The sequence below is a fragment of the Anguilla anguilla genome, chromosome 3 (assembly GCF_013347855.1).
Source record: "Anguilla anguilla isolate fAngAng1 chromosome 3, fAngAng1.pri, whole genome shotgun sequence".
NCBI lineage: Eukaryota > Metazoa > Chordata > Actinopteri > Anguilliformes > Anguillidae > Anguilla > Anguilla anguilla.
The window spans coordinates 52,561,371-52,683,266 of NC_049203.1; the positions used below are offsets into that span (position 1 = coordinate 52,561,371).

General features: G+C 40.7%; 2 protein-coding genes across 3 annotated transcripts; one reads left to right on the plus strand and one right to left on the minus strand.

The window, feature by feature from the left end:
- Window positions 1-53,186: 53,186 nt before the first annotated feature.
- Window positions 53,187-100,885, minus strand: tsc22d3 (TSC22 domain family, member 3). Of its 2 annotated transcripts, none has more exons than XM_035408111.1 (3): window positions 100,150-100,885; window positions 55,540-55,591; window positions 53,187-54,805 (listed from the first exon to the last, which is right to left on the minus strand). In XM_035408111.1, the coding sequence occupies exons 1-3, from the start codon at window positions 100,458-100,460 to the stop codon at window positions 54,554-54,556; spliced, it is 615 nt and encodes a 204-aa protein (XP_035264002.1). In that variant the 5' UTR covers window positions 100,461-100,885; the 3' UTR covers window positions 53,187-54,553. The 2 variants fall into 2 exon arrangements, with proteins under 2 accessions (XP_035264002.1, XP_035264003.1); XM_035408112.1 differs by lacking the exon at window positions 100,150-100,885 and adding an exon at window positions 56,345-56,640.
- Window positions 100,886-112,115: 11,230 nt separating this feature from the next.
- On the plus strand, window positions 112,116-119,925 carry ercc6l (excision repair cross-complementation group 6-like). The gene is made up of 3 exons (XM_035407721.1): window positions 112,116-112,290; window positions 114,534-114,575; window positions 115,982-119,925. Exons 1-3 carry the CDS (start codon window positions 112,226-112,228, stop codon window positions 119,715-119,717), a joined length of 3,843 nt encoding a protein of 1,280 aa, XP_035263612.1. The 5' UTR covers window positions 112,116-112,225; the 3' UTR covers window positions 119,718-119,925.
- Window positions 119,926-121,896: the final 1,971 nt, after the last annotated feature.

Below are 121,896 nucleotides of genomic sequence, written 5' to 3' on the forward strand. Positions count from 1 at the left end.
CAGAGTTAACATCAATGTGTTTTAACTTACTTAATGAGATATGAAACATATAAACATAAAACATGGCAATGGGCCTAATAATTACCATATATTAGACTAATTAAAAGCAAGGTCTATGTATAAATTTAGTTAATCCTGCTCAAGGTGTTGCTGCTCCATGTGGCTAAATGCCTAGTCACCTTAAGACGGCCGTCCACATATAGACTGATGGATATAGACTCATGTAGATTGGTGGATGGGTAGGTAAACAGATGAATAGGAAAGCACCAGACCTGGGTCAAATATGTATATCCATGTGTGTGCATACATGTCCAAGTGAAAGCAATTTAATACCACCAAAAGAAAACATGGAGTAAGCCCCATAATGTTTGGGACAAAGTATTTTTTTCATGTTGCCTGTACTCCACAATTTTTTATTTGTTTATTTAAAATAACCTTAAAATAACCAAACTAAGGCATATTTATGATGCATTGGCAATCCATGTCTTTACTTAGTTTCACCAAATTCCTGCACCTTTTACCTGTATTTGTAATTCTGAAATGTGTTCGGGACGTTTCTGGGCATAGCACTCTTTTGTGTGTATGGAGGGGTGGGCGTGGTTTGGGTGTGGTTTGGGATCAGATTCCAGAAGTGTGTGTTGCTTGTTAGCTGTTGCAATGATGAATGCTAAGAAGCCTAGATACAGAAAAGCAAAAAGACAAGCCGACAGGGCTTGTTCAATAACTAGAGTCAACCTTGGATTTGCTTTTCCTCGTGTTGTCAGCTGAAGTTTGCCACGGTGATGAAAAGTGACACGGAGTTGGCCTGGTTTCTTCTTGGACCTGTACGCAAAGTTACTTTTAGCTAGCTAGTTGCTAGGTTATATGTTATGTATATATGTTATGTTAGGCAGCTAGATGCCCGAGATGGGAAAGCTTTTGCATTAAATTCTGTTCTCCCATCAAGATTCCTTCCTATGGGAACTGCCATTACTGTTTATAGTTACAAAATCTTGGTAATTCATCAGCATTTATTTGAACCGGGAACTGGATAGCATGCTCTCTAGCTATGTGTAGCCAACTTCACTAACAAAGCAAACAAAGTTGCAAACAAAGACTCCCTGTCCTCATTAGGATTCACTGATAAAACACAGCGTAACTTGAAATATTTAAATATTTCAATTATTTATATCTGACTCTATAACTCAGAAATATGTAATACATTTGATTTAGAAGCGTCTCTATTCGAAGCGATGCACAATGACTGTATAGCGAAGGATGTTGGAACAACTACAGAACACAGGTCAGATGAGGTCGCTACAATTTGCATAAAGTATCAGTTATCCTTAGCCATGAACATACACATACTATGTTGTATTTGAGAAAATTAAGAGGCTAATATTGGAATAGGATACAGAACTCTGTGAAAAAATTAATTCACTTCTCAAGCGTATTAGCTAGCAATAATGTTCCTATGGCTGGCTAATGTTGCTTATCCCATACACAATTCCGTGTTTACATCCTAGTTTCAACTAAATATCCAGAATAGCTAAATCCCAAATGAGGAAACACATAAAATTGCTGCACTACGGAGTACCATGCAATGCTCTCACACATTAAGGAGTGCACTCAGTGTAAAAGATCATTATAACACTGCCTAATTACTGACACCATCCATATGGAATCATTCATGTTGCTAAAAATGTGATTTTCAATATCTCTGACCACCTCACCTCACCTCTTCGCTTGACATTTTGCTTGTAGTGCTCGAGAGTGCGTCGTCAACGGAGGTGTGGCTGGGGTTGAGGACGGAGGAGGAGACAACACAGAGTCTAGAAAGGCCATAAAACACATGCATAGTATACCTTCAAATAAAAGCTTTAATCACATGCAAATTGTTTGTTTACAAATCTCAAATAGTAGAGTATAGAGCCAAATCACATTTTAAAAAATGTTTTTGCCCCAAGCACTATGGAGTGTTCAGGACTTTTAGTCAGTGGTGCAAGACATGATTCATTTTTATTATAAAAGAAAAACATGTAATTCAATAAGAAAACAGGAAATTTTAATAATAAAAGATTTTCATGATATAAGAAGTTCCCCCTAATTTGTACATTTACAGTAAAAAGCTTTACATCATATTGCTGAGCAGTGTTGCAAAAGCTACACTCATGCCCCCAGCCTGTTTAGGTGTAACCCAGTCAAAGATATTACAATAACGGCAGCCAGTAACTTGAATTTTATTCTAACAAACATGTTTGTTAAGTCTATTGGGAGAATGGATGTTGTAGGTAGTGAAGAGGCCCAGGCGGAGGAGGACACAGCTTTTGGTGACTCATTCAGTCAAACATTACAGGAACAAATATAGACAACACCCCACCCCCTCCCCCCTTTATTCGTTCTCTGTTTGTCTGAGTTTTGTCCCGCGTTGCTAGGGCTTCTGCATCAAAACAGCAGCATGTACGACACTGGAAGTGTGAAAGACTTCTCCCTGTTTACTGACTGAAAGTCTATGTAATAGCTAGACTTGCAAAGATGTCCTCTGGACTGAGGCTAAATGTAAATGTGATGTGTGGGTGGGTGGCGTGAGATTTTACACAGCCAATCTATTTGCATACTGACGCCTTGACTGCCAGTGACTGCCAGGCGCGGGGCGGGGGAGGGGCAGAGCGTAGTATGACTCCACCGCTGCAGCCTGGAGCTGTGAGAACAGTCGAGGCATCGGAGCGGGGGCGGGGGCTGTTGGTGAGGCAAATGAGAACACGTTGTACTCCACGCGTTTGTGAAGCATGTGCAGCATGTGAGGAAGCGCTTTCATTTTATTGCACCGCCCTAAAAGCTCGCGAAAACTTTTCTTCCTTAATGAATTAAAAAGTGAGACAGAATTCTATTTTCTTTGCATAACATACAAAAAATATTTCAAAAGCCAGTCATGTTCAGAGCACTGTTTTCTTTGATAATATGGGTAAATTACCACAACATAAAATATTATACTTTTTTACATAACCTGAGCTTGTTCATTATCATTCTACATTCATTAGTGAAAAATGGGAAAGAACAAATATTTAAGCTCGAATGCATCAGTCGCAGTTCATGACAGATCTGCCTACAGCCACATCGAGTGAAGATAAAACACAGTACTATGTAATGCAATGTGTCATATGTATTTTTAGGGAGGGGAGAAAAATACTCAGTATTGAGTGGGCATTGTGGGTGATGGGGTGACATGGTGAAAGCCCCGCCTTTCAAGGCCTTTTGCATGAGACAGGCACTCCCCCGGACGCATAATTGCCTCTGCCCTGGGTTTCACTTCCTTCTGTAGGAAGCCACTCATTGTTGATGTAATCACACAGCTCTGTCGCCATGGAGATACTATCCAGATTGAAGTAAAATCATAAAGCCACAAACAATTGATTGACAGGTGGAAATTCAGACTTACAAAAAATAAATATACATGTACTGTGTATTTAACCTGCATATATGAGTCACTGAGAGAAAAATCTGGTAGCCACCATTCTGTCAGCTATTTGAATATGACATTTTACATGTCAATACACAAAGCTGGATCTTTACTTACAATTTAGTACCTTGATCAGTGCCAATCCCACCAGGACAAGATTCAAATCACCTTTAAGTGTCCTGTGTACGTAGTCTCAATCCTGGTAGTACTCTTTGTACTTTGTGTCAGCCCAGGCAGCTATGAGACTGTGGGGATGTGGCTATACACGCTGAAACACAACAGAAAATAAGCACTGAGCTTTTCATGAAGTTGCACTCAGGAGGTGCAGTGAGGATGTTTGGCTGCTTTCCTGGTGTTTCCCTGGCATTTGAGACAACAGTGTCTGTTGTCCTAGATATAGTATCCTCCTCTGCCCACAAACACACACATACACACACACACACACATGCGCACGCATACACAACAGTCATCCAGTCCTGACAGCTGGGACAGAAGTGGGTGGACTGAGAACACTATGCTGTCATCAAAGCTGGGGAGCCAAGTCCAGGATCTAGGTAGTCAGCTTGCTGTAGCTACTCCCTGGGGCTTGGAAACTACCAGGTGGAGCGCAGTGACTATTTTCCTTTCACTTTGTTTTGCTGACATAAGCAAAATGTTCCATTTGGAAGAGCTTTGAAAAAAAGAAATCACAGAGTATGTACGTAGATACCAAGACTGAAAACTAAAGAGAACACAGGAGAACCCATTTTTTAGAATGACCTTAAGGTTTTATTCATAGACAAAGCAATTCACCTCAGTAAGTGTGCATCAGTTCCATGAAATATTAGCTTGAAGCTGCTGTGGGACGTTCTTATGTGTGTTGTTTTCTATTGTACAGATTAAGTGATAACCTTTTACATTGCCCATAATCCTGTGACATAAAGTAAAGATTAAAAGATATTTTTTTGTTTTTTCGCTGGACAGCAACAGCAGGGCCAGCCCTACAAATGCGAATGTCTGTGAGCGACTGACTGACTGAGTGATGAAGTTACACCATTGGTCGGCCAGATCACGTCTGTTAGGTCCAGCCATATACTAGGTTTTAACCTGGTCTTGTTTAAGTTTCAATGCAAGCAAATGTGATATTTTGCATGTATCACGTTCTAAATATATAAATGTGTGAATTTTGTAACAGGTGCTCCATATAATTTTTTTTTACCATTGGCTAATAATGTATACAGTGGTATGCTAAGTTGAGCAGAAGTGGTTATCTATGTAACATTTTTTAAATTAAATTAAATAAAAAATGAAAAAAAAATAATGTGTATGTGTAGGTTAATACATTCTCTGTCTTCAAAGGTAAAAGTCATATTTAATTTGGATGAGATGGCAAACAATGTAAATACACCCTAACAATTCCAGGGTCATTTGAGAGAACAGTATTTATTTTTTACATTGAAAAGAGCTTTGACCCATATTTAATATGTATCTACTCTTTTATAGCAAGTTTGAATTTTTGTCATGTACTAGGCTCCATGAAATTATTCAAAAGATGCTACGTTTCACTTAGTTTTCTACAGATGGTCAATGAAATTTGTAAGGCTAGATATATTTTTATATTTAAAAAACAAACATTGTAAAACATGCATAAAATAGATTTTTTGATGTAATAAAATTACATATTGTTGTGTCATTACTATTTTATTATTTTATTGACTGTGTCCCTGGTTATGACACAACGTTTTATTTATGAACCATTTAAGCCTTGCTTCATGAGGAATTTTATCAAATATTAAATAAGATTAAACATCAGTCGTGTCTTTTATGATAGTATATACACGGTAGAATGTTTCACTGGAAACCAGTTGTGATTCCTGATTGGTCTTTCCGGAGCACAAGTCAGTGTGTATTTATGTGAAATCACAGTCACAATGAGACACAAAGAGTTTGGATAAGTCTGCCAGGAACTGAGATAGAATGCAAACTCACAAACAGACCCAGGTGCAGCAGGAGAAAGGAGACCCAGGGGATGAGAATTACAAAAGGTGTAAGAATAAACTCCACTAGACTACACAAGGCAGCATCCAGCCAGACGGCTGCCTGAACAATTTGGGCCTGAGCCAGAAAAGATGTTTATTAGATGTCAAGATCGTGCGCACATTAAAGCTTGCAGTTACATATTCTGTATGTAACCAGCCCTTGCCTTTGTTTGAGATATCAATCACAGGAAAATCATTAGATACACAGCGGCCATTCAAATGACACATCAGATTCAAGTTCATGTTTGAAATGCTGTATATCACAACCGAGTTTTTTTTTTTTTTTTCGGACTCAGATTCTCAGTAAAGTGACACATTTGCTGTTGAATGAAATCTATGTGAAAATAATTGAACAGGTTTGCACAACAAGCCTTAACGAGTGTAATGAATTAACCTACTTCTTTGTAGGAACACTATGCACAAAGGTAACTGTGTATTATATGTATTATAGTTTTTGGTTTAAGAGCTGATACTTCCATCTGAGGCAAAAAGCACAGCAGGATTTCTGCTTCCCTGCTTGTGTGCAAAATTTTAAATGAGCTGGTTCCTTGCTTTCAGGCCCCATAAAGCCCCCATTCAAGGGTCTCCAAGGTCTCTCCTTATACAAACAGGCTGCCGTTTTTAAGAGTTAACGGTCGAAGGGACCAATCTTGGATGGACCGCGCCCACCTTGTAATGAATCTGTCTGTAAAGCAGGTCATGCAGATGAAAAACCTTTTGAAAGCTTGTCAATTCTGTCTGGCTAAGAATGAGAAATGTGTTTTCGGACATATGTAGGCTAAGCGATGAACAAACGTACAGAATGAAGCTCTGACCTTCTCGGATGTTGAGAAGTGACCTACATATCATGGGAACCTTGCTAATACAACAACAGCTGATTGGACTGCCTTTGGGGATATACCAGCTCCACTTGAGCTGGGGAACAGGAGTGGCACTCACAGTACACAAACAGCCCTCCTGCTACTGCTTGAGTGTACAAGACAGAATATTTTAAATGGCGTGGTGCAGGAACAGACTCAAGGTGAATATTTTAGATTTTTACCTCATAAAAAAATTGGTTGTTAATTTTTTGCTTATTTTTGACAGATATTACCCAGTTTTCATCCCATGTGCTAATTGTAACCATCCTCTGCCAAGCATGCACTCTCCCTAAAAATCAGCCATGTCAGCCAAGTTCAGACAGACATTACAACAGAAAAGCACACTTCTTGTGTAGGTTGTGCGGGTAGATTGTAGGAGCACTTTTGGTGGGGGTGGGGCCGGGGTCATTTGTCATTCCGCCAACACAGAAATGCCCCCAAACTCGGGCATTGCTATGGCCCGTGGTTCTGATTTTATGCCACATACAAGTGGACGTCATGGAAACCCAACTCCACACGTGGAGGACTGTCGCTAGGGTTAATCTTACATTTAAGGGGTCGCAATGCCTTGAGAAAAGTGAACGAGAGATATGTTCTCTTCCTAATTCCATTGATATTAGGTTATGTTCATGCACTCAGGACTGGGCTGTGTGTCTACCACCAGCAAAAACTAAATTCATGTGCCATATTTGACTCAGGATGAGGTGGACTTGAATAAATTGCTCATTGTGTTGTAAGATTTTTTTTAAAAATATATATATTTTGTCATTTTACCATTGTCATGGAAAAATTACCACATCACCTCATTCTGTCCTGTGGGCGTTGCCAGTTTTTACATGACCTCATTGTCCGATCGAGGAGATTAAAGCAGAAGGGCTATTTTTAGTGGGAGACACAGTACCACCTCTGTCCAAACCAGAATTTTAAACGGCTCAAACAACCCAAACACACACCAAAATTGAGGTGTAATCTAAAAAAAGGTTGCTTTTAGAGTGATACCTGGGAGGAACAAGGCATGTATTATCCCTCCTTGCAGACCCCCCCCCCCCCCATCCCCTCCCCATCAGACAGGAAAAGGGAGGTTGCCAGAAAGATTCAGGATCCGACGCTGTGGGGAAACGAAAGGACTAATTTGCCGTCTTTCCCACTAGTGTCAACAAAACCCACTGACTCTTTAAATAGACTTGATGTCACCATCTTTTTTATGTGTTTCCGCGAAGTTTGGCAAAATAATTGCCCAGTTCAGAAAGCTAAACCTGTACCCTTACACCATTTGAAAGATATCATCCTCTTCATGCACACATATATACTGTGTGTCATCAGCATTTGGCAGTGTTTCTGAGTTCACCTTTTGAGTAGGATGGATTTGCTAATGTTTGAAGTTTTGAAGCTAGTTGTAAATTCAAATGTATTCGGGGAAAAAATTGGTTTTGTCAGTATGTTTTTCCTACAATTGACATATTCATAAACAGGAAGATTTAGGTGATTGTGTCATTGATTATAAATAACTGCGTAGTTTTAGGTTCATCGTTTGAATTCAGAAGGAAATTGAATGCCTTGTTTGGACTACGTTTCCTGTGCTAAACAACAGTGGAACAGCCTTATAAGGGGAAAGTACTAATTCAGAAGAAACTGTTTAAGAGTCCTGGCAGAGCAATATAAACATGCAACAGTGTAGGTTTGTGCATATTGTCCACTAGGAATAGAATAGGCTATATCATGGGAATCAGAGAGTGATGAGCTCCACACTTTCTTCAAAGAGAACAAAGTGATTAGGAATAGGAGTTCAGTTAGAGAGCCATGTTGTTTGATGTTGTACATATAAGTGAACCTTTCATCCACACTCAATTTAGTGTTACAGTGAACTGCTATGTAAAAAGTTGCGCAAGTCGCTCTGGATAAGAGCATCTGCTAAATGCCTGTAATGTAATGTAATGTAACTAGTCTCTTATTTCCATATAGCTTGCTAGGTATACTCTGTTTCTGCTTTCAGGGAATAAATGCAGGAAACCGTCTTTTGAAAAATAGTACCACAGAATATCACAAGGATAATGTGTCACATTTTTAAGAATGCAAAATCCTTTATGTCAAAACAATTTACAGCCTAGAATATTGGTATTCACCATTGCAGGATCAGTTCATCCATTATTCATGCACAGGTTGTTTAGTTAGGCTAACAAGCATTTAGCCGCTCGATCACAGGCACCTTAAAAAATTAAAATTATAATCAGAATTAGTGTAAATTTCATTCAGTATCTTGTAACCAATGCTATTTAATATCTGCAATAACACCTCTGTTATATGTTCAATCCAATTATGTAAACAGTAAAACAGCTGGATGTTTACTTAAAAATAAGTATTAGCCCCATTTCAATATCTCCATGACCATTAGGTTATATTACAATGGGTAATAATCATGTATTCCCTTTAATCGGAGCTGGGCGGCAGTGTGCAATGTATTAGTTTTAGTTTTATTATTTTTGCACAATTTAAAAAATACACATAAATGACAAAGATAGCAAATAATATACAGTGCAGGGAGAGGCAGAAAACCCAGTGGGCTTATTTGAAGCCTCCACCTAAATAATGTTAAAATTTCACAATGTTATAAAGAATATAAACTTCACATACAGAAAATAATATAACTACATAAAAGTGATGGCAAACTAATAGTAAAAAAATATACATAACAACAACAATAATAACAATAATAATATCAAAATAAAAGCTGAAAATGTGAGTATGTGTGTGCGTGTGTATGTGTGTGCGTGTAAGTGCGTACGTATGTGTACGCGTGTGTGTATTTGTGCATGCGTGTGTGTATGTGTGTGTGTGGGTGCGTGCATGTGTGTGTGAGTGTGTGCGCGTGCCTGAAAGTTAGTTTGCATGTTACTCATTTGGGTGTCATGTTTATCGCATTATGGTAGCCAGCCATGTCTCTGTGAGCTCAATACACTCAATTTACAATATGTAAACATTACCATGCTGGAAGTTAAACTGAAAAAGATACTATGTGAGGTAATGTGGAAGAGCAGTATCACTTTTCATTTTTACACCTTGAAAAACAGCACAACTGTCCCAGGGATCTCTGCTGAATTAGGTGCACAGATGTCTGTCCAGTGCACGCAAAGAAACTGCCGCATTCATGGAAAGCTTCCAGGATCCACACTGATACAATGCAAAGGAGAAAAAGTCAACAGGAAGCTCAACACAGACAATAACACTGTTCTGTGTAACTGACGAATCAAGTCACATGACTGCATTGTTCTTTTATTGTTTTGGTGGCTGCAACTTTTTTGTGGGGGGAGGGGGGCATAGGTTTTCCATGACACTGTTCATTTTCACCTAAGTGATTATCAGATTTCATTTCTTAGACTGTCGCTCTAGGCTTCTTTGAAAGCATGTCAGAGTATTCCTTTCCTGCTGAAAGAATGCTTTGTGCTTTAATGAACAAGTCTGGCCAAGGTTGTACGCCCAAAAAATAAAGAAGGCTCTGCACACCAAAAGATGTCTCAAATATGCTTCAAACACTGAAACTTTTGTTGTTTTTGTCTTCTATTAAAATTTTACGCTTCAAGCTTTTCTTTTTTAGTTTAAGTCTGAGTGCAATAATTTTAGATATTTGATAAGGTTGTGTGCCAAAATGTCTGCCAGATTGATATTGTTTATTTGTTTATTTTTATATGTTATCTATGTATATTTAAATTCCTTACATTGTAGGCTATTGTAGACAGCTACTATGAAATAAAATATGGAGAACATAAAAACACGCATGCAGATGTACAGTTAATGTTTTACTGTTATTTTAAATATTTATTTCATTTCAAAGAGTTGCAAAGACACAGCGTTACAAGTCACACACTTATGTTGTGTTAAAAACAACACCATGAAAATGCAGTTATGTGCACCACAACAAAACATTTATCAGTGACTATCCCAAAAGAGGAAGTACACTGCATACAGCTAAGGTGTAACATGACTGCGTGACAGTCGCCTTTTCCTTTAAGCTGCCCATTTCCAGGAACCAGGAAGTGAGCTGGGGAATCCCTGAACAACCACACATTATCAAGCACAGCTCATACACTGTGTAATATATCATTGGTTAGGCTACTGTGCCACAGTTTGATTATCTGTGAGCTGTTGTTACTCCCAGGCAGAATGATGTTAGACTGCTGTGAAGAATACTCTAGTTAGCATTTTATAAATGAAGTGCCAGAGCAGGAGCTGTGGTTTCATTGGTTGCTTTATTACTGAAAAACCTTTACCGCCTGTTGAATCAGAACTTTTTGCTTAATTCAAATCATGTTAAATTATTCAAATTTGAAGATGTCCTTATCTAGGAAGGCTTAATTAACTTTACATGTTACATAGGTGGATTTGCAAGCCAAAGTAATTCATATGCTAAATACCTTACTCTATACATTCAGATCCTTAGCCAACATGTCACTGCAGGATACTGTTTCTTTCACACAGTTCTCCCATTATCCTGAGGATACTACTTCATAAATTGTATTCTAGACTCAGAACATAAGCAAATTAAAGTTTAATTTAGGGAGCTCTAAAACTCATCAAAGTGATTCAATTACCCTACATTTGGTTACATAACACTACGTAAAACAGATTACTCCGAAAACTCAAAAGCTGAACTATATACATTCTTTCACGGGTGGATGATTGTGAATCACCCAATTTGAGGGCAAATACAGTCAAGATATTTGGCTGAAATATCATTGATATGCTGGAAAGTGCTTTCTGGGGCCATTTACCATTTACCAATTATAATCCCCCTTCTTGATATTTTGTGGGCTGATCTGGTGACAAAAAAGCCCTATATCTTCATTGATTCATTAAAAAAGTCATTTTTCCACACATTGGTCCAGTCAAGCACAAAAATTTGCAATTTCTCTTGAAAAAATAGCCGGCTAAAACCGAGCCTTGCCCGTAAAGCGATCCCCCATTCACAGGCCGAATCCTCTGTTATGTGATGGAACAGGTGCAGTGTTTGCACACGCGGGAGCAGATGTGTCCTTCTTTCTCTAAGGCAGACTGCTGCATTTGCAGAGCCTGGGAGGTGAGTGAAGGGTGGCTGCTGTGAGCTGCTGGGGTGAAGCCTTTCAGCCCTCCCATTAGCAAAAACTTCAACACGCTACGCTCCACTTACAGGGCACTACAGACACACGTTTGCATTGCAATGTGTCGGAACATAATATTTTCTTATCGCCCCTGGAGGTTGTTGCAAAACGCACACCAGAGCAATTTGTTCTACTTCAAATGTAGGCTTGCATATAACTTGAGTCTTCAGTCAATTTGTCTTTAACACACAGTATTATTTACTGCGAAGTGCAATTTTGCTACATTGAGCAAATAACACAAATAAGCAATACAATAAAGAAATTGCAGTATTTAATCAGAAGTCTGAATACTGTGGGAGAAATCCAAATGCATGAGGATTCAACTCAGCGGGTCACTGACGACATAAAACGGTACACTCATTGTGGGGTTTACAAAACCTTATTTTGCCATCTCCCATTGCTGACTGCACACCAGGCAAGATATATGCATGTTTCTCTGAGACTCCACAAGTCTGATCTGGCAGAGACCGTCGCCTGATCACACAGTGTATGTTATGTAACTTCAGGAATGTGCCCTCATGGATCCAGCTAGACTACTTGCAGGGATTTTTCATTTTTTTAATTTATTTTTTCCTTCACTGATGATTTATTATAATTTACACTCTTCAGAACAGAACATTATCTGAAAATCCAGGCTGGAATCTTGATGGGTGTGTTTCTAACTGTCTAGCTATGTTTCTAACTGGGTACAGAAGCCATATCATGGCTGTTTATGCAACTGTGTCAAATAGGCCTGTAACTGAATCATGTGAATCTGATGAAACTGTGATGCTTTAGTCTGTCTAAAAAAGAACTGTATGTATGTTCTCCCTGAATGAACCTTCTCTAAACTGTATATTCCTGATTGCTTACAGATGTAATGTAATGTAAATGAGTTAATGTAATCTGCTCAGTGCTCAACTCTGCTCTCCTTGTTATGTCACAGGCTCCTATGTATTTATGTTAAAGTACTGCTGATATCAGACATGTATGTTTACCAGCTGACATTTTAAAGAACTGAATTTTTGTGAATAACGTCATGATGATTTTCTGTTCTGCTGTGTTTTCTTGACCATTCAGTGAAAATGCTTCTGTTACACAATGCTCCATCAACAATAATTACTTTCAAACTGGTATTAACCAGATATGTGCTGTCCATTTATTGTAAATAGTCTGTAAATAAATGGAACTGGTCTTACTACTGGGAAACATGTAACTTCAGTATGAGTTCAGAGAAAGTCAAACATGCTCAGCCTATGCAAATTGTTTTATGGCTTGATATCTCTTATGGTGGAGATGAATTGGGATTGATAGTTCTCAACCTGGGATTTTAAAAGGACATCATCCATTTTAGGATGTGACGATTAATTTAGGTTATGCATTATGAGCTATTTTTAACTTCAGTCATTGTTGTGATATGCAGTACACAATTCCATCCCATGTATACATGAGGGAATTCTGCATCTGTATGGGTCATTGTATTCAGTGTGAAGAAGTGGGTAGGAATTTAGCACAGAGATAATTTTTTTCTTCTCTCTCCCAAAAAAGTACAGCTCCTAGGCAAAGACCAACAGACGATTTTACTGTACTTTTTTGACCCGGCTTCATGTTTATTTTTTCATTGACAAATATTTGATATATTTATGGAATACCTTCAAAAATAGCATGTACTGTCATCTCTGTGTAAAGAATACCATAGTGGTTATTTAACAATGACAACTGACTGCATTGCAGTTGGAATAGCTTGCAGGGTTTGGGGTCACTTATTGTCGTTCTTCAATGGCTCACAAAGCAATATTCAGTCTCCCATTTAATGATCAAATTGTACAGGATTATAGATGTTTCGGTATATTTTGCAACACAGAAATGTGCTGTGAGTTCAATTCCTTATTATTAAAATTTATAATTTAGCAATAATTGTATTAAGTTTATACATTTGCTATTAGAATTGCAGTGCCTTTCACATTGGAATAAGGTTCATGTCTTACTTAGAATGGCCATGCTTTCCGTCTGTGTTAACTGAGAAGGGCCTATTTTAATTATCAACTCAGTGGGTCAGAGTTCAGTGATTTCTCCTTATTATATATATATATATATATATATATATATATATATATATATATATATATATATATATATATATATATAGTGGCCACTTTACTAGGAACACCAATCAAGTAATGTTTCAGTCCAATAGAACTCCTGTTTCAATTGCAGGAGTTCCATTGGACTGAAGTCTGGGGGCTGCACAGGCCTTTGGAGTAAACGGAAGTTACTATCATGTTTGTGGAGCCAGCTTGAGATGATGAGTGATCTGTGACATTACAAAATATATGGTTATAAGTATCCATTTGTAAAAGAGCATACTATGGCCATAAACGGGTGCACATGATCAGCAACAATGCTTTCATAAGCTGAGGCATTCAAATGATGTTCAATTGTGCCTAGAAAACATTCCCCACATTTTACACCACAACCAGAATTCTACACCATTGACACAAGGTAGGATGGATTCATGCTGTTTGAACCAAATTCACACACTACCATCCGCATTTTGCAGCAGAAATTTAGATTTGTCAGACCAGGAAATGTTTTTCCAATCTTCAATTTATCCAGTTTTGGTGACCACATTTCCCCTCTAGTTTCATCTTCCTGTTCTTAGCTGACAGAACCCAGTGTGGCCCTTCTGCACCCCACTGTTGTAAACAGCTATTATTTGACAGTTTGTGACCTTTCTATTAGCTTGAATGAGTCTGCCCATTCTCCTCAAACATTTCTCATTCACAAGGTCTTTTCTCCCACAGAACTACTGCTAACTGGATGTTTTTTTGTTTATCGCACCATTGTCTGTAAACTATAGAGACTGTAGTACGAACATCTCTGGAGGGCAGCTGTTTCTGAAATTCTGGAACCACCAAGTCTGGCCCCAACAATCATACAACAGTTAAAGTTGCTTAGATGATGCATTTTGCTCATTTTTACGTTTGGTTGAACAACTATACATCTTCTCCATGTCTACAAGCTTCACATATTGAGTTTAAGCCACATGATTCACTATTTGGAGGAGCAGCCTATTTGACTTTATTAGACTTTATTGCTTTGATTTACTTGTACGGTCACCTCTTTACATAATTTTGCACAATAATTAATTATAGGGGGACTCAACACAAAAACAGCCTTTCTGTAAAATGGTGAAACATGTATGCATATGGATTGTCTGTATTTTTGTCTTGTATTCATCTTTTGATTTCATATCCAAATGCTTTAAGTATATAGCAACTATAGCAAAAATAAACATATTGCATGGTATTGCATGGTATTGCATGGTTTCACTGGAAACTCCTGACTCAAAATCCACATCCATTCTGATGCCTGATTGGCCTTTCCAGGGCTTGTTATCCCAAAGTAGTTATTTTTATTCGAGTTAACATTCCAGTTTTAAAAGAGTTTCAAATTTCTTCTCGTTGTTTCTCTTCTCTCATCCCCCATGCATTCCTCCAGTGCTTACTGAATCCAATACTCTACCTGCCAAGAGTCCCACTGCATACCCCAAATCATCCATCCCATCAGCAGTCTACTTTTAGACTCTGAGTCAGTGAGAAACTCCCCAAATGAAAGTGCGTGGGATCAGCAGTTCTCCTGGTCCAAAGGGAAAGGACTATTAGCCAAGGAAGCCAGGCCTCTGGTGTCAATCTGAGGGAGACACCCTCCTCACCCTACAGAAAAAATTACACATTGCTTGTGGAAGCACTTTATTTGGCTTGAAAGTAGAACAGTTTGTACCATAGACTGAGGGAACTTTTCTCTTTTTTCTCTCACAAATTACTGGTCAGTGTATGAGACAGAAAATGTAGGCCGGTATATGGCCATTATACAGGAAATGCTGATGGCAAAAACATGAGGCGTAAATGTTATACTAATTAGCATTGACAAAAAATTTAACACCGTTAATACAACCCTACATTCTATGGAGATATGGGGTTAGTTGTATAGAGGTTTTTGCATAAAGGCAAAAAAAAAAAACAGGCTTCCATTCTTTGGCCTAGTTTCTGAGTGAAACATCAGGTCTTGCAGCTTTTAATAATTTCCCCCGACTGCCAGGCATACATTTGAAATGTAGCAGCCTGCTTCATTGAACTGTCATCCCAGTTCTGGGGTCATCAGTCCAGAAAGAGCGGGGTTATTTTAGCAGAGTGCAGAGAAGCAGCTCCCTTCCTTTGTTTGGCAGTCTCACACAAGAAATTCCTGGTCCTAATTTATTGCTATCATGGCAAGCACATAAGAATGTCCTGTCTCCTCCATAGTGCAGAACAACAAGAAAAAGTTCAAGTCCGAGACAGAAAATTGTGCCCAATCCTGCTCCATCCTGTACCATCCCTCTTATTTACAAGACTGTTAAACTAAAACTTGGCTCTGATTTATCATACAAACTACCAGCTTACCATCCTGATAAGGAAGTGAAATTTAACAGTGCAGTGGAGACCCCCCCACCACCACGTCCTCGCTATATTTCTCTTGCAGTGCAGTCTGACAGCAGTTATCTTCCCCTTGCTTGTTTGCAGTGGTCAAGTTTCATCTTTTATAAGATAACCAGAGGGCAAAGATTAATTCTAGGTTTCTCCCATTGTGTATTTTTTTGTTGTTTGTTTTATTTTTTGATCTGCACACATTTTTTTATATTTTGGAGGGAATGGGTGAGACAGGAAGAGAGCAAAGAGCAAAGCCAGAAAGAGCGCTATATATTTAACTGTGGAAAGATAAATAACCCGGATCAAAACAAAAAGCCTTTCTCACAATAAAGCCATGGCAGGAACCTGCATGGTGCATGCACACTGATCAAACGAAGAGAGCACACCAACAGGCTGTGAAAACATCAAGAGAAAAAAAAAAACAGACATGACCATAAGAAATTAAATAAAATGTAGAAGGGCTTCATTGGAACAGGTTCATGAAAAGAGTAAACAAAAAAAGCAAGGGGATAGGAATTAAAGTGGCGTGTCTGGACCAGCACACAGTGCCATTATCATTGCCTTTGACCTTCAATGAACAATTATTAACAAAAAGGCTTACCCTTGATCTGCAAATTATTAAAACTGTTCCATGTACTGTTTTATTTTGAGTCAATGATGGACTTGATGTTGGACCTTCATGAAAAAAACTTACTGTAATCACATAAACATAAGCTGAACTTATGATAAAGGAGAAGACTCCCATCACAGTAAAGTTGGTGTTTAATGGAATGTACTATAGGCCAACAACTCAATGGCATATTCACTTTGTATGAAGAAATTATAGGCCATTGGACTACCAATCGGCCGATGATAAAAAGCATGCATGTAGGCTATCCTATAGCTGCACAGTATATTCTAACATTACAAGATCTTTCTAACAGCTTATTTAGTTCTGGATTGGTACCAAGCTGCACAGTCACTGGTCCACAAAAAAAAAAAATGGAAGAAAAAAAGGTTGGGCACTGCTGGACTGATAAGACTGAACATCATGCAGTGATCACAGCAGTGGTAACTGGGCAGAGGATGTGTGCTGATCATCTCAGGTAAGACACAAGACATGAACGACAGTTTTCAACGTTTTTTTTTTTTTTTTCCAGTTTTATATTTATAATATACAAAGAATGAATTAAAAACATATATTCAAAAAACAGGTTGGGTCCTCTTCAGTTTCTGTTGCAAATGCCCAAGGCCCACGGTCGTTACCTCAGTTCCGACCCGTGTCTGAGAGATGAGTCAGAGGTGTGGACCCGACCCTGCTCGAGTCTCGGGTCCTACCTCGGGTTTTCGGGTCCACGTGCACCCGTAAAGACTGCTAATATGAACCCCTTGTTGGAGTTCTGTCTGTAATGTCTATAGCACAAAGAGGACAACGTGCCGCCTTTATGACGGGATTACAATATCATTGTTTGTTGGTGATAAATGGTAAATGGACTGCATTTATATAGCGCTTTTATCCAAAGCGCTTTACAATTGATGCCTCTCATTCGCCAGAGCAGTTAGGGGTTAGGTGTCTTGCTCAAGGACACTTCGACACGCCCAGGGCGGGGTTCAAACCGGCAACCCTCCGACTGCGAGACAATCGCTCTTACCTCCTGAGCTATGTCGCCCCCAACACAATAATGTGGCTGATAAAATCAGCCACATTATTGATAAGAATTGATAAGAAATGTTGTGACCTGAAATGTTGTGACCTGAAATTTGTAAGGTGGCATTCTGAGGAATTTCTTAGTAACCCAGCTGCAGATAAGAGGTCAAAGGACTTTGATTGGCCTTGATTTTCTTTCGCTGTGTCAGTCCACTTATTCCTGAAACTCAGACTGTACACAAACGGATTTGCCAAAACCTCACAAGGATAAATGTGTGATAGGCTAAATGAGTTTCACATGTATCAAAAAAAGTAAAAAAAAATTTTTTTAAACTAATTAGTAAAGCAAATTAAAATCACATTAGCAGACCATATGTATTAATATACAGTATTACACTGGAACTGTTAATGAACATTTTGAATGCATTTGACTTAGCTTTTTTGTCAGTTTTGAGTGTGTGCATGCTTGTGCGTTTGTTTTATAAAGTCCTTACTGCTGGAAGGAAAAGAACCCACTAAAAATTATTTCTAATTCTTTTTCAAAACCTTTGAAGAGACAATGTTTGAGTCTTTTCCTTTTTCGTCATGCAGCCTCACTATGCATTTGCATACTCTCTTACCACATCACGGTCTCCATGGAGACCGTGATCAAAGGCAAAACAAACACAGAGGAGTAGCAAAGAAGGCCGTCAGCTAGAGAGAATCCGATACTGGAGAAAACAGTTTTACAAGGGACTGAATGACTACTGGAAGAATTACCACAACTTTCACTCTTCACTCCCAAAGAGGAATGAGCTGGAGCCCGTTGCTTGTCCTCATGAACCATTTCCAGAGAACAGAATGTGAAGCCAGATTGTGGAACCTTGCAGAACATCGCTCTGCGCAGCCGTTTTTTCATCCTCCACCCAGGAGCAACTGGGTCAGGCATGGTCACAGATGTGTGTCACACGGGGGAATTAAACATCGTCCAGCGGATTGACACATTGATCCCTCTTTTGTACATTTCCTCAGACTTTTCTTCTGATGCCACTCACCCTGGAAATGTTCAGGATTACCCTTTTAGCCTTAACCAAAATCCCAAATTTGGAGAGCAACTCCCCAGATGTGATTTATGTAACACAGACGAATTAAGATGCAATAAAGTTAATTTGCCTAATCTGATCCCGACGCATCACAAGGCTTCAGAGCAGATCGCCTCAGGGTGCCCAACAGCTGAGAAAATAAACAGTGAGCCTTGAAGCAGTCAGGGACTAATGCCTCCTTCTGCTTGCTGCTTAGGGGTAAATTCGGCTAAACCCACTATTGCTGGACTCCAGATGTAATGAAGCCTTAGACTATTCCCTCTGGGTCAAAAATTCAGAGGGGCTTTGAGGCCCCCCACAGGAATGCATTATGTGGATTTGAGGTACCAAGGCCCCAGGGTGGACCAGGCTGTTACATCACCGGTTTATGATTCCTTGGTACAGTCAGGCTAACATGAACGGTGTGACCCTCAAGGGAATAGGCAAGGATCTGAATAAGCTGAACCTAAGTCTGTAGTGATAATCTTGCATGTCACTTTGCATTTTGGAGTGACCATTTGTATATGTTTATTGGCACGACTGTTGCTATCGAATCGGGAGGGTCCAGACACATGTATCCTCTTTTTTGAAGCACATGATGTCACCGCCACTTCTTATCACGCGGCAGTTGACGCAGCCCGCTGTCTGAGCCCGACACAATTGAAGTCGGGCTCACACAGACACAGAGTCAGAGGAACACTCTTCACATGACTGACCAGTAGGGGTTGCTAGTATGTGATGACATGCTGTAATCGCAGCTAAACTGTGCATTGCTCTATGGGGCTGACAGTGTTTGAAAACACTGTTTTCTCCATTTTATTTCAATATCTCACAAATTTGGAATTGATAACTGTGTCTTTTAAGTCACCACTGTGCTCTGGCTGCTGTAAAATAAGTGTCAACGAGTCACATCTGTGAACCTCGAGGCAAACATTAAACAAGTAAAACCACAGAGAGTCGACTCCCTCCAAACTTACAAAAGTTCCGGGAAGGATAACAGCTGTATTTTTGTTTTATCTTCTCTCAGCTGACAACAGCAATTCCCACAACCACATACACAGCAATCACCTGATGGGCCTTCCCGTTAGCGCTCATGCTCTAGGAATACAGTTGTTGTTACAATTGGCGCTCATCTGATCAAGCTGTGCCAATGGCCTGTCTGTATCGACTAAGTGACATGTGCAGTCCTTCTTGACCAAGGATGTGATGGCAATAGGATGGATATACAATTTCAGAAATTGGCGAATATAAAAAACTGTTCACAAAATAACAATTATTTGCAGGTAATTATCTGTAATGTGCCCAGTGTACCAAACGTACCAAACGATATGCATCCTGATTAAACAGGGTCCTCTGTACATTAAGCTGTTATGGCCAGACAACCAGCCAAACAAAACATATACTGAATCGTCAAATTGCAACATGTCCTTCATCCGCCCAATGTTTGAATTAGAATTTCTACATAAGAATGTGCTAATGGTTCACATTAACCATTTGCTTTGCTATACCCTGGACTGACAGGTGATTCTGAACAATAGTGCAGGCTTACAATTGTGATTAAGTATTGCAGATTGGAGAAAAAAAGGAAAACCAAGGGCACATGTCTCATTTTATAAAAAATACAGAAGGATAATAGAGAAGGATTCGTTGTGAAACACGCAGACTAACCACCTCACAGTTCCAACAACTACGCGGTCTAGTTTGGATAATGCGATATTAATGCGTGACCTTATCATGGAGCTGTCACCAGCAGTAGCCTGCTAGCGAGGGCAGGGTACAGCCTACTGCTTAAACTTCTCAGCAAAGGGCACGGGCACTTAGTGAAGTATGGCAGCTGGAGACACAAGGGACCAGCTCAGTTGCGAAGTGATGGGTGATGAGAGGAGAATATGCAGCATCCCCATGACTCATCATTTACAGCTCTGCTCTTTGGTCCAAGGAGAACTTCCACCACTGTGATCCTTGACTCTTCCTGTGGGAAATCTATGAGGGCTTAGGAGGACACCATTTAAATGAATATCAATGATTCATTTGCTATTATTAAAATAGTACATAATGTAATTCATATTGGTTTACTATGCAGCGGGCCAAATCTCTACAAACCTCCCATCGACTGATATAATAGCGTCCATGGTGTCCATTTGATGCCCTGCAGCTATCTTTCTCAGACAAGTTTGAGTACATATCATGTGCAAGTGGAAATAAATATGCGATGACAGATAGTTTTCTTAAACTGTTTATAAAAGCTGTTGTCCTTCCATGACATTTCATCTCTCAGAAGTTTCATCAGTGGATCATGGATCTTTATATATCTTACTGAGACCACATCTGAACACTATGTGCTCTGTAACTTTTACGCGGAAGATAATGTCTTTGCATAGTTGCAGGGCTGAAAAAATATGATTCACAGATTTCTGTCACAAGGCATGAAATGGGAGTTTAGGATGTGTTGCTTTTCAATAAATGTCTGAAGTAAGAAGTTACATAACAGTGTTTGTGTTCTTTTTATTCTTTTGCCTTCTTCTTCCCTTGAGGCTTTATAAGTGGGAGATCAGGTCAAGTACTTTTGCCTTGAAGAACATGAAATGCAAGAAATATGATCGCAACCTCGGCTGACCACAGGAACTTGGAGCGGAGGCAATAGTACATAACTGAATTTTTAAAGCCCACCAGATCTTAACTCCAGTTGCCATACTCTGGATAGCTAGATCATTTGACTTTTTGTTTACTGTAATAGTCTCCAGGGCCACTATGACTTTTAACATATACTTAATACATTCATGTGGGCAACAACAGCTATTGTCCTAGTATCCCCCTGGATATGCAGTACTTTTCACATTGGTGAAGATCGATTCTTATGTGAAACCTTTGCAGAACACTAGAAAAAAGAGCCTCAAATACCCAATGTTTACTTGCCACTATGAATGCTTTATGTAAGAGCACAGATTGACTCATAGCTCAACAATTTATTTTGGAACCACAAAAATTCTTTGGAAATAACCTCCCAGAGGAATAGGGTTGAATTATATAAAATGGAAAATAAGATTTCTGTCTAAATACTGGAATACTGGCACACGGCACTTCAAAACAAATTCAATGCCTTTAAAGAATATTTCCCATAACCTTAAATGATCCATTCCACTAAGACTCAGCTAAGAACCATGCAGTCCAATCAGTCCACTGTCTTCAGTTCAGAGCAGTGTGTATGTGTGTATGTGTGGTCATTTCATGATTTTCGGCCTAAATTTGAAAACACGGCTTTACATGAACAATTATTAATAAATGTATTTGGAAGAGGTACATTGAAGATTCCTGAACAGTTAAAAAAAAAGATCTGTAATCACTTTTTGTAATGGTACTATGTATAACCACAGAAAACACAAAGGAATAACGTAATTGCACATCATTTTGTTTGTAGTTTAGAGTGTGTTGGGTCCAGTGGTCTTATCAGCAAGACTAGGTAAGGCATTCCATAAATATGGAATGAAATACATGGACCAATTAACTCTTTACATAGTCAAAACTCTGGTGAGCTGAGAAAGTGAAATGTGAAAGACTGGCAGATATGAAAGACATAGCGATTAAGTGGAGAAAGACAGGAAGAGATGGTGGAACCTGATTGTTATATAACATCACACAAGTTTTAGGTGTCAGCCTTTCTTAGAAAAAAGAGATTTGGCTCTGAGCATGAACATTCTGGGGATTTCAGCAGTGTTTATTTTGATTTTTTACCCCTTCCAGAGAAGGAGGCCCTTGGGATTAGTCCTTGACCTAGAGTCCATCTGACTTTTTGTTCCTCAAAACATTGTGGGTGACGTAGATTAAAGAAAATCCCTGACAAAGAATTTCAGAAATTCACAAATCTCCTTATGTTCAGACATCGGAGTGTGGTGCATGGTTCACAACCCCTTATCATGAGTATGTTCTATGTTGATCCTTACTTAAGTGCTAACCTGTTCATTTCATAAGGTATTGGAAGGTCTGGGTGTTACAGGCAGTTACAGTGAACAACATATGTGAGCTACTACAGGTCTATGCTGCAGTCACTCCTATTGTCTAGAGCCATTCCCAAGAGCTTAGCTGATTACATGACGCCAGCAAAGCTCTTGGGAATGGCTTTAGAAAATGACCAACTTTCATAGCTTTTGCTGAAACATTCTGAAATTCAAGCTGGATTTATTGCTTTTTTCAGGATTGGTCCTTTTAACACAGTGGTCTCCAACCCTGGTCCTGGAGAGCTACAGGGTCAGCTGGTTTTCAGAGTGACTCTGCACTTCATGAATCAATTAGAGCAGTTGGTTCCACAGTTAACTCAATTCACCTGGTGTATTGGGTCTCAATTGGGTACTGATTTTAAGGTGACAACAAAAACCAGCATACCCTGTAGCTCTCCAGGACCAGGGTTGGAGACCACTGTTTTAACACATCAACACATTATAAGGCACAGGAAGCAGCATAGTGTTTAATCATGTTGTGTCTTCTCTTTTCACAAAAGTCATGTAAGGCATGTAAGAAAATGTAACGGCTGTATCTTATTGAGGCTTGTCATTTTAGTCTGCAGCCTAGAGTGCATCTAGAAAATGACTCCTAGGGCAGGCATACATTATACAATTTTCTCATGGGTTATGACGTTGGGAGATCGGATGCCCTATCACACTTAACGAGGTTCAGATTGTGACAAATAGTCAGATGATAGCATAGACTATACGATCTCAGATCAGATCAGATGATGTTATAGCCGGAAAAGCACACAAAACATCATACAAGGAGCCACCTCCTGATTGGTCTACAAGAACTGATACACAGAATTGGCTCACATGATCTCTTGCACCAGACGAATTGAAGCCAATTGTGTCCGAATTTTGACATGTCAAAAAACAATCGGGAGCCCATAAACCAGTCGGATCGGTTGGGAATGGTATCTTGTACCTTGCGAGTTATGACGATACGACCTAATGTTTTTCTTACTATTTGGTGCCGATCAGAAAAAAAAAAACAATCAGGAACCCACAACTCATATAATGTACGCCCACCCTAAGACCACTCCCAGGATATCAGCCAAGAAGCACAGCATATTCACCATTCATCATGATTATTTCCCTTTCTTTTTCAATTGTTCGTTAAAAAAAGATGGGATTCGGAAATAAATTTGATGCTTCTTTGTGTGCACTTCACCCACACAATGAACCTCTCTATACAGCAGTACACATGCAAGTCAGTACCAATCAATTCTGTGAGGGAAAAAAAGCAAAATAAGGATCTGGATCGGATACTCAAACAATAATTTGGGCTTGGGAGCTCGCCAATCGCAATTTAAAAAAAAATTCTGGTATGTACTGGAAAGACCACGCTAGAATGGCTTCAAACAAATGAAATGACTGCACTATCCAAATAGCAAATAGCATAGCTTCATTTTGCACACTGGCTCCTTTTTTCCTCCAATCTGTTTTTGATGGGGTGAATCTGTTCTGCCTCAAAATGTTTCTGTGTATCTGCTTTAATTGCTCATCATGGTAGCTGCGTTTTAATGTCCTAGGACCACAATTAAAGCAATTTTTGACTCAAAAGTCCTTCGCTCATGTCATATTGGTCATAGTAAGGATGGCTAAAATGTTGATTTGTGTATAAAATTACTTTCTCGCACAGTCATGTTTGGCCAGAGATTAACCAATTGTGAATGAGGTTATAGCCTCAGTTTAAACCCTTGAACAGCCACCCAGAGGGTAGTGAAGAAATGGCAAGACTCCTCATGCATCCACAGAATATATGTGTGAGGGGTGAAGATTCCTTCTTAACCAACCTTCTACCCGAAGATGAGCCCCAAGAGCACGACACTATCTCCCGCCTGCTAGGCCCTCCCTTTACACACACAGCTGTGTTTGTGAACCAGCAGGCATGCAGTGCGGCAGTCCTAATAAACTCAACTTGTAGTGGTTTCTACACCACAGTGGTCCTCGTAACGCAATAGTCGTCACAGCGCAGCAGGTCTTTAGCACATTGGTTCCCACACCCCAGCGGTCCTCTTAACACAACAGTCCTCACAGTTCAACAGAACCTTAGGGCATTGGTCCTCACAGTGCAGCAGGTCTTTAGGGCATGGGTCCTCACTGTGAAGCAGGTCTTTAGGGCATGGGTCCTCACTGTGCAGTAGGTCTTTAGGGCATGGGTCCTCACTGTGCAGCAGGTCTTTAGGGCATTAGTCCTGACAGTGCAGCAGGTCTTAAGAGCATTGGTACTCACAGTACAGTCTTTAAAGCATTGGTTCCCACACCACAGTGGTCCTCACAATGCAGCAGTCGTCACAGCGCAGCAGGTCTTTAGCACATTGGTTCCCACACCCCAGCGGTCCTCTTAACACAACAGTCCTCACAGTTCAACAGAACCTTAGGGCATTGGTCCTCACAGTGCAGCAGGTCTTTAGGGCATGGGTCCTCACTGTGCAGCAGGTCTTTAGGGCATGAGTCCTCACTGTGCAGCAGGTCTTTAGGGCATGGGTCCTCACTGTGCAGCAGGTCTTTAGGGCATTGGGCCTGACAGTGCAGCAGGTCTTAAGAGCATTGGTACTCACAGTACAGTCTTTAAAGCATTGGTTCCCACACCACAGTGGTCCTCACAATGCAGCAGTCCTCACAGCACAGCAGGTCTTTAGGGCAGTGGCTTGCACACTACAGTGGTTTATTAGGGCAGAGGTCTCCACAGTTCAGCAGTTCTATAGGACAGTGGTCCTCTACTGTGCAGTGGTTTCCAAAGTACTACAGTTCTTTAGGGCAATGGTCTTCATAGAGCAGTGGTTCTTTAGAGTAGTGGTCCTCACAACACAGTAGGCTCCATGGTACAGCAGTTCTTTAGCACGTAGGTCCTCATAGTGCAGTGGGTTTCATGGAGCAGCAGTTAGCAAGTGCAGTTGTTCTCATAGCGCAGTGGTCGTCAAAACATTGCAGTTTTTGTTGCATAGCAGTGGAGTAGAGCCATAGCACCCACAGTGCCAAGTGGCACAAGTTCCCAGCAAAAATCGGGTCAAACAGGTCTTATTTACCCCCTGCTAATTCCCCCATCTGTGCCATCACACATTGACCTCATCTAAACTACCCTGGCACTGCCTCGTGTGAAAAAAACAAACAAGCTGCTGTTTTACCAGTTTGAGGTGCCAGAGATGTGGTGCAAGTCTGCCACAGATTAGCCAATGTCAGTCTGAAGATTTACTGTTCCCTGAAGTGCTTAGATAAACACTGTTTAACTGCTGTATTTTGCCACACACTTTCATAATGACCCTACCTCATGAAAACCTAATAGATTGTAAACAGAACATTAAAGCTTTCTTACAGATGTACACACATACCACACACATACAAACACCCACACAGAATACAAGCTAAAATTATTTTAAGAAAGGGTTTTTCTGAATGACAATTTAATGCAACATTTGGAAAGGAAGTTTCTGGAAACTTTATGCCAGACTTACATGCAAAGGAACAAAGAAGGTTTCGTCTTGTACTCTTGTTAGATGTCCTCAATGTTTATGACTAAAACAGATGGAACTGGTGAGTGCAAGAGAATAGATGAAATGCAGTTATCAATCCATCACCATTATATCTATTATCTATCTATTCTGCCTTCATTTTCACCCAAAATAATTTCAAGGGATTTTATCATTGTATGATGAGACAGATTCTTAAAAACGGTTCATGCACACCATAAATCCAGCTAGGACAGTGTGTTTTGTTTAACGCGCCTAGTTATTACATAAACATGATTTACGGTGTGAGCCACCGGGAGATTCCCTCAGCGTTGCCCTTGACGATTGCTTCCCTTCCGTCTTCCCAATGAGCATGTGCATGTTTGTACTGCTGGGACTCCCTGTGGATACCGGGGTTGAAAGGCTCTAAAACAAAGTGGAAGACTGACAGATGGGAGGAAATGATCTGGAGGAGTCTTTCCTGCTCGATCCACCATTTTTACCAGTCCTGACAGAACACATGTGGTAAAGTAACATGTGCTGCCCTAAATAAGGAGTTTTTAACACACTTTAAATTGAATATGTATTACATTCCCTCAGTAATGCTGTGATGCAAAGATAAAGGTATGTATTCATGGTCCAAAACAGAAGCCAAGGTTTTAATTTGATCAAACATCAATGTGCTTTGTCCTTACCAAATTTAAACTAGTTGTGTTTTTTTTTTTCTTTTCTTAAACAACATTTGTAAACAACATTTAATGGTCAATTTCAGTTAACAGTAACCTAATATTATCATGTAAACATGGGAAAATAGTCATTTGCTACTCAAAATGTGGAAGCAAAGTACTTCTGCAGAGCTGAACAAAGAGTTTCAGGAAACCCCACAACAGCCATGTGCGGGTGAAATGGCTCAAAGATGTACTCCACTGGGAGAACTGGGCAGCAAGAGCAAAAGGGGCAAAACTGCAACAAAAAACAGCTTGAAAATGGAAGCTTTGGACTGGGTGGTTTGAGCACTGGACAGGCAGCCTCTCATCCCCATGTAAAGGATTCATTCCTCATTTGTGTTTGACAGGATGTATATAGCATCAGGGTGGCAGTGTACGAAGGGGCCGCCCTGGCGTGTGTGTGGGATGCAAAGTTCTGACATCAAAGAAAAAGCAGAGAAAAGCAGAACATTACCTCCCATACTTATGCAAGCTACATGATAATGTGTATTTACCAGTTTGATGAAAAACACAGCCTTGTGTAAATAGAGGGCCTTATGAGCATAAATAGAATTCCTCTGTACTTTTGAGCTGCAGGTTGGTATTGTGTCTTTAGAAACACTCATTAAATAGACACTAATATTTAAGGTGTTCTTTTTGTTTGTTGCGTTTACCGTATCTGCTGGATACTTTTAGTGGCCTAAACCTCTACTCGTGTTAAAAATTTTTAAAAATTACAATTGCTCAGTTATACTTACTGACAATGCTATAGACTTGCTTAGTAGTGAAAAGGAATCTCTTTGAAGTCAACAAAAACAAGAATAACCATTGACATACATGAATGTGTCTGTTTTTTCAACAGAATTAATTTACAATGGCTTGATGCTTGTCACAGCAAACAGTGTGCTGAATGTGGAGAAGTACACAGGCCATTGTTTAGATATGGCACCGTTGAAACGGCAGTCTAATCACTTCCTGTCGTTTGAACGGATGCTGGAAAATTTGACAGACGCATTCACTGACTGCTTCCATTTCTGTATGTTTTACAAGGAGTAGCAGACTTTGCAAACATGCAGCTTGGTTCGCCATGAAACAGAATGCGCATTGTGCCCTGCTTTTCACACACACAGCACACATTCACCCTTTACTTGCTTTACGGTGCACTGTGAATGGATACACTTTTGAAAGAAGCAAACACCAGCAATGTTTTTGTGAAAGGTAATTGTCATGGAAGGCAGCAGCAGTTAATTCCTGAAAAGTACGCTGTCACAGCGGCGGTGATATAAAAATATAAAGGAGGTGGCAGCATGGCAAGCGCATTTTTCTGTCTCTCTTTACAGAAAACCCCATCCCCTCTTGTTATTACACACCCTTGAGTTATGTCTCCTTCTTGATTCCCTCCCCTGAAGGCAGGGGAAGTCCACGCGCCAAAACAGGCCACACTGGCAGCAGCAGAAAGAGTGGGCTGTCTGCAGCCACAGACTACATCCGTTGCCATGACCATTTCATTTGTTATGAAACCACTTTTCCCGCCTCCGCGGAGCTGATTGGTTAGAAGCAGGCACAAATTTGCATATCATGAAACGAGGTTCAGTTGGTGAATGGCAGACTGCTTTCAAAACGCTGAAGGGAACTGTTTCTTTTCCTTCTCTTTTTTTGGATGAAGCTTTCTTTTAAGCTGCAAGGTTGGACCACATCCCACTGCAACCCTCTCATGGGGGAACACCAGTTGTTCAGTTTAAAACCAATGCGCCATATTCATTGCTTCTAATGTGACAGAGAATATGAACAAATGCACAACACAAAAGTCTCTGAGTTTAAACACTCACTAAAAGCAAACAGTAATTCCAACAATGAAGTCACCAATAATTTAACCTCTTACTAGTAGAGGTGAATAAAAAAGTAAAAAAAAAAAAACTGTTTGTTGATAAAGAAAATATTCATTAAGATTTTTCATTTTTCTTCCAGGCAAATTGGGTTATATTTCAGTTTGGCACATGCATGACATTTTTCCAGGGTAGAACTCATTCCTTACATAAGACTCTGAGTTCCAGATGTGTCCAATGGAAACCAGGGTACTGGATATAGCATCTTGCTGAAAAGTCCAAATATAGAGTGTTTCAATATGTCCCTGGCCTAGAGCACAGTGGCTTTTGTAAAAAAAAAAAAAAAACACTGCTCAGATTCCAAAACACAATCTTGTGTTTTAACAACAAAGATCTCCGTTGACTCCATTGAGAAGCTCTGGAACCGCTATTTTAGGCAGAAGGTACCACACCCATAGCAGAAACCATACTTTTTGCTGATATTTTGGAACCCTGTTATTAATAGGCCTTTCAAATCTACATTTGAAGTTATGAATTGGAGCAAGTGTTCAGAGCTTTAGAAAATAGGCTTTGAAGCACTAAGCCAATTTAATGAATACCCTTTTAACACTCATATGTTTTCAGAGAATTTTTCAAAAGGAAAGCAAAGGCAACTCCACAATCTACATTAACGTCTAGTTTGAGACTGCATTTTTACAAATACCTTATATGTCCGGTGCTATAATTCCTTTCATCCCATAATGTTTTAATGTGTTGGTAAATAGAGTTGTTATAAATAATAGGTAAGGTAAACAGCTTGAAGGTTCACTGCTCATGCAGCACCAGAAACACTCCTTTTGTCAAATCTGTCCGATGGTCAAGTTTGTCAGGAGGGCAGTTTTGAAATTCTTTTGTCAAGTTATCATCACTGTTGTAATTTTACATTTTACTTACACAAGTCTGCACAGGAAAAGGCTCCGTTTTGCAATGTAAATGCATTGGTAGAGATCGTTCCAGCCTTATAATGAGGGACAAACTGAATTAAACAGAACTAAACCCCAAGTATTTTATAAGTGCTGCCAGTTCCATCCAAATTCTTTGGACCTTTGTCCACTTTAGCTTTAGAGCTCTGATATCTTACTCTCTGAGGTGCTATCACATACTTTATCTAGTCATGCTTTTCATCTTGTATTTCTATGACAAAATAAATATTTTGGCCAGACTAAAGGTCATTGTGTCAGGGTTCTAGCTTCTATAAAACACAGCAAATTGATCCATTTGCGCTTGGATTAACAGACTGTAATACAACAGAATATAATCCAGTGTTCAATACAGCCATAGATATTTGTTACATACAAATTGCTGTTGAAAAGGAAGGAATGAAGACACACCATCTAAGTAAAATTTAATGCAAATGGGTACATTCATACAACCTGCTTTCTGATTTCAAGGTCCTTTAACAGAATGCATTCATTTGTGTAATCACTTACTACAGTCTGGGAATGCAATTTGCATGCTCACATAGGAATTCAGTGATGTGTGTAAGATATAGCACAAGTTAAACTTGTGGCATCTGCCTGCAATGTTCTGCTCTTATCAGTTACAGCAGGGCTGCCCAACCCTGTTCACGCAGATCTATCATCCTGTAGGTTTTCACTTCAACCTCATTATTAGAATTAAGTGTGTCAAATTAGGGTTTAAATGAAAACCTACAGGACGGTAGATCTCCAGGAGCAGGGTTGTGCAGCCCTGAATTACAGAATTTATCTGGTGTGCAAGATAAGTGCTCGTTCCAAACTTCTTAAACATATTGTTTCTAGTCATTCCACACAGCCCTCACTGTGCATTTGGGTTCGGGGTATAGGTGTGCAGAGTACTTATGCATGTGAACTTTTCTAAAGCACTGAAAAAATGGGAAAAACGGCACAGTCATGCTTGTTTATAGAATGCTCTCTGTGCTGTTCAGCCCAGTGCTGAGAGGCCTGAAATTAGTAGAGGGACACCCACCTTCCTATTTAAATGGCCTGTGCTTAGTGCCACTGAAGCCATGGCCTTCACAGAGCTGTCCCTTAATGCCACCTGCAAAGCCACCTCGTGAACATAAAGACCTGCTCAAATTATTGCACTTCAGCCTGAAGTGACTGTCAATCTGAGACCAAGCTTACGGCTATATATATATATTTGTGTGTTGTGTGTTCGTGTGTCTATGTGTGTGTGTGTATGTTTGTGTTCATCTTTGTATTCTTAATTATTGTGAGATGTCTGCTTTCCAGTCGATGTTATCGACTTACTCTTTTTGTGAAAGCAATGCATTTGCCCGAGTGTTCTGCAGCTCTTGCTTCTTTTGCCTCTTCTGCTGTGTTTGTCTTTCCGTTTGTGCACAGTGCTTTCCCTCCTCGCTCTGCACCCTGATTCTCTCCTGAGTTCCTTTCCGCTCCATTACCCCAAATCCGACAGTTACGCAAGCTCTTTGTATCAAACCCGTTCATGTCAGCATCGTGCCAGATCAACCGTGGGCCATTCTGACATGGAATTATGCACCTTTTCTTGTCTCACAGTAAATCCACTGTTCTGGTGGCCGGGCAATCCAAAGCAGCTCAATGGCTGAAAATCTCTGGGAATGAGCGTCACCCTCGAAACAAAACGAGGGTTACAACCTAGTTTCTCGTGCCCCTCCATAGTGAGCGCTCCCAGGACCGTGCGCAAGTCTGCATGCAGGGAACGCATATGCTCGTCCCTTCGCTGGCTCCCTTGTGTGTCAGCTCATCCAAATGCTCGTCAGCAAACAACATGGATGAAAACACAAGCCAATGTTTACAGAAAGCGCCACAAGAGAGCCTGTTTTTCTGAACATTTCTGTTTGCCTGGCCTTCGATCATCACTGGGTGTGACGATATGGAGGAGATTACTTTTTTTTCTCAGCTAATGCTTACATAACCAAAGAAGACATGGAATAGGCCTATTTGTTTCTCTGGAATACAGAGCATGAGTCATGTTGGCTTTCTCCATGTAGTGTGGATTGAGCTGCGCAGTTAGGTCTGCAGTTACCAGTGTGATGCCTACAAAGGAGGTCAAGGCCAACAAAATATACACAATGACTTACATAACTAAATAAATGAACACGGCTCTATTCTCAGTCCGGTGAACCAATGCTCAGCGTATCAGTTTGTCCTCTCTGGTGGCACGGAGTGTGAATTCCACACAAGCCCCGCGTCACGCTCTGTCTCCCATCGCCCTCATCCCCAGCTGTTTGCACTCTTCCCGTGCAAGCATCGCTGTCATCCTCGATATCCAGCTCTCACCAAGGTCAAATATTTACACGGCAGCAGTGGTGCGCTGGCCACTGAACGAATGAGAGTGCAAACCCCAGAGGCTTGTGAGCCATTTTAAGGTGAGAGCAGAGGAAAGCCACGCACAAGTATCGCCATCAATCAATGCCATATTGCTGAGGGACAGTTATTTCAATACGGAATCTTCTGAGGCACCTGAATGCGCAAGTTTACATTAAATGGACTAAATCGAAAATGCTGCACCCGCAGAGGTTTGAGTGAACCCCCGGTACATAGCGTGTCCTGCAGAGGTCATATGAAGGGCAAAGCAAAATACAAGCGCAGAAGCCTGACTAGTTTTAAGGTCAGCGCAGCTAGGCCCAAATAGAAGCCATGCACAAGTGTTTTGGGGATCTGAAAGTACACAAGAGCTGTTGAAAAAAGCTGAACAAATCCTAAGGAAAGGGAAGTGGAAGGAATTTGGACACGCAGACATCTGTCCAACAAGGACAGAATGTACAGAGAGCCTTTGCACGCTCGGAGCAGATGGTAAAGCTGAATATAGAGCTTAAGCACAGAGGACTCACATTGTCATCTGTGCATATGTGGGGGTGTGTCTGTGTGTGTGTGTGCATTCAAGTACATGTGTGTGTCATGTGCTCTTGAATGTGCGCTTGTACTCGTGTGTGTCATGTGCGCTCTGTGACCCATTTCTCCCTGGCATGGACCCTGATTAAATCCAGGCAAAAGAAAGAATGGACCTGGAAGAGTACAACAGTCAGGAAACGGTGATTCAATTTCATAGAATTTAACAAATTTATTATAGAATATATGTTGAAAAGTTATTCAGTATTAAACAATGGTAAGTACAAGTCACAGATTAGGCGTACATATATTGGAAAATGCATATAGCTACACTTACTACAGCAAATGTCAGAAATTGCTTGCTAGATTAGTTACCTAACATTAGTGATCTCAAACTACCTAATTTATGCAATTCTGTGGGACCTTGTAATTACTGTAGTGAGCTGATCGTGCAGTCAGATTAGTAGAGTTAACTAGCAAGCTAGTTTAGCTTCAGCTATTGCCAAATATAGTTAGCTGCTGTAGCTAGCTAGATAGCCAGCCAGTTGTTTTGTTTACTGTCAAATAAGTAAACAAACAATATGCCTCTGATATAACTTTAAAAATAGGTAGATAAACTAGCTAAATATGTTATACTCACAGTTTATATATCTTTTTTATTTTGTTTTCTGAAACGTCAACATAGGCTCACACACATTTGTTGACTCTTGGAGGAAAACAATCCATTTAAGTACAAACAGCAATGTTTTATAACTGCAGTTACATAATACAATATAATACTGTTTATAATATGTAAGGAAATGCCAAATAAGGGGTTTTGAAATATGTTGCCACATAGGGTGGTAACAACAACATTTTCATCATGCCAACTGCACTAATGAGTTTTTTTTTTTTTTTACTCAGATAATAATCCTCGTGTCAAGCTCAGAAATGTTTTTTTCTGATAGTTTCCCTCATTCCAACACTCCACAGATATTTTACTGTTACAGAGATATTAAGAAAGTGGTGATTTGATGCTGCAGTAACAGCATCTTGTATTTAACTGGATGTGATATAGCCTACAAATCCAAATAAGCTCCCGTACATATTTTTCACCAATCCATCATCTGTTGACATAACTAGAGTCCAGTTTGCCTTGCCTAAGCCAGCTCTCCTTTTGCACCTAAGCCAAGTAACAATGATGTAAGGTCCTATGGCTTAGCTCAGTCTCCAGACTTAGTGCTAATGAATGCATTCCTATGTCACTTTACTAATATTTCTTTTCACTTGATTTGGACTTCTACAAAGAATGTTCAGGTCATATATTTTCTTGTTATGCCTGAAGATAATGAACCCTCATTTTGAACCTTGAGTTATCTTAACCTTGATTCAACCCAGCATGCCTTCAAACGGTTGCACAAACGGTTGAATGCGGTCTTTCACAACACAATATTTTTATATGCTAATCTCATCTGTTTGCATGAGCACAGACAGCCAGGCCAAATGCCTTTGCAGATGGAACAAGTTGTTCGGCATGGAGAAGTGAAGAAAACCTGGTCTCCGGCCAGAAGCTGTAAAAGTAAGTGATGATCACTTGAAGAAATGAACAGAGCCCCTTAGTTCATTGAAATGTGAAATAAAACAATAATAATAATAATAATAATAATAATAAAGTACTTATATTTTTTTATGTTTTGATTGTAGTATTTTCGGTAGCACACTGGTCCTGACTTCTCAAAATCATGTTAGAATGTACCCTCAGAAGTTTGGTAGACTTCTGACTTTCTGCTGTAAGTGGATGACTGGCCCTGTGACAAATGCACAGTGAGATGTGCCTGTGTCTGCACATGTGACATCTAAATAGGCCTTCTTGGGGTACCACGCTCAGAACTGGGCACAGTCATGTGCACCAGCCTCTGTGCCACCTGTCGTCAGCAGCACCCACACCACCTACTGGGTAACCAACTATAACTATGCCGAACAACCCGGACAGCTGGAATTACTATGGTGAAATACCGGTGGTGAACGTCCTTCAGCAACATCCATTGTGGTACTTTAATTGTGAGTGTTTAATGAGGTTATCAGAGCCTGTAGTGCTCTCACATCGTTTGGTTATTTGGGCAGTTAGATAGCTGAGTCTCGCCATGATCCACAGAGGGAAGCAGACAGTTGATGACAGCAAGAGAGAAAACAGAATTTAACTGGCTGTTCATGCACATCAAACCCCATCTTCTGTGGCCATGGGATCACCCTTATACCCATAGCCTGTGGGGGTTTACAGTAATGTCACCAAAGCTGATGCTGTGCCTTAGCGATTGGTTTGATTGTACAGTGTCATGACTGACAGAAAAAAGGGAACTAAAATAGTAATAATCATTGTCATTTGCGCAGTATGCTGATTCTCTTTCAGGAAAGTATGCATTTTTTCACTTAGAAATGCAAGCATCCGACCCCTAAAGCCTTTCTCATAATGAAAACACTAGACATAGAACTGGACCATGGAATCTCATTAAATAACAGAGCAGTTAGCAAAATTTGCTCAATGTAGAGTACAGCCTCTGTAATCCATTTTGCTACCTTCTGCCATCAATTATGGAAATGTAAGCACTTAGCATCTAATTCCATTACAGTCCTGAACACAGCAAAAGTACCATGCAGAAAAGGGACAGATGGTGAGGCAGTGCTAAATCAGCAATGCATGAATTTGTACATGAGCAGTTCTAGGCCAAATGCAGATCGTGTTCATCAATTTACATGAGACTTAATGCTGCCACTGTTCATCTCACACTTAATTGATATGGATATATGGAATAGACTCACAGAGGGAGGGGGTAAATGAAGAGGAGCTAAATCATTACCTCTGCCAAGGAGGTTATGTAATGAAGTGCATTTGTCCATCTGTCAAAGACAGACATATCTGAAAAAGTAATGGTCGGATTGTCGTGATATTTGCTGTGCACATTCATGTTCCCAAGAGGAAGAAACCATTTGATTCTGGTGACCCCATGACCTTTCGTTTAGTGCCACCATCAGGCCAAATATATCTCAAAAGGTAATGACTATTGCCAAGACATTTGCTCTACACATAAATGCGAAGGGAGATTGTTATGTCTTGGCGGAGGTCTGCACTCTACCCATGTCATTGTTTCTAGTTTAAGCATGCTTCATTTACACAAGCTGAATCAAGGACCGTCATTACGTGGAGCTTTTGGTCACACTGTTGGTGCCTGATTATATATATATATATATATAATGTAAGTGCTTGAAGGGGAGAAGCACTGACACATTCAGGCTAACGTTCCATATGAGGCTAAGATGCAGGTTCTCTCAGGAGACATACAGGGTTTCAATGTGAGGTCAGACCTGGCCTGACTGAATGACTGTGGTTGCCCATCGTACACTGACTCACAGTGTAAGCTGTTCTTTCTCACCTTCTGACCTGGGTTCCCCACACCGAACAGCTGTGTGACTGAACAACTTCACAGCCTATGTGTGAAGCAGTAATTAACCACACCACACCTCTTTATTGTCTTTCTGAAGAATTTCTGTGGCGATAATCTAGACTCAGAACCAGACATTGGAGCTAGGAGCACTAGCTTGAACAACAAACAAATCAGGCAGGTTATTACCAGACATAGCAGGTATCTCAGCCATACTCCTCAGCTTGTGTTCTGCACAGAGACAAGGAGCACAGACCACAATAGTGATTGCCACTAGTGATAGGCTGTAGCCATCATTCCTCACCAAATTAAAACATGCCATTTATAGATGCTACATAGTCATTGTTATTTATTCACAAGCAAACACACTTATCCATGGTGGATTATACAGCTTACATTTGAAACTTCATTTATTTATACAGCAGGATGCTTACTGAAGCAGGTTTGTTAAGTACCTTGCTCAAGGGTAGAAGAGAAATGCTGGTATTAAATCTGGATCCTTGATTGCACAGTCTATCTTTAACCACTCTGTCAGATGAAGAGAAGTCCCCCTTCTCATCAATATTTTAAACAGGGAGCCTGAACATACATCCACTGGTACATCCGATTCTACAACACAAATACAGTATATAGCATAAAGTAGATGCTTTATGTTATATTTTAGGCCTTTAGTTTGTGGTAGCAATAAGTCATATGTGGGTCATATTGTTATGCTATCATGGTTTAGAAAAAACTCAATATTGTGCCTGTAATGTGAATAAATGGGCCACTGAAAACTGAATTAGGTATGATTTTGATTCATAGACTTTGTTCAGTAGGTGTTATTTATGTGTGACCATATGCCGTACTCTATCCTTACCAAAACAAATTATGTCTTCATGACAGAAAATTATCATTAATTTTAGCATTCAGTTCCCTGTAGAGATAAAAATTTACTTGTGTTCTCAGTTCACCTACAAGTTAGGCAATTGCACTGAGAATGAACATTTATTTTGTTATTTAAAGGAATTAACTGTATACATCATTACTGATCTGTCAGTGTATGTAGTTCCCTGCACATGGTTACTTGTAATTGCACCATGTGAAAGAAGTAATCATTTTTAATCATATGTTTTTAATCATGTGCGGTGGCAACTGGTGCAATACATATGATTATTCTCTATACAATATGCGGTGATGTCTTTTCTACTGAATGACATTTTCCCATCCAAATTCTGTGTATGGTTTCGGTTCCTCTATTTTTAGATTTCTAATAACATTTTCCAGTATATAGCTTCAACCAGGTTGGCTAATGTCAAATCAGATTGGGGGAGGTTTTCTGCTATCATTGTAGTCAAGCTGACTCATCTCAGCCTTATGTATGTGGGGAAGCAGTGAACTGCTAGCAGCAAGTGGCTGGTGATATACCTGGGGAGATAGACAGGAGAGAAAAGGGAGAGCATGCCATCATCACTAGTCACATCCATGAGTTGGATGTACAGTATAGTGTATAAAAGTAAATATAGATACTAGCTGAACTGCTTCAGCTTTGACTAAGACAGGGAAGTTATTTCAATCCCAGAAGATAGTGTTGAGTAAAAACAAAGGAAAGGCGATAATGTTTTCCTGGGTCAGGCACATTTGTATCCTGCTGCAGTAGTAGTAGATGGTAGCTAGGCTTAATAAGATTTATTAGAACCTATCATCTTGTTTTCTTGCAGGGACAGTGACCCACGCTTAAAAAATAGGACTGAATTCAGCATTTTGCTGGCTGTGCATCATGATTTGTCATATTTGGCAGGATGAGGCATTTTGCAATAAAATGCAGGAAGCACAAATTAATTCCATGAAAAATTTCATTTCTAATGCTTTCTAAAATCAAAACAGCCACACAGTTTGGCAAATTAGCACCACTTCAGTCATTTCAGCTGTCTGATGTCGAAATGTCAAAGTCTTGCCCAGTGGTGCAACAGAAGGGTTTGAAATGTGCCCCAGAACTGGTACAGAGTAAGCCTTCCCTGGACGCCCAACTGAGCTCACAGAGTGTTTATGTTTTTGGCTGATGTCGGCATGAGGCATGTTACTGCCCTGACATTCTTGAGTGCTGCTATTTGGAGCATCAAGTCACTGTTTTGGCTATGATTGACAGCACTGGCAGCTGGTGTTATGTCAACATTAAAAATATAAAAATATATGCGACTGTCACAGAGTATAATGATTTATCCCTCCTTTTTTCCTCAGGGTCAAAAATGACCATATACTGAGAGACAACCCCCAAAAGTTTATTTTTTCAGCATGAAACTGGATGCATTTTTCTGGAATGACTACCATTAGAAAAAGTCACACGTTATCCTTTTATATTTTTATAAAAGTGATTCACCATCAGGGTACAAGGATTGTCTTTTGTTTCTTTTTTAACCCTGCAGTTATGAAATCAGAAGTCATAATCAAAATATCTATTAACATCTATTACAGCAAAAAGAAAAATCAATTGTGATGTGTATTCTGAAGCAAATAATGATATGAACAACAACTGGTTGATTGGAGGGTACTTGAATTACCATGTTATTATTTAATTATCATAAATAATAAATCAATATGCTTATCTATGGTTGACAAAACCAGAAGAATCAACATAATCATATTGGTGAAGTGCAGCTGTACTAGTTATATACCTTTCCAGTGACTTTTCAGGAGAACCCCATCTTTTACTTTCTGCAATGGGTGAAGTTTAGCGTTACATAACGCTGGGTTAACAGGGGTAAATAATGGCTAATTAAAAGGGTCATGCTCAACAAAACATCCCAAATCCTTCAGACAGCTCCCGGAGGTGCAACAACAAGGGGACACCAGTCCCAACCACTTCTCTCCCATCAGCGCTGCCTTCCAGCCAAAGCTAGAATCAACACTGCTCTGTCAGCGGCATTATCTAACACACGCTCAGGGCCAAGGCCTGCCAAATGTCCCTAATAAAGCCCTTGTACAGTTCATCATGCTGGCTGGCTGAGGACACTCCGAAGATCTTCCTACTCACACCAAGTTCAAAAAGGTCTTGTCATTCGGAGGTCTGGCCCAGAGCAAGGGTGTGGAATAATTGCCACTGAATGAAATGCATTATTATGTGCAGCTATGATGATACACAAACACAGTGTTATCATCCTGCCATGTAATTATTACAATCATAGCTATAATTACATTTATAATGGAAGGTATGATGTTCCATCGGACTTGCAGGTTTGTACCAAGCTTTTAAGGCTCTATGGGAACAAAATGTCCTTGGGAAATTGTTTTGTTATAGTACAGTATAAGTTATAGTGTACCAAGTACTTGCAACCTAGTCTTGTAAAAGACAGATGGACGAGGATGGTAGGTCAAATTTGACACCATTCTTCTGGGTTCCTTTTTTAACATCTACTAAAATTATCACCAGATCTGTGTGTCCCAAAATGAATGAATTGCCCTTTTTAGTACACTTCTTTCCAAGTAGGCATGAGTAACCGAAAGATAGAAACATGGAGTCTAATAACCATTAGACCTGAGAACGCAAGGAATGCTCTGTCACAGGTGCATATGTAACATTTTTGTGGTTGTGTCAGAGTGGTTGTGTGCCCTGGGGGTAGAACCACACGCCTGCTCATGACACTGCCGTATTTACACTGCTGTTTCTCTCCATAGACAAAGGCCTTGTATTTAAAATGGAAAAAAGAAAGTAGGAGGCATGCAGCAATCCTCTTTATACCTATTGAAATCAGTATTGACCTGTGGGGGGAGGGGGGGGGGCGCACAGACCTTTTTGAGTTACAGCGCCTCGTTGGCTAATCTGAATGAAACAGGTTTGCATCCAGACATTCTGGATATTATTTCTGAAATGTTACTACATTACTAAGCATTGCTCTTACTGTCTCGGAGTCAAAAAAGTATGACTGCTTTTAAAAGTGGCATGTTAATTTTCTTAACAAGCCACTGACAAATTCATAAAACGGTAATACTACAACAGATGGAACCATGAAAGTACAATTTCATAGCATTAATTACGAGTGTTGTAACTTGACACTCCTTCACACTCTGCGAAAAGAGGGCTCAAACATAACCTAGATACAAAACTGGTTGTTTGAAAATTTGCACATGATGGGCACATTTATGAGGGAATGTAACCCAACTGTAAAAATATATACCTATACCTAGGTAATGCCTGTTTTATTTCATTGAATTAGGTAAAGGTGAGCATTGACCAGTCGGCTATACCCCATAAGCTTGCAATATTAAATCTCCTAAGTAAATTTATGATTATATGTGTCGATTTCAAATCTTTCCATCAACATGAATTTAGTCAGTAAAAGGGAAAAAAAAACAGTCCTTTTTATTATGTTTCTTTTCTGCATTGCATGTTTACCCAGTTTACTTAACAGTTACCAGAAACCTGAATGCAACCACTGCAACTCAAAATCAGAGAACTCTTTACTAAGTCTATTTTGCTTGATAATTGCAACATATTTCACAACCCTGATGCTCTAAATAACAGGAAATTTCACAAAGGCAGCTAGGCTGTGGGAAAAAAGTAAAACTGCTGTAAATCCCACAGTATCACTGGGTGTGTTGTTCACTCTTTTATATACAAAAAAAATCATAGACCACTCTTTCTCCTGAAAAACACTTATTGAAAAAGGAGGAACTCCCATATGTTTTGCTGTTTACTGTTATTGTTTACTATTGTTTACTTATTGTAAAAATATGAAATAAGCAAATACTAAAACAAAGATCAGGAAAATGTCAACCCAATGTATAAATGAAGGATAACTCTACATTAGCTAACCTGTCTCTTACTCAAATGTTCAGGCAACACTTATTTCGCATACTTCACAGTTTTATTGTGACTGCGGACTAGAAACATTTTCAACAAATTCAAACAGGAAATACAAGACTCATATGACTTCAAGGTAATATTATCTGAACTTTTGAAGAGCATTGTGCATTGACTGTTTCTCTATTATTTCAGTCACTGCCTTCTGGTAACCTGTCTCATTGAGTTTGACACACTTGTTGAAAAGCAAATTGCTATTCATTGTATATAGCTTAGTAGGGTTGGCAAGAGTGAGTTTAAATTAAAATGGTCTTTGAGTGGTTGTTGATGTGGTGAGCTGCTTGTCATTATGTGAAGAAGGGATTAGGTCGAGGTGAGGTAATTTAATCACCAAAAATCACTCTTCGACAGGCATGACATTCAGGTTTACCACAGGTTCCTTACAGTACCTTGTCCTGAGGTATGGAGGGATAGTATTTCTAGATCTAGCCCATAGGCTAACTCATGGCCCATAGGATAACTTCACAGTGATACAGACATAATGGACGTACAGTGGGATTGTCATTTCATTAGGCTCCATTTTAACAGCATTAGGTCGGTCAGATGGTCTGGAAATCCCTGTTTATAAATTCTAGATGGACAAGGGTACTCGGTGGGGATGCCTGGTCTAAGAATAGCTCTGAGCTGCATAGAGAGAGCACATCCTAACTGCTGACTGGAAAATGGTGACTGGGGAAGCCATATCTGACGACACTCACAGAAATCACCGCCTAGCAACGAGAAATGTAAACAAGCTGATGTCTGGGTGTCTCCCCTGTTACATTTTTTCCCCAGGCTTCAGGAAGCACAGATCACTCCCCGAAGCTTCTCACCTCTTAGGATGTTTGTATGTTGCATGTGCTGTTCCACTGTAGCCTCTTCCCCAAATAAGAAACTCTGTGGCCCAAAGCTGAGAGGCATTTCTTTGTTGATCCTCAATTTTATACACTTTTCCTGAAGATGACAATGCGAGGGGAAACAAGGTCAAGCATCCTGGCGAATGATTTTGCTGATGAGTCTAGCTTTCATGTGCTGTTGGCCTCGGCTTCATTAAATGTAATGTTTCTTTAATTTTGTTACCATATATAGGTTTCAGACCACATTCATTAAACAGTTTGTCCTAACTTGTACAAATTTGTGTGCATAATTTTTGTTATGTTGATAAGGCTGACGTACTATTTCTTATGTTTTTCAAAACATGCAGCTACAGCAGTAATTATGCGAATCCGTCTGTTAACATTAGATATCATTTTTTGCAATAAGTCGTATTTTAGGTCACATTTATCATAATTAGGTCACATTTATCATTTATTATCATAGTGAGGCAAACAGAATGTCATCCAGTACAGTCCATTTCTGCTGTGGAATCTCACGGGCTAATAACAGCACACATCCCAAATTTACCTTCCTGCACTGTTTATATGCATGCACTTCCTGGAAAAGAGACACAGGAAGAGGACAAGAACCATGGAAGTCTGAGATAGTAATTATGAGAAGGTGTTTCTAATTCTATATATATTCGATAGAGGCGGGCACGGGTGGAAGGCAAAAAAAATGTTATCCATATGGAAAAACAAACATTGAATTGTTTCCTATTGTAATATGCTGTATGAACACAGTACTGGTGGTCTTTGTAGATATTGCAAAGTATTATTTCCTCTACCACAGCATTTAAGTGTTCTGTTTAGTTGAAACTTGATATTGTTCATAATATTAAGAGAGTGAGTATTAATTTTACTTCCCACCAAACCTCAAAATCAGCTCAACTGCTGCCAACAAAACTTACTTCCTAAGATTGTTATTATTTTTTCCGCTGACCACAAGCACCTTGCTGGCGTCAGAGTACAGCAAAAATAGATGGTCAATGACGCCTGGAAATGTGAGTGGTACTGTTATTGTCGGAAATGTTATGAAACCTTTGAGTATTTAGGCCCTTATTGTGCATTCCTGTGTAAACTTAAAAAGTGGACATCATATTGGAAGCTCCAATACCCTTTATTGTCATTAAAATGTTGCACTTCTGTTTCTTGTTTGTGTTACTAAGTTTACAAAATTAAGTTAACAACACAGCCCCACTTTGCTCCAAAGTTATCATGCTTGTTATGCTTCCTGAGGGATGTGACAGTACTTGACAGGCCTGTATTCTCTGCTAATATGAAGGTAATTCCTAAGGTCACTATAAAACACTTGCTTCAGCAGCACTGCTTTACACAAATCCCAGTTTTGACATAGCACACTTGTGCAAGTCACAAATCACAAACCCATTGCTGTCATCTACCACATCGGCTTGGTAGCTCACAATGAAGGCTGGGGTTCGTGGAAAGGTCATGTTTTGCACAGCGTTTCCATGAGTGTTTAAAACTTTTTTTATTTCCCCACATAGACAAACACCTCCACTGATGAGATGAGATGAATCACGGGCTAGCTAGGTCTGCAGAAAGCGCCGTCGGTACCCTCGTGCTCTGGTCCCATGTGGATCCCCTTGCATTCAAGCCTCCCGGCATGTTTTGCAGTTAGAGAAAAGGCTGTGCTTGACGATTCCTTTCACAGGGCAGCTCAAACAGATTAGTCGCCAATACAGGGACTCCTCTGTTTCCCAACTCTTTGCTTTGACAGCAGACCGTCAGCAGAAAAAAAAAAAGCGCAAAAAAATGAGGCAGGTAACAGTTTGTTATGCTTGGGCCCTGGTGTTGTTCTTTCTCTCCCTCTGTTGCCAAGACAAGAGCATGGAAACTAAGGTTCATGTGAAGGCGTAGGCCAGACTTATGGCATGGCTGATGTGACTTAAAAAAACACTCAAACACTCTCCCCCATCACTTACAAATTACTGAACAAAGAAGGTTATATTTAATCTGGTATGTTGATGTATTACATAACCAACTGAAACTTCACCCTTGGTATCCAGTGTCAGGTATTACTATGAATATTTTTATCCTACAACATAAATTATCGCATGTTCACAAAGTGTCTTAATTGGAGCAGTATTTATTTGCCAGTCAAACTAGAAAGCTATAAGCTTAATTTTCTTCTGAGGGACAGCAATTTGTTGTGTATTTCATAACAACCATGTTGTTGTCTGCTGATTAATATTTCAGATAATACCCCTAGGGCAGTCTGTGTCAACATAAACTAGACAGACAGACATAGAGCATCTGCAAAGCATTTGTGTACTCAGTGTGTACTGGAGCCCTGAGGGAGTAACCTGCTGTTATTGTTCAATGTGTATAATTGAACAATATCACCTTAATCCAGCATCCTTGTATGAATGAGGTTGATCTGGTTGATACCTCCTTTATATTCACAGTATCAACCTCTATCAACTATATGAGCTTTGTTTGTTTTGTTGAAAACACAGTCCACTTCAGTTTCAGGATCATTTCACTGTGTCCCACAAGGCTTGGATCTACCTGCTGCAAAACAGCTGGACCAAGCCCAAGTTAAACATGCCCAAACCAGTCTGCCCCAGGAACAATGGGATTGGACTAATTCCAAGGCCAAAAAGTGGTTATCATTTTGGCATTTTTCAGGACACTCCATCTCAGTTTAGGACATGGGAGGTTTGCTGGGGATGGAGTTTTTGTGCCACCCCAAACATATCATGGTCTTTCCTAATTTACTGAGAGACATACAGGTTCATGATGTGGTGTTGTATTGGATTGTGAACTGAGTTTTACCCATTTTTGTTTTCAATACTAACAAATAAACTTTAAAATACAATCTGTTATTTTATGTCTATCCTTCTGTTTCAGCAGAAACCCCTGAAACCCCTTGTGATTGTCGCATATACTCTGTTTGGGCTCAGATGGGTCATGACCTACCTCACTTCTGACAGTCTGCACCTCAGCAGTACATCAGAGACTCTTCCCACCAACATTCTGCCGTCCATGTTGGCTCAATGCAAATTTGCATTCAACCAAATCAGTTGAAGGGCTCTCCCGCAAATCATCATACACTGCATCCGCATTATATTTCATGAAGTATTTTCATGCATCTATAGCATCATTATGCTCTAACACTCAGCAGGGTGGCATGCAATGCCTGTATCAAATTATATCTCAAATGATGTGCCTTTTGTTTCTTACACATATTTGTCTTAATTTGATCGACACCTGAACTGATGACTCTATGAGCCACCATGCCTGTTCAAAACTGTTCCTCAAGGCTACATTCATCATGATTCAAATGAACAGAGAGCAATGTTAATGAACATGAATGATTCATTTACACATAAATTAATGTTAAAATAAGTGAATCCTGAAAGTAGCCAGTTTCATTGCCATTGCCAATGTCATCTCTTCATGTTGAAAAGATATCTGATTTCATAATAATGGTGTAATTTGCGTATTGTTTTTACCTCTTTGTGTCTGCAATTAGTCTGCCAGTAATATAAAGGCAGCTGAACACTAATTGGAGGGGGAGACACTGGCCTCTCACAGCAGGGACCTGGTTATGTAACCGTGGGGCCCCATTCTAAAGGGCCCGTTTGACACATGTCACTGCAGAGAGATTAGGAGTCTTGATTTAGACGAGCCCTTGCTGAGTGTGTCCCGTGGTGGTACCGAGAACTTTAGTTCTTACCTCAAATACCCAAGCCACACGCTGGGTGCCCTTTGATTCTCCAAGACTTGTTTTTGAAGAGATGTACTAGCACAGTCTGGACTGGTTTAACAGAGGTACAAAACACACAGAAACACGTGCTTTTATAAAAGCGTAAATGCATACACACACAACTTCTCAGAAGGAGATTCCCAGATCACCCGGGTTCCAAACCCACCTCAATCAAAAATGCAGGACATGTTCCAGAGGCTGATTCCATCCCTTGGACAGACCTTGTAGCTGTTACATCAGCACAGTTCCATTTCACCTACCACCAAGTCTAACCTGCCACTGAACTGTTTTTTCCCCAGTGAAGACACATTTGTGCAGGCCACAGTTTGGAAAATCAACTCATACAGGTGCTTCCTTCCCTGAGGAGATGTTCTAGAACAGTGCAGACTTTGAGGTATCACGGATGACATTGAGCACATATGTACTCACACACACATACAGGCAAACACACATACGTATATGTGTTTTTGAGTACACATAAGTACACATTCACACGCACACTCACGCATAATAACCGCCAACCGGGGTTTCCAAATGACAAAAACACACCTGGAGCATATATAATAGAACTCCGGTGGCATTTGTTAGGCTCAGGTGATCACTTGTCCCCACCTTCTAGCTGTATCAAGCTTTACAACAAACAAATTAAATTCATTAAAGATATTTTCTATGTTTTTTTTGAGGCAATGAGGCATACATTCACTCTCAAAAAATGTTTTTTGGCCCTCTCTGAGTGCTCAATTCACATGAGACAACAACGTGGAGGGGTAGAGCATTCTTAAAATTAACTGGCTTGGCTTCAGAAGCTTAATGACACTCACGGGGTGGAGTAAATATTCTGGAGACAGACGTAAGACTGTTCTAATTCCCTGTGGTCACTACTGTAAACTTGCTGCCTTTGGGATTCTGTCTACTGTCTTTCTCCAACCTATAAAAGCAGCAAAAAAAAACTGCTTTTTATATGCAACTTCTCAACTATTTTTAGTTACATGAGTTCCTTGATTTGTACTCTAAAACCAAAAGGCATGAGAAAAATATCCCTTAGGGGTAGTGTAACTAAAGACAAGTGTTCTTTTGTAATCCACTTTCTATAATGTAATGCACAACACTCAAAGATTTCCACACACGTGTAAACACACACACAACCACACACACAGACTATGCTGTAAAAAAAATGGTATGAAAATGTGTGGCCTTTGTGTTCATCCCAGGGTTTTACCTTTGAACCATGATTTCCAGCATAATCAGGGGTTAAGTATTTCTCCAGGGAAGTGAAAGGACATTGTTTCTCTTAATGTTTTTACCCAATAGGCTTCAGAAGACTGAGTATGTTCTTCCTCATCCACCTGTCAATCCTACTTTCTGTTAGATAATTAGCCACGTTTCATAGTGTGCTGTCAGGGGCACAGGTTTATCTGTTTCAGAAAATCTCAGCTCAGCTGTTGCTATGTAACCATGGGCCCATATGGTCAGAGTTCAAGGGGTTATATCCCTCCACTTTCCTCAGACTATAAGGTATATCAGTATACTGTTAAACCACTCTGTCAGAGAGTCAGAAATGTTTTTACATTTTCATTTTCACACCAGATCTCTTTAAATTATCGTTTCTCTTTCCAATTGAAGGCACCATAGTGCACAATAGAGCGTTGCTCAAAGTCAGTTTGGTGAGCCCAAACAAGAGCTGCGGGTTTTTTGGTTTTGAATTCCCAGACAGAGGGGATGAATTTGTGTTGATTAGCATATCCTCCGCTCAGGTATGCACTGACGGGAAGGACGACATGCTGTAAAGAACGCGGCAAAATTTGGCTGAGGTTTCGTTTCCCCGAGGGGGAATTTCTGACCCTTACCATGTGATGGCGGGGAACTGAACAGAGGATAATGCAGGATTGACTGCATATGCTGGCTTGATTAGAAAGCATTGCATGCACACACACACACACACAGAGGCAGAAAGAGAGAATGCTCGCTGGACTTTTAGTTTTCACACCCACAAGCATTTTCCAAAAACACTGTCATCCATGTCTACTGATGCCCCCCACCCCGAGTCTCAACAATCACCAATCTCACAATCTCGTATACAGCCACACCCATGTAGACAAGTACGCACCCTCCTCTAAAACATGTGATGTGGCCAGCTGCTTCTTTTCCCACAGCCTCCCACAAGCCAACCTTGCACAGACATGAGTCAGAGAAGGACAGTTCATGCACAGCTTTAGCAAGCAGAGTGGGTCCTTGGTCGACCAGCAGGGGTCGCTAGGGAACAATGACTGATTCTGGCCGACTGATCCCTCCCAGACGCTGGGCAATGTCCTGCAGTGCTACTGGCCACGGCCCGCAATGGCATGGTCAGGAATAAATCATGGACCATGGAGCCCGTCCATGCACTAAAACAGTGCCTTAACCGGGATCCAGCAGCCCCTACATGGAAATACTTTATTGCATTACAACTAATATGAGAACTTATGTCATGTAAAAAAGCATGTATGAACCTGTGAGTGAAGCTAGAGCCGGCAGTGTTCCCCTCTGATATTACACTCTGTAAGGGGGTGTACGTATTAATAGCAGTGGGAGTCATTACACAGCATGCAGTATACCTATAAAACATGATAAATTGGTTATGTAATAGCATTGCTTAGGCATTCCATGGTGGCATCTGAATGAAAAATGTCTGAGTCAGCCCATGAATTATATACTTATTCCAATTAAGTTATTTCAGAAAAATATTCACACTATGGGGCTATTTGTTAACTGAAAAAAGCAACACAACAACGCTTTCTGCAGTGTGTTGCAGTGCAGGTGGTTCAGGTATGAGACGCGGTCCTAATTTTACCCTTTAGCACGGAAGGGCACTAAAAATAGTCCAGCTTGGCTGAGCTTGAGGGGACACGGCGTGGCACAATGGAGCCTTATGTGCTATTTCACATTTTAAAAAATGGCTTTAAACTCTAGGTTCATTCTTTCTAGCTTGGTAATATTATGAGTTGAGTGACTGACAAATTGAGTGTAATTAGAAGGTGTGATCAAATCAAACAATCAAATTTTACAGGAAGCAACTCAATGTTCTTTACACAAGCAGTTCAGATACAACAGATTAAAAAATAAGTAATAATAATAACAAAAAATAAAAAAGCAACCACAGAAATCATACAACAAATAAACACTTACAACAAAGTAAGTAACAGTAAACACCATAAAATCAAAATAAAACCAATTAAATTCCCTTAATCAAAAGCTGCACTAAAATGATATGCTTTCAGTTTTTTCTTGAAAACCTGAAAATCTAAAGAATTTCTTCACAAGGAGACTGGAATTGCAATTTAATTCAAAGGCAGTGCTTGGTAAGCGCATGCGCACAACTATTGAGTCACATGACCAAGTTGGGGGATGGAAATGAATCAAAAAGTACACTCTGTCCTTTTCTCTCTCACACACACAGGCATGCAGAGACCGCAGAAAGGAGAAACGATCTCTTTGCACGCCAACATCGCTCTAAAAAGCCATATTGAGGGAAGGGCCACATAGACAAACCCGCCCACGCCATTTGTGATTGGAGCAGATGTTTGCTGATTACATAACTGCAAGAGGTCGAACAGCTGCGTTTCCTGGCAGCCTCCGAGAGACTTGTGAAGGAAAGCAGCCGCGGGGGAAATGGCCGTTAAGACCAAGGGCAATATTCCCTGTTCTACTCCATTTCCCCCCCTTTGAGTCTTTTGCACCGTTGGCAGGAGCGGTGCAGCATTAAGTGTCCACTTCTCATTTATTCCCCGAGTCAGCATTACCCCACCTTTGAGGTGCTTAACCAAAGCTGTAAAAATGCTCTGCTTCTCCACTGTTTGCAGTCTAAATGCACAGTGGACACGTCTTAAAAGGAACCTTAGTCCACCAGTTTTATCTCACAAATGTAAATATGCAGAATATTTTAATTACGCTTTCCAGAAGGCTGTTACCACATCCATCACATGAAGAGAGGTCATGTGATTCGATGCAGACTGATTAATGCACGGAATCAAAGAACACTACTGGTGTCTCCTCATCTGGCAACGGGAAAAGGTTTTCAAATGCAGTTGTCTGAAAGTGAGTTAAAATGTTCCAATTGTTTTGGTAGTACATTTACAGTAAGAAAAAAGAACTGGATAGTCTTTTGCTTCATCTGGTATGTTCTATGTAATGATTCAGAGAGGGAGTTATCAGTATCAGGAAGATTGTACTGCACTGGTTGAAATTATGGCAATCACTTCGGAAGCGGGAGAATGTATTTCAAAGCTTCTCAGACGCCTCGACACAGCTGTTCTCACAGTACGAGTTAAAACCAACCAATAAGTCATTTTATTACAAACAAAGTCTAAGCAGTGTGCCTCTTTTTTGATTTAGCATTGTTATGATTTTACTGTTATTCACTTCACTTGCACAAATAGCTTTTAAAGTTTGTGCAACTGCCATTTTGACAGCCATATCACACCATAAAAATAAATGCACAATGAACTGCCAAGCTACCACTTTTGGAAAGCTCCCCTAGAATGGGTTTTAAACAGTCCATTAAAGTAGTGTATGTTTATGTACTAAGAATCTGAGAATGCTTGTGATTCCCATGCAATAGTGTGGCAATCGTATATTCCACTATATTCTATAAGGGAATGATCTTAACCATCAGAGACAGAAAATAGCATACAGAAATGACATATTTTGACTGAGAATAAACGGAGTAGGTGACCAATGAACCCCCTAGGAGCTACTAAACGGTTAATCTCACTTTGACATGCAAAGGTCTGAGCACAAACACAAATGGTATGGTTTTCCAGACTCTTCCTGTTTCAGTTTAGGTCTGTAGTTAAAAATGGAAATGACATCACCATTGCCTGAGGGACCTTACATGAGAACTAATTTGTAGGTTTAATTGGCACAATGCTATATCACAGCATATGGTAACATCACTTCACTGGCATCTCAGAAACTCACAGGGCTACAACTGCAATGGAAGACGGATTTATAGATCTGCTGCTGGGTGTTAAAATCAGTTATTTTCATTTTAAAACATACCTTTGACCATCAAAATGTATGCACAGAGAACATAGGGTCATGTTCCCCGGACTGTATGAGGTGCAAATTTATTTAAGTTTGAGAAGCCAAAAACAAAATGCAGCCACTGGTGCAGTCACTGCGATAGCAGAGATAAAGAGATAAGCTACTAAAATTGTACAGCTACAATAGAGCAGAATAGCTAGTTCATGGGCTTTGATTCACACACCACTTATTTTTCCCCCCTTGTAAAAAGCAGACGAAGGGGAAAGACCTGGAGAGAGAGGAGCATGTCTCAATGGGATTGAGAGGAAGAGGGCTGTTAAGAGTTAACGACAGGGCCAGACAAACACAGGCGGGTGGAAAGGAGGGCAGCAAAGTGCTTTGTTTACCCATTATACCAAATAAGGTCTCCTGTTAGGCCCGTAGCGAGCTGCCGTCTCTCTCCTGGCTGGGCGGGACCGGAGCTCCAGGGACCAGCCCGCTGCCACTGCTCCACTTTCACACAGTCTGCCAGCGAGACTTCCAGAGACTTCCTGTCTGAGAGGAAAAAGAGTCTTGGGGCTCACTTTATTTTTCTCAGTTCCCTCAGCTTTTTCTGTAGACTGATTCTCTATAAGGAGAAGGTACAGACTCTTGAAATTAAGGAGTGTCACAGCCCAGTTTGCCTTTATAGTCAGGTCGAAATCTTTACTCAGAATTCAGACTTACCAGCCCTTTAACCATGTTTTGTCCTAATTGTCAATATTTTAACACTTTATTGTTTTGTATTACATTCATTTTATTTTTATAATTGTGTAATTATAATTGTGTAATTAAACTCTGGCCAATTTGTGCATGCTGTTTGCGTGTTTATGTCTACAATGAATATTAACTACTTCGTACTACAGCAAAATCAGTTGCCCAAAAATGTGAATATAAGGATTGATTGATTAATTGATTGACTAACTGATTAATAGGAATAATTGAGAAAGGAAGTCCATGCCATTTACATCCTTGCACTGTACAACAATTAAAACCACATTCAGACTGCAGATAAAAGTAGCCTAATTCCCATTTCTCCCCTCATTGTCATACCGACATACTATGTTTTCAAAACAGCACAAAACCAGCATGGAGTTGCATCTGATTTGAGCCATACCTGTGTGTGGGGTATTCCCTCAGTTAAAGAAAAATCCCCTTCTGGTCAAAGGTACACCAGCAAAGGGATGTTTACATCACTCTCCATACAATAGGTAACATTTCTTAAACTGGCAGCTCACTATTTCTATGACATCCATTTTTTGTCATAGCAGTTTGAGTTAAACTGCAACATCATGGCTGACGAATAACATCCTAAATCCTTAGGGCTGACAAGTAAAAAAAAAAAAAAAACTATTTCCCCAGTAAGCAGAGTTGCACCCTTACATCATGGGAAAAATGGATAGTAAAATCTTGCAAAGGCAGAAAAAATGTTATTCATTGGCACTTGAACATAACCAGCAGACCATTCAAAGCATAGGGCCATTTCTGGCTGCTCACATTAGTCAAAACGGTTTTTTTTCTTAAGCTAATAATTTGCAGTTTAGAATTTAGCCATAGCCAGTTGTTGAATGTATGTTGAACCCATTCAATGATTGAAAGCCAAAAATGCACATTGAATCAGGTGAAATGTGATTTTTTGATATGATAATGTTCATATTGTGTAATACATTAGCTGTAGGCCTGGATTCAAACAAATTTTCCTGGATTTTCTTTTACTCTGGCTTGTAAATAAGTGCAAATCTTGGGTCAGGTGTTTTATTCTTCCTCTTCTTCGAAAACACATTTTGCTGAGTTGAGCAATTGCCAAAACAAACAAAAAAAAAACTTATTTGGCAGTTGACTGAATCTCACCACACTTGATATCTTTATTGTTTAAATAAAACCTACTGGGAATGCAGGTAGGTGAGGCAGAAGATTACCCAAAAAACCAGACAGACATGGTTCAAATTTTCGCTCAAAGAAACATCTCTATTGTTCATGGAGTAATCACCCTAGTTCCAACATCCCCATAACTGGGTCAGAGAGACTAGAACTACCAGAATACATGATCAGGAGACACACAAATTTGGGACTTTATCACACTATTGCAGTTAGCACCTTATATATTATTAGTGACAAAGGCCTAGTGAAAAACTGAGTGGCAAAAGGCCTGTGACTTTTAGTTATTTTCATTTCCAATGACTAGACTTTATTGTATAATAAGTATAGTAAAGTAATAATAAGTATAAACTGACAAAAGCTTCCAGATCAGATTTTGAGTTTCCTAAACACTCAGGCACACAGGCACACACACACACACACGCATTGTGTAGACCCAGAGCAAATATTGGATAAAACTGACTGGAATATGTGAAGAAGCCCTGGTGAAAATTTATGAATTTTTCTGAGTGGATGTAAAAACCATGTAGAATTTCCAACTTGTCGTAACACCATGTGACACAGGCCAAATGCTAAATCTGGGTATATGGTTTTAAGTATAAGAAGTTCTTCTACATTTTTTCCATGGAAACACTGCAGTGGACATTATTACAAATGTATTGGACAGCTAGCTGCACGAATCCTAGATGCCCTTACTGGCAAATGCAAATATCACTTCTATTAACATGGTGGGAGTCATGAGTCTCATCTAGCTCTATGTACTCCACTATGTATTCTACTTTCACGGAGACACACGGTTTCATTGCAACATTAACAATAAATGAAGTCTATTGGATAAAGCTGGCATCTCTATATTGTAACTTCACTTATCATGATTGGAATACCTAATGCTGTACAGGAAAATAATTTTAACAAATCTTGATTCGCACTAAAATACAAAACCAATAGAGAACTTCACGGACTGAAATGTCTAAATGTATGCAAGCAGACAAGTAAAAAAGAGAGAAGAGTAGAATTTGTGTAAACATAAGGTTTATTGCAATGTGCATTTTGTATCCATACATCTTTGTGAATACCCGCAGTCCTATCTTCATGGACACAATACAGCAACAATACCCCTTGTTTTTGTAATTACAACTGCTAACAAGACTTCTCCCTGTGAGTTTAACACATGGTCCAGGTTGATTTCTGAGTATATGATGCAAGTCTTTGGTAGCTAGAAAAACACATCTTTCAGGTTGAAAATGTGTCCCTATTTGCGGATAACAGTCTGACACCTTTCTCTTGCTTTTTTAGGAGTCCAAGTTCGGTGTCAACAGTTCTATGGCATAAAAACAGCAGATCAGTCTTATACTGGGAGTGCACTTGCCGCAAAAAAAAAAAGAAAAAATCCATCAGTTGCATTTATCCACTGATGCAATTCCACATACTTCACTTTATGCTATGTACAAATTTACAGAGCTATGCAAATTTGTATGGATTTCTTCGGCATTATTCATCTCATGGCAGTTAGAATGCTCCTACCGACAAATCAAAAATATATATAAAACTTTGCTCTGTTTCACAAAACAAAGGTAAAAGAGCAGGACTTTAATCGATTCCCCCATAAGCAGCATGACCCCGACTGCAGAGTACACAAGCAACGTGATCTATAATGAATCGCACAGTAATCAGTGACGCAGTGAGCAGATCAGCCTTGTTCAAGAGTCCCGCACCTGGATCCTCCATACCAGGAGTTTTCGCTTTTCTTGGTTTTGTGAATCAAAAGCAAAAACTAAAACAAAACAAAAATTAAGAGAAAAAAAAAAGAAAGATGAAGGCTGAGGAGGGAACTGTTCTGTATGGACGCAACTTTTTCTTTTTTTTTTGGACTTCCAAACTGCCGCGCTTCAGAAGCGAGAAATCCACAGGGCTCTTGTGAGAGACAGGGTGGACGTTCTTCCCTCCCTCCCCCTTTCTCTGTCTTTCTCAAAGTCTCTGGAGCTTTCTTTTTTACTTGGCGCGCATCTGCCAAGCATTGGACGGTGCCATTCAGGCACACCCTGGGTCAGGACGCTGGGCCAGCCCTGTCACATGACCCTCTCCTCTTCGTCATGAGGGGAGCAGGGGGGGAGGTTGAGAAGACTGAGGGTCAGCCCCTGGTACTGGGGGGGTTCTCCCCTGTCCGAACACAACCATTCTCTGGCGTGTTGAGTGCCCTCTTTTACACATTCATCTTAAGATTACACAGAAAACAGGCTGGGCCGTTATGAAAGTCTTTGCTTTCGTTTTTTTTTCTCTCTCTCGTCTGTACAGCCAGCTTCGTAGAAGATGTGCATCGACACGGTTTTGGGCCTATCTCAGATGAGGCCTGTGGCTCTGCCCGCCCCAAGACAGAGCCACTCACACGGCGGAGCCGGCGCAGCGCAGGATGTCCTGGTCAGGCGAGTCCACCGGCTGGCTCTGCGCGAGCTGGGCCTCATCCGGAGGCAGACGGGACTGGAACTTCTCCAGCTGCTCTGGGCTGGCCAGGTTCTTCAGCAGGCTGTTCTCCCGCTCCAGCTGGTTGTTCTTCTCCGCCAGCTCCTTGATTTGCTCTTTCAGAATCTCCACCTCCTCCCGGACTGCGTACATCAGGTGGTTCTTCACAAGATCCTACAACGCGGAGGAGAGAAAAACAAGAGGGAAAGGCTATTAGGACTTGGTTACGTAAACACCCATATCCACACACCGTAGGAAACACTATACCGCATTGCAGACATGCTTGGTTTTGAAAGTATGCACAGACCAAGACAGGGTGACATACCCATATAAGGGTGCACATTGATAGCCATATGTACTACACGTGTTTGGATTTGTTTACTGTGACTGTTATAGCAGGGTGCAGAGGCTTTACAGGTTTACCAAAACCCCCCACCAATCAACACTGAAATTTTCTTGGAAAATTCTTAAAATGTTCTTCTTTACTTATATCTAATTTTTCAGTGACAAAAGGGGCCAGTGCCAATTTCTGCAAATTTTAGACATCCTGAAAAACTATGGTGTGCGTGCAATTTTTCCACCACTGCCACTCAGCTCTCTACTGTGCAGTAATTACCACTAAGGTCAGCACACTCGGGCACCAACCTTGTGAACTTTTGTCAATGCAGGCATAATCCAGAACCCTCAAACCAACAAGATAATACAACCAGATATTCTCGAGGGTTGGCAACAACCAACAATCAATACGGATATGCCCTATTCAAAACAACAAGATGGGAGGCAGCCTTAATGGGTATGTGTATATCATATCATATACTTTCCATATATATTTCCTTTTTTTATTTGGCATAGCGGTGACTGCTACTATCATTTACCAGAATAGCTGGAAAAATACGGTTCTCACTTACCATTGCCTGCTCGATCTTGTTGTCAATCGCCACAACGCTAGCACCAGAGGCACTAAGGGATAAAGAGAAAAGGGTATCGTCAAGGATCGAATCTGCTATTTTTATACAAAACCCTAACAATATTAACAGTAAAAATACATCAACTAATGGCTGTTAGATTTGTCAGAACAACCCGATTCACAACTAAACTGGTAGCAGAGTAGCGGATGCAAATGTTAGTGTTACGCAACATAAATCTTGGAAGCAGTCTACAGTAGGCTGCATATGGAAAACACCAACGCGAAAGGTAGGCTTTTCTCAGACAGGAAAGAACTCGTTCAAACCGGTATCCCTGAATCACTAGGAAAGCCGACTACATCAGACGTGGCTAAAAACATTTGGTTCTTATTCAACCTAATAACGTAGCTACATGATGCGTATTCAGAAACATTACGAATATTTAACTCGCATGTTAAATGTTAGCATTACGTACAATGCAGCTAAAACACATAAAGTAGTCAACATAAACAGTATTTTACTAATGCAAGGGGAATCAAGTGTATAGACTCTCAGTGCCAACTGGATTACAGTTCATGTCGAATGCATTCAGCATCTAAACAATTAAACTCAAACGATACATAGGCGCTATATATATATATATATATATATATATATATATAACATAATGTTTATCCTACACCAATCCAATCTTTTTTTTAACCTAACATCCACAAATTACATTCCTCAAAACCAAATCTCCCATTTTGCTAGAATTTGCAGATATGGATCAAACATTTCCGTCGTGCAAAACAATCCACATATTTACCTGTTGTCGAGTTTAACAGATACAACATCTCCTCCTAGCAACGAGGAAAAGAAAGAGATGGAATAGTTGTGCAGTTGATAGACTGCGACTTCCATTGGAGATTTGAACATTTCCGTGCTCATATTAAGTATGAGACCCGTTTGAATAATGCTTCTCGCCACTTTTGCGATGTGTTGTGTAACAAGATATAATCCCAGATTGCTTTCGTTTTAGGATTGAGAGTTGTTTAGTGTGCGTACTTCGTACTTCGGTTGCTATCCAGAGGAATGATTCTATTTCGGAGAACGGAGAATATATATGAACTCCATACGTCATATGACGTACTAATGACGTTTAAATAAATTATTCAAATAAGGCTCCCGCCTACTATTCCCTATTTTTTACGGTCTCTGACTATTCCCCTGCCCGCTTTCTGAACCCTGAAGAACAGTAAATGCAATGTTGAAATGTTGAGCTACAGTGGGCTCCAGACCGATTTATCAAGAAAACAGTAAGGATTTGCATAAACGCGAATGGGCTAAATACGCATTTTATAGGCTCGTCAGCTGAAGACAGTCATGTTTTCTCTTTTTAATAGAGAACATATTTATTCAACATTATGCTTAGATTCGAAAAGTGGTGTTGATATCTACAGCAATATTTTGGTATGTTACACATGGCATACTTTATTTGCACTCAACTCCAAGTATGTAATTAATGGTCATTGTACATTCTGTTCTATGCCACTGGAATTTTACCAGACTACTCAACTGCCTCCGCAGTGCCACTGTAATTTCCATCAATGCTTAGGGTACAGGTGCTGACAATCGCGCAATCTTCAATGAAGTTTATCGATTTATATCTTCCTGTTGATGTTGCAAATTGTTCTGAATGATCCTTGCAACATTCAGAGTTTAACTGAACGATTATCGATTCAGTTTGCAGTAGACTGTTCGGTTTTTAATAATAATAATAATTTGTATTTTTGATGTATGGATTAATATTTTCATTGCAAAATATTAATCCATACATCCAAAATATAAATTATTATTATTATTATTATTATTATTATTATTATTATTATTATTATTATTCGTTGTTCCTGTTGTTGTTGTTGTTTTTGTTGTTGTTGTAGGCTACGTGTTATATCATGGATATAATAATCAAATGTTTTACATGCTATTATTTCTAACAAACAAAAGAAAAATCTACAACAACAACAAACCCCTTAATTTATTCAGAGTAACTGCTTCCTGTTAAATGTTTTCCAGTCGCAGTGTTTTTCCTCCACCGCTCTCATCAACGTATACTGACCTCTACTGGTGAAATATAATATTATTACTATCCATGTTTTTAATCCAGTTCTGTTCAGGAGAAATGTGCTAGTGCTTGTAATTTAGACTCGAGAACAAATTCAAATGGCTAAACACACCATTCTTACAGAGAATAATAAATATACTGCTTAGCATACTACAAAACGATACCTGCGTTGTATTGTTAATGATAATGTAATGAAATGACATGCATTACAGTTAAAAAAGTTTGATCCACATTCAAAGCAAGCAGTTTACAGTGATGTATTAACAAAAAAGAAAGTAAAAAAGTGTAATATACTTTTGTCATGATTTTTTACCTTATATGAGTTAAACTCATTTAAAGACAACTATTTAAATAATTCCAGTCAGCGAAAGCCTTCGGAATATAGACGTCTAGAGGTGTGGAAATCTAGTTTGATAAATATTTTGACAATATAAACTATGTTTACCCCCAATATAGATCAGGTTTTACCCTGATATAGTCTAGCGCCATCCTAGTCAGCTAGAAAACATTCACCTTTTAATCTATTGTAGTCAGGTTTTCACTTGAATGCCTAGATGGTGTTTCATCAACTTTTCACTGACTTTTCACCACAAATGTTCACTGGGATGTCACAACCTAGATGTCCACTTAAAATTTACGTAAATGCATGAGTAAAGACCTCTTGTCTTGCTATCAAACCAGCCATGATAGTCTTATAACTGGTATCACTCTCTCCCTTTATACGGCAGGTCTTTTGGCAAGTACCTTGAAGGTGGAACATTTATGGCTATAACTGTGTCTATCTCTTCTGGTGTTTGATTACCATGTAAAATTCACTTTTGTGAGTCATTTTGACTAAATGCATTTATTAAATTACTACAGTGTAGTACTAAGTGTGTTAACCTCAATAATTGTTACAGGAAATGATTGACTAGGCTATCAATCTACATGTGACAAAATGTGATCGAGTAAGTATGCATCTAAAGAAACTGGTTCAGTAACTCTGACAGCATTCCTTTAAGGGCTTACAACAGCAGACAAAGAGAACATCTTTGAAGGCCATGCTTAAATATGACATCAGAGCAGTTTTGGAGTGTTGATTCTTTTTCGAAAACAGTTAGGTGCTGAAAGTATATATGAGAGTAGAAAAAACAATTAAATAAAATAGTCAGTTGGTGACTGTTGACAGATGATGTTAAGTTCCACATTGAGGCACAGGTGATCTATATTCACATAATTCCTGTCACAAGTTGTATGTGATATGAAAAAATGTCCCAGTCTTGCCTAAGGTTGGTCTTTCCCTAGTTACAGTACTAGTCCCAATGCTTTGGAACAGTCTTCTGTGAGGCTTTGTGAATTTGTGGAGAGTAGGCAGGCAACAGGGCGGCAGTGTAGTATAATGTGAAACCTAAAAGTCGCAGGTTCGATTCCCAGGTTGGACACTGTCATTGGACACTACCCTTGAGCAAGGTACTTAACCTGCATTGCTTCAGTATATATCCTGCAGTATAAATTGATGCAAAAGTTGTACAAGTCGCTCTGGATAAGAGCATCTGCTAAATGGCGGTAATGTAATGTAACAGCATTGCAGGAGAATATTTGCTTTATCATACTGCTGCAAGCACTCTTTTCATTTCCCTCACCATGTATATTGAGGTTTGTACTTGCTAAGTGTCGTGTAAATGCAGGGACTATTTGTAGCTGTTGTTTTTTTAAATATTCATGAGTGTTACGTCTAACAGATGCACCAGAACTCATACACACCCTGAAATAGCTGCCTTGTTGCTAAGTAGCTATTCCATGGGTTGTGAGCATCTCTGTCAGACCCCTGCAATGCAGTCACAATGGCATCTCCCAGTGCACCTCAAAGAGCTGAGTGCCAAGTACCATGGAAAGAGGAATAAATACATTACTATTACAGAAAGGGATATGTGTTATATACCAAGCTGAGTGACAAAACGGACACTAAATGTGGTTGATCTGCTTTGCTACATGTCATTTGGCATGAACTGAGATTCACTAGACTAATGGTACAGTGACAGGCTGGTCTGTTCATGGTGCTGCACTTGTTCTCTACAACAACGCGAATACACAATGATTCAGACAAGCTTTGGGTGGGGGTTGGGGGTTGGGGGTGAACGGGGGGGGGGGGTTTGCTTGGGGGGGGGTGGTGAAGCTAGTCGTGCAGACCGGGGAATCAGCACAAGAACAATAGCATAGAAAAAGCTATTTACGCCCTCTGAATACTGCACAATTAAAATGTATTTCAAAAAAATACATAACATTTAAAAACTTGCATTGTGTGGCCCATCTGTGGTTGTGGCCCTAAATGACCACATATAGCATTTATGCCAGCAGCTGGCTCAGCACAGTAGACAGAGGCATAGTGCCTTCACCAGAAAGTGGAACACTGTGTTTATTTTATTGCTGCTTGATTGAGGATATTTTGATGTATTCATTTACCAGGAATTCTCATCCAGAATGACATGAAGATTTTGGCACAGAGATAGAGATAATGGTCTACAGATTAAGAAATTGCCTAACATGTTTACAACCCATACTAATGGATAAACGAATGCCACAGAAAATGTTACCACACACAAGTGTAACAAAGAAGAAAAAGAGGAAAACGTGAACAAGGCTAAAATAAAAGTGTTGCAATCGCAATCATAAAGTGTACTAGTACTCACAAACTGGTACACTGTTCTTGCGAAATAGATCTTTTGGCATCAGAAAATTGCCTTGATTGACGAAAGTTGAAATTTGACTTTAAAAAAACAACTTTTGATTAGGCATTCTTATGAGAAGCTCAGTGAATTGACATGCCTCTCGGACCACACCTAGCAGAGGGCTCAGCTGGCTTTTATAGCATAATACCAAGGTGTTTCTATGAAAATAGTGAGCCCTTGACCATCTCTATTGTCTCCTACAAGTCCTGGTAGATGGGTGCTAAAAGCATTAAACCAAGCATTGCTTTCATGTAGTGTTGTTTGCGAACCTTGTGCATTTACTTGCCCTGACTTGTTCTCACTGTCTACCTGTGTTTAGCTATGACCCCAGTAACACCATCTGAATACAAAATTCCAAGAGATGGCCCATGAATTAAAAAAAAAAATCACTTTCATTTCATTCAAGACAGACATATTATATCCCTCAGCACTGTCCAACAGGTGGTCCTACTGCATCTACATGTTGAAAACAAAATGAATACTAAAGAACAATAGATTATTTTGGGTTAGCATTCTGTGTTTAGCCAGATACCTGTAGGCAGTTTTCATAAATAATCATGAAAGAGAACATCCTGTGGTATAATCTAAAATGCAGCTTGCATTTAAATCAGTGCCCTTCAGGCATTTGCTGTTTGAAGGAAGATTTTTTGTGTCTGTACAAAAGTATGCTATTTTTTTGAGCATCAATCCAAAGACTTGAAGTCATTACACAACTATGATACCATTGCGGTCTGCACTTCTCTTTTCTTACTGAAATACTGAAATTAACTGCTTCCATTGGAAGTTCAAATAGCGTCTCTAACCCCAAAAGATACATAAAGTCAGCACACTCCTTGTACACTGTACAACTCCAAATGGCTCTGAAATGCAAGTCACTTCAGGATTCTACATGTAGAATATTGATATACATGTTCAATCATCTCCGGTTCACTTTCCAATTCCCTATAAGCTACTAGACACGTCCCAACAATCTGGTCATGTTGAGAGTAATCAGCTTGATTTGTTACTTAGAAATACCTTTTCTGCTCAATGGTGGTCTGAATATACAGAGTCTGTCATATAATTAAAGTTACAGCCTCAACCTTTGCCTGGGATTGGATTTGGGTTTTTAGAGTGTTCTTCGGCTAAGGACAAACAGTACAGCAGCACTAGGGTTAGGGTCAACGCTGTCAGTTCAGTAAATTAATTGAAACTGAATTCATAAATTAATATAATAATATTCTATGAAGATATTTTCAAATTATTAATTGAATTTCAATTAATTTCCTGAATTGACCAAACTGAAATGGAAATGACCCAGATAAACACCAGTGTCTTGTGCCATAAGCTATGATGTTCCTAGACTAGAGGCACTGGCCATTTTGCAGATCCAGCTGGCTCAGATTCTCCTAATGCCTTCCAACACCATTCCATTTTGTTCTTTCATTCCAAAAATAAACATGTCCTAAACACTGAGGTTATAGTCGCACGCACAAAAATATTTGCCTGTCTCTGTATTCTGGGGTCTAAGCCAGGCTGTGAATTGATTTGAATTATAGTGTATGTATGGTATTGTGTGAAATGTTCTTATAATGTGCAATGATCTTCCACCAGAGGAAGCAAGCAAAAGGAATCATAGTGCAATTTATAATCACTAATAGAATCACAGGACAATTTATAAGTAGGATCACCAGAAATCTTGCATATTCCTTTTCTTCTCACATCTGGCACCGTGTGACGATTGACACAAACAAATAATGTTGCCCACACCAAAACTGTGTCTGTTAACAAAAAAGGGAGATTCTTGCCGAAGGTGGGAAAAAATACTCCTACGGTTAAAGGGCAGTCCTCTCTGCCCTCTTTACAGAATACCTAGAATCGGAGTAGAAATGGGCCTTATCCGTGATATTAGCTAATATCTTTGATGTGTCAAAATGAGTTTGGTGTTTGGTTCGGTTTTCTGAAAGTGCCGATTTAGCATGTTATGTAAACGTCTCCATGAAACAATGCAAAAAGAAACAGGCTGTGTGTAGCTCTACACTAATGAGATTTACTCTAACGGGAAAGCACTGAACTCATATTAGCGTCTGTAGTACTTGTCCACCTTGATTTCATGCCATGCAGTACAGCTGCTCAATTCAATTTTGTGTCAAGGCGGTAGAAGGACTAGGGGTCCCCCATCACCATTCTCTTAATGTAATAGCCAGCAGGACTCAGTCAGTTAAATGGGCAAAGGTTAATCGCCTTCCCGTAAGACCATATGACCCACGCAGGCAACAGAATTAAACATTATTATGTTTTGTTGCCCACTTAATTATCTGCATTCATATGAATTTAATCTTTTATTGCTTTTATTTCATTTCTTTTATTCTTAGTATTTTTAATTCCATGTATTATTATTATTATTATTATTATTATATTCTCTGTCAGTACAGTGTGGCCCAGAGATTATAATACAGGTTATAATACCCTCAATACAGTGTGGTCCAGTTGTACACTGCAGTTGCACCCTTGAGTAAGACTATGGTAATGTATTCAGTCATATGAATGGATAATGGGTAGATTGATATGTAGGAGCCTGTCGAGAACTTGTGTGTGGAAGCCTCTGGTTAGCAATGTTCACACCATTGAGAGCACCATAGGTCTACTGTCCGTCACCCAGAAAGCGGGGGAGGGAACCCTCTACCTCTATTTTTTAAAGTTCAGCTGTTTGTTTCAGCTCTACACATTTTAGTCCGGGATTGTGCAATAGCAGAGAGGAACAGCGTGAATTTCACGGAGTCGGGGTTGGATTAACAATCCTCGGAACGTCAGCGCCTGGCTCCATCGCGCTCGGTCCAACAGAGAAGAGCCTGTCACAGGAGCTGGCAGGACATCATCCCGCACAAAAGGGTCTTGTTGGATTGTGATTTATGATAAAGGCTGGCTTTGTGTGTACCGGGGCCAAGCTCTGCTCCTGGGCCTGGTTCAGTCCAGCAATCATCAGGTGTCCTCAAACTCCCAGGAGACATGGCCAGCTCCCAGGCGCAGCACTGTTTACAGCCAGCCTCTCCTCTCTTCTTTATTCTCATCTTTCCATGCAGAAGAGCCAGGAAAGAACGCTGGGCATTGTGAACAGTTCTCCGCAGGTTTAAGGAGGAAACTCAAAACTATCCAGACCTTAGGAGACATTAGCTGCCCACGTGGATGACAGACTACTTCCTTAGAAAACATATCCTGTAAGACCCTGAGCGAGATAACAATTATTGTGCACTCCAAGTGAGATCAGAGTTGTGTTTGTCGTCCAGAGGTGTGTGTGTGCGTGTGTGCATACGTGTGTGTGTGCGTGTGCGTGTGTTTGGCTTTGCTAACGGCTGTTGTTTTGCAAACATTACAAAGGCTCGGGCTGCATTTAGAGCAGATAGTAGAGATTGAATCTACGCATAGATGCCTCCCGCAGAGGCTGCAGGAGACGTCTCTGACTCCCTCTGCTCTCATACAATCCACAGTTACCATTTGCACACAATTCAACTGCAGTCCACAAGAGACAAGCATTATGATTGAGCTTCTTTTCATGACCCGTACAGAAAGAACACTATTACGCAGTTTCAGGCCAGAAAAAAATAACATAAAATAAAGTGTTAAAATTAGGATATGACATAATGTGTATGGAATTTTTGCTGTGCTGTTTTTAGTCACAAATGACAAAACGCATGAGAGTTGTATGAGAGAAAATACAAGTAAGTCCTGCAATTTCTAGAGATTTATGACAGGTACAGTAAATATTTATTTCCCATCTGTATAAAACCACCTTCCAGCATGGATAGGATTTTTCTGTACTTCATAAGTCTGAGTGCTCTGCTGCACCACGGGTATCATGTATGTTTTCATTGAAATATAATACTGTCTGCCTTGCCCTGCCCTCATCATAATAGACAGGCTACATTTAAAGCTGCTGTGCTAATCCATTTGACGTATTATATCGTCAAGACATTTATCTGCGCTTTAAGAGGCTTTTACCTGACAATTTCATTATATACATATACAGATCATTACATGTGTCTAAATCCCCCTCTGAGAGTCAACAATGAAACAAAGCTTCAAGAATGTACTTTGGCACACCCTTTCAACATCCCTATAAAACACAATAATAAAATAACTGAGACAGATCCAAACTAGAAAACAATAAGCAAATATAAAAGATCCTGTTCATACATTAAACAAGTAAGAACTGATCTGATCTTTGACGTATTTATGCACTGCCCAAGTTTGACACTGAAACTCTTTTCTGACTCTTTTTAACTTGCAGTTTGAGGAAAAGACATGCCTTTATTATCCTAAAGTCTAACTTAACTTTTTACAGCTTACACCCCAAAGTATGTTAGTTACAATGGGAACTGACTTCCCTACTAAGGAAATTTCAGTAGAATGCGGCAAGTTGCATTCACAAAATATCCGTCATTGTCACCTAATGAATATAAATTCAGGCTTGCCTTCCATGTACTACAATTCACTTCACCATGTCTCTATGCACAAATCATCACCCGCTGCACATCGGTGTGATGACAAAACCTTACTGTCTGACCTGGGCTGTACAGCACTTACCGGTCCCTCCTCTTGAATAAACTGGGGGAGTACGGCGGCTGGTAGCTCATAGCGCACTTGGTTTTCGTTTTCGGGCTGTGGGATGCCAGGGTTGGGAGAGCTACTTGCCGGAGCGCAGTGCTGTGGGTAAGAGCAGTCTGGCCAGGCTGGTAAAGTGGGGAGGTCAGACAGTGGCTCCTATCCCGTCCCGTCCGTGCCAAAGGGGAGGAGGTTCGGGAAACTGGGATGCTTTCACTGTCCACTACCACCCCCCCCCCCCCCCCCCCCCCCCGCCCATCTCTTTCCCTCCCTCTCTCCCTTGTGCTCAGGAAGATAAATGGCCAGAATCACTCTGGAAACAGGACTGGCTCCCAGACACAGCAGCAGCTTGTGTGACCAAGGGCTTCTAGCTGCAATACTGACCAGGTTATCTTCACCACACACCCACCCCCTTAATAGACCTATAGACCTTTCCTGTGTGTGCACACAGGAGGCACATGTGGGACCTGGTTCCAAAAACTTAAATGTTGCAATATAGAAAAATAGCTATTGTGCTTAATGTCGTAATCTTACATGTGATTTATATGTGTTTTTATATTATATTTTCTCGTCCTCTTCTAAGTAGAGCTGAGGGAATATGGTTCAGAAATGTAGAAACATACCATTATTTGTGGAATGTTATTTAACAACTTAAATAAATGACTTTCTACTGTTAAAAGATCTTCTAAGGTAACTTACAAGCCTGCAACCAAACAAGAGAAACAACTGCTATATCCTGTGCCATGTCTTGAATGCAAAATTAACATTTTTTTCTGAAATTGCCCAAAAGCATTGGTGTCTAGAGAACTGTACCCTTTCAAACTGTGCTCATTAAATTGTGTTTGCAAGCTTTGGATTGTTACCCAGCCCCAAACAAAGTGAAGAGGTGAGTGAAATATGCCTTCAGATGATACAGAAGAGGGGGTGTCAGTCACTGTGTAATGTGCATAATGCTTTCTTGGGTGTTTTCACAATGTTCTGTTTACATTGTGGATTACTGGTAACCATGCACTTTTGTTTTGCAACTAAAGATCCTCACCAAGGGCTTAAATCAGCAACCTTTTTTGGTTTCATGCCCTGGTACAAGTAGCTCACACCACACCACTCTAATTCCACCAATTGTCGTTCTGAGTGACAGCGTTAGCTAAATGCCTAAAATGTACACATAGATATAAACAACACTACCAGCCAGTGTGACCTATTTTTGCAATCATCATTGTCCTTGTCCTGAATTCTAACTGTAGTGTCATTTTAAAGTTTACAAAATTAACATTAGGATACCTATCTCAAAATTCCAAAACAGTAAATTCTGTTTGTTTGTTGTTTAAACATAGCACGTTCATGTTTTTGTTCCGTTAAATAACACTCATTACAGCTCCTGTCAGGCTATTCAATGGGATATCCCTGCAGGTCTTTTACAGTCTATAGTTACGATTTTAATTAACCTACCTATAAATCAGGTTGAAGGGGTCTGGAACGAGCACAGTCAGGAATGACAATCGTTAAAATTTTCTGAGAAGTGCCAGAGGATCACAAGGATCCCTGTGGTGTTGTGTAAGAAAACTGAGGATAGAATGTTATTTTATCAGGAAAGGAACAATTACTCAAAGCTAGCGGACTAGCCGTAACTAATTAAACATGAAACAAGTTATTTATACTATGTTGTGCAACTTTCTTTTAAGGAGAATTCATTTTTTTCAATATCAATATTTTATTTTATATGAAGGCATTTTTGCTGGCAGAAGCTGGCTGTGCTAGAAAGAAAGTTACTTAAGGTATGTATGAACAGAAATCTGTAAGACTTAACCCCTTCAATAGGTGTGAATATCTCAAATTGATCTTTGTCCTGCATTCCATCTGAGGTGGAAGGTATGTAATTAATTTCCAGAACATCAGGTTGTCTGGCTTTCCCATGAATGCAAATACCATAAGGGTCACCTTTCAGTGAGCAATCTATTACAGTACGAAACTGGGTTTGTCTAACACAGGGCTTTCTGGAGATCTACCGTCCTATAGGTTCTCACTCCAACCATACAAAGCACACTTCATTCAACAGCTAGGGATCTTGTTGAGCTGCTAAGCAGTAGAATCAGGTATGTGGAATTAGGGTTGAAATGAAAAACAAGGTTGGGCAGCCCTGGTTTAAAATCTACTGTACATTTAAGTGAAATACAATATCTTTAAAACTTTCTCTTCACTGTGCAAAAGGTGTAATGGTTGGCAAACAACAAGTTCTGTACATGTTGTCATTGGGCTTTGTTCATATTTTTTTTTTTAAATAATACAAATTTTAATAATACACACTTTTGTTGAATTTATCTTAAATTATAGGATTAAATCAATTGTACATTTCAAATGAAAAACATTTGAGATTTGGACTGTAAGGTGCATTGGGACCATTCCCTGTGTTCATTATCTGCACTACTGTTGCTCTTTAACTCTAAGTTATGAACTGACTTACTTGGCCAATGTGAGAGAACGTTTTTGATTTTAGAAGCCACAGCAATAATGTGTGATAAAAATTATGATAAATAATGAAATAATACTAATAATAATGGTTTTCATTTGACATAATATTATTTAAGACTGGAGAGCATAATGGAACTCCACCAACTGTTTCTTTCTGATTGAGAAGGTCATCATCTCAAATTAGCCACGTGGTTAACAAACCTATTTGTCTTCCTGAAGGCTGTACTGCCAGATGTGCAGACAGATCAATGGCAGAGCTAAAAAAAGACACTGATGATTTCCTATCCTCTCTTGGTGCTTGCAGGGAATGTCTATATGTATGATGGCACTCGTCCCCTGAGAGTGATCCTGAGCCATACGTGTGCCAAATCTCCATGAAAGTACAGATTGCTCTGTCGCATTTACAGCATCATCAAGGGAATCCTATGAACAGCATGCAGTAGTGGAACAGTGACCTTGTCAAATTCCAAATCCAGTTCTTGGCAGTAATCTAATCACCCTCAAGCTTAAACGCTTAGATCCTCCCTCCATTACACCTCAGGTGATGTCTGGTGAGCATTCCAATACAAAATGTCTGCCCTGACTCACCCAGGTAAGCACGACACATTGGTGGTAGCTTGAGGTGAGCAATGCACAATATACCCCTCTCCCAACTCTGAGGCACACTGAAATCAATTAAAGGTGCCACAGAAATGCAATGTATTACTACAGCTATTATAACTGCACATAAAACAACAACACTCTAAAACCAGCAAGAATATCCATTCCGCCCTGGTTTGTTGTGGCAACAAGGCTAGTTGTGAGCTGACAATCTGTTCAGCACACCTTTACTGAACTAATATCTTTTGACAACCAGGGAATGATCAGAGAATACAATGATGTGACTGCAACCCAAAAGCTTCATTAAGACCGCATAATCAAGGGCGTGTTCACTAATGTGCCCACTATGTGTGTGTGTTATTAATTACATCTAGATATTACTGCTTCTGTGATGTAAAACAAAGAGCACGGCTGACACTTTTTGTGCATAGGTGCCCGAGCAATTGCTTTCCCATTGCAATCAGCAGGTTGCCAGAGCAATTTAAAGCTCTCAGCCAAGTCCAGGTCCCCGCTATTGGAACACAAAGGCAAAGAGACTGTTATATAATGCACTATACAAACAGTTACCGCACTAAAGCAGTGCTTAATCATGTTGCCAGGTGTTGTGCGTGCCCTGAAGGATTACCACAGCGAGGACCCGCCCTTGGGTAAAGATCTGCCCCGACATTGCCCAACCGTGTCTGCCAACAGATTCTTCACAGACGGCTTAGAACGGGGCGCCAGACAGTGCAGGATGTAGGGATGTGAGGCGGGGTTGGGCCCAATTCAGAGACACACAAGAGCGAGGGCTTTTTATATCAGGTGCCCCCATGTCTGCCATGTGACTCAAGACCTCCACCTCAGTAAAAATGGTTAATGTTTTACACGTTTATCCAATACACATTACAGGCTGTAATGTGGTACAAGGAAGCTTCTCAAAATTGTGATGTCCTTTTATTATGGTACAGAAAAGTACAGTTGAGTTTAAGCTCTTTTCTGTGACTGACCTGCTTTCTTTTTACTGACAAAAATGACCTGGGATTTTTTCAGACTGGGTGCTATAGGCTGTGACTGTGTTAGCATGAACAGTGTGGAGCCTCATAGGAGAGCTGGGTTGAGCTGTGTATGCATGGGTGTGTCCCTGTCTTCCTTAGTGGTACTTAATGTTTTGCATTAAACAACCCCAAGCCTACTAATTTGTACACTGTATAGTGTAATGCTGGAATATCCTTTGCTGAATCTGAAATTTTAATGCATGTTGTATTTTGTGTTCTTGTACAAAAATCAGTAGCTTCAGTTTTTTTTTACCTGCTCACGCACTGTGTCATGGATGATAGCACACCAGTGCCTTACTAATGCAAACCCAACCAACTGCACATTGTGCATTACAAAGTAAGAGGATTGCTGCTGGGTAAATCCACATATAACACATTCCATTAGCACATGCCAAATGATTAATGAATGAATCATTGTGTCATGAATCACAGCAAAAAGCACCAGCAAATCAGTCATTTTGCCAATACTGTGACATATTTAAAATTCCTGAAAATGTGCTTTGAAAATATATCTGAAATATTTCATATTATTTGAGAAGAAAATATATTATTTAAAGCATTTATCTGAGTTAGCAAGCACATAAAATTCAACTCTTTTTTTTCTTTTGTGTTCTGTTTCTTGCTGCTGTTTTTTCCTGCTGCCGCTGCTGGCGCTAGGTGCATGTCTGCCTGCCTGCTTACCGCCCGTTTGATCCGTTAATTGTTTGTCATGATGGTACACTGTGTCTTTGTGTGTCTCATTCTATGGGTGTGTGTGGGTGCATGTGTGCGTGGGTGTTTATGTGTGTGTGTGTATGTGTGTGTGTGTGTGTGTGTGGGGCCAGGTCGTCATTGTCAAAAAGAATTTGTTCTGAACTGGCCTGCCTGGGAAAATAAAGGTTAAAATGAAAATAAATTTAAAATAATCCCTTAAATCCAAATAATCACATTTATCACAAGTGAATTAGTTACCGTACATGCAACACTCCAACAAAGACACCGTGGCAGTGCATAGCATTGGCGAGGTAGGTCTTTATGGTCACACTGTAGTAGGAATTATCGCTGGCTCAAAGATAACTTTCCCTGTGCTACACAGCTCTTCTCCACCACAGCGCTGGCCATTGTGCGCATGCATAATCTATGTTCCAGACCGGCACGTTATTCATGCTAAAGTAGCGTGTTTCACGCGCCACTGCACAAGTAGAGCGCCGATTTCACGGGCTTACATAAACTGGCCAGGCGCGCGCGGGGAGCGCCAAGCCAGTGGCGATACTGGGGGGCGTGCAGCCAGTGCGTCACCGTGAAAGAGCCCGCCCACACGCAGCAGCCAAACTGCAGCTGAGGCGGGAGGCTGATTAGGCTACGAAGTGCCGCTCGGGGGGGAAGCTCGCACAGTCCTCCAGCAGGAGCGCCCTCCAATTGCAGCATGAATGAGCCTCAGGACCGCGCTGCGTGTTCTTGTCCGTTCCCATGGACACGGACCGTCGAGCGGGAGCGCAAATTGCAGCGCACCCACTGGTTACCTTTTATCCTGAAACTAAAAAAAATGCGCTGGTTTTTTTTTTTTACGAGGGTTTCGTCCCGCCGAGGTGGGTTCTGAAAGGCCCGGACGCGAACCCCCCGCTCTCTCCCGAGGAATCGGCTTTGCGGGGCGCTAAACAAGAGCGCCTGTGGAAAGCGGCGAGCGCGGGAGAACAAAAGGTCGCGGGGGTCAGAGCCGTGCGTCCGCGCCTCTCCGAGCGCATTCAGTTCACCTCCGCGCGGCCGGCCCGCTCAATGGCCGTCTTCATGAGGTGGGCTGCCGGAACAGAGCTCGCTGAAAAGTCACACGCCAGCATCTGCCCTAGCAATGAGAATTGCACACAGTGAACCATTTTTCCCCCTTTCACAATGCTTTTCAGTTCCGAAAACCGCCTTCTTCGTCGTCTTACATAAGCCATCCTCCCACGTGCTCGTCGCTGGGGAATACTGACACGGGGCTGTTCCCCCCGCCCCCCCTTGCAAGAGGAGAAGCTGTCACGGAAAGCCGCGTTCCACCCCAGGGGACGGGCATTCCCTTGCATTCGATAGGTGCGGCGCACATCCTTAAACTGCGTCCTACGGGGTAACGTGACAGGGACGGACGGACAGCTCTGGTGTCAGCTGTATCAAGTTGACATTGATTAGTATGCGTCAGCTCTTGGAACACTGCAAGGAGTCGCAAGAATTACAGGCATGCATGCAGCTCCAGCATGCGAGCACCCATGTCACGCTGCTATAAAAAAAAAAAAAAACGGCTTAGCTGGGACGGTTAGAATGAAAAAGAAATATTCACTGCGGGAAAGAAAATGACACCAAAAAACTGTTTTCCCATTCGTGAAGTTGAATTTATTTGTATCAAGGGCAGCCACCCAGCACGATTTGTCGGTCAATTCAGAAACCAGTACAGGAGTCCAGTTTAACCAATTATTCAAATCTCATTACCCTCTCTGACTGCAGAAATGTGATGATTGCACTGACCCACAATTCAATCATGGCCACAATCCAACGTGGCTGTGTTCTGACCAATTAGGAATTCCTTATGGTCAGTGATGATGGCCCACAAAGACTGTTGTGTGCAGCTTAGTCCAATTTTCAGGCTCTGTATCTATTTATTTTAATTTATTTATTTTTAATGGGACTCCTGTAGCAGCCTATTTGTTGTATCTGAGCAGCAGTGGAAGGCATTTGCAGAGGCATTTCCCAATGTAAGGCACCCCTTTCATTCCTCTCAGCTTAGTTTGTCAGCATGTCAGAATGCACACAATACCACAAGACCAGATTGCATTTCTGCTATGTTCATGTTATGAAACGCAGCGATCGTAATAGCACAGAACAGCACCTCTGAGCTTTGCGCTGAACCCCTGACTGGCTCAATGCATTTTACTGTGAATCCCCCCCCCCACACAAAAAAAATCTGAGCAGCGCACACAATGAAACCCGCATATGTAGCGGACTTTCCAGGACCCAGCTGGAATGCCTACAGTACAGTGTGTACCGACAGCAGTGGCTCACTATCCAATCCCTGCAAGGCTGACGTGTCGACGGACAGGTCCAGATGTGGCCGCATCGCTGTAGCGGTGGGCCGACCCGCGGTTTCCGCAAGCGGGCCTGGTTAATAATGCATTGTTTTTTTTCCTCACGGCCACCAGAAACTGTCGGAGCGGATTACCCGCACGCAGCCAGTCAGGGCCCGCTTTAATCGATGCCTCCCTTCACACAATGGGCTCCCGTGGGTGCAAGTGTGGGGGAACACAGCCTTCCTGAAGAAGCGGACTCTCTCTCGCTGTCACGACAGGGTTATGTAACGGACTCCATCTGCAGAGGGGTATGGAGTGGGGATGGGGATGGGGATGGGGATGGGGGGTGGTCGGTTGGGGGCTCGGGTGTGGGAGGGGCAGGCTGCTGGGGTTCACATTGCTCTTCCGTTCCAGGATTATAAATGATATATTGCCTTTATATAAGGGCATAGTGTATCTTCACTGAGTGTTCTTGTGCTGACTGTAATCCTCACTGGACACCACGAACAGCAGGCCTTCCGCTAAGCTCATAGCCAAGAACACAAAAAAACCATACAGGGTGCCCACAGAGAGAGAACACCACAGCACTGGCCCCACTAGCAACCAATTAACATCAGATTTGTTCTGTGATTTATACTTTCATTGTTGTCATTGACTAAATGTTGCAAACAAAGCTATCTGGAAGGAGAACAGAGATTTGATTTAATAAAGCTGTTTTGAGAACGCACCAGGGAGGTTTGTTTTGGAGATTATCCCGGCCCCGTCCTTACTTCTGAGAAGCACAGCCGGGTCTACGAACCCCAGGCTTCTGACCAGTCCAGGCCTGAGCAGGTCACATGGTGACCCAAAGGCACCCGCAGGTTCACATCTCTCTGAACCACTCAAGAACACATCTGATTTCCCACGATCACTCCACACACACACAGCAAGATTCAGGAAAACCTGTTGCGGTTTTTTATGACACACCTTACATTTCCTTTCCATGAGCCTTTCCAGCAGTGCCATGTACTTGCGGAAATCTAGGTTCAAGAAACCAGCATCTCCAACAAGCTCAGACCTTGGAGTAACCAGAATGCAGTCAGTCATGAGTGCTCATGAAGTTGTTGCTTTTTGGTGGGAGACGGCAGTATGATCTCATGATTAATTCTGGCCCATGTTTAGTTGGCCACACAATTGGTTTCGCTCAACTTGTTTGCAGAACCGTGGCCCTGTCACTGCGTATACAGGTCCCAATAATAGTGCTGAGGGAGGTTTAGGAGGAAGCGAAAGTGTGTCTGACAGACAGGATCAGATGGAGAAACACCAGCAAGGCCAGCAAACGCCCCGCCCACTGTACATAGTGTGCACTGGCAGACTGCACGTTGCCATGGAGGCACCCTGCAGGTCAGGCCCGATGCCAGGCCTTGTTCCTTAATGCATGTCTGTGAGTGGTAATTTTACTTCCTTGATCCCATTCAAACAATTACTGCTGAATTACACAATGTTTTTTTTTATAAAAGCATGTGCATTTATATGGATAAAATATGTTTCCCTTCGATGAAAATCTCTTTTAATGAACAAATTGTTCATAACTTGTGAGGAATTATCAAGTATAAAAAAGTGAGAGCTTTTCAAGTTGGTGCAGTTAAAAATCGTATTCCACCCAATGCAACACACTGCAGCACCGGGGCATACTGTGGATGACCGGGGCATCCATAAAAACAATCGTGACCTGCAAAATACGTCGTTTCCTCATCTGCGGTACAAATCAGCGCAACTGTTTTCTTTCATTTTCCAACTGAACATTCAGTTGTAGTGTACCTTGACGATTTGCGTCATAGCCTTGTTTGCGTGTACCTGAAAACAGTCCAGCATGGCAAAGTCACGCCCATTCTTAGAATTCTGGCTCCCGACAGGTCCTCTGCAATCAATTTTATGAAGAAAATAAAATCTCCTTTGAAGACGTTCCAATGCACCACAGGATTGTGCCAATGCACGGTGTGCTAAATAAGCTGAGTGTGCGTGTGGTTAGGGTCAAGGGCCTCATTTAACAAATGTTCATAATCACAAAACTGTGCTGAAACTGAGCATTTGCTCATTTTTACAGAAAAATAAAAATTTAATTTATCTCAAAAAAAGCTGCTTTCACTTCCTTGTGTCTGGTAGACCATGCAGCTGAACAAGAAAAACAATACTTAACAAACTTTCAAGCTGCCAAGCATGCAACTCAAACAATTCTCCTTTGGATATTAGGCTGCATCAAATCAGCTAGTAATTTTATCCACAAAGATGCTCTCCAAATATATAACTCTTCATAGTATTATGGTCCTGTCACCCATTGAAAATGATTCCAAATAATAAAAAAATACTCCCACACATTGGCACAGTATATCAACATAATATATTATCTCTGTAATTATTGGTATGTTTAAAAAACACCAGCGGCACAAACCTTAGTACGCCGTAAATGCTTTCAGTACACTGTAAAACCAAAGGTTACGCAAATGGTTCGAGGAAACCTACTGCCTTGAACCATTTGAGTTCAACTTCCAAGTTCAGCTTGCAAGTTAAATTTGATATTGAGAGATCACAGCAAAACTTAATAGAATTAACTGTTTTTTTTTATTATTATTGGATATACCTTTCCCGTGGCCCCTGATTAATTTGCAATGTTCAAAGACATTTCTTTGATCTTCACAAAAGGCGCATGTGGATTTAATTAATTCACGAGCATAATATTAGTACACGTTCTGATATGATACGTACCAAGTGTCTGAGTCATATAAATGATTAATAAATTGCAATATTTACAAAAATCTACATTGCATTCAAACTGAGAAAATGGACACAAAAATATATCAAAGAGTAATAAATGACGACTCAAGCCTGTAATGGACCAGAACATCTGTGGGATTGAATCCAATATGAGAATAAAATGATCAAAAAAATAAATAAATATGGTCAAAAATAATTTTGACCATGATATTTAATGTTAGTATGCAAAGGTGCTATTGGAAAAAATGTCTAGCTTCATGTGTAAAAAAGAAGGCCTCCCAGGAGCAGATGAAAAATAGGGAGAGAACAAACTGACCATTACCATTCTCAGCTGCAGCATAAAACGGTAGTTAAATGATATGATAAAACGTCTTGAGTCCCAGTGCATAATCTCTCATATGCTTTTCAAAGAGTCTCCCTGGTACACAGCGGCCGTGTCAGGTGCACCGTATCACCTTCATTTAAAACAAAGATGATCTCGGCAATAAAAAGTCAAGCGGCACTTTGCAGCACACGGCCCCCAGTGGATGTCATTTTCACTCAGCTTTTGATTTACTGCACCTGCCCCAAGAGCTGTGCAGTAAACACACAGAAAATCACACAGCAGAGCTGTGCTTCCTCTTGCTTGAATCAAACTGCAACAGGAAGATTGACCCAATAATACTATGAGTCAGATCCCAGTGAAAGACACAGAATGTTCCTATGAGAGTATTGCGATAAATAGGTAAATGATTACTAAAGAGTTCTGTGGGGAAGGTTCTGTAGGTTTTCATTCCAATGCTAATTTGGAACACCTGATTCTACTAATTAGCAATGTAATAAAATATCCAAGTGGTGAAAGAGGTATGCATTGTTAAGGATGCAGTGAACACCTACAGGATGGTAGATTTCCAGGAATAGGGTTGGGCAGCCCTGTCCTAGCAGATGGAACACAAGCAAACCGCACCCATGGCTCTGTTGCAATGTAGTGGCAGAGCTCCGTGACTAGATAGTAATTCAATCCAATGCATTCTAAATGTCCCTGAATTGCGCATGGCCATGCAAAAAAGAAGTTGATAACAACACAAAGATAATTAGAGTAAAAGCCTGCTAAATCATTATTATTATTATTTTTTTAAATCACTGCTGACACTCCAAAGTATGTTAAGATACGTATAAATGTCAACAAAGGCAAATGCATAAAGGTATCATGGAGTCATGCTAGGTTTTAGCCAGGGATATTAAATAGGGGTTTCAAAACAGGTAAATCAACAGTCATGTTTTTCTAAAAATGAATACTGAGTATTACTGCTTCCTTACCATACACTTTAATCCAATTTCTGTTATTTCACCTGTCATTATATGAGATCCACACTCCAGTACGTACATTGCTTAGTTTACAGATGAGGCCCACTGAGGATGTGAAAGTTATAGTCATTTTCATTCTACAGTTCATCCTCATAGGCAGGGCTGAGATTGCCCTCATCACGATATCAGAGGTGGAATCAGTAGCTTTACCCGTACCTCCATTTGCTCCCAAATAGCTGTAGGGATTCTGGCCAAATTCCAGGTGGCATAACAGGCCACATGACTTTGAAGGGGTCAGGTAAGGTAAAGGACCTGCATTCCACCACGTCCTTCGCTGGGCATTTTGGACTTGCCAGCATTCTACTAATATTTAATAGATGCCTATTAAAATTTTATATCGACATGTTTGTGCAGGTCATGTGTATGGTGTGTAGGTCAGACAAATTTGTTCTTTTATAAATAACATTTATTTCAAGGCCTCAGATACCAAGCAGTGGTGTGTTATAAATAAATAAATATATCAAAGTTAGTGAGTACTAAATATTTCTCTCAGTTGAAGGGTGGTTCAGTGTTAGTACATTAGAGTGCACAATATATGCAAAAATACACTTGCATGCACACACAGAAGCAGAAGGGTACATACACACTCATAAAATTGCATGAACACACATGCATGAAAGCGTGTGTACAGACACGTGCACACACACACTGCACACACACACACATGAAAGCGTGTGCACATACACGTGCACACACACACACTCACACACATGCTTGTGCACACACACATGCGGGCACATCACACACACATACACACACATACATTCTTGTGCAAACACACACGCACGCGGGCACACCACACACACACACACACACAGACACACACACACACACACACACACATACATACACGTGCACTCAGGCCATTTCAAGGACAGACGCGTTGTGCAGTGCCATGGTGCTGCTGCCTGGGATGATGTGGCTGCTGTTGCTTGTGTTTTTCACCTCTTCCAAAGGTCACTTTTCTCCTGTTACAGAGGGCTGCTTCACCCAGCTCAATGTGTGCCATTGAAAATGAGCATGCAATTGAGATTTTTCACCCCACAGAGGAGTAATGGCAGCTTACATTGGCCAAAAAATCTATTCATAACTGATTGGCACCATTTCTATGTGAACAATGTGTCGCAAATATAAATTAGACTTTGATAAAGTGGACAGGTGTTGGTTCCAAACACCCAATAAAGAATGGTAACTGCAAGCTGATCAGAAAATTGGTAAATGCAGAAATTGGCATCGATTTCAAATAAGATTCTGAGAGATGTCAAAATATATTTTTATGTAACATGATAAATACATCACATACTGTATTGTGCTTTATGACAAGCATGTTATTGATTCAATGTATAAAACATTCGTCTTTGTTCTCAGTTTATTTTTCATTCATGTTGGAAATCAAATGAACAAAAATGTCAAATGTTGCCTTACTAATGCTCTATCAATGTGTGAAAAAACAAATCAACAGATGACTTCAACGTCACATTTAATTGAATTTGCATATGCTGTGAATGGTAAATCATTTTTGGGCACGGCCAATTTTAACATCACGTGTGCATACTGCTCAAACTGTGATCTCATCACAGTATCAGTGCACATGGACTGAGGGTAGGGGTGGCTGGGGTTTTCAAAGGATGTTGATGGAGTTTTGATGGGAAGGTGAGGGGGGCAGGGTGGGGGGCAATTCCACTGAAAGTTCAGGGCCGGACAGCCAGACCGGTACAGAGAGATTGCAGAGCTGAGACTTCAGGATTATAACAGAGAGCCAAACCTTACAGTGCATTTACATTATGAGGCCGTGTACATGTCATTATTTATTATTTTTTGTCCAAGGAAATACCTCTCAATAATTATGTAACCGACCTTGGCTCATTTGTTATATTCCTGGAGGAAATCCTGGTAAAATTTCAAACCAGACATAAACGAAGTCATTGTTTCTGAGTAGAGGGGAGATTCAGCTGTTTGAGATGCACGTTAAGGCAATCAAGGACTAGAGGAGTTCCTCAGGGCAAAATTTTCACTCAAGGACTGTTTGTGCTTGTTTTGTAGGACTATTTGGCATTGGGAGCTTTCTGTCTGTGTTGGATATTATAGTCACATTATTTTTAACAGAAAACTTGAGCAGTGAATGGACAGTAGTGGCTCTTGAATAATCAAAATTAAAACCATTACTTTTTGTCAAACAAATTCAGATCTACTGATGTCAGCTCTACTCATGTTTGGAATACAGTAACTCTATCATTATCAGTAACTCTAGCATTATCTAACAAGAGGATTGTTATTATCCTCTTATATGTGGTTTGGTTGAAAAATATACAGTGACGTCCATAATGTTTGATACAAATACTTTTTTTTCTTGATTTGGCTATGTACTCCACAATTTTAGATATGTAATCAAACAATTCATATATGGTTAAAGTACATATTCTAAGCTTTTATTTAATATTTATGCCATGTTCAGCACCTTGTCGCATGCAATGACTGCTTGAAGTCTGTGACCCGTAGACATCACCAGGTGCTGAGTATCTTCTCTGGTGATGCTAGCCAGGCCTGTACTGCAGCCATCTTCAGCTTCTGCTTGTTTCGGGAGCTAGTTGTCTCAAGTCAGCACATGAAACAAATATTAGATTGGATTCAGATTGGCTGAATGACTTGGCCAGTCAAGAATTTTCCAGTTTTTGGCTTTGAAAAACTCTATTTTTGCTTTAGCAGTATGTTTGTGATCACAGATTAAGCACAGCCCAATGAATTTGGAGGCATTTGGTTGAACCTGAGCAAATTAGATGCTTCTGCACACTTCAGGATGAATTCTGCTGATGTTATCTGTAGTTGCATCATCAATGAAGACCAGTGAGCCAGTACCAGTGGCAGCCATACATACTAAAACCATAGTACCCCTGCCACCATTTTTCACAGATAGGGGTGGTGCTTTGGATCTTGGGCAGTTCCTTTTGGCCTCCAGACTTTGCTCTGGTCATCACTCTGACACAAGTCAATCTTGGTCTCATCTGTCCACGAGATCTTTTTCTAGAACTCTGCAGTCTCTTTTAGGTACTTCTTAGCAAACGGTAACCTGACCATCCTGTTTTGAGGCTAACTAGCGGTCTGTAGCCTCTGTAGTTCTATTTATGAAGTCGTCTGTGGACAGTAGTTACTGATACATCCCTTCCTTCCTCTTAAAAATGTTTCTGATCTGTTGAACAGGTGTTTGGGTTTTTTTTTTCATTATGGTGAGAATTCATTTGTCATTAACTGTAGAGGTCTTCTTTGGCTTACCAGGCCCTTTGCAATTACTGATTATTCTAGAATCATGAGTATACTCAAAGCACTCTTATACCTGCACTGAGGAAGTAATTGGACACACCTGTCTTATCAGAAACACATGTGGAGCCATTTTTCCAAAATGTTATGGTACCTTGAAATGGAGGGACTATGCACTTTAAGCACATTTGAATTGTTTGATTACAAATCTAAAATTGTCCAGTACAGAGCAAAATCAAGAGAAAATGTATTTGTCCCAAACATTATGGAGCTCACTGCATTTCCCCATCTGCAATATATTGCAAATATCCTGTGAAGAAAAGTTAGCCCACAATAGATACTGTTGATGCCAAAACACTGATTGCTCAACACACATACATTAATGAACTTTAGCAACTCTTAATGACTGATTGTCAGATTGCTGCTTTCACTGTTAGCTGACCTGATGCTGAACACAGATCATGACTGAACATTTTTACCTGCCACAATTTGCACATTTGAAGATAACAAATTAAACATTTTTTTGGCAAAGAATAACACCGCTGGAATTTATTCCTGTTTTTTTTTAACCCATCGGAATGCATATCTTACACATGTGCCCCACACAAGACTAGACACAGACTAAAAACCACAATTCAGTTGAAAAGTTCACCAGGAATTAAAAAGAACTTACAAATCTAAATGCATATGTCTTTCCTTGCACTGACTAGTATGCACCTAGGGCAAGTCATAAAAGGCTATAGGGCTCTTTTTATGTAGTAAGTAAGTACCTTCATAATTCACAGATTATACACAGGTTACTGTGCCACATACTGAACCATACCATTTATGCAAATTAAGAAGTTTGGGGGCTCCTATGAAGAGATAGGTAATGGTTCCAGCAGATCCGATTGAAGCTTTGCCATCGCGGGCTGTGGCTACTTTACTTTCTATTCGGTGGGAGTCAGAGCACAGGACAGACATTAGTAAATCAAACAAAATCGTATTATCAAAACCAGCTGTGATCTGATAAATCCACAACCAGCACGAATCCCACCTTCACACGGACGAGAAGTCAAAGGCGACACCGCCTTTCATCTGTAACAGATGGCCTCCGTGCGACCGCTTCAGAGACCACTGACTTCTGAACCCCTTCCCGGTGTTTGTTTTCTCTGCTATGTGTCAGTAGGAATGAATACTGTCTGGAGGGTGGCCTTTGCTAAACCGTTCGCGGATTACCAATACTCTCTGTGGGAATGTGTTAAATTGATTTTTGACATCCGTCGTCAAGCCAGCGCTCAAAATAGCATGCTCAAAACGTGCGGTTACATAAATGCATTTAAAAATCAGTGTTCTGAGTAGAGGGAAAGGGGGAGGGCATGACAGTGGCACTACCGCTATGATGGTCATCCTGACCACCACCAGAGAGGTACTGGCTCAATAATTCAAATTCAAACAAAATGCAGAAATGTTTACATAAGTGGGAGCTAGACCTTCTCATCAGAGGATTTCCATCAAATGTAGGCATTTTCTTTTTCAGCTCAGTAAGAAACACACCATGGGGAAACCCACCCAAAAAACCACACTCCCAACCAGAGTGCTGCACAGATGCTATCAATTGAAAAGGAAATCATTTGCTAAATTTAACAATTTACATACCCTGTGTCATACTTGGACCATTATAGAAGCTACTCTAGTAGTATGCAGCAAGAATAGCAAGCTTTTTGAGTCTCCATTTAAGCTCAGATCCAGTTAAACCAGTAAATAAGCTGTGAAGGGTGGTAGAGTTGATAATCTTCTTGTCAACACTTTAATTACAGCTCTCTTACAAGCCTAAGAAACACTGCCTGGCAGAAGTGCCTGGCAAATAGCACGAGACGACATAGAGCACCACGCAATCAGACCACCCCCCCTCCCCCCCTTCCCCAGAGATTAGAAAGCCCAGCAGCGTGAGCCAGAAAACAGATCCTCTCACACAGCCACTAGCGGCTCGAAAGGGCTTGAGGAAAAGTTATATAAGGAGGCGGCGTGCCAAAACTCACACATCAACCCCTCCCACGGCCAGTGCGTGACACCTGTGAATGCAGCAGTTACCAAACACTCCCAGCCAGACAGGCGAGTTGTTCTGTAATGCACCTGTCTAATGAGCCTGTCTGAAGAGTGGTGCCTGTCTGCATGCCTTTTGTGCTCGTCTGTCTGGCACTGCACTATTTGTGTCTGAGGTGAGGTTTGAAGGAGCCAGGTTATCCAGCCATCAGAAATTACCTGCAGGGGTGAACCAAGGTGAGCTAGCTTCTGAAACCATCATCTGTCTCATCCCTGTTTACTCTGTGGCATGTTACTATCCCAATGGGGGATAAAGGCACTTTACAAGGAACAATGAAATAGTACAATGCAGAAAAATAGAGCCAAAACCCCCCAAAAACCAGCAAGTCAGGTAAAACATTCCCTCGAGAAATCCAGAGAGATGCCCTATAAGGATGCTCTAAGCTATAGAGGGGGAGCCCATTCTCTGCTGGTCTAAAAATTGAGGCTTCAAGTGGATGTCCATATCCACCAGCTATCAGCCTGCCCTGGCACCACACCCTGTGTCCCATTAGAACAACAGCCAGTGCCACAGAAGCAACTGGCCAATGCGGAGTCAGTCTGAAAAATGTGCGGCGTTCTGCCAAACAGAGTTGAAAAAGTCATGTGTAAAACAAAACCAGGGACAGGGGACTACCTAGAAACCATCAATCTGGAATGGATACAGAACAGGATGAAACTCTGTCTGACCCCCCCACCCCCACCCCCCTCGCACATCCACACCGCTCTCCAACGACCCTAAGGACAAGACAGAAGCTGACACAGGAAGGTTCTATTATTAGGCCTTATTCTGATTGGCACAGATTCCCTGCTTTTCAAGATATTGCTGACCCCCTCCCTGAAAGGCTTGCTCTGCTCAAGACTCAGTAGTGCAGTCCTACAAGCATGTGAACTCTCCAGCATAAATCTACATTAGCCTGCAGAAGGGGGGGAAAGTATTTAGTGGTTATGTCACTAAGTACAAAACATATGCCACTCAGTTTTCAAAATATGCTTTTGCAAGCTTTTCTAAGGTCAAAAAAACTAACAAGGATGTTGGTATCCTGTCCACTCACCATGAAGCACACTTTTTTGTAAGACACCTGCAGGCAGCAATCAGAATGCATTACAACCCCTTCATAAATACTGCTCTTCAGTCACGGGAAATGCACAAGAAAGGGAGCTCTCATTTTCAGATGGCTAAATGACTAAATGAGCATCAGTACACTGCGCCATGGCATGGACATAATTAGAAGATTCTTATACTCGCACTTCAGCCTCAACAAACAAGACAATTAAAGGGTTGCCAGTGAAAGTCATACGTTTACACAGAAAGTTGTTGGATACCGCGAGAACAAACAAGTGTTTTTTTAGAGCACAGTTTACAAAAATGTCCCATAATTGCAGCTGCTGCTTCAAGATTGATGCGTTACGAAAGCGGGGCGACAGTGGCAAACAAAAACCGAAGCAGCTGAAGCGACAGATTCGCAGGGAAAGGAGGAAGAGAAACGGAAGAAAAAGCAACGGCAGACAGGCGGGGAGGGGGAGTACTCTCACAGCTGTTATTCTGCTGCACTTCCCCTGATAGTGGACTTGGCTGTACTCCCAGTTCTTTAGGTAAACGGCAGAAAACAATTCCTCTGGGATATCCGTTTTGTTTTTTGCAGTGGATGAAAACAGGGGTAATAGACAGACATATGATGACATGTACTGTAATTGAGTTTTAATTTTCTTCCTTTGTTTTTGATTTGTTAGTTGTTACATATTTCCCCAATGTGTTATAGTTTAACACATTTTGAGAACACTACCACCTATATTCACTCAACTCAAAGGAGAAAGCGCATCAAGTGTACGTGCAAAATGCTTAATGTAAGAAGTTGTAATGATTTACTCGCTTTATCTTCTCCTTTACACTGCTACCATGCCTTTCCATGCATTATGCAGAAAGCATTAACAAGACGGTGCCCTTTGCAAACCCTCTTCAAAAGGTTTTTCAGTGTTATAGCTGAGAAAATATGAACAGCAGGCATTAGTAATCACACAGGACAGGACACAGCAATGTGAAGCCAAGGGGAATATACATGCCCCCCCCCCTCCCCCACCCCCACCATTTATGTAGTGTATCACAAGCTGTGGTATGAGAGAAAAATGCTGACGTCTGGAGAACTCTTTAGCCTCTTATCATGGGATCAGCTTATTGAGCAGGCTTTAACTTTGTGAGCTTGGCCCAGCAATATCCCAGGTACAGTATGTAGGAACTGTAATGTTTCCCTCAGTGTCATCGAGACAGTAAGGTCTTATCTGCTGAATACTAATCTGAAAACACACAAAGGGCCTGTATGGGGACTCTGCCACCTCTTAGCGCGATCACCATGGAAACCGTGGTAAACTTGAAAGGTATTGTCTGCCTGAATTAAAATGAGCCCTCCATGATTTTCTGAGAATGTTTCTTAAGCTGTAGGTATAGGCCCTGAGCCTTGCATGACCCAACATTGTTCCTATACCAGACCCATGCACATGCATCAAATAAATTGAACACATGCAAGTCCTTGTGGGTGATGGATAATTGCATGTGGACTGAAACACAATGAATGATGAGTTTCATTACAGCTCCCTGAAGGAAGCAGGAAACAACACGTTAAATCCATCCGTCATCTACACAGAACAAGGCACAACACAGAAAGTGCAAGAAACCAAATCCCAATTATTACACTTTGAAAAGAGAACAAGTAAACACTTCCTATTTTTTTTCCAGATGAATCAATCCTCTGAGCCTCTACAAATTTCCATATAGACACAAAAACTGTACCAACAGATTCAATCCAGTATATTACAAAAGTAGGATCTTAAATGAGGGAAAATGTATTGTTGCCATTTCACTCACTCTTCTAGTGAGAGATGGTGTAAGAAAACCTCTAACTCATTTCAGCCATCAGTCAGGACATTTGGTTTAATTTACTTGTCAGGATAGAGGCAGACCAGTTGCCACAGATGTTGTACCATGGAAAGCCACATAGGGTGAGGGTCACTCTCAAGTCCTCAGCCAATAGAGATAAAGGACTTGGAAGGAGTTATGTAAATAGGACTGCAATGACATCTGATCGAAGATTGACAATAATTACTGCTCACTGCCCATCACCCAGTCAATAGAAAATGTGATCCAAGCCCTGTGTACTGTACCTGAACGTGCAAACACATGGCACAGAGGTCAGAATGCAGTGTCCTTGAATGCTCTCTAGGTCTGATTTGCATGGCCATTATTTATCTAGGTTGGAAGTGAAACAAAGCTGCAGTGGTACGGAAAGTGGAAGAGATCAAAACAAGTGAACGGACTTCACGTTTTGGCTTGTTTTGTAATCATTCTTTGGATCAGGAAATACTGTAATGACAGAGTTAATACATTGATGTTCTGGTGAAATTGTATCTTTGATTTTGGCTATGGCACATGAAATCGATAAAGGGTTAAGGAACTGGTCTTGTAACCTAAAGATCACAGGTTAGATTTCCGTGCAGGACACTGCCATTGTACCCTTGAGCAAGGTACTTAACCTGCATTGCTTCAGTATATATCCAGCTGTATAAATGGATGCAAATGCAAAAAGTTTTGTGAGCCTCTTTGGATAAGAGTGTTTGCTAAATTCTTGCAATGTAATGTAGATCCATGCCAGGAGCATACAATAGGGATGAAGAAGACTCCGCGAACGGGCCACATTGGGGAAATGGCCCCTGTCCTTACACAGCCTTGAGTGAATTATAAGCAATGGAAAATAATTTTTAGACTAATGTCACTCATGGTTACCTTGAAGGAGTAACTGCACAAGAAGGAAGTTCAAGAGAAGAAAAATAAATGTCAAATGTCAAAGATTAAATCAAGCCATAGATGGCTATCATATTTACTCTGGCTCTTGATATCAACACCCCTTCACACTGCTTGGCTTACTAGGATGGATTCTATCGTCTACTGATTGAAGTAAGATCTGTTTTGAAATTATCTTCATGCAGAAACAGGAGTCCAATATCTTGGTGGCTGAAAGTAGCTCACAAACAACACGGCCCAAACAGAAACATCACAACTAAGGACATACGGTCTAGCAGGTCAAGCTCTATTTACAAACCTTTTATTTTAAACTGAAGGTAATCTCTGTGCCCTCAAAATTCCTCAGGGGTTCGGTAACTGGACAGATGCAATCAACTTGTATCCATCATTAATGTTCACAGAATACCACCATTTGTGTTCAAAACTGAATCACTGCATAACCTCATCCACATGCCACAGCCACAGGTCTTAAATGTAATGTTCTATCACTGATATCCTAAAGGAGAGCATAGCATATAACGTTTGCTTTCATTACAGTAATCACATGGTTGCATAAGAAATTCTCATGTTGGACATTGATGTTGTACACTTGAATAAGATAACCTGAAGTAAATATTCAGTGTACTGTATATGATGCAATTCAATAAATATATGGCTATATAGAATTAATAATGGAAGCTGAATTAGCTTGTTAAGAGCATCTGCAAACTAAAAAATATTATGCATTCCTCTTGACTGACTTATATAATAATTTACAGTCATTTTGATACCACAATCATGTATTCATTATGATTACATGTTTGAGTTGTTCATAATGCTTGCTGGCTGTGAATCTCAGTAAAATGACCATTTCATTTTGGCCTGGGACAGCAGAATTGGTTTCAGTCGGGTCGGGTTTCAGATAAAACACACAGTGCGACATGGAAAATGAACCCAGAGGCAAGGGGACTGTGGGGCAGATGTGTTTGGGTCTCGACCACAGGACAGTGGTTCGCTTGCAGGGCATGGACTGCGTTCCAGTGGCGTGGCTCCCCCCCCCCCCCCACGGCGCACGCACGTTTGCATCAGCATCCCACAACGCGGCTCTATTAGAGAATAACATCTCACAATGAATTACACATCTAGTGCCAGCTACTGTAGGGCTGATGGTGCTGCCAGTGCCTGAGGGCTTTCTGAAATCTTGGCTGGGTCAGAGAAGCTTCAGGACCTGTTTGAAAACGCTGAGCGAGATATGCAAACTGCTCTTTAATAATGGGAAATGCAAAGTACTGCCTCACCAGCCAACTCATCTGTGATATATCTATGTGTGTTTTACACACGGACCCGGTATCAGAAATGGCCGCTATGCAACCAAATGAGGAGTGTGTTTGTACAGCCGCCAAACATCACCTGCAACGCTTAGAGCACTAGTGTTATTGATGTATGGAAACTGGTTTTCTGACTTACAGTACTGTGCGCTACCTTAGCCGACCCCAAAAAAATATCCCGCCCCGTCCTACTGCTCGGTCCCTGGCAAATATCCTCCTTTCAGAGGGCCTCAGTGAGATGGGACTCGAGTCAGCACGCAAAGGCCTGGGCACATGAAGCCTGGCAGTAAGCCATTCAGGACTGGGGGGGGGGGGGGTGCCACCCTGGGGTGGCCAGGCGCAGGACAGGCCTGGCCTGATTGTGCCAGGCTCTCTGTGCAACCGGAGAATATCAGGTTTCGCATTTCGTGCCCTGCTTTCGTGGATTTCACAGGGCCACCCCTCCCGCCGTCCCAGCCTGTCTGAGTGCATTTTGAGCTGCACAAGCGGCAATGTTCCACTGGTTATGTCTCCTGCTATTTACATTCCATTGCACACAAGCAAATGACCGTCTCTGTGATGAGTCACTCCTTGACGTCTGTGCGGAAAGTATGTAGCACTGCAGTAAGTGCCACAGTGTCGACCCAGAGGAGCCATGTATGCGTGCCACACAACCACTTGACAAGCCTGAAATGCAGAGGGCAGGAATCTCACCTTTTAAAATGATCAGTGAACCCTGGGTTTTGTTTTGTTCTGCTAGCAGTAGCCTAGTAGCTCCCCATTCCATGTGGATTGGCTGATCACTCACTCTCTCATAACTGTGGCTCATGTGCTAGCATTCATTCTCTGCACATCAGACTTCACATGATAAGGAAAAATCAACCCATTAATTGCATATTGTCCATTTGGCATTGCTTTTTTTGGCATCACTATCACACAGAAAAACACCCAGGCCAAAGTCAGCACGGGCCCCAGTTCCTGTGTTTCCTCAGTTAACCCTTATTGCCACACCCCTGTTATACAATGGGCAGCAGAGTCTCAGACAGGATGCATCTTGTTGGCTATTTTCACTTGTCCACTCTGTCAGCTTTCGGCTGGACACAGCCCAGAAAAAATCTCAAATAAGCAGAAAGTCCTGGCTAACAGCTCTCAGCACTCTCTCCTCCACATGGAATAGGTACAAATAGCAGAAGAAATAAACCTTTTTTGCTCCCAGAGCTGAGTTTTTAGAGGCCAAATTGGAGTGCTACTGTGGCTTTTAAGAAGCACCTCGACTAAACATCAGCACGCTCTGGCAGGTAATGTCAGTTTACACTGAGCTGACAGGAAGGCTGTAGACATGTAGGCAACATCGACTCCAGGTCAACCGATGGTCTTCCTGAAAAGGCCTTCCTAGGGATATTGCCAGAAGTTCCCTGCTGCCCAGAGAAAGGCACACCTGCAGCGTCCCATAAGCTTTGGTATTGCATTCTGTGTTAGACTTCTGGAGGGTGTGGTGACAGATGAGAAAAGTGGACGCCGAGTGAGAAGGGGTTAACTTGCAGAGGTTTTTGGGCCTCATCAGGGTAGATTTTAAAAATCCAAAACTGCAAGTGCAGCGATATTGCTTTTAAGCTTTCAGCTTTTGTTTATATAACAGGAAAAGATTTTCTGGGCATCTCTCACAGATATTGCCTTCCAGCACATTAGAAATTCCAACCACACAGAAGCAGAGTGCTCTAGAAAATCTGTTCACAGATGAGGGACGAAAGTGAAAGTTTTATCTCCCCATGCTGTGCTTGCAGAGAAGTGTGGACATGCAGCAGATAGGGGCATGGCTTAGCAGGGTGTTGACAGCTCTTAAGCAACGCCTGATTGTGCTGAGGCCTGACTGCTCGTTGCCTAAGCTCACCCTCTTCTTATCAAAACAGCTTCAGGCTGTTGAAGTGTCCCACATGGACCCTTTCAGTCCGTCCTCCGTCCTCTGAGTTAAACGGCTGGACTGGTGCTCCTTCTCCCTGTCTCCCTGCGCAGTAAAATCTCCAGTGTTAATTCAAATCTAACAGAGTCAAATTGAGACCAATGTAAGAGTTCATTTTAACTCTGAACATTTAACTGTGTACCTTGTCACCTGTGATGCCAACACCCTTTTAAGTCATGCATTGTAATGCCTTTTTCAAAATTATGCATATTAATATGTATGCATGTGTGTGTATCAATATACAGTGTGTGTGTGTATGTGTGTGCATGCACAAGCGCGCATGTCTCTGCATGTGTGCATACACTTATACATCATATATTAGAATTTATACATTTAAAACTGTATACATTGATTTACTCAGATACACATTTTCCCATGGTTTTGTTATGATTACCGTGATTGCTTTCAGTGGGCTCGTCTGGGTAGAGAATACAGGGAGAGTACAGAGAGCACAGGTTTTCTGCCAGTGAAAGCTTTTACTCCGGTGCTTGGAACCACAGACCGGACATGTGCCAGCACATCTGGAGGCAACCCCTGGCCTTTATGAGAACAAATCTTTGAAGGAGTTGAAACATTTTTTTTTTTTTGCATCTCTGCTTGCTGCTTTCAAGTGGTGGGAAGAAAATGGAATTTTGAAGCTAGTGCAGTACAGTAATTAAACATCCAGGACACTAAAGGCCAACTTGAGTTGGATGCTTTCTAATGTTTTTAAATGTGTTGGTCATTGTGTACTCTCGAAAGTTCTCTGATTTTTAAAAGTTGTGTTACATAACAATGTTTTAGGGTGTTTGGACTCAAAGTATTTAAATGGGGAAGCCTACTATCTAGAGAGTGTCCTATTATACAGCATGGCCAAGATACAAACATATCAAGGAGCACATCCCAAATACATGCCCTGGCTTTCTAGATCTATTTAATGTTTTTTAAAAATAAAATGAGTAGCATTAAAGTAATATAGAATTTTATTTCTCAAGAAAGATTTTAAAATGCAAAAATCTGAGGAGTAAAGCAGTTCATAATACTGTTTTTCCCAGCAGCCTTTGTGCAGTTCACTTTTGTTTACTGAAGCAAACTTATGCTACATTCTTTACAGAACAACTCAAGGACAATGTAATCACCTTCATCTTGAAGACATTTTCATCTTCTAAATGTCATGGTACAGTGTGGTCATCCTGTTTGTGAATGTAGATGTGGTTGCATATAGGACGCAGGATTCCAAAGCTGTTCTCTTGATCAACATGTAAACAATCTCATTAAGGCACGATGCCTTGTGTGTGATCTGCAAATGCCTCTAAATATCTACTGGTATAACCTCTTCCACACACACACGCAAAAAAAAAAAAAAAAAAAAAACATTTTAAACAGCAAAGTGGTATGATTCCACATGACCAATGAACACAACATGACATTGCTCCACCTAAAATGGGTGGGACATTTTCTGGAATGGGTGTGATGCACCTGAGAATAAGTAGAGCACTGAGCAATAATGAAGTACAGGGCTCAACTATACTAAACTATACAAATAATGACTAAGATTCCAGTTCCCTGTAATTCACTCATAGAGCGAATAGCCACTTCTGGGAATTTTATTATTTTTATACGCACATTCAAGGGTGCTATGGCGATTAAGTCTTGGAAGACACAAAAGCCAGCAGGTAAGATCCCCGCCCTGCTGTGTAACACAATAGCGGGATTAATGCACGTTTGCAGCTGACAGGGTCCGGCGAGTGAAAAAAAAACAGACTCCCAGCAAGGGTATGCTGAGGTCACCATGTTTCTACAAGCCGCTGAGCGAGACAGAGATAAGCCCACTCAGGCCTCTCTCCTTCCTCTCCTTCCACCAGCACGTACAACGCCAGGCACAGCCAAGGCGGAGGGGAACATTCACCCCAAACTGTGCTGAAGCAAGAGGAGAGGTCACGCCCAGCCTCACATGAGCAGAATCACCCCAGGAGATGCTGAAGCACTGCCTCACTTCGGAGAAAAAGTCAGCCCTTGTGGGGCTGTGGCAGGAGAGGGAGAAGGCTTGGGGACACTCCAGTGCTCCTATTGGCCACAGGACCTGGTTGCTAAAGTAGGCTATATCACAGCGAGAAGGTTCAGCAGATCGGTTTGGTCTGGATTTCAATGGGAAGAATGCCCCCTTCCACTTTTCACATGATGAATACATTTTGTATTCCACAGTTAAAACTTTAACATAAAATTAAATAAAGAATGTGTAGTGTTTCAACAATAGCTCGATTCCAAAAATAAAAAGAGCAACCTCAACAACAATAAAAAAACATATGTAGTTTACTATTACAAGCATCCACAGCATTTGTCTCATGTGTGATAACGCTGCCCTTTATAATGCTTACTGATGAACTGTGCTCCGACAAACGGGTAAATCCGCTGTTGCTTGGATTGGCTTGTTCGACCCTCATATAAAAGGGGATAGAACCATGCAAATGATGGTCTGTTCCGGGAAGAGAGCGTGTCTAGTGCAGGCTTTACAATCTTAATAGAAGCCATTGCCTGAGATAGACCAGATAATACCATGGGTAAGATCTCCAACCTTCACCCTTTGCCCACAACATGCCGTTATGCAACAAAGTCCAGTGCCAACTATAAAAGCACAAAGTGAAAGAGTTTTTTTGTTGACAATGAAAAGAAATATTACCCAATGGTATATAAATACACATGTGATATCCCCTCAAGGTTACTCAAATATGCCTCTACAAGGCATAACCTTCTCAGAATTTTTACTTTGATCTGATCCAGAGTTACTCACTGAGCTGAGCTGAGCTGAAGAGTAGTTTTAAAATGTATATAACTTGGAGGCATTCGAACATCTGAGAAGCATTTATACTGGGCTGCAGTTTTCCTGTGTAAGTATATTTTTGTGAAACAACTATCTCCCTGTTTATTCGATAACATATCTGCCTTTCAGAATAGAATAGCTTGTCATTTATGTTTTTTTTATCAATATATATAGCCCTTATTCTGAGGCTACCTTTAATAAGAATTCTAACCAAATTCACATCCAATATTCAGGATAAATTATGGACAGTATTTTATCATGACTTATTAGCGGGGCTATTGTCTTTCCTTTATCAATTTGTCTCATGCTATCTGGCCTTTGAACCACAGAGGAAACGTTATTGTGCAAATTGTTTGCATTGATCTCCGCATGGAACAATACGCCAACACATTCTTGCACCTTCCTAGGTGTCACTGCCTACTGTAGCTACACATGCACTGCCTTCCCTACCTTTAAAACTGTTGTTTCTGTAAGAAAATGTGTTGGTAGACAGACAGACAGATTTATAAAGAGCACATATTTATGTACGTGATGGTGGTGAGGGGCAGTGGTTATAGAGCTTGAATCTTGAAGCTTGGACACTCGCAGCTGCACCCCGAGTGAAGATATCCTCTTAAAATTCCTGGCAGTTTAAATGTATCATATAAAGTGCTTGCAGTGGCAGTGACACCCGATGACAAATGCCTTCTTAGTGAAGTTTATAGCACGCATTTGTGCCTGCGTCACTGTATAGCTGTGAGTTGGGTGTCAGTAGGGTGGCACCATGCTTCTAAGTCTTGAGGCCAGCCTGAAAGCTGAGGCATGGCCCCAGGCATCCACTTTTAGAATGCCAACACCCAATGGGCCCAACACCCACACTGACTGTGCCCGTCAGGGAACAGGGGAATCTCGCGCACAACAAAGATCCAGCCACCTGCCAGCTCTGGGAATGAGGCAAGAAAAACTTAATTCATTTGCACAACACAGTAATGTCTTCCATTAAAGTAATGGTGTTTCAAATAATAATAATAATAATAATAATAATAATAATAATAATAATAATAATAATATCTCTTATAAATTTTGGCCTTACTGCTGTCAATTAAAACTCCTCTTTTTCTTATGTACTTCCAGATATAGGGCTTTTGTCCTATGATGTTGTACAAAAAATATTTGCATCTGTCGGAACCTGTGCTGTTCTGTTGTTTAACAGGCAGCCTCATTGCCCATGTCAGACCAGATTAGTCAGGGCGTTGTTTAAGGCTGGGAAACATTGGGTCACGCCTGCACTGCATTAGTCACACTGTGTCTCAGAACCAACACAGGAGCACAGAATCCTTCCGTTCGGCGAATTGTTTGCATAAATCAATATTTAAACTTTTGACAAATATTAACTAATTAAGACAACAGCTATACAACAGTTTTATACAACACATACATGTTATCATTTCAGAAAGCTCTGAATGTTTTACATTTGTGTATGTAAGAAAAAAGAAAATGGTAGCTGCAACACCTTGTGTTAAAAGCATAGCATACCTAACATTTTTCATAGCTTCACAAGACCCGCAGTTACCTGTGCTGCATTGAAGCCTATGTCCTCAAACCCATTTTCTACTTCACAAAGAATTTTCAGTTACCCTCTTGTACCTAATATGGTACTTAACTGGATGCTGTAGGTTTATCCATTTGATACTTATAATTCAGTTATGTATGTACCAACGGCTACACTCGGTTGTGATCCTAATGAACTCATCATTTCTTTGTTGCCTAAACTTTTTATATACTTATGCTAATGACTCTGCATAATAGTGTCTGCTAAATGCCTTAATGTAACGTAAATACTGTTGTCAGATTAAATCTGATCCTCAGTAAGAATATACAGGTTTCCGATAGTATGACAGAATTTTAAAGTAATAAAAATGTAGGCGGCTTGATTGGTAAAAAAAAAATTCAATTCAGTTCAAAGGTGGAATTGTCTCTTTGCTAGAGAGACAATTCTGGTTAATTAAGTAAATTTTTTAGTCTATGCATAACCTACTAGACATCAGTGCAGTGCTGGGCAGAAGGCACAGATTCTAGATATCAATGTGTGGAGGAGTTACGATGCCAAAAAGTCACTGAAGAATCTTTCAAGTTTGATCTTGACCTGAATGATTATTTAGGCATGCTATATAAAAAGCTACTGTAAGAGTCCCAGATACATTTTTGTGTAAATTTCAGCACTCCATTCAGAGTCAGAACACATTCATTCTTTCTCTAGTAGGCTCAATTTGAAAAGTTTCAAACGACCATGTATAATGTATAACGGCCTAAACCCTGGATATTTGCACTAAATCATAGGAATCTTGTTTTGTAACACCATTTGAAAATGGCTGAGGAATCCAATGACAAGCCCCCGTATTGCAAATCTGTAGCTTCTAATTGCTGAGATCAAATATGAGAAAAGGAATATAAATATATTTATGTATACACTTAAACTACTGCCACATAACTGGCTTCACTAAATTACTAATCTATTAAAAATTTTACGTATTTACGACAAAATTTGCTGACACAACCAAGAATATTCTTAACCATTTTTGAGCCAGGGCTCTTAATCCATGTAAAAATTGTCATTAAAAAAATCCTTTATAATAAATGAAGAAGGTATTGGCAGCATAACCCATACAGACCATAAAAACAAGGAAAATCTCTGTGTTGACATGACTCTTATTCAAAGCACACATATCTATCTTAAATAATATTCAAACTTCATAAATAATGTTCAATAATTTTGTTGAAATCTAATCTGTTCATGAAGGAGCTTGTAAACCTGCTGGACTAGTGCCCCTTCCATGTTCATCCTGAGCAGCAAGGCTGTACACCATAGTGCAGTGCTCTATTTTTATTGTCACAGCCCAACATGAAAGGTCTTGCCTTGGCAGCTGTTCGCCTTGCCCAGTGTTCTTGCACTGTAACCCTCAGGGCATGGGAGATGTTGCCTAAATCCCAGCAAAGTGAACAACATGGCTGAAGGGTGTGACACCACAAGCAGGATCAAGCTGAGCAGGCACACCTCCCACCAGGTGGACTGAGAGGCAAAGAGTCCCACAAATTCTTTGCCAAAACTGCCGGATATCATATAGGGTAAAAGGCATTCTCCTGGCTGCCAGAACCGGGGTTCAGATCACAAGCTCCTAGAAGCCAGCCATATCCTCACAGCTATCCAGGCGACCGGTGACCCCATTTCAAGGACGAATTTCAAAGAGAAGGGAAATTACCAGCTGCCTTCCTTGACCCCGGAAGAATTATGCAATCAGCCCACCCGTGGTTTCCGTTGCAAAATAAAATATATATTATCAGCAGGGACTAAGGAATGTTTTGGAAAGATAGCGAGGGCGCATACTGGCTGAATGCTTGAATATTTATAAACAGACGGTCTCCGGCACCCAAAGGGGAAACGCCCTGCCTGCACGCCTCACCTAAACAGGCGGTGCAGTTTCACAATGGTGGCTGAAAATAACACGGCGTACCAGCGCCCGAAAAACACCCTCCTCACTGCAGCAGTCGGCTCCCTGGAGTCCCGCTCGCCTGTCCGTGCCCCCCCCTGCGCAGAGGATTCCCAGGAACGCCTTCTCCTCACACATTCGGCATGCTTGTGCGCGCGGCGTGTTTGCATGCATTTGCAAATCTCTGCCCGGGCCCTCTCTGTCTGGCCTCTGAACCAATATTTAACATTAAAGCCATCCACAATTCACAAAAGAAAAACGAGGACAAATTGTTCCAGCTTCAACATTTGTTTGTGAAACGAGCTGAAAGTCTGCCAAGTGCAGGGAAATGGGCGGGTGTGAGCTCCACTGGGGAGAGGAGAGTCATACAGTATATTTGACATTAGATTCACACTACCTCTGCCGTGCATTAGAATCGAATCAGGTGAATATGTGCATTAGAATCGAATCATGTCTTTTATCCTCAGCTTCACATAACTTCTCACAATAGCTTTAACAACACTCTGATCACATACACTCTTCACAGCTATATTCTTATATTATTAGGGGTTCATTTGCAATGGTATAATAATGAATATTACTGTTTGAAAAAATGCACTATTCTGATAAGCATAATTCAGAACGATCCACTGCTGTTCAGTGCTCAACGTCTCGAAGACGACTTACATAAGTTTCCCATTACATTTGAGAAGGGTCAGTGTTTTGATCTGCATGGAGGAAAAGCTAATTTCTAATGGAAACATCTGGCTTTTGATGTGGTGGCGTGGAGGAAATTTGCTTTCAGAACATGAGATTACTTGAGATGAAGGAAACGCTCCTTCAGAACGCCTATGTGACAGTTCCGCCACACAATGGAGATGAAGGCTTTTACTGCCAATGTATTAGTTGACATGACTTTGATGTCATTTTACTCAAATCCTGCAGGATTTGACAAAAAAGCATCAACAGTTAAAACACCGTTGTAAAAAAACACTTTGTTCATTCCAAAATCTGACTGCAAATGAATCTGAAGTTTAAGATGTGTGACATTCTACAGCGCAGCCATGAATACACGCCCCACAAGTCATCAATCACTGCAGTGCATGACACAACTGTGGATAAATATCAATGACAGCATGGTATGCATACCCAGGAGGCAATCAAAACTAATCACAATGCAATTAGTACATGTGATCTATGGCAAAAAAGTTAAATTGCCTGCCATGTCAATACGCAACAATTTAATACCGTTACCTGATTTACTGTACAACTACCGTCTACTTTTAGGTTTGAACAAAATGCTTCACATGTGACTTAGCCAAAAAAGGGCTGTTTTGCTTAGTAAAATCAAGCAGTTCACGTTCCACATGTGACTGAGTGAGTGTCCTTAATAAAAAATCGCTAATTTAATCCCTGCATATTGTTGCAGTGTACATACTTTATGTACCTACTTTATCATAGGTATCCTTCACTAGGCTGGGTCCTCTCCTGTGGGGTTTCACGATTGTTATTAGCAGTTTGTCTGTTTGGCAGTTAGCCTCACCACCCGAGGCAACTATTGTATTGTTCCACATTTAATTGACAAGAAATGTGCTTCTAAATGTTTGGAAAAGTTAACATGTATTCAGGGCTGTAAATGCTCCTGTATCCTGTTGTCACACGAACAAAATAATATTTTTTTCAATCCAGCACCATGTAAAAAGAAATCTTCATTCTGTCATTTTTCCAGTTCCTTTCTTGAGAAACTAACTCATTTAATCTACTACTGCTTTTATTAAAGGGGGTGGGGGAGGAGGGTTACAGAATGAAAATAGATCCTCACACTGAAGTGTAACGTCCTTGCCTGAGCAGACGTAAATAGATTGTGTTTAATCGCCTTCTCAGACAGACCTAAAAAAAAATGTTATGGGCAGACGGTGTACACAAAAACCTGGGCCAGAGATGAAGGGACGGAACTTGGCCAGGCGACTGCCAAACAGTCAACACCCTCAAGATACTGCAACAAGGTTATCCGTCCAGCAGCAGACAAAAGGAGAGAATAACGTGTCTGGATCATTAGCACCACGATTAGCCATCAAAACAAAATAGCTGCAAGATATTTCATCACACTGAACCACAGGCCTGATTTGTGCCAGAAGTCACTGAGTTCCTATGGGGTGTTGAAGGGCTGAAATGACAACAGTGGCTACATGTTGCCAGCAAGCTCCATTACTCCCTGTTCCACTTTTTATATTATTAGCCAGCCACACCCACTTTGTCACAAAGAAAAACAAACACACAGTGTTCTCGTTGCAGAAATGAGAGGTGGTGGACCTGGAGAGGACAGGCTGTCGTCTGTAACACGGAGCACGAATTAAATGCAGGGGAGGGGGCGGGCGGCCATTGCAGGGAATGCTAAACGAAATGTGATATGTTATATAATGTGGGCACAGTCACAAATTGCCATCTCACAGCTAAATGCCTGAGGTCAGTGTCACTCCTGTGCTAACACTGGTCGCACAAACCACCATTTTCAATCCTTCCTTGCTCTCTTGAATACCGAATTTCAAATACTGAATTATAAAAAAATGAATTTTGCTCAGGTTTGAGAGAAACCAATGGATGAAACATAAACGTTTCATACTTTACCAGATCCAAGCTTCTTTTTTTGTTGTTGAACTGGTGTAATTCCTGTTTCCCCCCCCCCCCCTAATTTGGAATGCACTGTCCAAGCGCCACGATGTCTTCTCTCAACGTAGGAGACAAGCAAAACGAGTTCCTCAAAAGCGCATGCTAAGAATCCTCATATCTTTTAACCCTTTTCTGTACAGGGATTGCATCTGAGTACGCCTGCAGGCACAGTCAGTTCTGTGCGTTGAGATGGAGGCAGTCCTACCAACTACAACCCTCCCAACCCTGTGGTGTCACCCTGCAGAGCTGTCAGCCTGCACTGACACAGCCATGAATCAGCATTTTACCAATATCCACAACACAGCTAATATACAATGCTGAACACTGTTTTCTCAGTAAAGAATATCCACACCTGATATTTTTTATGGTGCAACTGTGGTGAGAGAGGACAGACGCTAGTAATTATTTTCTCTTTCATTCTCAGGGTGGTCATCTTTAAACTGCATCATTGATTTTGATAGCTATTACAAACTGTTCCCTAGTTGCACTAAGCCGACAATGTCATAAAGAGCTTAACATTGATTTAGAAATTCAGGACATTCAGGATTTCCATCTATCAAACCACTTAAAGAATATTTAGCTACTTTCACCTCAATGACAGTAAAATTTTATTGCGTGATAACGAAATGTAGACACTCAGTTCATTCCTGGAAGTCAAAAAAGCTGTCATAAGACAACTGCAAATTTATATGTGGCACATAAACATTGTAGCCAACATTGAAGTGGCTATAATCCTCTGCCTTTTCCTAGAAAGAAGAGATCCATATTATGACACGAATAATCAAAATCTAGACTGTTACCTGCCAGTGCCACGTATGGAAGTGCGCAAAGCAGGATAAGCAGGATTACATTTTAACTCAAGCGGCTGGAGATTGTCTCCCTGTACCTGTGCAGGACAAGATGCATGGCAGCAGCTTAAGCAGCTGTAAAGAAATGGCTGCAGCCACCGATAACAGTGCAGTGCAATCGAAAGTTCGGCACCCTTATCACCAGCAAAGCTATCGATATAATCAGAACATTCCGCCATAAAAACAGCTCACCAGAGAATAAACTGAATTGATGGGTCAAATTACTTTTGTTTAGGAGATCGGACGCTTTCGCTTTTACCACAGGAAAAGAAGAGCCTTCTTGTCTTTTTTTATTTTTAGTGCATAAAAAGTTAAACTACAGTGTACACTGGATGCATAATTACAAAGTGGCAGCACAAAAAACCAAAACTAAACAAAACAAAAAAATAACAGTACAAACAAAACCTAAATAAAATTAAGCTACAGTGAGAAGTACATCAAAATAATAGAAAATAAAAAGGCAATACATAATAACACAAATATTGTGTGTGATAGTTCGGACTCAAATAAATTCTCTGTGCTCCAGGCCATGGTTTCAAGGTTAAAATCAGGTGCTGCAATTTCACTCGATTATATATGTTGAATGTGAGATGACATGGTGGTCTGTGGTGGTTGGGTGGCGGGGGTTAAGATGACATAATCAGAAACCAGTGATGTCATGACAAGAACAGCTGTGGGAATGAGGCTAAAAAGGACCTTTGATGTGAAATGTTACGTGTTGCACGGTAAACATGTGTGCCATGAATTTTTAACCTATATCTATGCAAGGTTAACAGAACAGCAATCAGTTCTCAGGCATGCATAGTTCCAAGGTGCAGTGCTTGCTAATAAAAGTGGTCTGCCAGAAGTAATCACTAACACCACATGCTGCTCCTTTTGTATAATGGCGTTAATTTTATATGTGGCATGAAACACAAGTCCTATGTTGCAATTAATTAAAGGATTGATAGCTACCTACCAGTACAACAATTTCATAAGAGACATTCCCAACTCATCATAAGGCTTTACCGTCTCACAGTGAGACACTATGATTGGTATCCCATGACAAATATTAACCTTAGCCCTTATATTTTGTAGTCTGAAAGATACTGCTGTTAGTAAATCTATTTTAGTCAATCTGGAATCAAATCAGTTTTAGTGAAAGGAACAGTGTTATGATGAAAATTGATTTAATTTGCATTTAATTTGCTATGAATTGGTGACAGCAGTTAGAGTTGTTGTTTTTTTAATCAATATGAGTGCACCAGTAATGAAACCATACTGTTTGTAAGTTTTTTTTTTTTTTCTGGTCATCTCGTTGTAAACAAACATGTAGTATTTAACTCAAAATGAAACATTGATTCACACTCATATATTTAAACAAAAAATTGTAAACCAACTAATAGGCTGGTCATGGAATCTTTAGAGCTAGCTGTCATTCAGCTTTAATGAAGGGTGATTATTCCAATCACTGACTACAACAGACCAACTCACTTTAAACTTTTTCAAAAGTGAAAACTGCTTTATAACTAGTTTCAGTCATATCTGCTTTAACTTTACTTTGGAACAGAAATATTCTGACAATTCAATGTTTTGAGTGAGTCAGGGAAAGCAGTTGAAACTGTACACAGTATAATGCTCAGTATTATTTCAGCTCTAAAACAGTTTATATGAGCCAAAAAGGGATTCAAAAATTTACTTTGGTGCATTTTAAAAGAGTGAGTTTATTCAGTAAAGTACCTCACTATTGCTATTGTATTTAAGACATGGATACCTGACCTAGCTTACCGAAAGGAACAGGTAAGGAATACCACAGTACTACACACAAAGGCTACACAGAGGTAGGAGAGAGGAATTGAAGCCTCTGCGCTCGGTTGCAGGTGAGTCTTTACCTGTGGAAGAAGAGCAGAATGGACAGCATGGTCTGGTCGATGTTGCTGTTGCAGATGCCCTCGTTGAGTAGGAAGCAGGGGTCCCGCACCACCGACTCCAGGGAGTCCTGCCGCATGATGTTGTTCAGCTTGTCCGTGTTGAGGTTCGGGAACATCAGCTGGTCCCGGAGCTGCCGAAAGTGGGTGACGGTGGGGCTGCCCATGGCATTGAGGCCCGGGCGGCCGGGCACTGCGTCGCAGCCGTTTGCCAGGTCCAGGCAGCAGCTGCAGCAGTCCAGGCCAATGGGAGACCGGCACTCCTCGTCCGCCATGGGGGGTCCGCTCCGAGCCCGCACTGTGGAGAAACAGGTGGCGAAGTGCGCGAGGCTGATTGCAGAGCGGGCAGGCTTCTGGCTCCACTAAGCCTCCGGAGTATGTTCCGGCACTCCTGCCCGTCCTCTCGTGCTTGCGTGTGCGTGTGTGGGAGCGCGCGTGTGAGAGCACGCGTGTGTCTGCCTGTGGCCACTGTCCAGGTGCTGTTCCGCGCTTTGGAGGAAACACCAGCGTCCCGCACCCGCAGTGACACCCACCTTCAAGCCATCCACCCGCCTCTCTCTCGCTCTCGCTCTTTCTCTCTGACTCTTTCTCTCTATCTCTCTCTCTCGTGAGTTCTTCTTAGTGTCTTTGTCTCTGTTTTGTGTGTGGGGAGCAGCAGCAGTGTGCGTAGCTCTGTACAGCGGGAAGCCGTTTGACGGGGAAGTCGGAAGCAGCTTATCAATTTTTTAGCCCAGCCCTTTTTTTCCCTCTGTCTGTGTGTGCATGCACAGGGAGGGAGAGAGAGAGAGAGAGAGAGAGAGAGGGAGGGAGGGAGGGAGGGAGAGTGGCAGGCAGACAGAGAGGAGGTGGGGAAACCCCTGTGATTGGTAAGAGGTTCGGTCTAGTTGACAGGGCGGGCCCTCCTTTTTTCTCCTCTATCCCCGTTCTCCGAGCCTCTACCTCACACCGAGGGGAGGGATCGAGAGATACAAAGAGAGAGGGAAAAAAATCTCAGAGCATGAGGCCGACATGTGCCGTGCACTGTTGCTGCCACTCCTGCAAGGAACAGCCAATAGGAACGACAGTGGAAGAGAATAAAACTCACGCCCACAAACACACATGCGAACGCACGCTCACGGCCAGCCTTTCTCTCCCAGTAAAACTGCTGGGAGCTCAGAAAGTGATTCTTTTAACGGCCGACATTTGCTGCAGTTGTAGCTCTGTTTTGCAGATCCCCCTTCTGTTTGCTTGTGCCATGCAGATAAAATTAAAGTATTATGAAAGCAAATGATGTCGAGGGCATTCCTAAGAAGAACATTCTGAAATCTATGTGCACCAGCTCCACAGCCATGTATTGACAGTTGTGTGTGCCCTTAAAGAACTGCTGTTTACGAAGTAAGATAAAAGACCATTACTAAGTGCTTAGCTCAAGATAGCCTGCGTAAATATTTTAATCTGATCACATCAGGCTGACCTCTATATTGTGCTAACTGACTCCCTTACGCTGATTATGTAAAAACATGGTCCAAGGAACTTTGCTTTTTCCCCTTTTCAGATGCGGGAAATATACTGAAGGGTTTGCTGAGATACTCTGCAAGATAGAAATCTGTTGCTTAAGCTGTGGAAAGATTTAGAAATGTATGGTCACAGACAGCAACATGACCCAATTGCTGCAGCTAAATAACTGCTAACTTTCCGTCAAAATAAACTGGGGAGGAAAAAGCGTTGTGTATCTGTAGTACATGGCACTTTCCTAACTGCCTGTGTACATTTTCAAATGATGAGAAAATATATTCCTCTCTGGACAATGCAGGCAATGTTGATGGGGCTACTCCTCTCTGTTTAAGTGCAATAATGCCTTGATTGCAGGACTGTCCGTGGTAAAAGGAATGTACCCAACTGAAGCCATGAACACTAATATCTGTCCCCGTGAGAAACTCCTGGGTGTGAAATTAGCTTTTGTTTCTGAGCTAATAAAGCTAATAGATATCTTACCCACAATACCTCAGAAATAGTAGGTCACACGGAGAACAGTACCCTTTCAGAGCTAGAGAACACAGAATCCCATATATCTTTTCAAGGGTGTCCAGGTTTGTCCTTCCTGTTCTTGCTGTTGTTCAGTACAAATAATAATATGCACAACCATGCATATTAATGTGAAATTAAATGAACACTGCCACCTACTGGCTGAAATCTGTAATATTGTAATTTTTGGAGAAAAGCCACCGTTGAAATATATACGTGCAAAAATGTTCAATATTGTGGTATGCACCAGTTTGTTTTTACCCAGAAAGAACAGCAAGTTCTTGTTTGAAGAAACACTGTAGCTGTCAAGGTTCAAGACTGAGGCTAGCCCAGCTCATGTGCCAAGACCCATCTCTGACCACAGCATTCAAACTGAGGCTGTGAGCTAATCAGAACTTGGCATGCCCGCACTTGGATGTGCCCATCATGTTGGTTAATGCAACACAGACATAACAAGAGCAGAGTCCGAAAAAGCATTTGAGGTGCAGCCAGCTCACAACATCATTTGAAAAGCCGTTATTCTTTATAAAACCGCGACATTTTCCCATGTCAAATTGTTACCAAATATATTGCCAAAGATGACTTAATGGGACACTGAAATATTCCCAGGTATATTTAGAGTGAGCTGTTTTTCACAAGGTCCAAAACTGGGCAATTAGCTTATGTAAGAGTCTGTGATGCATCAGCTAAAACAATAACAACGCAAAAAAATCACATGCTTTCTCAGCATTAGTTTAACTTTTGCTCACCACAAAATGAGTGGTAGAGAGAAAGAGGTATAATTTGGGTTTGTTGTGCCTCAAGGCAACATTTTATATGTGTGTTCAGTTGCAGGACTATACACTGTACTTTCAACAACTTTCCCAATTTGTATTGCTTAGACCATTCTTATCCCTTATAGTTTTTTGAAGAAATTTAGAAAATGGGCAATTAAAATCATATAATGTCCAACTCTGCATGGTATTTTTAATAATGAGGCTGTCAATTCTTTGAATGCTGCAGAAAAACTATCCTTTGACATTATTAGTGCTGGGATATGGCCAATGATTCACACAAAGACCATCATCCCACATGGATCCAAAATGGTGATTTGGTGCATTAATGCTCAGTGATAGTGATTCTGAAGCAGAAAGAACAGAAAAGAGTGGCACCATAAAATAAATAAAAATATGCTCTCATAATTGTTATAGTGGACAGATTCTAGTTAACACTACAGCGTACCTAATCTTATTTTTTATATATCCCTATGAACTATCACCTGAGAGGTCACATGGGATGTGTCAGCAGCAGAATCTGTATTTCAGTAAGACCATCATAATCATTGGGATATATTTAAATTTTAAATATTTAAAATGTTTTGCCTGCAATTATTTTTTTAATAAAATTTCCAAAAATTCACTGGCTACCTACAAACTCAGACCTATCTAATTAATAAACCTTCTTACACACCGTCTCCACTGAACTTTTCAAGATGCAGAGCCTATCCCACCCATCAGCTGATGGTTTTTTCAATACAGTCTACCAAGCCCACGATCAAAATCCTTCGTTCAATGCTGAAGCCATCCCGGTCAAACAAGAACTTCCTCCTGTCTACATTAATCCAAGAAACATCGCTGAAAGTCAAGTCGGACTTTCAAAGTCAGAAAGTCAAACTCGCTGTCGTCCTAGGCTCCGGTCAGAAATATCTATTGCTGTTAATAAATCTCTCCTTTCCCCCAGCAAAGGGATCAACAATCTGCCAAATCCATTCCAAACTGCAGGCGGAGAACCAGGTCTGTTTGAGGTAGACCCCCTTCCACATTCAAGTCTTACGCTTTTTCCACACACATCACTAGGCAGTCAGGCCACCGGTTGTCTGGCAGTCGGAGGGTTGCCGGTTCGAGCCCCGCCCTGGGCATGTTGAAGTGTCCCTGAGCAAGACACCTAATCCCTAAATGCTCTGGTGAATGAGAGGCATCCATTGTAAAGCACTTTGGATAAAAGCGCTATATAAATGCAGTCCATTTACCATTTACCACCGAGGACCCTAAACTGGCCTTGGCACCAGAAACTACCACTGTCATGCCCCAGTTATATTGTTCCATGATGCATTGCCAGTAATTTTGCTGTGTGGGCTATATGTCAATAAAAACTAGTTAGTTGGTGCAAGTTTTTTTAAGGTACACAAACAAAGATTTAAAACATACATATGACCACTGGTTTAAACTACTTTCTGCAAAGCATAGTGACAGGCAATACATTTAAATTGTTCAACTCTTTTGCCACTTTGGCTTGAACAGCCCTCCATCATTATTACTTGATAATTGATGTCTGGCCACTTGGGTCGTGAACCATCTCAATGTACTGCGGGATATTCATGCCAACATAGTGTCCTCTCTCCTGCACCATATGCAGAGCACCATCTCACCCAGCTTCAGCATGTACTATCGCTGCCTATCTCAGTGCAATCACAACCACGGTCTTCTGAGGGCACAACCTTCCGAAAGCATTCGTAATGGCAACCGTCGGACGGCATTCAAAACACACAACCATGACCATCTGAGTGCAGTCAGAACCATGACCGTCTGCGCTATACCCAACAGCAACCATCTGTGCTTTTTTCACAACTGCGACCTTTTGCATGCATTCCCAACTGTGACCATCTGTGCACATTCACAACCGTGACCGTCTGTGCAGTTGTAACCGCAAAAACTCCTAAAACGGTTGTTTTTCTTAACTTCATTTAGATATTTAAGCTAATATCATAATATAAAACCTGTGCTTCCTAAGAGAACAAGAACCAATCAACGGAAAGATGTATCTTCCATCCCATAGGCTATCTCTTCCCTGCCTTTGGATGTTTTGAGCACTTCCCTTGATGTTCACATTAAACCTGTATTACATTCTTGGCACAAGTGGATGAGCCCTGGAAATTATTTTCAAGGCTTTATGCTCTTTACGCACAGTCAGCTTATGTGACTGTGAACAATAAAATTGTCCCTGAGAATCCTTTTCCATTCATTTGATCTTCATAAGCTTCCCCATCCTGTCTGCATAGCGTCCCGCCTGCATACACAAATTGTCAGGGACGAGAAAAGGTTGTAAGTATAGTATGTCATGCTACTGTGTAAGCAGCGCTCATATAGTTTGAGTATAGCCACAAGGCCTCCTTTGGCAAAGCTTTCCATCACTGCTAATGCATAGGCAGCATGCCCACTTACATCGAGCCTTCATCGTCCTCAGCACAGCTACTGCTGGATGTGCTGTTACAATGCAGAAAATATTCATACTTAAAAGTCAAATTCATTTTGTTTTTGAACACAATGCAAGTAGCCCTCCAACATTTACAGAATGAACTTAATTACACTTATTCATGTTACTTAAGAGTAGCCAGTAATAATGGTGATTTCTTCATATAATCTCTACACTGATTTGTAACCCTTTAGCGTCTTGTGGGAAAAGCAGAAATAGGCAGCACTAGATTTCACTGTAAAGTTGAAATATTTAAGATTATTCAGCCCTATTTTGAAATTTGCCCACAGCTGTGTTGCGCTATTAATATCAGTCATGTTTGACCTTTGACCATGTAAGCAACATAAATGGAATTTTTTACTGACTGGACGTGCTGTTCGTGTTCATTCAGGTAGATTATTATGTTTAGATAGTACTTCCAGGAAAATCCCCAGACATAAAGACACAAAGAGAGAATTATGGACCATGCAGAAGCCACAGGAAACCCATCATGTGTTATATCCATTCTAAATGGACAAACATTTTATAAACGTTTCACATCATGATATAAGCTACCAAACCACCAATCAAGCTTCAGTGAAGGACACCAATGCAAAAATGATGTTGTTCTCACTACGCTCTCAAGGGATTGAGCTGCATAGGATAATGGCAAATGCAAGTGGCGCCTTTGAAGGTTACCTAATGTGTACTCAGCTGTAGAATATATCTAGCATCTCTTGGGACTACAGTGAGAAGTATTCAGGATCACCCATCACCGTCTTGGCCCCTAGGGGAACACTGTGGCGAGACTAAGAATTGGGAACACCGGAGATCCAAAGCAGGTCAGCCAATCTGTGACAAAGCATTTTGTAGCATTCCCTTCCAGACTCCAGGGGGTGCTTTGCTGCAGTAGGTAGATTTATGTAGGTAAAATGTCACCAGATCTTCTTCACTGATCTCTGATAACAGGGCTCTCTCATATACAGTCTACCAAATTGGATTACCTTGAAGCTGAGGATGCCACTTTCAAGAAAATGGATGGTTGACACTTGTATCCAGTCACTAATACAGACTACAACACAATAGCTGTTTTGACCTTTGACAATACTTAGTTAGCCTGTTATCTCATGTCAATAATTACAAGGAAAATATTTACTGAGGGGCAATCAATTCACATTGCTGCTGGCTGCAGAAATTCTGTGTGATAACTGCAGTTTGAAGGGAGCTATACATTCAGCTGTAGATTAATTACTTTCCACTCCAGTTGTCAATAGGTTAGCAAACCACATAGTTCGCCTGCCATCCTGCTAAAGGTAAAAATGTATTGTACACTCTTCTTGCGTACTTCCCCTACTGGAAGCAAAAACTCTGTGAGTCAGTGCATTACATGATGCTCCAGCCTCGTGTAGTATCTTGGGATTGGCAGAACATGCTGTGTTCTTATGCTCATCTGAGCATTAATATGCTGAAGAGGTGTTCTGAAAGGCAGTATTGCTGGAGCTCAAATACAGCCTAGGGCCATGACTGGATGCCAGTGGAGGTGCATGCTCTTGCGGAGGCACTGGCTGCAAGATCTGAATGTGAATTGTGTGAGGTGTCAAGAGAGCAGTAGCAGTCTCTCCCCCTCTCTCTCTCTCTCTCTCTCTCTCTCTCCCTCCCTCCCTCCCCCAAGCTCAGTGGCTATCACAGAAGAGGTATGATTACACGCTTTCCATACCAATGAATGGCTACCTCTATATTTAAATTCCACATCTCCCTCCCACCACTTCCCTTATCTTTTCAGTTTGACATAGTCACAGGTGACCTTCAGCAGCTGGGTGAATTGTGTGATGGTTCTTTGGATATTAGCACAATTCATCCAATCAAATACATCTTATGTGAATTGGGCATTAAGCGTAAAAAATCCCCCCCCCCCAACCCCCCCCACCAAACTCTAATGATCATTGCATGTCACATCACTTCATTTGCATTCTGGAAGATATGACCTGTTAAATTTCTGTGATGCAGTTATATAGCCTAACCTACAGAAGAATTATAAATAGAAGGCTATTCATAATTGAATTTAATCATGGTCAGTTTTAAAACAATATCCTTGGTCATTGCTTGACGATGCTTGGTAAAAACTTGTGTAATCCCTGTGGGCACATGCTCCAATGGTGGCCCTAGTCACACAATATAAATCATTGAAATACTGAGGTGTGGTTGATGAAGTATAAGGACTCTGATATTAATTCATTAATGGTCTTGTTGCAATTGGTTTGCCTCAGGGGAAAGATAATTGATTTGACACATTTTCTCTGATCACATTACCCATAAGCCGTGGAATAAAAGTTTCCACAACACTTTAGATTATATTGATTTTGGTTGGATTAATGGGTTAATAGGCTAGAGACGTCACTGTTCATAAACAGGTAATAAAACCATAAAATGTATTTAAAAACACATGTTTACATAGATTTACAAGCATGCATTCCCTTACAGCAAAGGCTGTTTTACATATACATATACAAGTATACATATAATTAACAGCCTGTTATTAGTGATGGCAGAATGAGTTCTTGTGAATGCCAAAATAGGTACAGTAAACCTATTACTTTATTAAGCAAATCTGGACTTACTTATTTATTTTTGCTGAGACGACTTTTGATTCATCTTGAAGCTAGGCACTAACAGAATATGGCTGCTATTGAGTCCACCAAGCATTTACATACACTTAACCTTCCTCGAAGGTACAACAGCAGAGCCATGCCTGGTGTCAAACTGGTAATTTCATTGTTCTACCACAACCTGTAGATAGGCTATATGACTTTACTGGGAACAAGAGACAACTGTAGCTTGTCAACTTTCTCTTGGCCATGCAATCATTAAGTAATTAGGCATGTAGTTTCAGCAAAGCATTGTAGAAGTACAATGAGAGGTACAGACTATCCATTATGCATAGCCTAACCTTTTCGATGAGGCTTTCATGATTAAACAAAGGTGTAGACAAATTGCCTTATGAAAAGCCTCACACCAAAACACTGTTATTTTTGACCAAATCTAATGCTTCTTTAGTGAGCATGCGTTGTTATAGTTGAATATCTGTGCTTTGCTGCCCTCTACTGAGTATCTTTTTTTGAGAGAAGGAAGTGTGATGTGATATATTGGGATTCATTTCCTGTTTCAATGTGGTCAGAAGCAAGTTTAGCCGAATTTCGCTGCTACTAGTTTTATTTATTTAGTTATTTATTTATTGATTTATTTATTTGTCAACATTACCTGATTAGGTTGAGGTAGAAGAAATAGAAAATAAACAGTGGTTAGGTAAAGTGTTTGAGTAGAATGATGAAGAGGGGATGGGCCTACTAAAAAAGGAAAAAAGGCTGTAATCTATTAATGCCGCTTTCTCCTTGAATATAAGTACAAATATTCAGATATTAATAATGTTCTATCTAACGCATGTTGATTAAATTGGATGGCGTATACCGCACATAACTGTGCTTCAACCTGACTACTGTTTTCAGACACCATTCAACATTGACGTCCATTACAACGTGTGTATCTTTCTTAATCCTCCAACATCTTTGATAAAAGTTGTGGGTTACAATTCGTTGTGGCAGAATATTCCACCAAATCTGTACAGGAAACACTGCTTCTTTGTATTTTGTAATAAGATGATATGACAGTATAAGGAGTGACAAAATGAAGAAGAGTGGAGGGGGATGTGCAAGTTTTGTAAGAAAGGGAATGAAAGAAATGAATGGATTTAGAATATAATGTAGTACAAATCTGGGAAAAGGAAGGGAATGTTAAAATAATGATCTTTTATAATCTCTGTAGACAGTTAGAAATAAAGTAACTGCAAAGAAATCCTTGCATTTGGGGGAAAGAGGTCTGGTGTGCAGATTTTAATGCCCACGGCACAAAACGGGGGGATTGTGATGATGCTAATGGTGCTGTGATAGAGGAACTAATGGAGCCTAGAGGTTTAGTGTGTTTAAATGACAGAACTGGTGCAAGAGTGAATATTGCCATAGGCACTGATTTGGCAATTGATCTCACTTTAATCACAAAGTCTCTGGCGGGGGGATGTTCCTGGGAGGTAATGAAGGAAAGCACTGTAGGTAGTGACCGTTACCCAATCCTGAAAAAGATGTCACGGTTGTGCCCCCTCTGTTCCTGCCTGTGCCTCCTCGGTTCCAGTCTCCCCGTAGTTCTTGTCCTGTCTCGCGTCCCTTAGTTTGATCTGCCTGTGTATGTGTCGTTATTCAATTTATTGCTGTCTCGTTATTTAATCATTGTTCCCACCTGTGTCTCGTTATCCCTTCCCTCTCTGGATTAATTGTGCATTGTGTCCTCCTGTGTCTTGCTATCCCCTGTCTATTTAAGTTCTTGGTTTGCCTGACTCGGGTACTGGTTCCTTGTGTTTCTGACTCTGCGTCTCTGCCTGCGTGGTTCTCCCTGTGAATATCTGTTCTATGAGTTCTGCCCAGCCTGTGTTCTGTTTTTCCGCTAGTTTTTTTTTGTTTTTTTGTTTTTGGAAATTCTCCTGTTTTTGGTTTTTGAAGAACCTCTTATGTTTTTTTTGTTTTTGTTTTTTTAAGTGCCCTGCGTGGCCTTGTTTTTGTTCCTGTTTTCAGTTACCTGTATGTTTTTGTTTGAATTTTCCTTTTGACGGCTCCTGAGTTTTTTTTTTTTCCCCACTCTGCATCTGGGTCCATTCTCCCAAAATCCTGTAAAAAGAAGAGAGAACAGGGGGACTGAGCTGAAAGCCGGGCATTTGAAAAAGCAGAGTGAAATAAGTTCAGGGAACTACATGTTAACAAACTGTTAAACATTTATATCAATAAATATGAGGATACCCCAAGTCATGAGATGGATAAGGCAATATTAGGAGCAGCCATGGAAACTATTCCAAGGAAATGTAGTAAAAGTCAGAGGGAAATTGTACCGTGGTGGACAGAAGAATTTATAAAAGCAATAAAGAATCGAAATAGGGCTTTTAGGATTCTGAAAAGAACACATAACTTTAATTGAATATGAGAGGATTCAAACAATAGTCAAGAAAACTGTAGAGAGCAAAAAGAGAAATTTTGCGATACAGTTGGCAGGAATACTCCAGTGGAGCAAGTATGGGGGACGATAAAGAGAATGAATGGGATTACCAGGCAATATGGGTACCCAGTGCTAGTTAATGGTGAAGATATAGCAGTATCTAATGAAGAGAAAGCAGAAATGTTTGCACAGACATTTGTCAAAGTGCACAGCTCAGACAATTTGAGTAGAGGAGGCACAAGGAGGAGGGAGGGAAAATAGGGAGGCACGACATGATAATGAGGATGGTTTACTTAATATATTATTCACAATAACTGAACTTAATCAGGCCCAAAGGAAGTCATGGAGAACAACACCAGGAAATTATTATATTTGTTATTTGTTGTTGGCACATCTAAGTGAGAAAGGGAAAGAGGTGTTGGTCGAACTGTTCAATCGAGTTTGGGAGAAAGGAAAGCTATCTAGAGAATGGAAGGAAGCAGCGATTATTCCTAACTGTAAACCAGGGAAAGATCACAGCCATCCAGGAAATTACAGGCTGATCTTGTTTACCTCTCAAATGCGCAAGAATATGGAGCAAGTGATAAATGAAAAACGAACCTTTTATTTGGAAACTAATGGATATATACAACATTTTCAACATTGGTTTAGAAGAAGACATTGGTGAATTGCAGATCCAACACTATGTCTAGAGGATTAAATAAGAAGAGCTCAGAGTGTAATAACCATATTCAAAAAGGATTAATGATAACCTATCTGTATACACAGGAGAAATGGCGCAGTCTTATTGGCTTTGTATTAGGTTAAGGAAGTGAGATCATTAAGAGTGATTCTGTGCTTTGACTCCAGTTCAGCTTTAATGACTCCGAATAACATCTATTTACAGAGCAGAAGAGACATAGAGATAGAAATGATAAAAATATTATATAGTATTGAAAGGATGGGAATAAGTATGTGTTTTATTTTGATTCCAGCGCATATTTGGGTAGAAGGAAATGAACTAGCGGATTAATATGCCAGAAAATCTACAGATAGAGAGGATGTGGGCATGCTAATATTTTATAGTAAAACAGAGATTAAGTGCCTGAATAAATCTTAAATTAGGGGAAAATAGCAAAACCAATGGGATGAAGGAAAGGCAGGGCGTCATTTATACAAAATTCAAAGAAGAATGGGATGGAGTTAAAGTTCTGGAAGGAATAGGAGGGAGGAAGTTATTATATCAAGACTGAGTCATTATATCAAGATGTGGTCATACAGGTTTAAATAGTACACTGTTTTTAATGAAGAAGCATAATAGTGGTAGCTGTGATTACTGCAATCAGCAGGAAACAGTAGAACATATATTCACAGAATGTGCAAAGTACACTCAAGAGATACAAATACTTCTAGAGGAAAAAATAATCAGGTTAGATGGCATAGATATTCTCCAACGAAATTCAGATGATCAATGCTTTAGAGAAATACTTAAATTTGTTGTATAATACAGGACTATCTAAAATAATCTAACTATAAAACTCACGTGCTATGGTAGTAGGTATACTGTACAAGTAGTTTATCCATATATTTCGACTCATACTCCACGTCAGAAGGTGGCGAGAATGCACCATAAGTTGTTTACAACCGCCATTAAACATCAGAAGAAGAATGTTGCATCATGCGCATGTGCATGAACTTTGTTTTCATTGGATGGAACTGTGGCGGGCTAGTTGTGTTTGACTTTCTTGCTTTTTCTGATAGACTAACGTATCTATGAGTATTATGCACTGATTGCAAACGTTGACATTTCACAATGGATTTATCGCATAAGGGAAAGTATGCGGCTCCAATTGAGGAGATCACCGAGAAAATACAGAAGTAAGTTGATTTTTTCCTGCTCATAACCGATGCTGATTTTAAACTTATGACACTAGCTACAAAGTTAAAAACGGAAGCTGCTTGTCACTAGTAAGTCGCTAGTTAACTAGTTCTTCTGGCTAGTTGTCAGTGTATATTAAGTACCAACTAGCTTATCTAGTATGTCGTATGTTGTGTTTAAACAAGAAGTATTTAAACAAGCTAGCTATACTTGCCAGTTCAAAAAAAAAAAATCACCCCATTCAAACCGTGCAGTAGGTACTCTACCTACTAACAGGTATGCTCAGTAGATTGCAATCAGATGATTGAATGAGTACAGCATCAGTCTTTAAAAAAAGCGTGCACCGCGAGTTTTTTTTTGGAGGAAGTTTGCTGTCGTATAATGGAAGGTACCGTGAAGAACCGCTTGCTTGTTTACATTCTGGATAGAATGAATGCAAGCGGAATGTTTCGCTGTTACCCTTGCAGCATTTTTGACACAAATACTGCCGGAAGCGCTGTCCTCAAGTTTCTTCCTAACGTGAAGAGTGCCGCAAGCATAGAAATGTGTTACTACGGCGACACAATTATATCGATCAATAACGTTATCGTCTTTGGGGGAAAGGGCTGTATGCTGCTGTAACTGCGTTTTGATCAGACCTGTCCTATTTCTGTCCTATTATCATGCATTTCCAATGATTTCTCAATAAACACATCTTTGCTTGTGCGGTCAATTTCATTAACCCAAAACATGGCTGAGACATCAGTTTTCTTATGTACTACGGAGTCTTTCCTGAATTGTATGATGGAGTGGCGCTCTGATGTCTTTCATGATATCACATGATTGCTGTACTACTTGAGTAACCAATATTAGTTTGAAGCAAACTTTGACAAGGCAGACCATGCTATGTAAATGGTAAAATGGTAAATAGACTGCATTTATATAGCGCTTTTATCCAAAGCGCTTTACAATTGATGCTTCTCATTCGCCAGAGCAGTTAGGGGTTAGGTGTCTTGCTCAAGGACACTTCGACACGCCCAGGGCGGGGTTTGAACCGGCAACCCTCCGACTGCCAGACAATCGGTCTTACCTCCTGAGCTATGTCGCCCCCTATGTTTTATAAGCACATTATTAATGTCATTTATATAGTATACTTAAAACGAGGGTGCTTGGTTCACTTTTGAACCATTATCCACTTCAGGAAAATGTAGGCCTACTTATGCTGATACTTGAACTTCTTCACAACATCGAGTACATCAAGAATACTCAATAGGCTACGAAAAATTATACTATAACTCATTTCCTGTGAAATATCGGCTATATGGAGACATAAGCAAAGACGTAGGTTGTCATGTATGCGCATATCAAGAAGTGTAGCTTAAATGGCAGGTGATGTAAATGTTAGGGCTAATTAAATAATTAAGACTGGAAGGTGGTATGAAAACCAGAAACGGATAAAGCTCTGGTTTCCCACCTCTGGTCTAATTGTATTGTCATTTAAAGTGCTTGGTGTCAAAATAAATGACATGTAGTCATTTAATTCATAGTTATCAAGTAATAAGTAGGCTATATGAATAGTAACAGTCCACCTGCATTTTGGTGCATGTGTGTTTTGGCTTTGATTTCCTTAGCAGGGTTGGTGTCTGGGCGTTTACTTGAATGTTGCTTAGAATACATACACCTGTAAAAAAGCAAAAAGTACAAATCATTAAACAAACAGAATATTATGTTGAGCAAATGTTTTCATAAATTTTATTTTTAAAGGCTAAATCATATAGCCTAGATCATGAAATATATCAATCACTTAAAAAAGCACAGGTGGCTCTTCTTAAGTACACAAAACAATTGCATTTTGAATGAAGTGCTGACCAGAACTAACCCTAGTTAGTTTTTTGCAAAATGCGAAAGTCTGTATTGCAAGTATTCCATTTTAATTGAAACAAAGCAAGTTGTGCTAAGATTGCTGGATGATTAACAATGCAGACAAAAAAAGGAAGTACAGGTCAGGTGGACCAGTGGATACAAAGCCTCTAGGTCTGGGCCTGGGGTGGTGTCGAAATGATAAACACCTTCAGCCAACTAACCAAATATCTGCTTCCACTATTAAGATTATAGCAAGCCTATGCCACAAAAGTTAAATATGTTTTCCAGACACTCAGCCAGATTAATATTGAGGCTACGTTGATGCTGGCTGGTCTTGTATGAATTGTGACCTGTGTTAGTAGAGGTGTTAATGCTTTTCTCTTTTCCCTTTGCTTGTCAGGTCATTTTCAATTGACGAGGAGGACATGGAGACCTATCACATGTATGTAACTAGCTCAGTAATTACCTATAATAACTGACTTGTACTGTTTAAAACTGCTACCATTTTCAATATAATGAAATTATATATAATTATTTTTGTAATGCAGGGCTAAGTTTTTACTTTGGTGGCACTGGCACCGGGAACTTTTTCGGTTACTGGCACCAGCGCAAAATTTGTCCTCACCCAAAGTTTTCCTCAACTCCACACAACAGGGAATTTAATTCTGCCCTTTTCCGTTTACCATCACATTTTCTATTTAGTCACAGCACATGCAAGTAACTGATAAAGCAGGAATAGTGCAACAAAGAATTTCAATTTAAATTAGTTAATGCACTTTAAGTAGAGGTCAGTATAAGGATATAGAACACACACTCAACTCAGTGCTTTGGTGAAACATTTATGATGTAATCACCTACACGTTTTCATATGCAAATGAGTGTCTCGCTGGTAGACAGTCGACTGTTGCTTCTCTATGCACTCCCTAACCAGTCATTGTTATGTGAGTTGTAGAGCAATAGTGAGTGTGGGAAAGACTGCAAACCCACCAAGCAGCGTTGGCAACTGTTTTCCAAGGAAGCTGATGTCTGCTGAAAAAGTTTGGAAGAAAAGATTTGTTACTAAGCTCTTTTTTTGGAATAAAGTAATGGGAATGGATCAAAATCATAATCAGTGAAAAACTGTGTTGTATAATGGGTAAGGACCTGGTCTTGTAGCCTAACAGTCATAGGTTCAATTCCCAGGTTGCACACTGCCGTTTTACCCTTGAGCAAGGTACTTAACCTGCATTACGTCAGTATAAATCCTGCTGTATGAATGGATTCAATGTAAATGCTATGTAGCAATATTTGACAGAGCTCTAGGAAGGGAAGACAGTGAGGGAGGGCTCGCAGGTGGGGGAAAATAAATGGCTAATAATTTCTGATTTCCCACTGGACAACCCTTTGACACATTTTGGTTGGTCATCCTGGGCACCCAGGCAACCGAGGCTACAGCAAAGAAGAAATTACTTGGACTAGTTGCTGTTATTTAGCTTACTATAGATTAAATGCAAACAAAAGCTAGAAACTTTTAGGCCCTATACAACACAATAATGTTGTAATATAGATTGCTTCATATCCTTATTGTAAAAATAATAGGTTTATGCTCTTCCTAGTTTCTGTTCATTGTGTGGAAATCTGTGAGATCATGGAATTTTTAATTTACTGAACTGTGGGGCTGTGATGTAGGCCATTTCTAATACTGTTGACTTTGTGCACAAGAAGGGGAAATTAAAATGGTTTTATGGTAACTGGTATGGTAAAATGATTGTAGCCTATTTAAAATATAAGGCAACAGTGATGTACGTGAAGATTCCTATCAATAAGGGATACAAGTTCTCTCTAAGTGTAATATTTATATTTTTACAGGTATATTAAAGATGGCAAGGATGCAGCCAGGCAAGGAAATTTGTCAGAAGCCCTGGAGTTGTTCAAGTCAGCCTACAAGATGCATTCCTCTGAGAAACTTAAAAGCAGAATTATGAAGATTGAGGAGGCTTTGACGGAAATGGCAAATGAAGAATCAGATACTGAGGAAGACTTTGTTAATGTCAACAACTGTGGCTTAATCCTCTTCAAAGAACTGCACGACAAACTGTATGATCATCAGAAAGAAGGTGTAGCTTTTCTCTATGGTTTGCATAGAGATGGCAAAAAGGGGTGCATTTTAGCTGATGACATGGGATTGGGGAAAACCATTCAGATCATTGCATTTCTTTCTGGAATGTATGATAGTGAGTTGGTTAAGCATACTCTCCTCATCATGCCAACCACACTACTCAGCAACTGGACAAAGGAGTTTGCCAAGTGGACACCAGGAATGAGAGTCAAAGAGTTTCATGGAAGCAAGGCGGAACGTGACCGAAATTTGCAGAGAGTCCAAAGGAAAGGCGGTGTCATCATTACCACGTACCACATGTTGCTTAGCAACTGGGAGCTCCTGTCCTCCTACAATGGTCGTGAGTTTCGATGGGATTATGTCATTTTGGATGAAGCGCACAAGATTAAAACATCCTCCACAAAAACTGCCAAAAGTGCTCATGCCATACCAGCTAAACACCGCATCCTTCTCACCGGTACACCTGTGCAAAACAACCTAAGTGAACTATGGGCACTGTTTAACTTTGCATTTCAAGGTGCTCTCCTTGGTACAGCAAAAACGTTCAAGTCTGAGTATGAAAACCCAATCACCCGTGCCAGAGAGAGGGATGCAACCCCAGGTGAGAAGGCTCTTGGACTGAAGATTTCTGAAAATCTGATGGCAATTATTAATCCCTACTTCTTGAGGAGAACAAAGCAGGAAGTTCAGAAGAAAAAGAAAAATGACACAGATGGCCAGAAAAGCGCCATGAACATTGAAAACGAGAACAAAAATCCCAGTGCTGCTGGATCAGCAATGCCAACACTCACAAGAAAGAATGACCTGATTGTATGGACGTACTTGAGTCAAGTCCAAGAAGACATATACCGACAGTTCATTTCATTGGAGCACATTAAGGAACTGCTCATGACCACTCGCTCACCTCTGGCAGAATTAACTATCCTGAAAAAGCTCTGTGACCACCCAAGGCTGTTGTCAGCCAGAGCTGTCGCTCAGTTGGGTCTTGAAGAGGGTATCAACCCCAGCGACCATCATGATGAAAATGAGTCTGCCGCCTGCCAAATTGACCACATACCCGATGAGACCCTGGTGTCTGAGTCTGGCAAGTTGACTTTTCTTGTAGCACTTCTGGGAAGGTTGCGGGAAGAAGGTCATCGTACACTTGTGTTCTCTCAGTCAAGGAAGATGTTAGACATAATCGACCGTGTCTTAACCAACAAAGGATTCAAGCTCATGAGAATTGATGGCACTGTAATTCATCTGCCAGAGAGAGAGCGACGTATTGAACTTTTCCAGACTAACAAACAGTACACAGTGTTTCTTCTAACTACCCAAGTAGGAGGCGTGGGCATAACACTGACAGCAGCCAACAGAGTAGTCATTTTTGACCCAAGCTGGAATCCAGCAACAGACGCTCAGGCTGTTGACCGAGCATATCGAATTGGTCAAACAGAGAATGTTGTGATATACCGGCTAATCACCTGTGGGACTGTGGAGGAGAAGATTTACAGACGTCAGGTCTTCAAGGATTCCTTGATCAGACAGACCACAGGAGATAAAAAGAATCCATTCCGATATTTTAGTCAACAGCAGCTGAAGGAACTCTTCAAACTTGAAGACACCCGGTCATCTTCAACTCAACTCCAGCTGCAATCACTGCATTCCAGGCAGAGACGTACTGATTCTGAGCTAGATGAACATATTGCTTACCTGCACTCTATGGAAATGTTTGGAATCTCGGACCATGACCTTATGTTCTCCCATGATGCAGCAGTACATGAGGACCACCCGGAGGATCAAGAATCTCAATGCTACATTGAGAACCGTGTGCTAAAAGCACAAGAGCTGATGAAAGCAGAGTCAGAACTGCAGAGGCAGTTCATGGAAAACATTGCCTCCAGCACAGAACCTGCATACCTTCGAAATCCAGGTTTGGGAAAGAGGTCTACTGAAAGCAAGCCAGTCAAAGTACAACCAGACAACAGTCCTGTCAGTGTCAGTGACTACAATGACGTTTCCCCTGCAGTGGTGGACCTCACTCAGTCTTCGCCGGACTCAGACGAGCATGTGCACAATCTAAGTAATAAATTAAGCGAATTTGTTCTTGATTGCAGCACTGAAAATAAGAAGTCCCCTGAAAAAGACAAAATGAAGGATGAAATGTATTCAAGAAAGTCACCCTCTGTCGTCAAGTCCTTCACAGAAGTGCACACAGAATTTGAAGTGGCAGACTCTTCAGATCAGGAAGATGACGAAAGAATGACATCAGCTCTTGGGGATAATGATAGTGTTTTGTCAGTGCACGATAGTGTTGATGTGGAAGAACTTGCCATTTCTGACAATGGAGAGCAGTCCTGCATATCTGTTGATCTGCAAAATGCTGAAGTGCTTCCTACAATCCAAAATTTATCAGTTGATCTGGATTCCAAAGTGGACGAATGTGACCCTGCAGTTCGATGTCAAACTAATTCTAAATGGTCAGTCCTTCAAGAGTCAGACATTGACAATGAAGGCTATATTGAGGAATCCTGGAAAGCTAATTCTGAACTTGAGTCCTTCCAGGGTAACTTCAATTTGCAGTTGGAAGACAGTGCTGAAGAAACATTTCCAGAAAAGGTGAATGGTTCCCTTGTGGAGGAGAACCCAGGGCTCAAGTTACAGATGGAGGCAAGCCTGTGCACAGAGAGAGAACAGTCTTCAACAGAAAATGAAAGTGCTGACTGCATTAGTGAAGACCCTACAGACGAGCCTTCCTTCATGTATAGTATGAAAAAGAAGAAAACCATGCGAGTAATTTATGACAGTGAAGATGAGGAGGAAAACTACAATGATGGTCATGGGAATCTCCATGTAAAAAGTTCTTTCAATGAACCCTTAAAGGGGGTAGAGTGCTCCACTCCAAAGCCTGTCAAGACCGCAAGCTTTCTGCTGTCTTCCACGCCACACAGGAAGAGTATTGGCCTAAATGCATCTGTGGCATCCAGGAGGTCTTTAGTGGAATCCATGCTTGATGATGTGGAAGACCTCCTTGAGGACATGGATACAGAAGAAGCCGAGCAGTCTGGTGATGCACCACAGAGCACAGGCTCTGTGAGTGAGTCTGTCATGGAGGAAGAAGAGCCCAGCGGTGAAACTCTGAACACAGAGAGTGAGGAAAAGGAAAGCCAGAGTTCATTTGTTCACACAGGTGAACCTGAAATGACAGATGGGGATAGCCCTCTGGAAGAATCAACAGGTGACTATGAACTAGCGTCAGGTGAATCTATGGAACAGTGCACCCAGGGGCAAAAGCAGGGGAACAGCGTGGCCACCATCATCAGCAAATCCGCACATGTCCCAGATGATGAGTATGAACATCTTTTGAGAACAGGGAAAGAATGCTATTCCGCAGGGAAACTCAAAGAGGCTTTGGATTTATTTCTCAAAGCTATTGATATCAGAAGTGGAGATCCTGAAATTCAGTTATTGACCATACAGCTTTATCGCCAGCTTAGCCAGCTCTAAGATAATGAGAAATTGCACCATTAGAAAAGTATGTATATTTGCTGGTTTTTTTTTCTTTCTTGAAGTAAATGCAAAGATGATCAAGCTTATTGAAATATATTCTATTTGCTGCAAGTCTGTGATGTATTCATACAATATATAGTCAGTTCCAGTATTTCTTTGCTTTAAGTTTATTTTCCCTTCAATCGTACAATTAAATGCTTGTGACTGAAATCATTTAACACATCTTTTTAAATTGTCAATTTGCTGATGACTGAATTTGTCTAAATGTGTGCCAGAAATTCATACTGTAAGCCATATGAGAAATGGTAAAAAATCACTTTTCTACAAGTTTTCCTACATTGGTTTTGTTTGCAAAACACATTATGCATATTAACTTCAACCAGGAAGTTTTCTTATTCATGTTGCATTTCAGACTGTTGAGATGGATGATCTGTTTTATGGCCACACGATGGTGCTCAAGTTGTGTTGTAAAAATGCTCAAGACATCACAAAAATAAGCCTGGACATCCTATGCCCTATATGTTGGGGTAGTATGTGCATCTGGAATTGTAATACAGTGACTTCTTAACCAGTGAAATTACAAATATTTAGGAGCTGACGAGTATGAAAATAGGTTAAATGGACCATTCTAGCCTTTGCATAAATGTAATGGAATTCATGAAAATGTTTCTGTTGTGTTGAAGTCCACTACATTGCCTGCTATCTCTGTATGTCCAATTGGGTTGTAAGCAAATAGGTCACCTACTGATTGGATTCATTACATGAGAGTGATCATGTGGCAAGCCACTCTTTCAATCTCTTGTAATGTGAATCAAAGTGATGTGAGAAGACAGGAACTTGTCCAGTAACCCATGATATTTGTGCTGCTATTCACAGTAGTATTCCCATCCTGAGTCCAGGCTCAAAGCCCGTTTATACAGGGTTCCCACAGGTCCTTAAATGTCCTTAAATTCAATTACTGAAATTAAAGACATTGAAAGGTATTAAAATGTCTTAAATACAGTTTTCATATGCCTTCAAATATGCAATCCACTTTGATGACTGGTGGTACTTTTTACAACATAGTGTTCACATTGGACGCAAAGAATGGATCGTGAAAATGATTTATTTAGCAGGGGAGTCCGCATTCATGGATAGATGGGACCCAACTTTTGTCAAATCTGACGTGACGGCTTAGCAACGATAGCAAACCACAGTTGCAGATACACAGATATTTCAGATATTTAGCTACAGTAGTTAGGAAGTCAGCTAACTAGGGCTAGCTCAATATCATTATATTGCTGTGCATAGTTACAATGCATGCCTGGCAATATACGTTGTGTGGACATCACTAAAGCAATGTGCATAGCCTGAACTTATGCATGTTTTTTCTGTTTTGATTAGTTCTATTGATTTTCAGAAAATATAGACTGAATTATAGCTGAAGTGAATATTATGAACGGAAGGAAAACTTAAAAAGCTCTGTTTTTTCTGTGGCAAACTAACAATGAGTCATGCTCACAGGCCTACTTGGAGCAAAGGGGTGATTAAGTGCCTTCTAGAAATATGGGCTGACGATTACGCAAGAGAAAAAACCCGTAAAAATACAGGCTACATTTATGGTATTTAGTTATAAGCTCAGCGAGAGGGGATTCAATAGAACTGGCAAACAATGGCGCATTAAAACAGGATTTAATTAAATTTATTAGTGTATCACTTCTGGGCTTTTAGTGCATATCAAGACCGATAAACTGAGGTCATTCACCGGACTGATCATCTTTGGAACAAATCCAGAGTCACGATTCAGATCAAAGGCAACATCAGAGCTTGCTGCCTTTTTAGCAATGTATTTAAAGCAGCACATTAGCAAATATGACTGTTCAAATCGCAAAGTCTTAACAGACGCTCATATTGTGGTGTTCTAATAATACAGGTTCGAGCTGCTGGTAATTATGCCAGATTAAAAGCAATAAAATAGTGACACAATGCAGTTGATACTCCAATCATTTTTCCTGTTACATTAGGCGAATGCATGGCTGAAAACTCAAATCCCTGCCAAATTTCTGACTAATCAACAAACACCCACATGTACACACAAATCACTATATTTACAAACTGAGGCCCTTGAATTGTTGCAGTGTGAAACCAACTGGACTGAATGTGAAAATATACAGTCAGTCCCTCCAGGATTTCACAG

Bases quoted from the DNA above. Each gene is read 5' to 3' on its own strand.
- tsc22d3 (XM_035408111.1), bottom strand. From the start codon at position 100,460: ATGGCGGACGAGGAGTGCCGGTCTCCCATTGGCCTGGACTGCTGCAGC. The intron at 55,592-100,149 runs GTAAAGACTCAC...TTTATCCCTTAG, and splicing joins ATTCTGCTCTTCTTCCACAG to TGCCTCTGGTGCTAGCGTTG. The intron at 54,806-55,539 runs GTAAGTGAGAAC...TCCGCGTTGTAG, and splicing joins ACAAGATCGAGCAGGCAATG to GATCTTGTGAAGAACCACCT.
- ercc6l (XM_035407721.1), top strand. From the start codon at position 112,226: ATGGATTTATCGCATAAGGGAAAGTATGCGGCTCCAATTGAGGAGATC. The intron at 112,291-114,533 runs GTAAGTTGATTT...TTTGCTTGTCAG, and splicing joins ATCACCGAGAAAATACAGAA to GTCATTTTCAATTGACGAGG. The intron at 114,576-115,981 runs GTATGTAACTAG...ATATTTTTACAG, and splicing joins GACATGGAGACCTATCACAT to GTATATTAAAGATGGCAAGG.